Source organism: Helianthus annuus, chromosome 11, assembly GCF_002127325.2.
Source record: "Helianthus annuus cultivar XRQ/B chromosome 11, HanXRQr2.0-SUNRISE, whole genome shotgun sequence".
Taxonomy (NCBI): domain Eukaryota; kingdom Viridiplantae; phylum Streptophyta; class Magnoliopsida; order Asterales; family Asteraceae; genus Helianthus; species Helianthus annuus.
Window position 1 is genome coordinate 187,275,518 of NC_035443.2, and position 144,179 is coordinate 187,419,696.

General features: G+C 37.1%; 7 protein-coding genes across 59 annotated transcripts; 3 read left to right on the top strand and 4 right to left on the bottom strand.

Moving 5' to 3' along the window:
• Positions 1 to 12,542: 12,542 nt before the first annotated feature.
• Positions 12,543 to 18,182, bottom strand: LOC110924028. Its single transcript, XM_035980229.1, has 10 exons — positions 17,957 to 18,182; positions 17,651 to 17,848; positions 17,312 to 17,554; positions 16,762 to 17,200; positions 15,722 to 16,662; positions 14,430 to 15,650; positions 14,018 to 14,246; positions 13,495 to 13,973; positions 13,284 to 13,392; positions 12,543 to 13,238 (listed from the first exon to the last, which is right to left on the bottom strand). The coding sequence occupies exons 1-10, from the start codon at positions 18,180 to 18,182 to the stop codon at positions 12,587 to 12,589; spliced, it is 4,737 nt and encodes a 1,578-aa protein (XP_035836122.1). The 3' UTR covers positions 12,543 to 12,586.
• A 17,177-nt stretch (positions 18,183 to 35,359) lies between these two features.
• On the bottom strand, positions 35,360 to 36,556 carry LOC118484348. The gene is made up of 5 exons (XM_035980380.1): positions 36,472 to 36,556; positions 36,336 to 36,392; positions 36,087 to 36,221; positions 35,867 to 35,998; positions 35,360 to 35,766 (listed from the first exon to the last, which is right to left on the bottom strand). Exons 1-5 carry the CDS (start codon positions 36,538 to 36,540, stop codon positions 35,626 to 35,628), a joined length of 534 nt encoding a protein of 177 aa, XP_035836273.1. The 5' UTR covers positions 36,541 to 36,556; the 3' UTR covers positions 35,360 to 35,625.
• Positions 36,557 to 40,911: 4,355 nt separating this feature from the next.
• LOC110883700 lies at positions 40,912 to 45,318 on the top strand. Of its 49 annotated transcripts, none has more exons than XR_004873436.1 (12): positions 40,949 to 41,149; positions 41,258 to 41,323; positions 41,433 to 41,545; positions 41,697 to 41,918; positions 42,007 to 42,122; positions 42,236 to 42,327; positions 42,475 to 42,557; positions 42,651 to 42,747; positions 42,983 to 43,075; positions 44,108 to 44,221; positions 44,947 to 45,018; positions 45,101 to 45,318. XR_004873436.1 is itself a non-coding variant. In XM_035980383.1 (11 exons), the coding sequence occupies exons 3-9, from the start codon at positions 41,477 to 41,479 to the stop codon at positions 44,112 to 44,114; spliced, it is 378 nt and encodes a 125-aa protein (XP_035836276.1). In that variant the 5' UTR covers positions 40,912 to 41,149; positions 41,258 to 41,323; positions 41,433 to 41,476; the 3' UTR covers positions 44,115 to 44,221; positions 44,947 to 45,018; positions 45,101 to 45,318. The 49 variants fall into 49 exon arrangements, 3 of the variants coding, with proteins under 3 accessions (XP_035836276.1, XP_035836275.1, XP_035836274.1); XR_004873426.1 differs by adding an exon at positions 44,303 to 44,363 and having other exon boundaries at positions 41,433 to 41,533; positions 42,651 to 43,075; positions 44,092 to 44,221; XR_004873433.1 differs by having other exon boundaries at positions 40,953 to 41,149; positions 41,433 to 41,533.
• Positions 45,319 to 47,187: 1,869 nt separating this feature from the next.
• On the top strand, positions 47,188 to 48,363 carry LOC118484229. The gene is given in 2 exon segments (XM_035980230.1): positions 47,188 to 48,163; positions 48,166 to 48,363. Coding segments are annotated over 2 exon segments (1,113 nt in total). The 3' UTR covers positions 48,303 to 48,363.
• Positions 48,364 to 49,017: 654 nt separating this feature from the next.
• Positions 49,018 to 53,687, bottom strand: LOC118484349 (replication protein A 70 kDa DNA-binding subunit B-like). The gene is made up of 13 exons (XM_035980384.1): positions 53,608 to 53,687; positions 52,612 to 52,673; positions 51,651 to 51,804; positions 51,276 to 51,555; positions 51,080 to 51,182; positions 50,865 to 50,992; positions 50,680 to 50,764; positions 50,479 to 50,614; positions 50,192 to 50,400; positions 49,986 to 50,106; positions 49,692 to 49,871; positions 49,535 to 49,603; positions 49,018 to 49,444 (listed from the first exon to the last, which is right to left on the bottom strand). The coding sequence occupies exons 3-13, from the start codon at positions 51,801 to 51,803 to the stop codon at positions 49,187 to 49,189; spliced, it is 1,722 nt and encodes a 573-aa protein (XP_035836277.1). The 5' UTR covers position 51,804; positions 52,612 to 52,673; positions 53,608 to 53,687; the 3' UTR covers positions 49,018 to 49,186.
• LOC110878318 lies at positions 53,441 to 56,987 on the bottom strand. The gene is made up of 7 exons (XM_022126599.2): positions 56,023 to 56,987; positions 55,022 to 55,050; positions 54,869 to 54,923; positions 54,447 to 54,740; positions 54,072 to 54,347; positions 53,901 to 53,996; positions 53,441 to 53,805 (listed from the first exon to the last, which is right to left on the bottom strand). The coding sequence occupies exons 1-7, from the start codon at positions 56,191 to 56,193 to the stop codon at positions 53,518 to 53,520; spliced, it is 1,209 nt and encodes a 402-aa protein (XP_021982291.2). The 5' UTR covers positions 56,194 to 56,987; the 3' UTR covers positions 53,441 to 53,517.
• A 7,585-nt stretch (positions 56,988 to 64,572) lies between these two features.
• LOC118484350 lies at positions 64,573 to 119,977 on the top strand. Of its 5 annotated transcripts, XM_035980386.1 has the most exons (14): positions 64,573 to 64,949; positions 65,302 to 66,259; positions 71,292 to 72,299; positions 89,458 to 89,529; positions 108,095 to 109,078; positions 110,489 to 111,388; positions 111,938 to 112,870; positions 115,569 to 116,576; positions 116,890 to 117,079; positions 118,348 to 118,532; positions 118,612 to 118,687; positions 118,797 to 118,880; positions 118,973 to 119,207; positions 119,766 to 119,977. In XM_035980386.1, exons 2-10 carry the CDS (start codon positions 65,306 to 65,308, stop codon positions 118,350 to 118,352), a joined length of 6,054 nt encoding a protein of 2,017 aa, XP_035836279.1. In that variant the 5' UTR covers positions 64,573 to 64,949; positions 65,302 to 65,305; the 3' UTR covers positions 118,353 to 118,532; positions 118,612 to 118,687; positions 118,797 to 118,880; positions 118,973 to 119,207; positions 119,766 to 119,977. The 5 variants fall into 5 exon arrangements, with proteins under 5 accessions (XP_035836279.1, XP_035836278.1, XP_035836280.1 ...); XM_035980385.1 differs by having other exon boundaries at positions 118,612 to 118,880; XM_035980388.1 differs by lacking the exon at positions 110,489 to 111,388 and having other exon boundaries at positions 64,576 to 64,949; positions 118,612 to 118,880.
• The last annotated feature ends 24,202 nt before the right edge of the window (positions 119,978 to 144,179 follow it).

The window sequence follows — 144,179 nt, forward strand, 5'->3', positions numbered from 1 at the left end:
AAATCGATTTAGACTATCTATAGTCAAAGAAGTCAAAACAGGTTTGGTCAACGAGAGGCAGACTGCAATTAGCAATCTTTTCTCCCTTTGACTTCAATCTTGCCTTTGACTTTGACCATCGAAAATGCGAGGTGTTACATTAGTAAACCATCATAGCCATTTTGAACTCTCTTATTAGAATACTTACAAAAACCATTGATATGTTAACACCTTCATTGAAATTGAAAATACAACAAAGGGAAACAACAAATGAACAATTATTATTAACTAAAAACTAGGAAGAATAATTATTAAGGGAACTGACCTAATTTGCTTTTTGCCTTCTTCAACATTCTTAAACCCCTTACCTTTTCAAACTGCGCTGAAATACTTCTTTGAATTCCTGTGCTGTGATGGAGAGTGTGAAACCTGTGACTTAAAGTGTATTTTATTATGTGTTTTAATGTGTTTTAAGCGATTACGCATCTTGAATATGTTAACTACGTATGTTTGTGGTTCTACAGGTAAAATGCATAATTCGGTGAAGTTAAAGTGGTTAGAGATGATGTGGAACACCTGTGGATGATAAACATAACGAGAGGCGTTATTCGGAAGTTAATTCGGGTTAAAAAATGGCTTAGAGTCGAAAGAAACGAGAAGGAATGAAGTTCATGGGGCATTTGATAATTAAATGAAAGTTGCAAAGCATACAAATGACTTCTAGTGAAGTTCAAACGTAGCTTATGGAATCGACGTCGCAACCTACGGCTGGGAAAGTCACAAGAAACAGAAATTATGAACCGTAGCTTACGCTCCTCAAACGTAAGCTACGGTTAAAAATAATATTGGCCGCACAAGTGGGCTTTGATTGGTTGGCAGCCTCGAGGTTTGGAGGGGAATACACATGCACGTTTACATGAGGGTTTTATAGGCAAGCATTAATTACCATCAATGACTATTGGGCCATGACCGAGGGGCAGAATTTTTATGGAATAACTGGATACCGCTGAAGGTAAATTTTGTAACATGGAGATTGTCCCTAAATCGTTTGCCAACCCTGGTGGAATTATGTAACACCCGTTCATATAAACTAAGGTTTAACGTCTCATTTACGAAAAACAGTCATGTAATTAAGATTACATATGCATTGAAAATTCCGGGTTTATTAAAACTTTTTAAGATTTAAAAAGTCTATAACATATCATGTGTACATTCGTCGTTTAACATAATAACAATACATAGTGCGGAAGCTTAGTGCGTAATCGTGTTCGGTTCTTGCTCGACGCTTGATCTTCATCCGTGCACCCTTGACGTTCACCTATGATCAAAACCAACTTAAAAGTTAGTTTTGATAGTCAAATATTTAGTTCATACAAGTACAGGGGTTAAAAATGACAAAAAATTAAAAATTTTCGGAGTTAGGGGCGTCGCGTGACGCCTAGGGCCTAGGTGTCACGCGAGCCCCCCTTTTTCACAGCAGGTTTCTTCAGCTGTTGCTGTACATTTCCAGCTCAACTCGATTTCACGGAAACGGCCATAACTTCTTCGTTATTGATCCGTTTTACGCGATTCTTTTTCCTACGCGTCCGTAATTAAATCCTCCATCTTATGGAGTTAAAACCCAACATCCAACTTAATAAAATTTCAGACTTTTAATCCTCGGCTTATTACCCTTTATACCGACTTTTAACCCGTTTATGCATTTTATCAAACAAACCTATTTATTTGATTCCTATATCTCATATACTTCTTCTAATTAACGTTACCTACTATATTAGGTTCTATTCATAGGTTTATTAGACAATTTAAACCCGTTTTCGCTCGTATGCTTATTTTGACCCGTTAAGGATATTTAAGCACTTTAAAGCTTAAAATCACTTTCATTCATTTCTAGCATGTTATTCCTACATTTCTCAACAAGTAATCTCCCACTACAACTATATATGTTTTGAGTTTAATGTGGACTTCTATGTGTTCCGAGTTATTACCCCTCGGATTACCCTTTTTCGGCAAGGACTCGTATAAAGCCCTTCGACCAAAGAATTTATGTTTTTCACTATCTAACTTATCCTAAGCATTTATATAATCATAAAACTTATTTCCAAACCACCTTTAAGGGTCGTTCGTCTGAATTAGCTTACAAGGGCAATTTGGTCAATTTTCATCCTTCTTTAACTACAGGGTCCTTTAAATACTTGATTGACCCAAAATCCGACCCTTCTAACTATAATCTTATTTATAAACCCATGTGCTTCTAAAACACCATGAGCATAATTAAATTTATTCGGTTTACCTTAAAGATAACCGAATATCTACACTTTAACATTGTCTAACTCTTATAGAACTCCAAACTCTACATGATGAGTTGTGTTATTAAACATACCTGGCTCGGATCAATATATTGACCCGTTTCAATACCTTGACTTAGTAGCCGCTAAGCAATAGCGATGTGCGTATCCGTTTGATATTTATTCCTATAAACAAGTAACTCGACAAACCATTAGTCGATATTGTCAAAGGGTGATAATTTCACCTTTTGACCCGTTTATTTACCTAGTGATCTTCGTCACTTCCATTAAATGTCAATTTCATATATTATGCTAATTTGAAGCCTAATAACGAAAATACGAATTTAAGCATAATGTAACGGAACCGTAGTTACGTACCTTCAAAGCACACCTTTCAAGCGTGTATCACCTCCGGCTTGTCCGCTTGACGTTCCGGATTCTTCGCCTAAAGAGTTCAATTCACGACATGTTTAGAACTCTTTTTAAACCTTACATCGCATAATACACCGAAACATCATAATTATGCGTTTGATCTTCAAATTTCTATTTTAAGCCTTCTTTGAGGCATTTTCACAAACACCTTAAGGGCAGATTTTTCGCATGATTATATGACAAGTTTCTAGCTTATCATTTAGCCCTAAATTCACCTCAATCACATTTTACATGATTGTTAGCTACTAGATTTCTGAAATCACTTCCAAATCGTCAAATTACACAAGATTAACACCCAATATCCTAGTATTCATCAATTTACACATAACCCATTAATCACCTACAATGGTGTTCATGGATTCACCCAAAATTTCTTATAATTTCAACTTCTATTGATCTAGGGTTCGTCCTTAGACACTATAGTTGTTCCTTAATCATTATAACACATACATGCAAGCCAAATTTCAGATTTTTCCCAATTCATGAGAATTTCAAATTCAGAGTTTTCCTTAAATTTTACATACCTTGGAATCCTCTTGCGATGAGGATCAATATTCTATGCTCGGATTTTGATTTGGGACAGGATTTAACCTTCAATTTGAGAGTTCTAGTGATTTTTAGGTTTGTGAGAGTGGGGTGTCGCCCCTGCTCTTCTCCTGTACGACCAGACCCTTCAAAATGGGTGTTTGGTTTGATTTTTATTAAAAACAATATTATACTTTCATTTTTAACAACATTGGTCCCTCCTCTTTTGTTTAACATTTAGTTTAGGTTATTCTAACCTTATTTCAAGTTATATCTAGACTTGTAGTTAACTAGGTTATAATTCTCCTAGTTATTCATTTTGTTCAAAAACCCGCTTTGTTTTAAGTCCCGTTAAATCTCGGGCCTTTTATTATACTTCGCTTTCACAAAGTATTTCCCCCTCCTTTTAATAAATATAAGACTTATTTATTTAAATCCTAATATTCACCGGGTTAATTTTACCACTAATGGTATTTTACCCGTTTTTACTATTAACGAGGTTTAATTACCAAACCCATTTTCGGGATGTTACAAGTCTACCCCCCTTAAAGAGGTTTCGTCCTCGAAACCTTTTCTTTCGTAATTTATCGAGTTTAACTCCATGCATATGCTCTCGATAATCAATTGAGCATTGCTCATATTTTATTCGATTATTAATATTACCATAAAAATTATGGTAATACCTTTTTAGTTACAAAACATCTACGGGCCTCATTCGACATAAAGCAACTTGAAATAATGTAATTTCGTTATTTCTACTAGTTCAATTAACTTAGCGATATCCATATTACCGAACCCTTTGTGAATCCGTTACCTTGACCCGTTTAAAGATCTTTGGTGAAATCTTTCACTTTTAGCGACAAATCCTTTTATTTTCAAATTTAGTTATTTGGTTCATTTATACCGAATCCACTGCTTACAAGCAAACCAAATTTATTTAAATGACCTTAACCGGTGTCACCAACTAGACTTATTGGTCCAGTTACTTTCTACCCTTATTATTTGCTATGGTTTGCCTTATAAGGTAACCATTTAAATACTCGTTATCTTTTAGTTAAAAATTTTCATGTATACTGACGCGTATGTCATTCATGTGTAAGGCCTCGCGGGCCGTTACTTACTGCTTATAACTCTTAATCTTTATTGACTGAGTTGTAACTTGACCACTCAGTCTCGTTAGTCTTTTAACAGGTTTATCACGCGCTTGTCTTATATTAACAAGCGTTTTGCATTCGTCATGACATTTTTCTTGACTTTGAATAGTTTTGGCGGCTAGCCTAATTTGCCACCGTCACTTCATACCCCGTCACACGGGTATACTAATTTGCCATCTCCGGCCTTATGTGTGTCTAAGATTTTCTAAACCATCTCATACTACTTATTTTTGTTAAAACATTGCTTTTGGCTAAAAAACTAAATTTTTAGTTTACATTTTCTCCTTGTCTTATATCTTTTTCTCATGTCTAGGAATTTCCATTTCAAGTTTTATTCCTGGCAGTTATTATTTTACACGGAGAATTGTAACCAATTTCCCTTGCTTTACAATATTGACCCGTAGGTTTCTTCACTTAGCCTCATGGGCTATTTCTTTATATGTTTTACCATTTTAAGGTGAGACCCAACAGTTCGTCTCTTCCTATTTATGACCCAACGGTCTCCTTGGTCTCGTAGACCTTATCACTACATTTTACCCCGTAGGTTACGATGATCCCATAGATCGTCTTTTATTCACGTCTACATTCATATGTCTATTTATACATATATAACTTTAAAGCATCCTTTGTTATGTTTGGAATCATTCAATTTTGCTTTTGAACTTGGTTGACCTTGACCGTAGTCTAAGGTTCCATTTGTTTACTTTCGGGCTATCTTTCTGACTTTACGACTTCTAACGTCGTTTACACGTCGGTTTGTCTTACGCTTACCGTTACCCGGTTTATACTTATACTCCTTTACAACCCATCACCCGGGTTCTTTTATTTGAATGTTTTTAACATTTTTTTTTTGTTTCGCTAGTTTGCGTTTTTCCTATATATATTCCTTTATGAGTCATCACGTAGGTTCATTAATGTTTCGCGCTTCCATTATTCGGTTTGCGCTTACTTGCACTACCAAGTTTTTATACTTTATTTATCTCGTTTGACTTGTTCGTGTGAAATTTCATCACTTATGAACATCAAACTATGTTCTTTATTCGACCCGTTCAACTTAAAAATAGTTGAGCGTAGTTATTAACATTTCTGTTTGCAATTTCTCATTGTCTTTTAGTCATGACTCATATTCCGAGTCTTTTGACTTTCTATTTCGCGTTCCCGTCTCTTGGTTTACGCATTCTTTCCAAATCCTACCAATTCATCGGGTATCTTTACCGTAATCATTCTCAAGTAACCATCTCTATATGGTTTTAAACGTTATTTTAATTTATTTGGTCGTCTTAGCGAGATCCATCGCTTTTATTCGATCAAGTCTTTTATATTTTTTTTTTCTTTTTTTTTTTCAATTCGTTTGACTTGTCCATGTGAATTTCATCACTTGTGACAGTCAAACTTCTATCTTTATACGTTAGCATTCCTATTAGTCAGTCTGTATTTCCATTTACTTTAGTCTTTGTCCCTTCTCTCGGGCTCGTTATTCTAACGTAATACGCTCCCGTCATCCGACTTGCGTTTACGTTTACTATCAAACATCTTACTTGTTTGATCCATTTGGGTACCTTTTTAATTCGTCCCATTCACCCCGTCCCTACTACATCAAATGTAAGTATGTCTATCATAAAAAGTTCATGGCATCATGTGTTCACTACTTACTTGGCCAGAGTAAGCGATCAACACACGACACACATGACCTTTTCATGATTTCCGCACTACACCCCATGTAAGTGACGCCTCTAATCTTTCTATATCCTTGACTTTCATTGGCAACCGTTTATTTAGTTACCATTTAACAGTTATTTGATTTACATGTTTCATTCATGAACATATACAATGTTTTTCCTTTTTATCAAACTAATCTATAATCACATTTGTTAATGTGATTGCTACCTTTCTTAATAGCATTAAATTGAGAGTTTTCCACTTGGATAATTACCCTAATCCAAGTTTCCATATGAACCAATCTTGTTACTCATTTGTTATTCATCATCATGAATAACACATTTTCTATTAAATTTCTCTTGGAAATCAGGTTTTCTAAGTTCTATCATATGTGTATGCAACCGTCATTACTTACGTGTTTGTTGCATATTACTACTTGTGCAATTAAATTTAAAAGTGTGCACCTGGTAATGTTTTCCCCGACGGGCGTTTCTTGCCTTTACTTTGTTCGCGGTCGTTACGCGATTTAGTCCTTGGTGAGCATGCTCCTCTTGTCATACTTCGGATCGTTCTTCTATCATATCCGTAATTTGTTAAGCTCTCGCTATCCTCGTATGCGAGTGTCCTTCAACTAAAACATATACAAATGTTAATAATTTCAACATTAAAGGATGCCCGTATTTTAATACAAGGTTTTTCTACTATACACATCAACGCGTGTAATTTCATTGACTATATCTATTCTATATCGATTTTATTGGTGTAACGTGTATTACACGATAACCATATGTGTTGTTCTCAACACTTTAATCATATTGAACCATTGGTATACTTGTACTTACCGGATTTGCGATCAAGCCTCGAACCGAACACCAATCTTTATCAAGAGCGTAAGGTTTAAGTCCAAGCATAGCTTTCCCGCCATACTTGAATCTCTTAAACCAAGGCTCTGATACCAACATGTAACACCCGTTCATATAAACTAAGGTTTAACGTCTCATTTACGAAAAACAGTCATGTAATTAAGATTACATATGCATTGAAAATTCCGGGTTTATTAAAACTTTTTAAGATTTAAAAAGTCTATAACATATCATGTGTACATTCGTCGTTTAACATAATAACAATACATAGTGCGGAAGCTTAGTGCGTAATCGTGTTCGGTTCTTGCTCGACGCTTGATCTTCATCCGTGCACCCTTGACGTTCACCTATGATCAAAACCAACTTAAAAGTTAGTTTTGATAGTCAAATATTTAGTTCATACAAGTACAGGGGTTAAAAATGACAAAAAATTAAAAATTTTCGGAGTTAGGGGCGTCGCGTGACGCCTAGGGCCTAGGTGTCACGCGAGCCCCCCTTTTTCACAGCAGGTTTCTTCAGCTGTTGCTGTACATTTCCAGCTCAACTCGATTTCACGGAAACGGCCATAACTTCTTCGTTATTGATCCGTTTTACGCGATTCTTTTTCCTACGCGTCCGTAATTAAATCCTCCATCTTATGGAGTTAAAACCCAACATCCAACTTAATAAAATTTCAGACTTTTAATCCTCGGCTTATTACCCTTTATACCGACTTTTAACCCGTTTATGCATTTTATCAAACAAACCTATTTATTTGATTCCTATATCTCATATACTTCTTCTAATTAATGTTACCTACTATATTAGGTTCTATTCATAGGTTTATTAGACAATTTAAACCCGTTTTCGCTCGTATGCTTATTTTGACCCGTTAAGGATATTTAAGCACTTTAAAGCTTAAAATCACTTTCATTCATTTCTAGCATGTTATTCCTACATTTCTCAACAAGTAATCTCCCACTACAACTATATATGTTTTGAGTTTAATGTGGACTTCTATGTGTTCCGAGTTATTACCCCTCGGATTACCCTTTTTCGGCAAGGACTCGTATAAAGCCCTTCGACCAAAGAATTTATGTTTTTCACTATCTAACTTATCCTAAGCATTTATATAATCATAAAACTTATTTCCAAACCACCTTTAAGGGTCGTTCGTCTGAATTAGCTTACAAGGGCAATTTGGTCAATTTTCATCCTTCTTTAACTACAGGGTCCTTTAAATACTTGATTGACCCAAAATCCGACCCTTCTAACTATAATCTTATTTATAAACCCATGTGCTTCTAAAACACCATGAGCATAATTAAATTTATTCGGTTTACCTTAAAGATAACCGAATATCTACACTTTAACATTGTCTAACTCTTATAGAACTCCAAACTCTACATGATGAGTTGTGTTATTAAACATACCTGGCTCGGATCAATATATTGACCCGTTTCAATACCTTGACTTAGTAGCCGCTAAGCAATAGCGATGTGCGTATCCGTTTGATATTTATTCCTATAAACAAGTAACTCGACAAACCATTAGTCGATATTGTCAAAGGGTGATAATTTCACCTTTTGACCCGTTTATTTACCTAGTGATCTTCGTCACTTCCATTAAATGTCAATTTCATATATTATGCTAATTTGAAGCCTAATAACGAAAATACGAATTTAAGCATAATGTAACGGAACCGTAGTTACGTACCTTCAAAGCACACCTTTCAAGCGTGTATCACCTCCGGCTTGTCCGCTTGACGTTCCGGATTCTTCGCCTAAAGAGTTCAATTCACGACATGTTTAGAACTCTTTTTAAACCTTACATCGCATAATACACCGAAACATCATAATTATGCGTTTGATCTTCAAATTTCTATTTTAAGCCTTCTTTGAGGCATTTTCACAAACACCTTAAGGGCAGATTTTTCGCATGATTATATGACAAGTTTCTAGCTTATCATTTAGCCCTAAATTCACCTCAATCACATTTTACATGATTGTTAGCTACTAGATTTCTGAAATCACTTCCAAATCGTCAAATTACACAAGATTAACACCCAATATCCTAGTATTCATCAATTTACACATAACCCATTAATCACCTACAATGGTGTTCATGGATTCACCCAAAATTTCTTATAATTTCAACTTCTATTGATCTAGGGTTCGTCCTTAGACACTATAGTTGTTCCTTAATCATTATAACACATACATGCAAGCCAAATTTCAGATTTTTCCCAATTCATGAGAATTTCAAATTCAGAGTTTTCCTTAAATTTTACATACCTTGGAATCCTCTTGCGATGAGGATCAATATTCTATGCTCGGATTTTGATTTGGGACAGGATTTAACCTTCAATTTGAGAGTTCTAGTGATTTTTAGGTTTGTGAGAGTGGGGTGTCGCCCCTGCTCTTCTCCTGTACGACCAGACCCTTCAAAATGGGGGTTTGGTTTGATTTTTATTAAAAACAATATTATACTTTCATTTTTAACAACATTGGTCCCTCCTCTTTTGTTTAACATTTAGTTTAGGTTATTCTAACCTTATTTCAAGTTATATCTAGACTTGTAGTTAACTAGGTTATAATTCTCCTAGTTATTCATTTTGTTCAAAAACCCGCTTTGTTTTAAGTCCCGTTAAATCTCGGGCCTTTTATTATACTTCGCTTTCACAAAGTATTTCCCCCTCCTTTTAATAAATATAAGACTTATTTATTTAAATCCAAATATTCACCGGGTTAATTTTACCACTAATGGTATTTTACCCGTTTTTACTATTAACGAGGTTTAATTACCAAACCCATTTTCGGGATGTTACAAATTAGCAAAAAGAAATGTGCAAGTGGGTTCGTTGAGATGCAAATTTTGCGGAGTAGAAGATGAAACCGCAGACCATCTGTTTGCGGGCTGCAACACTGCTCAAGAAGTCTGGGATTTCATCTCGACCTGGTGCAGAATAAGTGCCTTGTTTGTGTTTTCAGCGAAGGATGTGGTGGATATTTGGAAGCATGTCCGAGGCAAACGGATGTGGAAGAAATTGGTAAACGCGGTTACTCAGATTGCAGTATGGTGTATTTGGAAGTTTCGGAATGATATTACGTTCAACCGCAAAGTGCGGCCTTTGGCGAGCATAAAAGAGGAGGTTAGACAGCTGGGTTTTCTCTGGATACGGAATCGCGCTAAAGGGCAGACAATCACATGGGATCAGTGGTGTAGATTTGAGGTGTCAAACATACTTATGTAATTGTTTGTTTTGTATCTGGTGAACTGATGTAATGAGGTGTTTGGACTAACGTCTTCTGTTGGTCCTATTAAATAATATATGTTTGTTGGCCTTTCAAAAAAAAATGACTATTGGGCCATACATCACGTGGCTTTGTTTTTGACGGCTAACATAGGAACAAGGGCATCACATCATCATCAAAGGAAAAAGAGAACAAAAGTCAACAACTATCATCCATACTCACGTGAATGATACAAGGGCTTGAGTGGAATTAATTATTGTGATTTTCAACATCACAATTATATATTTTTTGTGGGCTACGGTTGACGGTTGCTAGTTGGACTTCTTTGGGCACAGACTTTGATTGGGCCGCACATGATTGGGCTCCGGCTGACATAGAGAATTCACGCAAACAAGGGTCTGGGGGGAAAAAGAAACCGATAACATCATCATCTGGACGGCAGGAGGGAACACTCATACGCAGACATCCTCGCTCAAGCGTGCAAAGATCATTCAACTTAGATGAGCGGTTAGTCTTTTTAATGGTTTCCTCCGGATGGAGGGTTTTTGTAAGTTAGACAATTTTATTTGTTTGTGACAATCGTTTGTGATCTAAGCATTCGATGCTTTTCACCATTGATTTGATTATTTGATTGTAAACAGATACGTTTATTTAAACCTTAATTTCTAAGCATTCAGTTCCCGAGAGTTCTAGTAATTGGGATATATTTGACATGGGGTTAGGGTTTGTAAATTGTGATTGATAATCATTCGATAACCTCCCGTTATGTATTGACCGGAGTACTTAGTCGTTGGTTATCACAATTAGTTAATCAAAATAAACACCTATGTCTATATAGGTAACGATTAAACACATAATTAAATCTAGTTGCAAAACCTGAAATCTGGAGGAACCATTGTTCTCTCCCATTATTTACAACTTGTTTTTCATAATTTTTAGTTTAATCAATCAAACCATTAATTGAGTTTAACTTTTTAGTAATAGTCAATTAATACTTAGCATTGTGACACTTTCCACAATCCTCCTCTGGTTCGATATCCGACTTATCCTATCTACATAGTTTAGTTGGTTTTTGCATGTCCTTAACGACAGACATCAAAATGGCGTCGTTGCCGGGGAGGCGTGCGCAAAGTGTTTAGTGTTAAGTTTTTAGTAAAATAGATAAAAAAAAATCAAAAAAAATCCAAAAAAAAATAGTGTTTTATTCGTCACATATTCCACTGTTTGCTTTTACCTTGGGTATACTTGCTTTGTCTGTGCAGATTCATTGCGGATCTTATTATGGAAAGTGTTTACTGGTCATGCCGAGGTTGTGGTAGTCCATGTCACACTCGTGACGATTGTCCTGTGTTCCGGAAAATGTGTGAGGATGCACAGAGGGAGTTATATGAATTGGATGTTTATTACGATGATATTCAACCATATTACCCGTCCCTTTATTCACCTTCGCAGGATTCTCAGTATTATTATCAAGAAGATCTGGATTACTACAATGAGCAAACATGGTATGAGAGCTATGATCCAGGGATGGTACAAAGCATGAGTTACCAAGAGGAGTATGAACATTGTTATGATGAATACTCTCGACTTTCTTATGAAGACCATCTAGTACACTATCAGGACGCCTATCATACCCAGTATACAGTTGATCAGGGTGAGTCTGAATGTGCATCCCAGTCACATAGTTACTATCAATCACCCCAATTTAGAAGTCTTATTGAATATATGAGACAAAGAGAGCTGGGATACATTGAAAAGGAATTGGCGAAACATGTCCTATCAATAGAGGACCAGTTGGAGATGTGGATTACGAAGTATAACCTTTTGATGGCTGAAGTGAAGGATGATGGGCCAAGAATGACTCCAATTACACCAATCCAACCATAAGATATGGTTATTTCTAGATCTATGTCTATACCACAAATAATCCAACGCTTTAACATCGCTAAAAACCTTATCCACCTTGGGTAGGTTTTGATTTTTTTTTCTGGGTAGATTTTGATCATTATTGAAATCTATTAATCTGTGAAATATCTATAACTAGTTTAAGAACCCGCGAGGTTCGCGGGTGGACTAAAACACAAATGAATAACTTTAATTTATTGAAGTAATCGTTTGAATTAAATAACCGTTCAAGTAATAATAAATTAGTAAACTACAATGAGACAAATAATGTAATATATCCAGATGCATGATGATCCAAATTTGTGTAATATTGCGTATATGGAAGATAATGGATAGAGAATTGTAAGTGAACGTACTGTTTATTTATGCATACTTTTAGGTTAATATTTAAGTATGTGTATGAGTATACATGTTTTTTATTACATTAACAAAATTGATTAAAAAACAAAAAAAATTAAACATTAAATAACTTCAAAAACATGTTATTATGATTTTTATGGAACAGTTACATGGAATGAAAGATCGTTTGATGAATGAGTACATGGAGATCACAAGTCACGAAATACTTCTTTGTAAACTACATTTGTCGTTTTATTAGTAGGTTTGCCGTCATTGTCCAAAATCAGAAGTTTAACTCCTTGTCTGGTTTTAACTCTTGATAAAGCAACATACAGCTGACCATGGGTGAAAACTGGTTGCTTCAGATACAGACCAACTCTAGATAGTGATTGTCCCTGACTCTTGTTAATAGTCATTGCGAAACAAACAGCCAACGGAAATTGTCTCCTTTGAAACTCAAAAGGAATTTTTTTATCAGAAGGTATCAAACTAATCCTTGGTATATAAGTGTGAGTGCCTATGTTCCCTCCGGATATTATCTCGGCTTCTATTACACGGTTATACATTTTTTTGACTTGTAGTCGTGTACCATTGCAAAGACCATTTTGTTGGTCAATGTTACGTAATAGCATCACCGGCACGCCTACTTTTAGTGCTAGCATATGATTAGGTAAGCCGGATACTTTAAGACCGTTAAGCACATCAGGAGAGTATAGTTTTTGTTGTGTAGCGTTTGGATTTTCAGACTGACAAAGACTGTCTGAACTAAGATACTCTCGTTCTTCGCCTGGGAATAGTGACAACAACCGATCATTAATTTCATGCACAACCTCGTTCTTAGGTGCAAGTATAGCCCTCTCACTGAAATAATTCTAATTGTTGAAGTTTTCGAGAATTGAAGGATACACAAAATCAATTAAAGTTGAAATGGGATCCGATGTATCAGTGATTAGAAGGTCGCTTGGTATTTCAATTGACGCTTCTCCATCATTTGGACCACCAACATTTCCCTCACCTATATCCAAAAGCCATTTGGCAAATTGTTTTATTTCTTAAGCGTCCGATGCTGAACTTCCAACTGTTAACCTCATGTTTTTTGTTAGTCTCAGCAACTTACATGTATTCCACAGATAAGACGAACTTATTGAGGCATTGACAATCTCTTGTCTTCCACCATTTGGAACAACAGGAAGGATCTGTCTAAAATCGCCTCCTAAAACAATAACCTTTCCTCCAAAGCGGATGTTTGATCTGTTGGAAGTGTCGATATTGAAAATGTCGTTCATTGTTCTATCCAACGCTTCGAATGCATGCTTATGGACCATAGGCGCTTCATCCCATATAATCAAGTTTGTTTCGTGTAGTAGTCTAGCAACATCTCCATCAGGTTTTATATGACAAACTGAATCCTCTGTAAGATTCAATGGAATACGAAACCTGGAATGCGCGGTCCTGCCACCAGACAATAACAACGACGCGATGCCACTTGAAGCAACGTTTAATACAATTTGACCTTTTGATCTAATTGCCGCAGATAATGTCTTCCATAAGAAGGTCTTGCCGGTCCCACCATAGCCGTACACAAAAAAACCCCACCTTTGTTACCCTCAATTGCGTTGATTATTTGTTGGAAAACTGACCGTTGCTCCTCAGTTAGCAAATTAAGTTGATTATTAAATTCAACTTGAAGATTCGTTTGGTCGTAGATACGCTCCTCGTTAATCAAACGATTGTCTGAATCAGACATAGACGCATTATCTGGGTACGGCATTGTCTCAAATCTTTTGAGTGATGAGTTGTTTCTGGCTAAGAATTTTTCAACTTCACTCAAAACGTAGTTTTTAAGCTGGTGATCTGGAATTGATAAAGCTGTACAAAATGGAAAAAAAATATATTATCAAGTTATGAAATCAAAAAATATTTAATGAACCAAACCATATAGCATAAATGAAACACAAAACCATGTTTTCTTTAAACGAAAATTGTTTTTTTTTAACGCAACCAAAAACAAAAAAAAGGGGATAATAACAACATTTTGTGTAAAACAATTACCTGTAAGTCGATGATATTTTCTAAGTCTATAGATAAAGTCGTCTGTCATGTATCTCCATGTGCTTTCCCATACAACCTCAGGTCTGGACAACGTATTTGTTAATAGCAAAGTAACAAATAAATTACGAAGATACGAAGGGGATCCTGTTTCATTTGCTTCCTTGATTGCCTCAATGTATTCTGCGTCATCGTCCAAAAGACCGAGTGCATAACATGCATCTCTAAATGTATCATATACCTTACCATCAACTGTTTTAATATCATCAAAAGATTTTGGTCCTTTCACTTTGTTAAGAAGAATTCTTAAATAATATGCTTCCCCAAGAGACGGACTTACAGCGTGAATTCTCCCAATTGACTTATGTCTTTGTCTAGGTTCCCAACAACGTTTATCAAGCTTCCATACATACCAACTTGGAAACTGAACATATGTAAGTGTACGGGCCAATGTGTCATTCGGGTCTTTGTTACGTTCCATCCAGGAAAGAAACATTGAAGCTTTGACAGATGGTTTGTTAAGGACTTGATTAATATCCTCGTCGGGTCCAAAAACAACAGGTTGTTTTCCGGGAAGATGGAAAGGCAGCCTCATAACAGAAGGAGTCCTGTAATGCACATCATAGGCGAAGATCCTCCAAGATGCCTCACAAGCCGATAGATACCTATAATCATAATATTCTTTGACCTCGTCTTGTTCTAGTTGTTCATTGTTATTATCATGTTGGACAACAGCAATGGTTGCTCTATCAGGGCCTTTATTTATATATTTAAACAAATATTTAATTGATCCGGCTTGATTGCACCACTCAACATTTATATGTGCCTGGTAGCGTTTCAAAAGTTTTTTGTTGTATGGCACAACACTTCTGTTGTCTAAGTCGATTCCATTTTTTACTACATAAGCACCATTATCTCTTCTTTTGTATATTGGGAATCCATTTGAATCCAGTGTAGTATGATCTTGAAAATTCTTTGGAAAACCCTTCGAACACTTATTGTCAACCATACATGGACAACTTAAATTAGCGTTACCACATGGACCATGAATCATATAGTCTTTCACAAGCGCATATAATTCTGCATCTTCATCTTCATCAGGGATTTCTGCAGTTATAAATGGATCAACATGGTCTACCGTTGGAAGTTTGGATTCATTTTCTAAGAATAAGCATAGGTGGGCATGAGGCAATCCTCTCTTTTGAAACTCGATTGTGTAAACAACTGTACAAAAAGAAATCATTAGTAGATTTAAATAATCTAATATGTATATAAAAAGGAATTTGATAAAATACCTGCTGCAACTTTTCCAAATAAATGGCGTTCTTTAAAATCTTTGCAAATTGAATCCAACTTTATTTTAAACAATCTGCTCAGTATATCGGGCCTATCTTCAGGTTTAAGATTTGTGTCTCTAAGAAACCTTTTTACCTCAGGCCACTTTGGATTGCACGTGATGGTTATAAAAAAATCCGGATAACCAAACCACTTACAGATAGCCATGGCATCTAAATAATTTTGCATCATATATCTAGCGCCACCGGTAAACGAAGAGGGCAAAAAGATTCGTTTTCCAACCTTAGATATGTCTTGCTGGCCCTTATTTCTTAATTCACATAGACTTTCATAGCTATCTGACCTTAGATTCTTTTGTTGAAGTCGTATGTAGTTAAGCCTTTCGCTCTCAATCATAGTATACGCATCAACCAAGAATTGTTGAAAGAGTCTCCTTGAATTTAGAATCAATGAAAACTGATTAATTCTGTCTTGCACACGATATGCAAAAAACTCTCTCATTGTACAATTTGGACGTTTCTTATTGATTACGTCTACGACACCTCGATGAGGGATGTCAATTCTGTAACCATCATCTCCATAAGGGAATAAAATAGGATATTGAAGTGCAAGGTATGAAGGATGCAATTCACTAATTCTTTTCAAAGTACCTGTCTGCGTTTCAATAACTATATCTCTATTGTTGATTGTGTTTGCAATATCCCCCACAATTAGAGCAGCAACTTCACCACAAGTTGGTAAATTATACGTTCGTCCATCCTTTTCTCTAATACCAATTAGACGAAGCTTCAGATTAAGATCAGGGTTTTCATGAAAACAGTCTCTAACCATCCTATAAGCTTTTACCAACTGGTTTTCTGAATCTAAAACACATTTTATATGTTCAATCAGTTTACTATCAAGTTCAGCGACACTCGCGGAGGATGAATCCTTGGAACGACTGAATAAAAATAGCGGAGTGTCAACAAACATCAATATTAATAAAAAATATATTATAGAAAGATTTGATGGGAAAAAAATTATACTTTATTATATTTACCTAAAAACGGATTGTCTGTTGGAAAGTTCGTTTTCAGTATCGAAAATGTAGAGCTGGCAAAATTTAGGTTGATCTCCGTCTTCCGGAAGCAGGCTTCCAGTGCTGTGGTAGTTCTCTCCACTAATTCTGTAGCAGAATGGTCCGTTACCTCTGTTGACAGTGGGATCAACCTTACCACCCATTGACGTGAAAGCAAACATGGAGTTATACCGTCGAATATTATTCAAAAAATGTTTGCTTTCTTTATCCTTATACGTAAAAAGTTTCTTATAACTTGGAACAGCATCTTTATAATCTGGTAGCTCTACTTTGCCATAACCACAACATAAGAAATAGCATATTCTTCCTTTCTCTTTTCTTCCCCTTCCTTTTTCAGCATCCCATAATTTAGCATTGCATACTTCACAAGTAATACATTGGTCACCATGATCAAAATAATCTGTAATGTTAGTTGAACAAAAAAAGAATATTACTTTACGAAGTATATGTTTGTATAAAAATAATATATACTATTTACTTAATTAAATAAATAAAATAATTGATATTATACCTGTTGAAACTCCTTTGTAAATTGCATCATCTGTAGTTTCCTCTGTCGTCAAGTCAATCATTGGTATAGGAGTTGTAACTCGTGATTTACTTAATAACTTACGTTTTCCTGGCGACATCCTCTGTAAAGAAGAACTTTGTAGAATAGTAGGTGTGTTGCTAGAATTTGTGATGTTTGAAGATAGAGAAAAACGACGAATGTTTATTGGTGTAGTCATGTTGTTTGTAAGACAACTAACATTACCTAAATAACATAATATACTCCAACTTATTAACTTTTTTAAACATATATACTGTATTTGAAATTAAATTTGAATTATTTGGTAAATATAATTTTTACTTGTAGCTACAACCGACGTTGTAGGAGTAACATTGTGCGTGTTGGAAGATATCAATCTTAATTCAGAAGAAGATGATAAAGTATTGGAAGGGTGTAATTTTCGTCGTTGTAGACTTGTAGATCTTTTACTGTCTAAATATAACTTCCTTAACCTCCGTCTCTCTTTGCAGTGATTTTGAAGAAGTCTCGGGTCAAAAACTGTAGTATTATAATAAAAAAAAAGATAATTCACATATAAACATTATCCACTAAAGAAATAATTTTTTTTTAATAATATCCTACTTTAAACATTTATTAAAGTTTTACCTCCATATCCAATGGACGCCTCTGTTGTAACATTGACCATGTCATGCGGAATGGATGAAGAACCAGAGGTAGATGTTATAACATGTATAGATTGTGATGTACCTTTTTGCGTTCCATAACGTTTACCATCGATGTATAATTTTCTAAGTTTACGCCTCTCCTTACTCTCATCTTGAGTAAGTTTAGGGATGAAAACTTGCATACAATCATTAAATATAAAACACATTTAAGGTACATGAAATATAATGATACGGTTTAAAATGAAACTGTAAATATTGTGAAGATAAAAAGTTAAATAATACCGTTTGATATGTTGCCCAATGGTGTTCGATGCTGGACATCTGGGATAATAGGAAATACGTGAGTATATATACAATAGATGTTGTTAATTACAATTTGATGTATAATTACAAATAAAGTTTTCGAAAATAGTAAACTGTATTGTTTAATACAATGGCATGTTATTTGACAAAGGAGTAACAGAAAGGAAGTTGTATTGCAGTTTGGTAGCATATTACAATCTGCAGTATTTTGGACGACGACATAAAAATTGGAATGAGAATTGACCAAAAGTGATACGTTTTTTTTATTTCCGGCAGTGAAAATTATTTGTAAGTTCTCAACTAACATGTTTATTAGTAACATTTATAATGTATAGTGAATCACTATAGAACTTTAAATTCATTGTTTCCATTTTTTTAAAAATAATATGTTGTAATTATTATTTTTTTTAATAAATCAACAGGTTTTATATGTATAATTTAAGTACATTAAGTAAACAAATTCATTTTATAGTACATATATATAACTGAACCAAAATTAAGTAAAGGTAGGGATTACTTTTGTAATTCAAATAAAGTAACAATTAGGTTTCTTCATCTAATTCTTATATCAAATATCAGATATTTATACATACACAATCATTCTTATCTCTTTATCATTGACCCTTTATATAATAGCTTAGTTCATACGCATAGAAACTTGTTTGGTTATTCGGCATTCACATTATCACCAGAGATACAGAAATCAGCAAAAGGTACGATTCAAACTGATGTTCTCACATGACCTAGATCTTTAATTGCATCTGTGTAAGATATTTGCGATCTACATTTGGGGATTTTGGATAACTCGACATGTTCGGTGATAGACAACATGTAGTAATCAACGGCTTCCTGTTCGTAGTTTCTTCATATTGTACAGATTTGCGTTTTGTTTGAGTGAAATTACATGATTTCTGATCTTGATCTACCATTATTGTTCCAGTTATTTGTTTTTTATTGTTTGTTTTATCGGTTAGGTCATTTTAGGGTTTCTATTTGAATATGTTTATCACCTGGGAATTATTATTATTATTATTGATTGATTCCTTTTTGCACATCTATTGTTGTTTGTTTTATGTTTTTTGGTCAGGATAATCGTTAATATGTATATTCGTTTGACATAAGTGTTACACAAAAATGTTACTAAATTTGGGGATTTTTCCTAAATCGACATGTTTTGTGTTAATGAAGATTTATTAGTTAACCAAATAATTATATGTAGTCAATGGCGCGTTCTTCAAATGAGCGAAATAAACAAAAGAAAGATAAGGAAGTGATACTGATAACAGATTCGGAGTCAGACGGATCTTTCACTTCGGAAGAAATTGACTGGAACGCACCAGAACCAAATATCATTTTCATGCCCTCATCTTGTTCACGTTTTGTAAGTATTTAGTTCGATTATTTGTATAGTAAGTTAACTCTTGTTGTTTTATGGTTTCATTAGTCTCTTTATGATTAAAGTCTGAATACTTGTTTGCCGTTTTCTTAGCGGATACCGGTAAAGGTCGCAAAAGCCATGGGAATCGATCGCTGCGGAAAGGTGACCATTAAAAATAGGCGTGGTGTGGAAACCAATTTGAACGTCACGGCTGAACCAAAAAGAGCCAAAAAGAAAAATAGGTTTAGTGTATTGGGATGGCCAGCATGGGTTCGTGAAAACAACATCAAGAAGGGTTATCTTTGCGTTTTAGAGTGGTATCAGGACATGCCTACACTGTTTGATAGGGATGTAATCGAAGAATAATGGGGTTAGTATGTAACACCTCAAAAAATTTCGTCCAATAATGTCTTGACACGTGTCATAAGGTTCCGGTATGTGAAAATGAACTTTAGAGGGACTAAAAGTGACAAACGGTGAAAACTATGGAACGTAAGGGTCCAAAGTGTCAACAATGGATAAATAGACTCTATGATAACCCTACATAATGTTTATAACCTTAAACGGGTGGTTCATGGATCATACGACGCGGAAATTGCACAAAAGTGAAGTATTTCAAACTATAGGGGCCAAAAGTGTCAACATGTTTAATTTATACCTCTGAGTGAACTTTTGGCAGACCCGAAGATTTGAGAAGCTAAAATATACTCACTAGAATATGTGGTTAAAATTTCGTGAAGTTTCGTCAACGTATGAGAAAGTTATGGCCAAAACCGTACTTGAAGGACTAAAAGAGTCAACGTCGAATTTCATGGCTTTTCGGTTGAGCGCAAAATTTTCCAAGGACATTACCATGTAGGTAGATGTCCTAAGGTTCTTAGAAACCAAGTTTGGGGGTTTACGGGTCAAGATAAGTAGCCAAATCATCGCAACCAAAGTACAGGGACCAAACATGCAACAAATGGGCAAACTTTGGAACTGCTGACCCCAGGCGCCCGCCTGAGGTCCTACGCGGGCCGCGACCCAGCGCCCAGCTCCGGATTTCGCGAACAGCAGCGATTTGGGTCCGATTTTGTGTGCATTCCAGCTGTTTTCACCTCCCTTAAGCTCCAATAAACATCCATGCATGCCTATGACTACAGTAAGCTAACCACAACCTCTAAATTACTCCTTAAATCTGATCCAAAGCTCATTTTACTAAACACTTGTGTTGTGAACAAGAACTTCCAAATTTGCAAAAGCTCTCAAGGACTTCTGGAGCATTTCTGGACATCAAGGCCGATTTCTAGTGTTAGCTTAACATCAATAGGACCTTGGTAAGCTTCTAATTCAGTCCTTAATTCGTTCAAGCATCGATTATTAGTAAAAGTCAAACTGTTTGTTCATATACTTTGACTTTCTGATTAAACGAGTTTTATTCAGTCATTTCTCAAATTGAAACCAGATATATGTTGGTATTTATGTGGGAAACAAACCCTCTAAAGGGTATTATCTGAATCCCACTATATGCATGCTAATTGTCGAGTCAAACGTGTTTCTAAAAAGTCAACAGAAGTGATTTTTGAGAAAAATAGCTTAAACGGTAATATAAATGACATGCAATCTGTTTGATCATCATAGATAGCTTTATAATGAATATAAGAATGTGTTTTACCACGATCAACTCGACAATCCTTAGTAGAGATACGAATCGGAACCGAAAGTCCTATAAAACGACTATTTCGTAGACTATCGATTCGGATTCGTACATGCATGTTTGAGATCTGTATTCGGATTCGTACATGCATGTTTGAGATCTGTATTGGTCCAGATTTTGAGTTATGGCCATTAGCGTAAAACTATATTCTAAAGTTACATAAACGGCCCTTTTCGCGTATAACCTCTTTCTGGCCACGTTTTGATACAAAACTTTTTACCAACTGTTGATATATAATATTTTGGGATTTTTGATGATTTTTATTTAATTTTTGGCTGATCGGATCTTAGATCGCCTAGTTATTTCGGTTTATGTCGGTTTTGACCGTTTAAGCCATAAAATGAGTTTTACACATTCTTTTGACCCGAAACCTTTTCCTACTGATTTTATATGTTAAATAAATTATTTTGAGCCTTCTGGAAATATAAAAATCTCAGCTTTCATATATAAACCCGGAAACGGCTCTAAATCGCATTTTTAGCGTTTTAAACGCATAGTAAGCGTTATACCCGTTTTAAACATATAAGACACATACCTACTGATGTGTTTAGCATATTTTCATATAATAACAGTAAGTATAAGTATATGAACTCAGATTTCCAGTTTTGGCATTTTTAGCCCTTGTGAAATTACTAAAATACCCCTACGGTGCATAGTTTGGTTTTAAATGATAGATTTGATATATGGGTCATACCCTACCGTTATAACATGTTAAATTAAGTATATTTTCTGTATGAACCAGACCCGAACCTCAGATTTCTAATTTTACTCTTTTATGATCTTTTAAATGACCAAAATGTCCTTATAAGGCATAAATTGAGTTTAAAATCATTCCGGGCAATATAGAACATAACTTACTGATGTTATATCACATTTAAAGCATATTATCTCAGGAAACTTGCATTTGACTCTTTTGGCTACCCGTAACGCCCTTTTTGCGTTCGGTTCGGTTTACGTAACTAGTTTGCGTAAATTGACCGAAACGGGTCAAACGTTATCATTTTTATCTCAAAATCCAGAATGTATTTAGTATACCCATATTATACAAGTATTCAAACTTGTCGGGTCTAAATCACATTCTATCCGGTCTTTCGCTTAATCGTGCGTAAACCGTATCATTCTTAAAACTAACCGGTCAAAGCTTAGGCTTAAATAAAAGACCCGTTAGGAATCTAATAGGTTAATTATCAACCTTTGTTCCAGATTAGGAGGCCCAGTAAAAGCTACCACACTTACCGATTGTGTTACATACTTGCTCAGGTAAATACATTTTGACTTATTTTCCCTATACGGGCTTGGGGTACGGTATTTAAAATACCGCTTGATCGGGCGCACAAGTCCTGCGCCTTATGGGTGTACAGTCTTGAATAGCTTGTGCGACTCGTTTAAACAGTCTTGTCTTACTTTAGGCTTTGGGGGGTTATTGACCGTGTCCCGGATATCCTTGGCATTATCTTACGAGATGGCCACGACCAGAGCACGGGGTGTAGGCGTACACTCGGCGTGTATAACTCTTTAATGTGGTGTGTCATTTAATCTTTAGCCCGGACAGTAGATCCCGGGCCACCAAAGATACGAGTGCATGTAAATCGTTCACAAGTTTATATTGCATAATTATCACAAGTTAATAAAAATATTTATGCCTTGTGCATTCAAATCAATTTTCAATCATTTTTTCAAAATGAGTCAGTCGATTTGTATTTACCAGTGTAAACTGACGTATTTTTCCCAAAAGGTTAAGTGCAGGTACTATACGAAATAGGCTGGCTGTTTCCTAAGAGCGTCCACTATAGTCTCGCAAGCTCGGACGACAAAATACCTGTTGAACAATTTTTTTATCTTATTTTATTGATCCGCCTGTGGATCCGTTTCAACTACTGTGATATTATTATTGCACTTTATTTAAAAGTTGAAATGTATCTATTCTGCTTCCGCTGTGCATTATTATATTGTGTTGATTGTCTATGACGATGCCAACTACGTCACTGTACCCCACACCGGGCCCACCGGTGACACGTGGAATTCGGGGTGTGACAGGTTGGTATCAGAGCCAACGCTGAGTGAATTAAACACTATCCTAATGTGTTTAATCTCAGTTACACAATTGCACATTCCTCGATTTTCGAGTCTAGACAAAGAACTTAGGAAATGTTCAACATTTCGTTTATTTTATTTTATTTTTAATTATTATCTTTGTCTTATATATTCTGTTGTGCAACTTGTTTGAATTTTGACAGGATCAACATGCCGCCACGTATGCGAGGACGAGGAGGATTCGGACGAGGAGGATTTGCCACATCGCACGATCATGAGGCAGGACCCTCACACAGACGAGCTCCGTCAGCTACGCACCACACTGCAGCCAATGATCTTTGGGGATCATTCGCCGAGCCGGCTAGACACTCGGTGTCTATGAGCACTTCGCCATCACTACCCCAATCATTTGGGCCCCACTCGGAGAATGGGCCCCATGGTTCCCATGGATCTTACATACCGCTCCATCAGTCGCCTCACCAATACCCAGCACCAGTTTACCAGGGTCTGTATAACCCTGATACTTTTGTGGATGAGCCAGTGGGTCATAACCCACTAGGACCGGAGGACCACTTTCCTGGTGATCACGAGATGGAAGTTGATGAAGACACGGACCCTTCACTGCCACCGTCAGGTACGCCCAACCATCCCATCGAGATATCGGATGGGTCACCATTTAGGGGATCACCCTACAATGGTGTTGACAGCTTTCAGGAGAGGTTTCGGCAGCACGATTGGTATTACACCCCCAGCCGCCACAACTCTCCGATGCTCCAGTCTCGCCATGGTTCGCCGGTGCACTCGCAGCACCACTCTCAGCAGCAGCAGCTTCAGCAGCAGCCGCCTCTACAGCAGGACCTATCTGAGGCCCTCTGGCGCGACGTGATCACTCTGTCGCCACCGCCGCCACCAGTTCTACCTCCTCCGCCTCAGAGGCCAAGGAGGAATGCGCGTATGTCTACGCGCGGAGGGATTCGCATAGGCACCCCTCCACATGTTGGTAGCAGCCGCTACACGCCTCTTCACGAGGAGTCCGAGACGGGGGAGTCTCCGCATCCCGTATCGGAGGTCACTTCAGTACCGATCCCGCCTCTGCCGCCGCAGAACTATGGAGAGCCGATTCCGGCTTACGCTAGCGCAGCCCAGTTTAACCCGTTCGAGCAGGTTTTCCCTCAGGGTTACGATTACACAGGACACCCTTATTGGCAAGCTGTAAACTACAGCTCGCTCCCACCTAGTGGTCCATTTGGAGACACTTGGACTGCTGGGCAGTCTACATTTGGTTACCCTCTGGGTTACCAGCAGCCACAGCCACCGCAGCCGCAGTAGTACCAGCCACCGCCACCGGCGCCTATGATGTCGCCGCCGCAGGTTCAAGAAATCCTGCATGGGATTAACAGCATGCGACGTGAGTTGCAACACGAGATGCGAGCTGATCGCCGACGCAACAGTGGTATGTTCAAGAAGGTGTTTGACTTACTCAAGGGTAAGAGTAAGAAGGATCATTGAATCCTTTGATTGTTATCTCATTACTCATGTCCCTGCGTGGACATCTATTCCTGTATTCTACCCCTGCGTGGGTATGTTGTTCTGTTAACCCCTGCGTGGGTTTGTTTTATTTTATTTGTTGTTGTTGTTAGTTGTTTAGCCCCTGCGCGGGCATGTTATTCATGTTATTTGAATTAAAGTCCCGTTTAGGGCAAAGATGTACTAGTACTTGATTTAAAAATTTGAAATGGTTAATTTGAATTTCTCATTTTTATTTATATGCATGAATATAATATTAAAATAATGGAAATATCAATTTTTATTTGATTTGCCATTTATAAGAATCTTAGTAACGTATAACCTAGCTTGAATGCCTTATTAACAGGCCTGGCCATGATGGTAAAACCTGGTTGAAAGGATTCAACTCCCTGTTAACATCTGAAAACATGTTAACATTCCTGGCTAAGCGTGATCGGTAGAATCACACAAGCCACCCTTTTTAATAAATTATCTACAGATTATATCTGTATACAAGTCTATTAATGACTTGATACCTATGGGTTATGACTATGTCATATAGTGGCAGTTGTGGTTTATGACCCTCTGTCTAGTAAAGGATTATTTGTTTAATTATACAATTTATAATCCTATAAAAATCTAAATTTATAATTTAGTAATTGTCCATGTGACTAGGCCTATGGTGCCAATATATATATATTTTCATTCCTTGATTGCTATTAAGAGCCTGAATGAAATTTATTAAATTAACTGTTAAGGTTCTTGATACCATGGTTAATAAATCGTCTAGAACGATAATACTGTTAGGTTCTAAATTAGACCTTGTCCTTTATTATAGCTTAAAGCTACAATGGCCAAATCGGAGGAGACCAACAGTCATTCTGGGGAACACTCAGATAATGCAAAGATTCACGTCACCGGTGCAGAGTTGCAAGCACTGATAGATAACGCTGTTGCCAAAGCTATGGATAGGCAATTCAGGGAATCTAGTGGTACTCGGAGTAGGACCCGAACAGAAACGCACGCAAAGCCCAAGACTCATTCTGAGGCTCATAGTAAGCCACCTTCTAAAAAGAGTGAGCCGAAGAAAGCTGAGGATGATAATCACTCCTCCAACCACAGCAGCGTCCCAAAGCAAGAGATTAAGCTGAAGCATGATACGTACAGCAAGTCCTGTACGTACAAGTATTTCGTATCTTGCAAGCCCAGAGATTTCACTGGGGAAAAGGGAGCCGTCGATTGTATGACGTGGATTGATGAGATGGATACTGTGGTTGATATCAGCGGGTGTGCTGATAGGGATGTTGTGAAGTACGCATCCCAGTCGTTCAAGGGAGACGCGTTAGCATGGTGGAAGTCGCTTCTACAAGCTACTGGAAAGACCGCTCTGTATAGCATGACATGGGATCAGTTTGTAGCACTGATCAAGGAGAATTTCTGTCCGCAGCATGAGGTCGAAAGAATTGAATCGGATTTTGTGTCTCTAGTTATGAAGAATCTCGATTGTCAAGCGTATCTTACTACGTTCAACACCTTATCCCGGTTAGTGCCTTATCTGGTGACCCCGGAGCCGCGTAGGATCGCTCGATATATTGGGGGTCTGGCACCGGAGATAAAGGCAAGCGTCAAGGCTTCAAGGCCTACTACATTTAGATCAGTAGCTGATCTATCCCTCTCCCTCACTCAAGATGTTGTCAGATTGAGAGCTTTGAAGAGCTCGGAGGAAAACAAAAGGAAACGTGAGGATGACACCTCACGAAGATCTGAGAAACGACACAAGGGAAACAACGACCATAGGAAAGGGTCGGGGTTCAAGAAAGGAGATCAGTCGGGTGAAAAACCCAAATGCAAGGTTTGTAGGAGGCATCACTTTTGGGAGATGCAGGCAGGAGTCTAAGTCCCAGTCTTTCGAGAAACGTTGTGGGATCTGCAAGTCCACAGATCATAAAGCTGTGGATTGCAAGAAAATGAAGGATGCAACTTGTTTTGGTTGCAACGAGAAGGGGCACATTCGGCCAAACTGCCCAAAGAATGCGAAGAAAGCTGATGATGGTAAGAAGACTAATGTGAGAGTCTTCCGAATGGACGCCAAGGAGGCAGTTCTTGACGACAACGTCATTACAGGTACGTTTCTTGTAAATGATGTTTTTGCTAGAGTCTTGTTTGATTCAGGAGCCGATAAGTCGTTTGTAGATGGTAAGTTTTGTAAATTGTTGAACCTTCCTGTTAAAACCTTAAGCGTAAAATATGAGGTGGAGCTAGCCGATGGAACCATAGAAACCGCCTCGACTGTTCTAGATGGATGTGTTATATCCATTAGGAATCATTCCTTCCCGCTATCCTTGCTTCCCTTTAAGCTAGCTGGATTCGACATAGTGATAGGCATGGATTGGTTGTCGAGTAACCAAGCCCAGATTCTGTGCAATAGAAAGCAAGTAATAGTTAAGACTCCGTCCGGTGAGTCACTTACTATTCAAGGAGATACCCAGCATGGATTGCCTGAGCAAGTATCCATGCTCAAGGCATCCAGGTGCATGCGGAAGGGATGTGTCATTTACATGGCACAAGTTACCATTGATGAGCCGAAGCCGAAGGTTGAGGATATCCCTGTTATTTCGGAATATCCTGAAGTATTTCCTGAAGAGCTACCTGGTTTGCCACCAGATAGGCAAGTAGAATTTCGGATAGATATCATACCAGGCGCTGCACCTGTAGCAAGAGCACCATACAGATTGGCACCAACGGAGATGAAGGAGTTGAGGACGCAGTTGGATGAGTTGTTAGCTAAAGGTTTTTTTAGGCCTAGCTCATCTCCTTGGGGAGCGCCAATCTTGTTCGTTAAAAAGAAGGATGGGTCGATGCGTCTGTGCATCGATTACCGTGAGCTTAACAAGGTCACTATTAAGAATAGGTACCCGTTACCCAGGATCGACGATCTTTTCGATCAGTTGCAAGGAGCAAGCTATTTTTCCAAGATTGACCTGAGGTCAGGATATCATCAGTTGAAGGTCAAGGAGGAAGACGTACACAAGACAGCGTTTAGGACTCGTTATGGACATTACGAGTTCCTAGTGATGCCTTTCGGACTCACTAACGCACCAGCCGCATTCATGGATCTCATGAATCGCGTCTGCAAGCCTTATTTAGATAAGTTCGTCATCGTCTTTATCGACGACATCCTTATCTACTCGAAGAGCCAAGCTGACCATGAGAAACACCTTCGTTGTATCCTCAAACTTCTGCATCAAGAGAAGCTTTATGCCAAATTTTCGAAGTGTGAATTTTGGCTTCGAGAAGTCCAATTCCTTGGACATGTAGTAAGCGAGCGTGGTATCCAAGTAGATCCCGCTAAAGTAGAAGCAATCATGAACTGGCAGGAGCCGAAGACTCCTACCGAGATTCGCAGTTTCCTTGGCTTGGCAGGATACTATAGGCGATTTATCGAGAACTTTTCGAGGATTGCTGCGCCCCTAACTTCGTTGACTCGTAAGAAGGTTAAGTTCGATTGGGGCCCTAAGCAGCAGGAATCCTTCGATATTCTGAAGAAGAAGCTGAGCAATGCGCCAGTATTAACATTGCCTGATGGAATAGAGGAATTTGTGGTGTATTGTGACGCATCACATACTGGCATGGGTTGCGTACTCATGCAGAAAGGCAAAGTCATTGCCTACGCTTCTCGCCAGCTCAAGGTGTACGAGAAGAACTACACCACCCACGATTTGGAATTGGGTGCAGTTGTGTTTGCTTTGAAGCTATGGAGACATTACTTGTATGGAACCAAGTGTATTATTTATTCGGATCACAAGAGTCTTCAGCACTTGTTCAATCAGAAGGAATTGAACATGCGTCAAAGGCGATGGATGGAAACTTTAAATGACTATGACTGTGAGATAAGATACCATCCAGGCAAGGCAAATGTAGTTGCCGACGCCTTAAGCAGAAAGGAAAGGGTAAAACCAATCAGAATCAATGCCAAGCGCATTGAAATAAGAAATAATTTGAATGATAGGGTGTTAGCTGCACAGAAGGAAGCTGTGCTGGAAGCTAACTATCCTGCAGAAAAGTTAGGAGTAACTGAGGAGCAGTTATCCTACGACAAAGATGGAATGCTACGACTAAACGGACGAATATGGGTTCCAGTTTATGGAGGACTTCGGGATGTTATCCTCCAGGAAGCCCACAGCTCTAAATATTCCGTTCATCCTGGAGCTGATAAGATGTACCAGGACTTGAAAGCAAACTACTGGTGGATTGGTTTGAAAAAGTCAGTAGCTGAGCATGTAGCTAAATGTTTGACTTGTGCGCAAGTCAAGGCTGAGCATCAGAAGCCGTCAGGTTTGCTTCAACAACCTGAAATTCCCAAGTGGAAATGGGAAATGGTGACAATGGATTTCATCACCAACTTGCCGAAGACGAAAAAGGGAAATGATACCATATGGGTCATAGTAGATAGACTGACTAAGTCAGCCCATTTTCTACCCATCAAGGAGACGTATAGCTCAGATATGTTAGCCCAATTATACGTCGATAAGATTGTAGCGTTACATGATATACCTATATCTATTATCTCCGATAGAGATACTAGATATACGTCACATTTTTGGAAGAGTTTCCAACAATCGTTGGGCACTCGTTTGAATTTTAGTACGGCTTATCATCCTCAGACTGATGGTCAGAGTGAGCGTACTATTCAAACTTTGGAAGACATGCTTCGTGCATGTGCGATCGACTTGGGTGGTAGTTGGGATAAGAACCTACCACTAATTGAATTCTCCTACAACAATAGCTACCATTCCAGCATCAAGGCTGCGCCTTTTGAGGCCCTATACGGTAGAAAATGTAGATCGCCCATTTGTTGGGCCGAAGTTGGAGAAGTCCAACTGTCAGGACCAGATATCGTCTTTGAGACGACAGACAAGATCGTTCAGATTCGCGATCGTCTGAAAGCTGCCAGGGATAGGCAGAAAAGTTATGCGGATCCTAAGCGCAAAGATTTTCACTTTGATGTAGGTGAAAAAGTATTGCTTAAAGTATCGCCCTGGAAGGGTGTGATGCGGTTTGGAAAGAAAGGCAAGCTGAGCCCGAGATACATAGGACCTTTCGAGATTATCGAACGTGTCGGGTCAGTCGCTTATAAGTTAAACTTGCCTGAAGAGCTTAGTGCTATTCATAATGTGTTTCACATCTGTAATTTGAAGAAGTGTTTCGCTGACGAATCACTGGTTATACCGCATACAGATATACACATAGACGAAAGTTTGAAGTTCGTAGAAAAACCTTTGTCGATTGAGGATCGACAGGTAAAGAAGCTTCGAAGGAAGCACGTACATATTGTAAAGGTCAAATGGGGTGCCCGTAGAGGTCCCGAATACACGTGGGAAGTGGAATCCACGATGCAAGAGAAATATCCCCATTTGTTTCAGTAAATCTCGAGGTCGAGATTTCTTTTAAGGGGGTGAGGATGTAACACCTCAAAAAATTTCGTCCAATAATGTCTTGACACGTGTCATAAGGTTCCGGTATGTGAAAATGAACTTTAGAGGGACTAAAAGTGACAAACGGTGAAAACTATGGAACGTAAGGGTCCAAAGTGTCAACAATGGATAAATAGACTCTATGATAACCCTACATAATGTTTATAACCTTAAACGGGTGGTTCATGGATCATACGACGCGGAAATTGCACAAAAGTGAAGTATTTCAAACTATAGGGGCCAAAAGTGTCAACATGTTTAATTTATACCTTTGAGTGAACTTTTGGCAGACCCGAAGCTTTGAGAAGCTAAAATATACTCACTAGAATATGTGGTTAAAATTTCGTGAAGTTTCGTCAACGTATGAGAAAGTTATGGCCAAAACCGTACTTGAAGGACTAAAAGCGTCAACGTCGAATTTCATGGCTTTTCGGTTGAGCGCAAAATTTTCCAAGGACATTACCATGTAGGTAGATGTCCTAAGGTTCTTAGAAACCAAGTTTGGGGGTTTACGGGTCAAGATAAGTAGCCAAATCATCGCAACCAAAGTACAGGGACCAAACATGCAACAAATGGGCAAACTTTGGAACTGCTGACCCCAGGCGCCCGCCTGAGGTCCTACGCGGGCCGCGACCCAGCGCCCAGCTCTGGATTTCGCGAACAGCAGCGATTTGGGTCCGATTTTGTGTGCATTCCAGCTGTTTTCACCTCCCTTAAGCTCCAATAAACATCCATGCATGCCTATGACTACAGTAAGCTAACCACAACCTCTGAATTACTCCTTAAATCTGATCCAAAGCTCATTTTACTAAACACTTGTGTTGTGAACAAGAACTTCCAAATTTGCAAAAGCTCTCAAGGACTTCTGGAGCATTTCTGGACATCAAGGCCGATTTCTAGTGTTAGCTTAACATCAATAGGACCTTGGTAAGCTTCTAATTCAGTCCTTAATTCGTTCAAGCATCGATTATTAGTAAAAGTCAAACTGTTTGTTCATATACTTTGACTTTCTGATTAAACGAGTTTTATTCAGTCATTTCTCAAATTGAAACCAGATATATGTTGGTATTTATGTGGGAAACAAACCCTCTAAAGGGTATTATCTGAATCCCACTATATGCATGCTAATTGTCGAGTCAAACGTGTTTCTAAAAAGTCAACAGAAGTGATTTTTGAGAAAAATAGCTTAAACGGTAATATAAATGACATGCAATCTGTTTGATCATCATAGATAGCTTTATAATGAATATAAGAATGTGTTTTACCACGATCAACTCGACAATCCTTAGTAGAGATACGAATCGGAACCGAAAGTCCTATAAAACGACTATTTCGTAGACTATCGATTCGGATTCGTACATGCATGTTTGAGATCTGTATTGGAGAGTATTTTTGACCATTTTTATTTTGGTAAAACTTTCTGGAATTTTTGTTGATTGAATCTATACTTAGCCGATTAAATTACATGTTTCCGATTATGCTTAAAAGTTGACTATTTTGCCCTTTTTGGTATAAAACGTGATTTTTGGAAAAGTGAAAGGATAGAAATCTTTATTTCTAATATATGAACTTGCACCGAAAGTTTCGGATCAGTTGGTGGTCCAGATTTTGAGTTATGGCCATTAGCGTAAAACTATATTCTAAAGTTACATAAACGGCCCTTTTCGCGTATAACCTCTTTCTGGCCACGTTTTGATACAAAACTTTTTACCAACTGTTGATATATAATATTTTGGGATTTTTGATGATTTTTATTTAATTTTTGGCTGATCGGATCTTAGATCGCCTAGTTATTTCGGTTTATGTCGGTTTTGACCGTTTAAGCCATAAAATGAGTTTTACACATTCTTTTGACCCGAAACCTTTTCCTACTGATTTTATATGTTAAATAAATTATTTTGAGCCTTCTGGAAATATAAAAATCTCAGCTTTCATACATAAACCCGGAAACGGCTCTAAATCGCATTTTTAGCGTTTTAAACGCATAGTAAGCGTTATACCCGTTTTAAACATATAAGACACATACCTACTGATGTGTTTAGCATATTTTCATATAATAACAGTAAGTATAAGTATATGAACTCAGATTTCCAGTTTTGGCATTTTTAGCCCTTGTGAAATTACTAAAATACCCCTACGGTGCATAGTTTGGTTTTAAATGATAGATTTGATATATGGGTCATACCCTACCGTTATAACATGTTAAATTAAGTATATTTTCTGTATGAACCAGACCCGAACCTCAGATTTCTAATTTTACTCTTTTATGATCTTTTAAATGACCAAAATGCCCTTATAAGGCATAAATTGAGTTTAAAATCATTCCGGGCAATATAGAACATAACTTACTGATGTTATATCACATTTAAAGCATATTATCTCAGGAAACTTGCATTTGACTCTTTTGGCTACCCGTAACGCCCTTTTTGCGTTCGGTTCGGTTTACGTAACTAGTTTGCGTAAATTGACCGAAACGGGTCAAACGTTATCATTTTTATCTCAAAATCCAGAATGTATTTAGTATACCCATATTATACAAGTATTCAAACTTGTCGGGTCTAAATCACATTCTATCCGGTCTTTCGCTTAATCGTGCGTAAACCGTATCATTCTTAAAACTAACCGGTCAAAGCTTAGGCTTAAATAAAAGACCCGTTAGGAATCTAATAGGTTAATTATCAACCTTTGTTCCAGATTAGGAGGCCCAGTAAAAGCTACCACACTTACCGATTGTGTTACATACTTGCTCAGGTAAATACATTTTGACTTATTTTCCCTATACGGGCTTGGGGTACGGTATTTAAAATACCGCTTGATCGGGCACACAAGTCCTGCGCCTTATGGGTGTACAGTCTTGAATAGCTTGTGCGACTCGTTTAAACAGTCTTGTCTTACTTTAGGCTTTGGGAGGTTATTGACCGTGTCCCGGATATCCTTGGCATTATCTTACGAGATGGCCACGACCAGAGCACGGGGTGTAGGCGTACACTCGGCGTGTATAACTCTTTAATGTGGTGTGTCATTTAATCTTTAGCCCGGACAGTAGATCCCGGGCCACCAAAGATACGAGTGCATGTAAATCGTTCACAAGTTTATATTGCATAATTATCCCAAGTTAATAAAAATATTTATGCCTTGTGCATTCAAATCAATTTTCAATCATTTTTTCAAAATGAGTCAGTCGATTTGTATTTACCAGTGTAAACTGACGTATTTTTCCCAAAAGGTTAAGTGCAGGTACTATACGAAATAGGCTGGCTGTTTCCTAAGAGCGTCCACTATAGTCTCGCAAGCTCGGACGACAAAATACCTGTTGAACAATTTTTTTTATCTTATTTTATTGATCCGCCTGTGGATCCGTTTCAACTACTGTGATATTATTATTGCACTTTATTTAAAAGTTGAAATGTATCTATTCTGCTTCCGCTGTGCATTATTATATTGTGTTGATTGTCTATGACGATGCCAACTACGTCACTGTACCCCACACCGGGCCCACCGGTGACACGTGGAATTCGGGGTGTGACATAGTACCATAGATCTAAACCGTTCAACCATTTTGTATGGTAATTTTGGCTAACAAACGGTTTTAGCAATAAGTATATAGGTGTGTACCAATGGCTTTTTTGGAACCTGTTTATATCTTTTGGTTTATGTTAGATGTTGTAAAACTACTTGATAATATTTTGGCTTATGTTACATGTTTAAATATTTTGATATATTTATCCTGTTGGAATGCTAATTTAATTTTAATGGTCAACTACAAATTACAACATCAATATTCAATATACGATTATAAGTTGTTACGGACAAAAGTTTTAGATATTTACATGAAAGTACATTCCTGGTCACATTATCTTTATGAATTAATCTAACTTTAAAACTATTACATGAAAGTACATTCCTTTCATAGTTAGATTTAGTTTACAACTATTACCTGAAGATACATTCCTGAGAGCGTTAGAATGTCTACGTAGAGACTGATTTTTCCGAGAATCCAAATAGATTTTTCGTTGTCTTCGCCTCTCTTTCGCTTCCTTATTCGTATCAGGATTGCGAACTAAAAAAAAATTAAAATTACAATTTAGAAAGTATAAATAAAAAGCAAACTACTATAACAACATGTTAAAGGATTATGCATATATGTGTGGATTATATGTATACCATTAGTTATGTCTGAAAATGGAATCCTTGATATCACACCTGCAACATCAATAATAAAAGCATAAAAAAAGTAGTATATGTCAATGGTTTGAGCCATGTATCGACCTAATAATAATTAAACTGAAAGATAATCAAAATGTTACCACTTGAATTGTTTGTAGTGCAAGGTTGCTTGCCGAAAGACGAAGACTCAATCTTTGACCTTTTCGGCATGACTATAACTGTAAAACGGTAGATGAAAAATTAAGTAACCTGATCTGTAAATGTATACTTTATTATGATAAATCAATAAAAATGGCACTTACGGTTTGCAATGTTCTCATTCTGTACAACTTTTAATGAAGAAGAAAAATTTTCACTTTTCGATCTTTTTGACATTACCGGAAATGCGATTAAGGTTACTGCAATAAGAAGAAGAAGAAGAACACCAAATCGTTAAATGTATAACCGTTAAGTAAACGAACAAAGTGGAGGCTTACAAAGTAAAAGAAATAAGAGTCTTCGTTCAATATAAATAGTGGTTTACTTATTTTTGGAATCAATTTAATACCATATCAAGTTAAATTGCAAAAGATTTTATTGATTTATGGTTGATTAGTTATTCCAAAATTAAAATTACCTATAATTTCACGCTTTCCAAGTATAATTTTTGTATTTTCGGTATGTTATGATTTACAATAATCAAATGACGTATATTGATTCTATCATCAACATTAGACGGATAAGTATCAAACAAATGTCACTACAAAAATTGACAATATATAGTATATTCTGTAGTATAACATTCTGGAATTTAGATATACATTTTTAATTAGATAAACAACCATAAACTTAAACACTAAACATATACACAACAGTTCGGTAACATACAAAAGTCTAGTAAGAAATAATTCCAGATGGTTACATGTTCAAAGGATAGTTACCAAAAGAAAGTCCAAACAGTTGTTATAAAGACGGTTTATAAAAAGTTCGGTGCACTTTTGGTTAGACATGTCGGACGTTTTTTAAGATGACGGTCTTCTTTGAAGTCACATAAGTGAAATCAAGCATGTCGCCATCATTCAACTTATTTTCCGCCATAAATACAGGCCAGTCTATGACTGAATAGCGTTTCGCACTTCCGTTTTTTCCCGTTTGACTTCGTAAGTACTAACTTGCCCCTGCATGTTTTCAATCTTCAGTGTATGAAGCTTCTTTGTAAAACCAGCACGTTTTGATACCCCGACGGGAAGACGCTGCATGTAACAACGTTTATTAATCAGTTTACATGTTAAACATCCAATAATGACGAAAAATAATGAAAATTTAAAGATTTATTATATTCAAAAATAATACCAGCCTGTATTCCCCTTTACGTGTGAAGTTCAAAACTGCCGGATCTTCAGGAACAGTGTGTTGTCCGCAATTTTCTCCATGTAAACGCTTCTTAGACTTGGAACTACCAACCGACCTTATACTTTCTTTTACCTTTATGATTAAAAAAAATGTTATCTTCAAAACGATACCATATTATTGTTAACAAATTAATATTATTTGTATGAATCTCAAAACTTACATCTTTCGTGAGATATTGAGATCCTTCAGATATAAATCCCTTGGAAGTACATTCAACGTCATGTAGTTTACCCTTACTTGTATTTCCAACTCCCTCCTTCATGGTAATGGCATCTTCTTGCGGAATGCAAATATCCTGACAAAATGCAACATTATACATTAAGATAAATAATGTAAATGATTAACTGTTATGGTAAATATCACATGAATTTTTTTGTATAAATATACTTTTAAAAAAATATAAGATTACCTGGTGGTCATTTGGTTCTTCATGTGAAAAAAAGAAGCCATAATCTTGACGTAAGGCCTAAAATTGACAAAATGCAATATAATTACTGCCATATAACCATTAATCAAAAATGGGTCTATAGATATTAGTAGTTTACCTCGTCTACTTTCTGAACGAACTGATCACGAGATATTTCAAGAACCTCATCATCGGAATTGTCTCCCATTATGAACACAACCAGCAACTGAACTGAAAATAGAGTTAAATTATAGCGAGCATTAGAAATTTTATTATATATACATATAGATCCAACATAAATCAAAATTTTAACCAACAGAATAATTACATTCAAAGATGCAGTTTTTGAATACATATACTACAAAAATAAAGAAATTTTTTTTACTAAATATGTTTCAAACAATGAAACATCAATATCAAAAAGTAATACATCATTAATTCAGAAAAATAGTATAAAATGTAGTCAACGATCTATAGATAACATCTATAAGGACCGTAAAACAATAATATAAGACTCAACAAAAACAGAAAAGTATGAAAACATTCATTTAAGTATAAGATTTAAAATAAAAACAGTGCATACTACCTACATGATACTAATCATTACATAAAAAATCCAAGTTAAAGGTAAAAGATAGTTTCGACAAAAGGTATTCAACTTTAAACATGTAGTTTCTGCCATTTGTTAAAGGAGAAACTTATAAAAAGTTTACTTATAATTAAGAATCAAACCTTCAAATCTGCAAATGAAATACCAAATAACATCACAACTGTAAAAATAATAAAACAAAAAGATAGATTCACGAATAGTTTTTTTAGAATCTTAAAGATCAATATGAAGACATGCATACTATGAAAATAATATCTGTTATAAATATTAAAAAAAATAAAGAACACAAAACTCTCAAAAGCAGCAGATCCTTCAATAACATCCAAGACATAGAACAAACATTCATCAGCATTATAAACCACATTATACCTAAACATTCATCAGGTATATACATAAACATTCATCGACTTAATAACCTAACATAAAACATCATGGAAATAAATAAAACAAACACTGTATATAAGGCTTTGAGATTCCAGTACAATCAAAAGTAAAAGATCAAAACAACCAAATGATGTATAAAAAAAAGTTTCGTTCCATAACATATAAGATATAGAAACACCCAAAAGAGTCGAAATCAAAATTCTGAACAAAGTTATTGAAAAAACTAAAGCAAAAATAAAGTATGTATCAAACATTTATAAATTACCGATCAAAATTGTTGATGAAGATTGTATGAAGAAGATGAAGATCAAAAGGGTTTCTTGGTTATTGTGAAGGTTAAAGTAGAAGAAAGATACCTTGTGGAAAGTAAATCTTCTAATGATTAGTGAAAATAAAATGTAAAAGCCGGATATATGTAATTTTCGTATTCTAGAAGTTTGTTTAATTTAGAATTCGAAAAAAAGGCTATGGTGGCTGACCCAATTATCAAAGGAAAATTTGGGCCTGAAATTGTTTGGGCTTGGTCTCGGCCTGAACTTAATATGTAGGAATCAATTAGGTCTCGGCCCAAATTGTTAACTATTGAACTAACAATCTAATTTTTTATGATTACAAAAAACTGGAAAATTTTTAAAAGTTTTCATATTTAGATTAAATGCTAATGGTGGTGTTACAATCTATTATCTAGATTTCTATATTAATAAACATAAAAGATATTTTTTTTATTAAAGTAACGAAAGGATAAAATTTCAAATACTTGAGACAAATTAGATAGACCGATAAACTAAATATGAAATAGTATCAAATAAGTTCATAATTTCTAATCAGATGTAGATAACAAACATGTAAATCGTAACATCAAATAACATTGAATTTTAGCATTTCATTAAAAGAGTAAAAAACTATATATATAAATAAGTAAAAGAATGCCATGTAACATGATACAATAAACGGGTCATTTTACAATACAATCGCATGGAATAGATGATCGAATATTAAAACCAATAAGATGTGATTCTGGAATTTTAGGAGAAAAAACGATTTTAGTCAAATCCTTGATCTCAAAATGTTTCCTGCAAATTATATTATAGAGTTTTAAACAAATAATTGTGTAAAGTTAATTGTTAAGAAACAAAATAAATGAAACTAAAAAACTTACTGGTGTTGCAGTAAACCAACTTGACCCGAGCAACGTATATTATAGACTTTTTTTTCTATATTCATTCGAGTTGTAACATATCCCAATCCTCTCATGTCATACAATTCCATTTCAATAACATGTCCTCTGTTAGATTTTAATTTATTGTTAAATAGTAAGTTTTAGATAATGTGTAGTCACCAAAAGAGTTGACTTACGTGAAATCTTGTAGGAATAACCTAAACATATATTTCTTTTTGTCTCTTTCGCCACATATTATTCTTCCAACAACATCTACAAAAGGTACAACTATTAACATAAATTTTCAAATAAATGAAAAAAATATATTATAATAACTAATAGATAACTAATATAATTAAAGTTTAAACAATAACATGTTAGCGCCAAGGTTAAAAGAAATTTAACTTACCAACAATATACTTTTCACGTCTTCTGTCATGAGCTAATGTTTTAATGCATGGTGTCAATGGGTACAAAACAAAACCTTTAGGAGGATCAACTAAAAATGGTGTTAGTTTTGAGAATTCATTAAATACGATCTTTTTGTTTGTTGAGATAATGATGTAGCCTTCATATCTTGGATATTCATGATACATGAGATTTTCGGTTTTGAATTGGGACAGAGAATATAGACCACCAACCATCTTACTAAATGGGTATAAGTTATAACACTTTATAGGCACAATTGCTGCAATCTTCTGCCTCTAAACAATGTCATGTAAAAGGAATTTCAATAAATCTATTACTTATATTAAAACAAAACAATTTTGGCCACTTGGGATGTTTTTAAACCACTTATTGCCACCTGGCATCCAATCCTTTCTTCTTGAAACAATATGAGCGGCAAAACCACACAATGACTCCGTTCTTTTTCCTTCTCACATTCTAAACCCTAATAATCTTCACAGCCATTCTTCCTCTCCTCTTCACGCCGTTGCTGCTGCTTCTTTTTCTACATTCCTTTTTTCCCAGTTTCTTTCATCCGTCTCGCATCCAAAACCCTAAATCTCATCCAGGCCCATACTTGATCGTCGTTTCATCTTCTTAGGTTAGGGTTTCTCCTTCTTCTTGAATTATTGTTTCATCTCTTCAGCTTGAAACTTCACAATAGTTAGCTGCTGAATTCTAAAGGAAGACGAAGACGACTATAATAAATATAGGTTTAGATGTTTGCTCTGGTGGCTATCTAGGGTTTCAGTGTCGGCCGACGGCTGTGGTAAGATCCCGTTTTTTTCGCTATATAATACAATTAGTATTGGTGTAATTATACTGATGAATGTTATGATGGTCTGATCTTTTACAATTATCGCATTGTTGCAGCCATAATCTTATTTTCTGGTTTAAGATTTCAGCAGGTCAGGTTTGGAATCTTCCTCTCATATTTGCTCTTCCTTTCTCATGTTGTTTTTTACACAAAATTGAAGTTCTAGGGTTCGAATTTGCATACGACTTCACAATTTGCCATTTGCAGATCTACTCGCTGAATCTAAAATCACGGTAATTGTATGTGATGTGTTTCTCTATTTTTTTGTTTTGATCTTTTTCATCCTACTCATTCATGTTTATCCTCAATTAGGGTTTTGCTTCCCTCTTCTCACGGTTGCCGCAAAAATGTAATATAAGATCTTTTCAATGGCAGCCATATGTATTCCGTGTTGTTCTGGTGTTCTCCCTGAACTTCCTATTACGTAAGTGTATAACTTTGATTATTAATCATTTAATCAAGAAATGTTTTCTTATACATCATTTGATTATATATATTTCTACAACTGCTTCTCGAATAAAAATATATCTTTTGGAGAAGTTGATCTTGGTGCAAGATTTTGGAATCTCTCTTGGTGTGTATTGTTTCTTGGTTTAGTTATTTAATATGTTGTGTTTTGAATATATTATATGTTAACTAATTTTAAAAAAATATAATGTGCAGGAGTACCTGATCAACTCCCAACTTATATTTTATTTGAGAATGCAGAAGAGGTTTCTTGCTTTCTAGATATGCATTCAGCAACTACTATAAAACTTAAGTGTATTCTAGCTCACGCGGTCTTATCAGGCCAGCCAAAACTGTATTTTATCTGGGTTTTTTTAATAAATTAGTAATGTGTTAGTTTTTAATCTCCGCCCGTCTTCTACATGTAAGGATTTTTTTCTCTATCTTTAATGTTCATCTGAAATCTTAATTCATGTTTGATGTTTTTCTTTTATATTCATCTATTTAATGTTTAAAATCTCGAATGGTGTCTGAAATACAAGTACGATTATACAATTTGTTGCTGTGAAGGTGCAGAGGCACGGTATTGAAGAAGCAATTGGGTCAGACCCTCACCTTATGAGGTGCCTGGGTTTCCTTATCTATTATCTATATTAAAACAATACATTTTAGTGCCACTTGGCATAAATTTAATCCACTAATTGCCACATGGCAACTTAATACTCCTCACAATTGTGATTTGAGCGGCAATATACCTCATGTACGCTTCAATTATACTCTCTCTCTCTCATTAATCGTTCCTCATCTACACGAAAACCCTAATCTCTCTCTGTTGAATAAGAATCCTCTGCGTCTCTCTCTCAGTACCATCGGCGACAACATTCAATCGGATATTTCAATCCATCATTCTATCGAAATTGACGGATAATTCTTTGAGTTTAAGGGTGTTCAAGGTGATTTTTAGGGTTTCAATTAGTATCTTTGTATAATTTAGGGTTCGATTTCGTATGATTTCATATTTTACCATGTGTTTAGTGGAATACCTAATTTTGTTATGGCAGAGAAGAAAGATGAGAAGCATCTGGTGCCTGATCTAGGTTATTTAACCAGTATCTACTCTACGATAGGTTTGCTCTTAACTTGCATCCAAATTGTTGTTTTCTTGGTGTAATCGTGTTGTGTTATGGTGATGAATAATTCTTGGGTTTTGATAATAGATTATTGTGTTTCTTATAGGGATAGAGAAATGTTTTATTACTTGAAAGGGCGGTAGATTGATTATGGTGAAGAACACAAGGCTTGTGGGCATTCTCAGTTTGAAAGGATACATGAACAAGGTCAGCTAAAAAGTAATCTTTCACTTATTTTTTCTGAATAATTCAATAAACGATTGATACCCTTTGGTGAATTGAAAATCATTAGTTAAGCAATTTATAAGATTAAAAGCACCCAAAAAATAAACTCTCACTAGACAATTTATTTCTTTCATGGTGTGATTAGTTGGTGGAGATTGCTCCGATACTGCGTGTGGCTAATGAAATTGAGCCTAGCAACCCTAGGGTTGCTTATCCCTGTAAGTTTTTTTTTAGGCGTAATTGTGTTAAATGAGTGTTGTTTCCATGTAGATAGTTATTGTAGGTTTCTGCCAAAGTGCCAATCCATTCGACATGCATTATTTATCTCTGGTTGAAAGGAAAGTTGCTGATTATTTTGCAAAATCATGTAATTGAGGTTTATGTTTTTGTATGGTTATTGATTTTTTTTCACAAACTTGCTGATTATTTTGCAACAATGTGATTTCTTTATTTAGTGCGGTGGATCTAAATGGAGGTTTGAGTGTATGAAATTGATTGACCGGAAACGCATATTGAAGCCTTATGAAAGGGTGTTTTGGAGATCACGTTTTTTTCAGGTTCTTTTTGAAAAGTAAGAATGTAGTGGAAAGATCTATAAAATGTTTCTCATGGTTGTAAAATGTTTGATTTTCAACCTTAATTGTTCTTATCTTACCGGTTTTGTTTTGTAATGTGAATTGTAAGATGGAAAGGTGTTAGATGCACTGCAACTGTTTGATGAAAAGTCTGAGAGAAATTTCAATTTTTTGGGACAACTGTTAATTCTTCATTGTCTGGTAATTTTTTCAGATGAATGTGTTTAATTTGAGACAAGAATTTTTCTGCTCATCGGTATTTTCGTTGTTCGGCATATCGGTAATTGGCTCCAGATCTGATTATTATTACTATTGTTATAACTGAGACAAGAATTTTTCCATCACCAGTGCTGTTTGGTTGTAAAACCCTAATGGATCCTTCTCTGCTGCTTGAATCATCTAGGAACCACACCATCCAATCCAAACTGAAGGTATTCAATCTTCTATCAGTATTTCTTAATCGAGATTTGTTATTTTATTATCTTTGGTTTTTACCCAATTATATTATCCTTTTTCACTCTCAGAACCCTAAATCTCAATGGCAGCAACTAACCAACAAGTATGTTTCTTCTCAAATTTTGTTGTTGTAACCCGATAATCGTTGGATTATTCCGCTTGAATGTATGTCTAATCTCTGCATCGATTCTATCGCCAGATTATTCAATTTCTTTGTTGTATCAGTAATGTAAGATGTATTTCATTACTTACTTTTACTTTCGCACAACATTATTTTGTTTTATTTCGATTTTATCTGGTTAAGGTTTCAAATTCCTTTTAATTGATGTGTAAGCCCTTTGAAGTGCTTTAATTCCTTTGAAATCATTAATGAATTTACTAACAAATCTTCATTGTGAAGGGCGTTAGTGAGATGTACAATTTATCTGCAGCTGAAAAAGAATACCCAAATTGTAAAATTGTCCCTTGTGAGCAGTTTGAAATTGCATTTCAAGTGAGACCCATTTTTTATTCACTATCACTGATCATTCTGACATTCAATCACTTATATTTGTGAACATTGGTATCATTTTTTTTATTAAATCGTAGGTTCCCATCAAAAATATTTTTATTATTATTGCAAATTAATATTGATTCATGTGGGTATTATATGCATATGTTTATCTGATGGTTCGGGTTACGGGTGTAGTATTAATTCATGCTATTGTTTGTATGATGACTTTGATTAGTTGCTCTGATGATTATCTTGCTTGCGTATGATGAAAATAGCCCTTACATGATATGAAACGATGTAGACACCGCTAGACATTGGATCTTTAAGTCACGTGCACGTTAAGGGCCTTAAAAGAATCGAAATTAAAGTAAGACTTAGAAAAGAAAATAAAGAATTAAAGAAAATAGAACGAACATGATTGAGAGGTTATCTGCATGTTTGTTTAGCTCATTTAACATTTTGTTTTAATAATCTTACCATAGTGTGTGCTGAGTTAGTTCGTGGGGACTGGGGACAAAGAAAAGAAATTGAGAGTCAATCGACCAGTTAGAATACCAACTTAAGTTCTTAATCGTGATTTTAATAATAACATAATTCATATTTTCTACATTAATTCATCTAAATTTTGATGATGTCAAATAATGCACGTGATGTAGCTATATAGAGTAATGTTTTCAAGATGTCTGTCATCACATTAGAATTAAATTGTAGATTTATAACATTAACATGTATTTTTGAGATGATGGATGACTTCTCTAAAATTCGTTTCAATAAAGTATATCCTAAATATCTTTTCGCATTGTTTTTTTAATATTACAACCAGTGTTTTAAAAACTGGACCTGGATAACTTAATTAACAAGAAACATATCTATCTATCACAGGAGTTAACATACTTAAAAGAGCTTAATAGTTGTTTGGTGTTGCTACTTTTGAAAACATTTTGTAATTTCCTTCGAATTTAGTATGCTTAGATACTGTTTAATATATTCGCTAAACTTGTAACCTTTGTATTTAGTCATTTTATGTTTTAGGGAATAGCATTGAGAGGGCTTTGTATAACTGACAAAGAAGACGCTATTCAACACTACACAATTGACAGTCATGTAATTGGAAGAAGTGAAGATGAAGGAATGAGAACACTTCAGGTATAGAATTATCACTTTACCCCTTCATCTATAGGTGTCAATTTGGACCCGCTTGCTTAAAAACATGTTCATTTGGGTTAGGTCTTCTATCCGAGAAGCTGCTGGATAAAGCTTTACTTAGACTTGATTAAAAATGAAACAGGTCAAACATGACTGGAAGAGTTTTTCAACTCCTCACTATTATCAATTTATCCATTATTATTTACCCATTTGAATCTCTGTATTATCAGTTTCATTTGACAAAAATAGCAAAAAAAAAAAAAAAAAAAAATTGGGATATTGACATATTGTAAATGAATCTATGTACTTATCAGCTTCAGTAAATGATAGGTAAATACATAAATTATTTTCTTCCTACTTACTTTTCTGGCCACCCAATATGTATGCAGACGCAGAATGATGAGAATGTCCTTACATTTTACGAGAAAGCAACAATCTTAACCTTTAACATGTTCACCTCATGAAAGGTTTATTTGCATTTTTGTAATGTTTAAGAGCATTTTTGTTGTTCAAATTGTTTTTAGTAAGATTTTGTATAACTTGAAACTAGATACAAACTTGAGTGACCTATTCAAGTAGTTACGATATATGGGTAGCCTAAATGAAAAAAAAAAAAACTGAATACTTGGGTGGTCTAAATGAAAAAAAGTTGAATATTTGTGTGGCCTCTACATACATTATCCGCATAGTTAATTCTAAGCAATATGTGCATGTCTTTTTTGCAGAGCCTACACGATACAGTTTCTTAGTTCACAAGTATGGATTATGTTTCAAAGCAACTTTCACGTACTAAAGATGTTAGTCAAATTTTTAAGGTAACTGTGGAGGTCCTTTTTGTCAATTTCGGTTTCTAACACTTTTATTATTATTTTTTTATAGGCAATTGGTTTGTTAATTGGAATGGAAGATCTGCCACTAGAAAAGCAATCCGAGTATTTGTCATCTGTATTGACTCCTCTTTGTCAACGGGTTAAAGTTTTACTTTTTCTTATGATATATAAAAAATTTATATTATGCAATAATGATGTATAAGTGGATTTTCATTTGAACTATATAATCATAATGCAAGTGTGGTGTAATGAGTTAAGTTGAGATAATGATTGCGAGCTACAATTCAAAACTCAGAAGATTCACTATCAAAAAATTCCAATATTCAACAAATTTTTATGGCCATTAATGCACATGAGACATGTGTAATCTTCCTATTTTAATTATATTAAGAAGAATATATTACTATTATTATAATAACAAAACACTATTTATTACGTTTTGTTTATAATATATGTATAATATAATTTTAATACCGGTTGATACCAAGCTTATCCCAACCTATAATAAAAAAAATAATTAAAGTTATGAAAAATATATTACTATTGTTATAATAATAAAACACTATTCATTACGTTTTGTTTTTAATACATGTATAATTATGTTGCTCTCAAAGTTTAGATTATGTGTAGGCTAGGCTTAAACCTGGTGGATTTTTGGTTTTGAAAGACAACCTTGCAAGATCTGGTATTGGGACAGGTGTAATCTTTCTATTTTAATTATATTATTTTTTGTGTTAGATTATACAATAAAGTTCAATGTTTTTGTGTTATACCTTAGTGTTACATTGTGATACTTATACCTATTGTTTCTAAATAGTGCACATGAGACTGTTTTGTTAGATTGCAGTAGTTCTGACATATGCATTTATGTGCATGCTAGGCTTGGATTTTTCGTTTTGAAATAAAACCTTGCAAGATCTGGTACTGGGACATGTGTTGCTTTGCCTCTTTCTAATTCTCTCACCATCACGGTTCTACCATTCTGTTTCTCATTGCGTCGCACTTTCAGATTAGATTCCACATGGCGATTCAATTCCGACAATTCTGAAGAAGAAGAAGAAGAATAAGAAGAAAGTTTGATTATTGCAAAAGGGTGCTTCAAAGGGTTTGTTTGTGAAGACCACAAAAAGAACGAGCAACCAAGATTCATGTAAGGACTTAATGATTCTGCATTCTACAATTGTATAGTTTGTTTGTAATTTTAAAACGATTGGAAATCAAGATTTTTCAAATACTGTCTCACCGAAGCGACTATGGAGATGGCACATCCGTGATGGTCGATAGAGTTTCAAGCCCCTACCACTTCTGCTTTAATACCTCCATGTTAGAAACAACAACTCTCCATTCATTTGGTATGTATTAATTATAAATACACTCTTTTGGTAAGCGAAGTTTGAACGAGAGAGAATATACTCTTTTGGATAGATAATTGTTTAGATGGAAGAGCAACTTTATAACTCTAATTATAGCCAACACATTAATCTGTCATACATTTTGTATCATTTTAAGTATGTATTAATCATAAATAATAAGTATATTAATAACTTTCTCCAGCCCGGGAAGCAATCCCAGGTGTTGGCGGCGCTATGCCCTATTGTGGGAAAGGAACGGAACAAATAAAAACTATGTTTTGAGTGAAGTTGAAAAATTCTTAGCTAGAAACAACTCATCACTCAAAAGATTTGAGACAATGCCGTACCCAGATAATGCGTCTATGTCTGATTCAGACAATCGTTTGATTAACGAGGAGCGTATCTACGACAAAACCAATCTTGAAATTGAATTTAATAATCAACTTAATTTGCTAACTGATGAGCAACGATCAGTTTTCCAACAAATAATCAACACAATTGAGGGTAACAAAGGTGGGGGGTTTTTTGTGTACGGCTATGGTGGGACCGGGAAGACCTTCTTATGGAAGACATTATCTGCGGCAATCAGATCAAAAGGTCAAATTGTATTAAACGTTGCTTCCAGTGGGATCGCGTCGTTGTTATTGTCTGTGGCAGGACCGCGCATTCCAGGTTTCGTATTCCATTGAATCTTATAGAGGATTCAGTTTGTAATATAAAACCTGATGGAGATGTAGCTAGACTACTACACGAAACAAACTTGATTATATGGGATGAAGCGCCTATGGTCCATAAGCATGCATTCGAAGCGTTGGATAGAACAATGAACGACATTTTCAATATCGACACTTCCAACAGATCAAATATCCGCTTTGGAGGAAAGGTTATTGTTTTTGGAGGCGATTTTAGACAGATCCTTCCTGTTGTTCCAAATGGTGGAAGACAAGAGATTGTCAATGCCTCATTAAGTTCGTCTTATCTGTGGGATACATGTAAGTTGCTGAGACTAACAAAAAACATGAGGTTAACAGTTGGAAGTTCAGCATCGGACGCTGAAGAAATAAAACAATTTGCAAAATGGCTTTTGGATATAGGTGAGGGAAATGTTGGTGGTCCAAATGATGGAGAAGCATCAATTGAAATACCAAGCGATCTTCTGATCACTGATACATCGGACCCCATTTCAACTTTAATTGATTTTGTGTATCCTTCAATTCTTGAAAACTTCAACAATCAAAATTATTTCAGTGAGAGGGCTATACTTGCACCTAAGAACGAGGTTGTGCATGAAATTAATGATCGGTTGTTGTCACTATTCCCAGGCGAAGAACGAGAATATCTTAGTTCAGACAGTCTTTGTCAGTCTGAAAATCCAAACGCTACACAACAAAAACTATACTCTCCTGATGTGCTTAACGGTCTTAAAGTATCCGGCTTACCTAATCATAGGCTAGCACTAAAAGTAGGCGTGCCGGTGATGCTCTTACGTAACATTGACCAACAAAATGGTCTTTGCAATGGTACACGAATACAGGCCAAAAAAATGTATAACCGTGTAATAGAAGCCGAGATAATATCCGGAGGGAACATAGGCACTCGCACTTATATACCAAGGATTAGTTTGATACCTTCTGATAAAAAAATTCCTTTTGAGTTTCAAAGGAGACAATTTCCGTTGGCTGTTTGTTTCGCAATGACTATTAACAAGAGTCAGGGACAATCACTGTCTAGAGTTGGTCTGTATTTGAAATAGCCAGTTTTCACCATGGTCAGCTGTATGTTGCTTTATCGAGAGTTAAAACCAGAAAAGGAGTTAAACTTCTGATTTTGGACAATGACGGCAAACCTACTAATAAAACGACAAATGTAGTTTACAAAGAAGTATTTCGTGACTTGTGATCTCCATGTACTCATTCATCGTTCGATCATTCATTCCATGTAACTGTTCTCTAAAATGATCCATAACATTTTTTAAGTCATTTAATGTTTATTTTTTGTTGTTTTTTAATCAATTTTGTTAACGTAATACAAAACATGTATACTCATACACACACTTAAATATTAACCTAAAATTCTACATAAATAAACAGTACGTTCACTTATAATTCGCTATCCATTATCTTCCATAAACACAATATTACACAAATTTGCAGCATCATGTATCTCGAGATATTACAGTATTTGTCTCATTGTAGTTTACTAATTTATTATTACTTCAACGGTTATTTAATTCAAACGATTACTTCAATAAATTAAACTTATTCATTTGTGTTTTAGTCCACCCGCGAACCTCGCGGGTTCTTAAACTAGTTATACTTAAAAGTAAGTTATAAGTCGAAACTTTGGTAAACATGTTATGAAGTTACCTGTTGGTCGAGAAGCACAACAATCAAGCTGTCTAAGTCTTTGTCATGCCATACAAATTCAAAGCTAACAAAGATAATAGAATACCAAACACCATCTTCTTTCAAGTCAGAAAACAAATCAACGGATTCCACTTCTGCCGTTTCCTTCATTTAGAAAAGACATGCTTTAAAAAAGGTATACCATAGCATAACAAAGCATTAATTCTTGGAAAATGTTATAAAAACAACCAATGACATACATACGAAAATGCAAAAGGAACATCTCTTATTAATATAATTGCAACCAGACCAAAGGATAAAAAACACAAAAGTTGTAACACGGGAACAAATTAATAGGTTTTACAAAAAAAACCGACAAACACTCCACGAAAAAATAAAAACCAATGAGATGTTCAAAACATTCTTAGTTTCCACAAACTACTTCTCAACCTTGGGAATCAGTAATCCCACTGTGACACCATCATCATCGACAACCTCCTTGCCAGCTTTACGTGGTTTTGTAGACGACTGAGAAGACATCACATCATCATCATAGATGCTGTCCAAATTCCGCTTCAGCTCGTTTTCCAGGACACGAATTGAGGTACCGCTGACATCTTCATCGGGTGTTTTAAACATGTCTTTAGTAAAATTCGAAACAGGTGTCTCATCGGCTTTGCTACGGGAGACAGAATCCTTAAAATAGGGAAAACAAATAACGATTCAAAGACAAAAAAAAAAAAATTCAAAGGAATTTTAATGAACAACCAGATAGAAATTACACACATTAACGGGGACCTCATCTGCTGCTTTGATGTCAGAGCTAACAACATTCACACGCTCCTCGTCAACAGGCTGAAAATATGTAATATAATAAAAGTTATATAATTGGTTAGAGTTACATAAAATATAACAATACAGCAGTGCATAGGTTTTCAAGTACCTGAATGACATCAAAAATTTTATCTAGTTCGCCAATAACAGTTCGATTGTCTGTTAATTTTGAAACAGAGTAACCATCCGATTTGTTTTTTATGTTAAATGAACCGATGGATATCTTGAATGCAAACTTCCTGTTGAGTAGAGCATTGAGTTCTTGCGGAAAATTCCCTTCGTTAGCTAACTGGCGAGTGATATACAAAAAAAAAATTAGAAAAATTTTGATAAAAAGCGATGAAATGAAAAGTTACTAATATTAATCGACAGATTTAAAACAGAACAACAAAATATAACGTACATCAAGGTTCTTATCCAACAGCTGAGTCGCGTTAACCTTCAACAGCCTAAGCACCTCACGCTCAAATAGGGTGAGCGTCACAATCCCTGTACAATCCTGAACCCGTATCGGAACCCTGATCCTGAAACACGTTAATTATATGTTACACAACATTCAGGGAACTCGTAAACATGTAAAATATCAATTGATATGTAAAGTAATATTACCTCGGAACGGAGTAAACAGTCTTACTGTTACAGCCATCGTCCTTACACTCCAGAACCACAATATCTTCAAAACCATCGGAACCATCTTGCTTTTCTTTTGAAATTGTTTTTGTGGTGACCGCTCGATTACAATTTCTGCAAGCATTGTAAAACCAAGAATCCTCGGAAGCAAAACTCTTTATAGTTCCGACAATAATTACAAACTTTTTCTGTACAAAAGATATTACAAATTACGTCTTAATGATATGTCAAATAAATAAACATGGTAAAAGTTAGATTTCTTCTACCTCCGAGATTTGATTTAAAGATCCAATAGTACTGAACTCAAAATCTGAAAGATACTCTTCAGTAGGATCCTTTATTCTGGATGCACTCAACCCAGAAAAGGTGGAAGACGTTTCAGGGGTAATGTTTGAAAGGAACCTAGAAAAACAATAAATTCAACGTTATTTGTGAAGCCAGTCTAAAAGTCGGGATATGGTGCATACCTCTTCTTAAAAGTTAAAATGTCATCAATTTCAGCGTTGATCAACACGCGAGTGACAGTGTAGAGATTTGAAACATAAAGAAACCCTATTAGTGTACACAAAATTCTAAAATTAATTTAGATGGACATTTGTTAACAAAAGATTGTGTAAGTTAATAAATATTTTATGAAAAATTAGGAGATTACCTCCCCAGAACCTGTATTTTCCGAATTGAACAATTACAACAACATTTTTTTCATCTTGGTTGGCCCTTTCAAAATCCAAAATCTGTTCAGCATAAGCATCCCAAAGAGTAACATATATTTGCTTCCCTCTATGAAAAAAAATAACATAAGTTAAAAATTAGAATATGAGTGATTGAGTTATATATAGTTAGTAGACAAAAAAAGGATTAACAAACTCTAAATCCTGAAGCATGAATGTTAGCTTCTTTTCTTGTTTCCCGTCTTTGGTATCCTCTTTTAGATCATAAGGAAAACTCTTAACGACAAAACCAATTACGTCTACAAATAAAACAATATTAACATAAAATTATTTGTAACATCATATAAATAACATATCGGTATTATATATTTAAGTCAAAAAAGTAAGAATACCAATTGGACTTTTAAAGGACTTATTGTCGTCAGTCGGGTCTTCAACAACAGAACTAAAAGGAGAGAAGTCGAATCCCCACTCAGTACCAACAGGTTCATCACAAACCGAAACTATTGCGTTGCTGTTTAGATTAATTTTCGTCGAAATATGGACATACTTCACTTTCTGTCGATTCTCGCCTAATGAAGGATTACGGATGAACAAACATTGCTTCTCCTTCAACAAATGTTCATACTCTCTGGCAGTCTTGGCTAAGACAAAGGCTTGAATTTTCGTCCCCTAATATATATAATAAGTACAGCAAATTAATCCAAAAAACAATGAAAAAAATATGTATATGAACTATCATTATAAACAACTTTATGTACACTTACCTCTTCGTCCATTAAAATCATATCATAGCAATAAACCTTTCGAGGATCATTGAAGGCTGCTCGACTCCATAGTCTGACAATGCGAACTTTGATGGTATAGTCATCCTGGTTGAGATTCAAATTTTTCAGCAACGTGATGGCTGGTTGTTCCATTCTACATAGCATGCAAAAAATGAAAGAATTGAATGGACATATATACTAATAAGATAAAAAAAAATTACATACATTTAAAATACTACATAGAAACCAATATGAAAAACGTATTGAATGTCAAAGAAAAGCCATACATTTTGGACGATTGAATGATGATGTTTCTTAGACTGAAGAAAGGAATTTGTGAATGAAAATGTATTTCGAAGTTGGTATTTATGCTAATATATTATTTTTGGTAAATATTTTTCCCTTAAATATATAAACCAATCACAAATTTGTACAATCATTAAGTTAGTTGAATTGCAATGTATATTATTCAATCAATCTATTATTTTAAATAAAATTACAATCATTACCATATTTCAATTTTCATTTTAAATTTCGAAAAAAATTTAAAAAAATCTTGAATCAGAACGGAAATTGACATTTAAGTTAAAATAAATTCACAATCATTACCATATATATAACATTATCATATTTCATTTTCAAGTTTCATATACGCAAATTTGAAAAAAAAATAAAATTAATGATTATGAGTATGTATACTAATATATAAATAAATCATTGGCATAATCAAAGTTACCAGAATAAAATTACTAAATATATAATTGACTCCATTTTAGTATATATACATTGTGAAAACCGACAACATTCAATGTTGTACAACATCATAAACAGTTGATGGTTTACATTGAGATGGATTACATTGGATGTTGTACAACATAATAAGCAGTGGATATGTTTAAAGTACAATGTAGTCTACTATGTAAACATGATATTAATCTGAAAAAAATGTGATTACACTTACCTGCTCGAGCAATCCAATATAGGTTCTAAACTCCCACTTCAGTAACTTTAATTGAAATGTAACTATTAAAAATAGAAAACAAAAAAAAAATAAATCAGTTCAAGTGCTAATTACCAACTCGCCAACACATAAAACAATAAAAATCAGTGCAAACATTAAATATCAGTTCAAAGACTAAACATATATTTGTTTCTGCCTCGTGCGCAACATTAATAATCAACGTCCTATATAACATAAAATCAATAGAATATATCTTTTAATATACCCATTTTAAGCTTTTTTAGTCAAGTCTACCAATGACCTGAGACTCAATACTTAAAGTCTCTAATTATAAATATGGAGATTTCGACCCGTTTACAGGTGTTTTATATTGAAATGGCAGTTTAAGGCAAGCAGTTATATAGCAGTTGTAAATGTGCTGTTAATGGTTGCTTTCTAAAGCGGATTGTAATGAAAGAATAAAATTGTTGTAGTAATATTCTAGGTTTTTATACTTTTACCAAACTAATACTAATTATGTTACTCGGGTGGATGCTGGATGTACGTTCAAAATCCGTGGGGAATAAGGGCTTTTTGTTAAAAAATAATCAGCAATCTTCGTCTTAGTGTTAATCTTAATCTTAATATGTTAATCTTAATATTGTTAATTGTTAATTGTTAATATTAGAATATATCTATTTAATTGTATCCTTAATAGTAGTTTCTAGCTCAAATTTGATCCATCATACATGTAGTGGGAATAAAAACTACAAAAAACATAGAGTAAAGTTTAAACACATGTCATATAGTTGTTAAAATAACAGTTGAGATATTAAAGTAATATAAAAACTTGAAATTCAAAATCAACACCAATGTTAAAACGAAAAACAATTCAAAGGCAAAAAACATGCCGTATTTGTCTTATAACTAATTGGTACGCCTAACGTAAGGTACAACCCTCTCAACAGTCAAAACCTGATCATTTTCATTAAAGGAAAAGTGAACCTGGTCACGGACCTTAATCCTAGCGGCTTTCATGAACTTCTTCCAAGAGGTCAAAGCATATCGAAAACCAGTCTTGCCTTTTCTTTCACGTCTTTCACGTCTGGTACCGTTGGTAATCTGCAATGGCGGATCCAGATGCGAAAATCTAACGGTCAAATCTTTTAAACCTTCATGAAGTCTAGCCATGCGTGAAACAGGATCAGGAATCCTCTGTATTGTTGTAAAAACAAAAGAATAATGGTTATTAAGTAAAAAATGTATAACATTTGATTTTTAGCAGTATGTAAAATTAATTTAAAACTTACAAAATGATCTTCACCAGCCATACGAACAAACTTTTTTACACCGCCATTTATTTCTTCATCATTTTCATTTTCAACATCAAGAGGTGCAACCTCAGCCTGAAAATTAAATGCATAACAAAAATTAAATTAACTTGTAAAAAGTGTATAATTATGTACAAATATGACACTTACCTCATCGACCTCTACGTCTGAATATTTCATTTCAACCCCGTTTTTCCCAAAAACTTTTAAATGGAAAAAATTACCAAAAGATTTTGTAAAAAACATAAAACAACCATCATTCAACTGTAATTGACTAACAATTACGTCAATACCAACGGAAAAACCTACTTTTCCGTCAAATGTTTTAATGAGAACGTTAAACGTGTTGTTGTCTGTAATAACAGTAGATATTACATCATTTGACGAATAATCATAGTGTTTTGGCAGGATACATTCTGGAATAACCTGTGGGGATGATAAAACCAAATCAGCAAACAGTAAATTTAATATAATTAAATTACTACATCAATACAATTGTAAAAATATAGCTATAAGTTATCTTACATAAAATTGAGATGATGGAGGGAGCAGATACGTCCAAAAAGTGGTATGACTAACCCCATCAAGGAAAGAAGTTAACTTAAACGTAGCATAATCTATAGGATTAAATAGAACCAAACACCCAATGGTTAGTCGTAAATGGTCTACAACTTTAGACCAACCATGAAAAAAGAATATCTTTCCTTTAGAGGCGCTTAATCCAACATTAAATTGTCGGCCATCTTCTGTGATTATATCAACATTCGTAGGACATTTATATACACCCCATAGTGTGCACGCAGCGTCATCTGGAATACACTGATACAAAAAAACAAAATGATTTATACTTATACTGAAAAAATCTTAACAATAAAATATTAACAAACTGTACTTAATATATACAGATAAAGAAAAAAAATAAAGTTATGTAATAATTTGTCATTTACCATAATAAATTCGTCTGCTTTATTCATGTGCCTACAAAAACTGGGTAGTCTGAAACTGATTTATAGATTACGATGTTAATCAAGTGTAACATGTAAAGGTTAGCATGAGAAATAAAAAATGCAACCAAAAGAGAGATTATACAAATGAAATACCTTGATGAACTTTCAGCCATACGAAATACCTACAATAAGAGGTTACATAAACAAAGCACGTCAGATGATTTTTATTTGAAAAATTAAACATTTATGATACATCATAATAAAAAACATGGTTACATTTATAAATGTGTAAGTGCATATATACAATATACAAAACAGTAATAAAGAACAAATATATACTTCTACATGATGTAATCAGTATGAACCATGTTCCGTTACAGTTCCAATCATTCATAAGGCAATATAAATTATTTGTAGAACTAATGTTTCTATATAAATGTGTTAGTTTCTAACCACAAATTATTGATAAATAACATAGTGTAACATCTTTGTATTAGACCCTAATTTTTTAATGAATAATAAGTATACAGGCCTACATGATTCAATAAATATGTTCATCGTTGGCATACAGTTTCAATCAATCATTAGGCAATATGAGCAATGTTTAGAAGTAAGGTTTTTGTATAAATGTATTAGTTTCTACTCTACAAATATGTTCATCGTTGGCATCGTTGTAATATAACTCAATCAATATATAGGTCGACGATTAAAAAAGATTCAGTTAAACTACTCTACAAAAAAAAGAAAAATCCCTAACAATTTAGACTCAATAATCTGCAGATCTTAATTCAACATTAAGTAAACCTAAAAATTAAGAGCAGAGGAATAACATATTAACAAATAAGTCCTAAGAATTTATACAACATCATAATTTCATAATTCTCATAAGCGACACAAAAATCTGTGATATTCAGATCAGTATAAGCCAATAAAAATGTAATAATCTGCAGATCTGAATTCAACATAAAGAAAACCTAAAATCGAATATTGAGAGCAAATCAATCCATAATCAATAACATATGCTTACTTATGATATTCAGAGCAGATCAACACGAAATCGAATATTGAATCAAAAAACCTATTAAAAAAACCCTAAAATTTGCTGCAGATGAAGTACCATATAAAATAAGCATACCAGTGATAAATAATCGTACCTTCAATAAGTGTTGACAGATCGTTTGAATGCCAAATCCTTGTGAACAAACAGATATGATTGACAAATCGTTTGCCCTAAGAATCGATGAGAAGACACACCAGAAGTCATCTGGTTTTATAGATTTACGGCTTCTGCGATCAAAGATAATTAAACATGGGAATTCAAACATATTTTGGAAGATGATTCGAACAAAAATATGGAAAGTTGAATTCTCTTTCTAAGCGTTACAATCAATTGGAAAGGCGGTACAATCATAGAGAAAATTGGGAAGTGAATCGATGGATTGCCGCCCAAAGAAGAATTGTGTGTAATATTTAGTTGACAGGTGGCAAAAAGAGGTTTAAGCAAATGCCAAGTGGCCAAAATTGTTTTGTTTTAATATAAGTAATAGATATGGTAGGTGAACATTAAAATTCTATAGGTAAAAAATAACTATAAATCAGCTAATATTATTTTCATTTATTGTAACTGATCCAATCTTTTTTCTACGTGACCAACTTGGCAACTTGCGTCTTGCTATATGTATTTCCCATTTTACGAAAATTCTGTTTTTAATCGATCAAACGTCAACATGATCAATACCTATATTCAAAGAGGAAGTAGGGTAGGGCTGTTCATGAGCCGAGCCGAACTGATCCGACCTTTGCTCGTGCTTGATTCGTTTATAAACTGAACCAAGCGTTTTTCAATCGAGCCAAAGTCGAGCGAGCGTCTTTCAATTCGAGCATTTTTCGAACCAACATGGAGCGAGTATCGAGCGTCGTAGAACAAAAAAGGAAAGTGACGACGGGGGTGCTAATTATCAAAATAAAGTGCAGTTTCCATCCCTGTGGTTTTGTCCAACTCACACAAGTAAAAATTTAACAAATAACAAAGAATACAAAAACACTCAATTAGTTCTATCGAGATTAACCGAGCGGGAAGATAGATCGTCGACTGATTGAAACATACCCTTATTCTATCAGAAATTTGAAATTGAATGAACAGATTGAGCAAAACTACAGCTAGTTGGCGTCTTGAAAATAGAAAAATCGAATAATAATGGCCAATGAGGGGCCTGGTGGGAGCCTGGGTAGGTTTTGATCATTATTGAAATCTATTAAATATCTATAATAAAGTAGGTGAACATTAAAATTATACAGGTAAAAAAAAATAAACCAGCTAAATATTATTTTCACTAGTATTAAGCTTGTGTTAAGTAATAGCAATACTATACCATTGTCAACGATCACCAACACCGGAAAAGCTCGTAAAAACAAAATAAATAAAAACGGGAAAAAAATAACGTCGAACGAAAAACAGACGTAAAATCTTTGAATCACGCACGCTAGTTGCTGAGAAATTAAACCGAAACATAAAACACATAAAAAATAACTAAGTCTATCCAGAACCCGCGTGTTGGACGAACTTGTCAAACGCATAAAAATAGATGTGACGGGACGGGCCAGTCAAACGGGAAAAATATACGAAAAAATGTTGAACCCCACACGCACGTTGCGGTGCGTTAACTCACAAAATTTAGAACGAAACGAAAAACTTGGGAAAGATGAAAAGTATGGTGGACCAAAATTGAAAATAAAAAAGAGTTTGGATTAAATTGCAAAAGTGCCAAAAGATGAAAAACTTTAGATTAAAAGTAAAAAAACAAAGGGTCTAATTGCAAAATTGAAGCTATTTAATAATTTTAGATAAAGATACGGATAAAAATAAGTGATATTTATATATTGGTTATTAATTAATATTAATATTAAAAAAATTATTAAACAAATATAAATAAAATTTATAAGGTTGAAGGAGAGAATGTCTTTTGGCATTATTTGAAGTCTTTTATTATTTCACCTTTATAATCAAATTTAAATAAGCTTAAAAAATGAAAAAAAAAATGAATGTGTCGGTTATTAGGATGTTAAACAACCGCTATATTGAAGAAAAGAAGGTGTTGGTGCTAAAAAATGTCAATATAGTTGTGAAGTTACAACCAAATATAAATACCAATTATATATTCAAGATAAATAAGATTAGCAATAAAGTCATCTAAGGAAGGAGGAGGTATTGTCGTGTAAAATTGTTTAAAACAGTTTTGTTAGAAATAGGATACGATATTATAATTTGATGTTACTTAATATACGCTTATGTTTAATTTTATTTTTAATGGATGTAAATATGTAATTAGTTGATAATATAAGGGTATATGTAATACGATTACAAAGTTATTTCTTTTTATTAATAATACTTGACTTGATATTTGATAATTCCTATATGATTAGATTATGAAAAAAAGTTAATATTGCGTTTAAATCGGTAATATTAAATGGTATTACGTGTTAAAAATATATTGTATGGTTTAAAGCTTATCCATTATATTTATAAACATTTATTTTGAATATATAAAAAATTTAAATAAAAAGTATAAGATTGAAGAGGAGAATGTCATGTGACATTATTTGGAGTCTTTTATTATAAGTTTGATTTATTATATACTGGTCCAATCTTATTTTTACGTGACCAACTTGGCAACTTGCTATATGTATTTTCCAATTTACCATCAATCGTTGGCTACGAAGATTCTGTTTTTAATCCATTGAACGTCAACATGTTCAATACCGATATTCAAAGAGGAAGTTTTTTTTTTTTTTTTTTGAACGGCAATATTCAAAGAGGAAGTAGGGGCACTGAGACAGTGGATGAATGAGAATTTAATGTCTACACTTGCAAGTTGCGAGTCACCTGCTCAAATTAATGATGTTGAAAAATGGATTGTTCATCGACTATTGTTGAATATCTCGAACTTATATTTCAACCAAAATTTCGATCAATGTGATTTGAGAATTTGATTGCTTCATTTTACTAGGTAATGAAGCAATAAGAAATGCAAAGAAAAATTGGTACATAATTAAATGATTATCTATTTACTATTGTTAAAACTAGTACGTCCTTCTTTCTTTTTGTTCAACACAATCACACAAAAAGGAAAACTGGTACATCCTTCTTCGTTTTTGTTTTAGTTGGTTCTTCTACAATTTTCCGTTATGGTTAGAGATAGGTCATTCTATAATTTCTCAATCTCGCAAAAATTTAAAATTGTTACAGAAAAGAAATAAAGTTTTGAACAATGGAAATAATTGTTTAGTATTATTACAAATTACTAATTAATCCTATCACATCTTATCGAATTGAATTGTTGAAAAATAAGGAAATCAATATACCAAACCAACAATCAACGATCATGCCTAGTAAATGCCATGAATAGCAAAAACGGTAGTTGTAGGGTATAGGGAGGGTGAAATGTAGGCAAACATTATCTTTATCCTTAGGGATAGAGAGGCTGCTTCTAGAGATACAAATCGGCTCCAAATCAAACAACATACCAACACAACGAATATAAAACTTCATATAGGCATAAATACAAGAAGTCAATCACATGTATTGTCCCTTAGAGAATAAAAAAAAACTACGCCCATAAAACACACCTAAGGCCCTATTGCACCATCCCCTATTCTTAGCCCTAATCATGCGCTTCCAAGAAGACCTACCTTGGACCATCCTCAGAAGAGTGCAACTCTAGAGTTATTAAATAACAAAAAAAAAAAAACCTTGTTAAAGCCATTTTATACAATGATACTATATATAAAAACTAGCAAAATTCCCCCAAGCTACGCAGTGGGTTTTAGATCTGTATTGAATCGTTTCGTTTAATGACGGAAACAATATGATTATGATGTTCCATATAGCAACCAAAAAAGAACCAAAAAAATAAGGTTACGTGGTGACTAAACCAATATGCACACAAAACACACATTACGTCTACTAAGATTCAACCTACATTAGACCATAGAAAGAATCTATGTTAAAAAAATGTTATAATTCTTTTAAAATAGATTTGGTTATTAAAAGCAAATTAGGAAGAAGAGAAAACCACATTAAAGTTAAAAAAAAAAAAAAAACGCAAGGACCAAAAATAACACAATTTACTCTATTTCTTTAATGTAAATGAAACAAAATTTTCTGTGCTAGGATTAGAAACTTTATTTCTTTATCAGGTCAAAAAAAATAAAACATTTTTTTAGACCACCCGTAGTCGAGTTTTTTAGTGTTTTTTCTCCAAAAAAAAACACCTAATCACGTCCTTACATCGCCCCCAGGGGCGTTTTTGTTGTGAAATTGGGTTGGGGCGTTCCAAATTAAACGCCGGGTGAAGAAATCTTGGGCCAATCAGACCCTTCCAATGTCAAATATCATTAGTTATAATTGAAAAAACAAAAAGTAAATAATTGGGTAATCATTGGATGGGGCATTATTGGACATTATACCACTACACACATTTTAGAAAAACACCACAGAATACTTCATTGCTGACTGGATCGCCATATAATGGATAATGCAAAAGGGTCTTCCTTCACCACTACACATGCTCTTACTAATAATCGAAGAAGAGAAGTCTAAAACATAGATAGGGGAGTAGAACCAACTAGGCTGTGTAAATTCTTTAAATTATTTTGCACAAAAATATTTATAACCTCTAAAGTAATTGGGAAAAAAAGTCAAAAAATTAGCAGTCAAGAGCCACCTGACTCTCACCTTTAACGAAACTTGATAATTATAAGATATATAATTGTCAAACAAAATTTAACTGATAATTCATTTGATGTAACTACACAAACAAAATGTACGTCCCTTTTATCATGTGCGACATGCTTTTGATTCTTTGAAAGGTAGTCTAGTGGTCCACCAATGCTTTTAAAGCTTTATTAACGCGTAAAGACCATTGACCAAAAAATTATGTACCGTGAAGAGTGGTCTAGGAAATACACACTTGTAAAAAAATCTTCTACAATTAAGTAAAACATCAATAAAAACTATAAAAATGAATATCTTATTTTGTTGGAATTAACGTGATACCGATATTATTGCGATAGTATCTATTCGGTTTGTAATTGTACATGTGGTATATGTAGTCATTTATTTATCATATATTTCTAGCAATTGATCTTAAAAGAAAAAGAATATTATCTTTATTGACATTTTTTTTAACAATGCGATATCCACAAAGAGGGTGCGTGGTTAGTCTATAACATTTTTATTGCAAAGTGTCAAAAGTCTGTGTAGTCATTGTTTTTAAAATATTAGGCATGATATTTTAGATTCTATTGGTATAATATTATATAGAAAAACATAAAACATAATAATTTAAAACACAATCAAAAGTAATCTAGGCATTATATATAAAATACACTAATTAACATTCTTTGTATGATATTTTAGATTTCATATTTAAAATACATTTTATTGTGTTATAAATTGTTACATTTTGTGTTTTTCTATGGAATATCATATCAAAAGAATCTAAGGTGCTGTTTGTTTTTTCTGTGGGAAAAGGTCTGCAGTCTGCGGACCACATCTGCAGGAGAAGAGGTGGACCAAATGTCTGCAGCTGCAAGGAAAATAGGGTTTGTTTTTTTTTATTTTATAAAACATCTTCTCAGACACACACTACACACTTTCACACACAAACCTCGATCTCTCTCCTCTCCGCCTTCATCACCACCACCAAGCACCACCGTCACCACAAACCTCCCCCGTCGCAACCACCCACCCCCGTCAAACTCTCCTCCCTCGATCTCTCTCTCTCTCTGCCTTCATCACCACCGTCACCACCGATCTCCGATGATGATGATGATGATGATGGTATCCTGCTGTTCAAGCACCACCACCGATCTCCTCCACCGATGATGATGATGGTCTCCTCCCTCGATCTCTCTCTCTCATCGATTTGGGGTTTGTTCGATTTAGGGTTTCGGTTCAAGCACCACCACCGATCTCCGATCTGGTAACACCACCACCACCGATCTCTCTCTCTCTCTACGGTATGTCGGTATCTCTCTTACTCTCTCGATTTGGGGGTTTGTTCGATTTAGGGTTTTGGTTCGATTTGGGGTTTTTGGGCAGGGATGTGGTGGTGGAGGTTTGGGCAGGGATGTGGTGGCGGAGGTGGTGGTGGAGGTGGTGGCAGGGATGTGGTGGTGGAGGTGGTGGCAGGGATGTGGTGGTCGATGATGATGATGATGATGATTATAACAGATGATGACGATGATGGTGTCGGAGCAGAGGTGTCGGAGGTGGAGGTGGTGGCGGAGCAGGGGTGTCGGAGGTGGAGGTGGTGGCGGAGTGGAGGTGGTGGCAGAGCAATGGTGTCGGAGGTGGAGGTGGTGCCAAGAAGAGATCTCGCAGACCTTTTTTAATGAAAGGTCTGCGAGAAAACAAACAAGCTGCAGACATCAAACGTCTGCGCGCGTCTGCATTGCGCAGACATAAGTGGCCAGAAGTACTTCTGGCCAAAAAACAAACAGCACCTAAAACATCATGCTTAAAATATAAAACACCATGCCTTCATAGACTTCTCACATTTTGTAGGTAAAATGCCATCTGTAGATGAGCCCTTACTCTGGCCATTGATGTGTCATTAATTGTACATATTTTTAATATATAATTACCACCTAATTCTACATACTTTTATGAATTTTTAGTTGCACATACTACCTAAATTGTTCCTATTTGACAAATGTCGTTTTCTAAGGTCACTGGATGAAAGAAGTAAAAAACGAGCATAAACGAAATAAAAATCCAAGATTCCAAGGAAATCAACAATTTGCCAGATAGGCATGGCCGTGCATAACACCAGGAGCACAAAGTCAACAAGCCAACCCAAGAATGGTCAACAAAAGTCCACGATATGCGGAGGCATGGCCGTGCACACCCAGGCACGCATGTGCTTAGCTAAAGCCAAATTGTAGAAGCTTTAAGAACCGACAAGAATTCCATGAAATATTATACCATGAAATGTGTTTGTTTTTAAAGAGATAAAAACTTGAGACATAAAATGTGTTTGTTTTTAATGAGATAAAAACTTGAGACCCAACATTGCCACTATCTCTCTCCGCAATTGGGCTACACAGTTGTCAAAATCGCTCAAAGTTCGCTCAACACTCGCTTGGAATATTTATTGCTTGGAAAATGATAATTCGATTTGAGGCACGGTTTTAAATGAGCCCCTTTGCTCGATTCGATTTGTAAACGAGTCAAGCATGAGTAAAGGTCTGCTCGGCTCGTGCACAACCCTAACCCTTACCTCCAAAAAGATATATTTTAGTATTTAATATTAAATTCTTTTTATTTCAAAGGCATTACTTTATGCTAAGAAATATCTCTTGAGTCAATAATTGTACAGTAAGATATTATATTATGTTTGAATAGATAGAACCCCACCTATCATGGTTCGCCAACTTTTATTACTGGAAACTTATCAAAATAGTCATGTTAGATGTTGGTTTTTCAGGGTGAAGGGGCACCCCCTAATTAGGTGAGTGAAATTTTTTTTAACCCAATCATACGTTGCCATGTCATTTCCCCTCTATAACTCCCCTCTTGTCCAAAAACGTACGGGGTGCACCCCTCTTACGGGAGTTGTTTTTTTATTCAAAAAAAAAAAAAAACAAAAAAACAAAAAATTGATTGGTTGTTACAAGCCATGGGGCCCACCATCAATTATCTTCTTGTTCGGTGACTAATCCCCCCAACCACCTCACTGATTTGCTGTCCCGCATGAATGGCGGTGCCTTACCTCTCGGCAAATGGTGTCACCGAAGGGGTCCCCGAAGGGTGCCCCGATCACCCTCAATAATAGACATGGGTTTCTAGCCTTTCCAATTTGTAAGAATCAATAGGACGGAGACAAGCAACACAAACAAGCTTAAATGGCTAAGGGATGCTGAATATCAAGGAATCAGAGTGGGACCACATGAGTTGTCACGCTACTGGCTGCTTGTCCACGTCTTCGGCCTTTCAAGGACACGTTTGATAACAATTCTGTTTAGGTTGGACGGTGTGGGGAACGTCCAGCCCCGTTAGAATCGACTGCATGTCGACGTTGGAGACGGGCATAAAGGAGAAAAGTTGGTACATTCCCTCATGGCCGGCCCTGGGGTGGGCGGGGAGGACCACCGGCTAGTGCCCGATATTTTGAGGGACACGTTTTTTATGAAAAAATCTCGATATGTATATGTAAAATAATTTTTTAATAGGGTATATCCATACAAACACCAATATAGACCCCCTTACAAAACTATTTTTATGGTTTAGATTAGTTATTAATCCGTTTGGCATTAGGTTTACACCTTTAGTGAGCCAGATACCCAATTTCGTTAAGGCCTAAGGGCACATTTTTTCGAGTTCGAACATGGTACACGAATTCTCAGGGCCGGCCCTGCATTCCCTACTCACACAAACATATACATACAACATATACATATATATTTTAGACTCATCCCCTATTTCCTTACCTTCATGCTCTTTGCCATATCCTCACACCGGATCTATGTAACGCCTATGTGGAGGGTCATCCTCCAAGGATGAGCCTCTCCCATACCGCATAGCCTTACAGCCAACTTTTCTTTTATTTTTTATTTTCAATCAGCCTCTTACCCACTGCCATATAAGCACCTCCCATCCGCCACCACTCGCTGCTACTGTCCAGATCTCATCTTCTACGTTAATTATAAATCATTAAAAATAAATCGAAATTATAAGAAAACAGAGAACATAAAATTTAAAATCATATTAAAATTAAAATCAGAAAATTGCAGGAAGGTACACTACCCTTTCCCTGCAATACTCCAACAAGTGTACGTTTGTATTGTCCAATTTACCATCATTTCCACTGCTTTTTCATAGACCAACTTTTCCTTTTCCCATCATCCATCCCTTCCCCTCCAATTTCCTCTCACATCCGGCTGCCATTCGATCATTTGCTTGCCACTGCACTTTATACATCCAGCTGCTGCTACTATTATCTACATCTCTTTCACCACCGCTCGCTACCGCTGTCTTCGCTGCTGCTCCTTTTCATATCCCGTTTCTACCCATCACCAGGTTTGATTGTTCAACCCATTTAAAAAAATGTTTTTTTTTTGGTAAAGGGTTACCCTAAGTGAAATTAAAAAAAAAAAAATGTTGATGAGGTGGTTTTGGTAAATCAACGAGACCAGAACACAGGATTACTACTAACCCGGTTTCAATACTTTCGAAATCTACAAGAAAATGACATCATTTTTAACAGACTTTTTTTACATCATTTTTAACAGAGGTTTTTTTCTTTTTTTTTTCTTCTAAAACAAATTGCTTCAAAAATTTTCATATATAGTGTGGTTGCTTATATGTATTAGTTAGAATCTCATCCATTTGTAACCCACTAATTTCCACTCTTTTTTTACTTTACAAAAAGAAACATGACAACAACAATCCCCAAGTTTGCTCACTTACAAATTCCACTTGAAGACGTACTAAACGCCACCAATAACTTTCATGATGATAACATCATTGGTCGTGGTGGATTTGGACCAGCATACAAAGGACAACTCCAGCGGTCCGGGAAATTAATCAAGATTGCTGCAAGGAGGTTAGATCGTACGCATGGTGAAGGACACGTTGAGTTCTGGACGGAAATTTCAGCGCTTTCAGATCTCAAGCATACAAATCTAGTCTCGATTGTCGGATTTTGCAATGAGAAAGATGAGAAGATAATCATAACCACGTATGCGGCCAACGGAAGTCTCCGGGAGCATCTAAACAATCCCAACCTCACATGGACGCAAAGATTGAGGATAAGTGTTGGTGTGGCTCGTGCGTTGAGCTACCTCCATTATGATGAGGGACGTGGTTATGGTTTTATACACCGTAACGTTAACAGCTCCACAATTTTATTAGACGAGAAATGGGAAGCTAAGTTATCCGGTTTTGAAATATCCATCAAACAAGCAGTTAACCGAATGGACCAGATCACCCTTTCTGAACCTATTGGCACAATAGGCTACGTGGACCCAGAAATTGAAAAGTCCAAAGGGGTGACCTGCAAGTCGGATATCTACGCATTCGGTGTTGTTTTGTTCGAAATATTGTGTGGGAGGAGAGCATATATCAAGAACGATGCTAATAGGTTACTAGCTACATTGGTCATGCATCATTATGAAAAGGAAACATTGCCCGATATAATCCATCCTGATCTAAAGAATCAAATGTCCAGACACCAAATATCCATAAGATCACTCAGAATATACTCAGAAACCGCATTTTCTTGCTTAAAGGAAGAGCGATCACATCGCCCACATATATTCAATATTGTTAACGAACTTGAGAAAGCATTGGAGAAAGCATTGAAGTTTCAACCACGACCTGAAAATTTTGTAAGACCTTTTTTGGCCTTTTTTTGTTTTTCTTTACGCCTTTAAGTTCATCTTCCTTTGTTCTTAGTTTGTTTACTTCAAATATTTTCACTCTAAGACCATGTGTAGTGGTTAAACACTATAATGCCCCCACCATGGGGCGTTTTGCGCCATGTGGCGTCCTAGTCAGCAAGGGGGCATTATAGCAAAAGTGGTGTAGTGGTGAAGAATTATAATGCCCATATTACTTTTAATGAAAAAAAAAAGAGTGAAAAGCATGTCAGACAAAAGCTCCAAAAGTGATTGGAGGAACCAAGGTGAAAAGTGAGGGTGGGCCACAAAAGTCAAATGCATGTCAGAAATTTGGGCGTTTAAATAAAAACGCCAACATTCAAAATTGTGAATTATAACGCCCAAAAACGCCCGCTGTAGTGGGGGGGACGGCGTTTTGGGGCGTTTTTTTTGAATTTTTTTTAAAAAACACGCCCCACTACGGGTGGTCTAAGAGGAAAAAAAACCAATATTGTCATATAATATTTGTTATTGTTAATTTTAACAATGTAATATTGTTAATTATACTTTAAAATTCATTGTTAGTTACAACTAAAATAAATTAATTAAAAGAATTGCTATATAACAGTTGTTTATTAAATAAAAGTTGTTTTTATATTGTATTTATAAAATTACCTGCGATCATATGGCCTTTACTCTATAGGTGCACTAGTTATGAGTGGTCAGTGGTGGTCTGGCTATGTTGGATGTTCAAAATAATATTTTTTTTGGTTTTTTACATATTTCCCCCTTCTAAGCTGACTTATTACCTATTTCCAAAAAAAAAAAAAAAAACAATTACATATTTCCCTTTCCTAACCCATATATATATATTACATATTTCCCCTTTTCATTAAAATTACTTTAAAAATGACTATTTTACCCTTAATGAACTATTAAATGAATATTGACATATTTCCCCTATCTAAGATCATCAATCAATTACATATTTCTCCAATTCATGTAGTATTTCTCCAATTCATATATATATTCATGCTTTTGTAATAGAATTGGTTCAGATTAGGGACGTACCCAAGTGGAGGCTTGGGTGGTGGGCGTCCCCTTTATTATTTTTTTTTTGGTACTTTATAGGCAAAAATCCCTATCGTACCCATTAAAAGTTTGGTTGAAACTTTTGTTCGCACCCCTAAAAAATTATTCGTGGGTCCGCCACTGTAACTTCAGTTGTGTCAGAGTCAGGTAGTATGATGAATTACATCTGGATCAGCATTGGTCATTGTGAAGAGCTCAGAAGGCAAATAACAATTCCCATTTAAAGTATCTGAACCATACTGAAATATAGTTGCTTAAGCAACTGTTGACACATGCTTGTTTGCAAGTCTCAATATCCACCTTCTCCATGTCTGCAATAATGTTGAAGTACGTAACGTTCTTAAATGGAAACAAAGTTGATGACACTGTTGATTACGTGTGAGCAGAGGACATTTCTTCCACAAGGCAAAGGATAATTACACTCTCCAAGATTAGTGTCAAGTAAATCAGCCACCATTTACATTCAATGATATTCATAAAAATATAGATATATACTATTCATTTAGCAAGTAGAAGAATTGGGGAAATACTACATGAATACATGAATGGGGAAATATGAAATTAATTGATGATATTAGATAGGGGAAATGTAAATATTCATTCAATACTTCATTAAGGGTAAACTAGTCATTTTAAGAGTAACTTTATTGAAAAGGGGGAATATGTAATTTAGACTGCGGGGTATGGTGGGGCTTGGGTTGGGCGTGGGTTGGGGCGGGTGCTGACACGTGGAATGGGAGCCCCCCCCCCCCCCCACTGCCTGGTACGTGTCCGCGGGGTATGTTGGGGCGTGGGTTGGGCTTGGGTTGGGTGCACCGCGTGGCAGGGTAGTTTAAAAAAAATATACAAAATTTAAAAAAATTACACAAACATTTATAAAAAAAACATACAACTTCATTAATATTTATAAAATTACATAAACCTAAAAATTACAAAATAAGAAACCTAAAGCGTTAAATAAATTTCAAAAAGGTCGATCTTGTCGAACGCCTTTTTTTCCTTGCCGCGAAACTCTATGTTCGCCACCGCCACCCGGTCCTCGTGGCTTAACTCGCCCCCGGGGGGAACGACTTCGTAGTAAGCCTTGAAACGCTCGAGCTTGGGACGTAGCTCGTGCCATTTATGTTGGCACGCGTTCATGTTGTGGTGGTCGTTACCGACGTTTAGTCGGTAGGCCGCGAAAGCTTCCGTCCAATATTTGGTTTGGCCCGGTGGCCGCCCCTTCATAGCGTCAACGACGCTTGTGACTAGGGCAAGTTCTTCGTTGTGGGTCCAGGATGCCATAGCGGGTTTGTGGGATGTTGGGTTTGTGGTGACCGACTGGGACAGCGGGTGGGGATATCGAATGTTTGGGACCACGATGGGGGTTGGGATGGACCACCCGGTTGGGGTTTGGGGGTATTTATAGGGGATGTTGGGGTTTGGGTGACCGGTTGGGGTGACCGCTTGGCCAAGCCAACGGTTTGAATTAAAAATTCAAAACTTTTGGGATGGCCCGCTATGACGTGGTGGGTGAGCCAATGATATTCCGCCAACTAAGATGGCCAAACCGCCCCACGCCTGGCTTGAAACCCATGCCCCAAGGGCCACGCCGAAACCCATGCCCACCCGGGGTGGTGGCTTGGGCGTTTTCCCCTACCCACGCCCAAACTCCTGCCCCATACCCCGCAGTCTTATATGGGTTAGGAAGGGGAAATATGTAATTGTTTTTTTTTGGGGAAATACGTAATAAGCCAGCTTAGGAGGGGGAAATATGTAAAAAACCCAATTAAAATTATTTCAAAATCACCATATATCAGTTGTTTATTAAACGTTGAGTTAATTGCCCGGATGGTCCTCGTGGTTTACCATTTTTTCACCTTTAGTCCCCACCATTTTAAAATAGCATGTTTGGTCACTATGATTCGCTTGGTTGTTACTCGGATAGTCCCAGAGTAGATGTTTGTTAATTTGCTCAATTAAGTTTGTATGAAATTATTGAATTACCCTTGCAATTAATAAACAATAATAAAAAAGATATAAAGATGGGCGCCCCCTCTTCTTCTTCCTCTCTCCCGCTCTCTCTCACCACCTGCACCTTAAACCCCCCACCATCTCCACCTCGAGTTCCACCGTCACCTTCAGCCTACCACCACATCCTGCACCGCCAACATCGCAAATAATTGGTTCGAATTAAACCAGATTGACCAAATCCTTCAAGACCAATTCCTCCTTCAAGATCAATTCCTCCTTGAAGATCAATTCCATCAATAAATTGGGAAGCCATTCATCTCGCAAAACCATCCAATTCTTCCTTTCTGTTTCATCCCCGATGAGAGGAGCATGGAACCAATTACCGAAGATATCACAACCACCCACCTATAGCCACCACCACTGTACACTGCTAACACCAAACCGTCACCTTGTCAAAACGTCATTTTTAACGAACCGAACAAAACTCATCGCACCAACTTAGCTTTGTCCGACCCTTTAGGCCCTTAGAAACTCGTCACCTTTACCATCCAGTTGACCTGCAACTGTCTCCGACTAAATGACACTCTAAATCGCCTCCTCTGCTCTTGTTACTCTCCCCGACCGTTGAAACCAACTGTCACCATCACCCACATTTCTCCGGTGACCACAACGTACGACCGGCAACCATCTTTTGGTCCCCGTTTAGACCACCTGTGACCACAATCGGTAGTCTCCAACTTTCTGCAACATCTGCCGCCCCTCCAATTATCTAAAACATGAACTAGTGTGGGTACTATTTAAATATTAAACCTTCAAATCCTTAAAAGAAATTTCCAGCAGGCTAGCTGTTTTCATGTTAACAAGCAGGTCATAGAAACAGAATTGATCTTGAAGGAGGAATTGGTCTTGAAGGATTTGCTCAACTTGGTTTAATTCGAACCAATTATTTGCGATGTTGACGGTGGAGGTTGGGGTGGTGGGCTGAAGGTGACGGTGGAGGTGGTGATTGTGAGTTGACGGTGGAAGTGGAGGTGTCGGTGGGTTTAAGGTGTAGGTGGTGAGAGAGAGGGAGAGAGGAAGAAGAAGAGAGGGCCACTCATCTTTATATCTTTTTGATTATTGTTTATTAATTGTAAGAGTAATTTAGTAATTTCATACAAACTTAACTGACAGACAGACATCTATTCTGGTGACTATCCGAGTAATAACCAATAACCGAGCAAATCATAGGGACCAAACATGCTATTTTAAAAAGATGAAGACTAAAGGTGAAAAATGGTAAACCACAAGGACTATCAAGGCAATTAACTCTTAAATGTTTTAATATTGTAATTTTTTTATTTCTATTATTAAATCTTTATTAAATCTTTTTATTGCTTCATTGTGATAATTATCACACCCATCTTACCACCACCACTACCCACTAAATTATTTTTAACGAAAATAATAAGAAAATTGCACTTTTGTTCTATTCACTTTGACAATTACCCTTATTCTCCTTTTCGTTTAGCATTTCTTACGTATCCATCCTTTCATTAGATGGACTTTATAAGGGGATGTTAAATGTACGCTGAAAAATCCTGTAAGTTGCACCCATTCATAAAATTAAAAAATAAAAACTGTTAAATAATTAGAGAAAAACTAAAAAGGAAATTCAACAACACTACTTTCTCTAATTACACCATTCCCCCTTAAGGCTTTCTCTAATTACACCATCCTCCTTAAGAATTTTATACTCAAATCAAAAAACCTCTCAACTGAATCCCAAATACTAAACTAACGAAACACCACCCATGGAATCACTCAATTCATGACCCCACATTTCTTGTGTTCATAGAGCCTTTAAGATCCAAACTGGGGTTCTCTCATTACGCTTCTGATTTACATAGAGCCTTCAAGATCAATTTTATTATCCACAATTCGTTCTCATGTATATAATAGGTATATGTAATTCCATAATTTGTAATTCTCTTTTCCCTTTGTCACATGTTTGCAGGGAAATAACTTGGAACACTTGAAGATTGAGCTTCATGATATAAAGTTAGCCACCCATAATTTTTCAGATACAAATAAAACTAACTCTAGCAAATGCTATACTTGGTACACAGTAGAACTCCGCCATTTTGCTAAAGAAAACCCTTCCTTCATAGAAGGGATAAGTAAAAGTAAACTATTTAAGAGACATGACACATTTGTTATAAAGCGCTTCCTTCCTGAAGATGACGAGTTCGAAGAAGAATTATTTTTCACAGAACTTGAAGTGCTTGCTAATGTTAAGCATCACAACATAGTCTCTCTAATAGGATTTTGTGTTGAAGGTTTTGAGAGGATACTTGTCACTGAGAAATTATCTATTGGATTCCTTGGTAATTGTTTGGGTGACGTAAGAGAAATGCGTAATTTGACTTGGGAAAAACGTTTGAAAATCTGCATTGACGGTGCGCACGCACTGAATTACCTTCATTATGAGATGGATGATAAGAAAGTGATGATACACAGTCATATAGATTCTTTTAAATTTGGGTTGGATGAGAATGGGAGGGCGAAGATCGAAGACTTTGAGTTTGCGGTATTCCTGCCTCCAAATCAAGAAGACGAAACTCTGTGTAAAAGAACATATTTTAGGTCCAAGTATCATGTGGATCCAGAATATGCGAAGATTGGTAAGCTAAAAAGAGAGTCGGATGTGTATAGCTTTGGAGTTGTTTTGTTTGAAATTCTATGCGGAAGAGAAGCTGGTGACCAAATTTACCTTAAGGAGAGTGAGAAAGGGCTCGTTCATGTTGCAAGACGAAACTTCTACAATGGAACAATAGAGGACGTGATTGATCCTACACTAAAGGAAGAAACCGGTAAAAAGATTTGTAATCCAATTAACAAGGATTCTTTGTACACATTTTTAAAAGTCGCAGACCAGTGTGTGGCGGAGACTCAAGACCAACGCCCAACAATGAAAGTTGTTCTCAAGGAACTTCAGAAAGCATTGGTCTTTCAAGTTATTCAGGTATGTTTGTGTGTGTGTATATAATCATGGGTGCAGGGGCGGACTTACAATGTTACTAAGGGTAGCACGGGCTACCCCTCAACCCCATCTCTGTAGTGTAAAAATACCCCTTAACTATGTTTCCGTAGTATAAAAATACTCTGCAACTTCGTCTCCATTATACAAAGGATACTCCTGGTCTAAAAAATAAAAAATTGGGATACCCCTAAATTTTTGGGCTAATTCCGCCGCTGCATGGGTGCATATTATCTTAATGCATAAGAAATAAGTATTATGCATATTCAATGATACAATTTCTTTTGGCTAAATTATTACATAGAAAAGGTCCTAAAAATATCCAAATAAGACACAATTGAAGAGAAGAACCATGTCATTTAAACACAAAACCTTTCAAAGATTAAAGACAACCTATTCTAATGCTATTGAAACTTAAGCTGTTCTTACAAAGACATCAATGTTGATCCACAACTGAAACTGTATGTCCATACTTTTTGTCTAATAAAGTAAATTTCTACTTTATAAGAACCCAATCTCTAGTGCTTCCATTTAAATAATTGGTTAGGGAGGCTGCCTCTTGGTTGAGGCTTATGGCCTCCTTTGATGAAGGTCATGCCCTTGCTGATTGGAAGCCCTTTGGGGTAAATAATAATGTGTTTTTGTCACTTTCTCACCTTTTTATTTGGATTTGAAATATTGCATGTTCCATAACATTATATTTATATGCGTTGTTCAACGCAAAAACTAATCTTCAGTTCACATCCATATCCTGGATGAATTCTCGCTACCAATCGTTTTCGTGTATAGAAGTTACAATGGAACACCCACTTTCTTTGACATTCATTATTTTGTTACCAAATTTGACTTGTTCATGGTATTAATTCTACATGATGTTAATTGAGTTTCCGAAAAGGGTGTTGATGAAAAAGTTATTTACCAAAATGGGTGATTTGAAAAATAATTACCAAAATGGAGTTTTTTTCTATATTTCTTTATTTTTTAACGGAAATTGGCTGATCGGAGTGTCGCGCTCCGGTCAAAGATAATATTTATAACCCTAATTACCCTTAACAAATAGCTAGTGGTAGCAAGGGGTCGAACCACGAAGAGTATGTGGTTTGCGAATGGACTTGATTGATTTAACGGTTTGTCACTATTATGAAGCTTACTAGATTATTTTTTTATGGTTTTTGTTTGTTTTGAAAAGATGTTGGAATGAACCTACAAGTTTAATTTTTAATTGTGACTAACAAGAACTTAAACAATTGCACGAGATTATAATTGATGATGTAACAAGATAAATAAACAAGGTTCACACCCGGTTCGGTAATTACAATCCTAGGATTTCTACACGTTTTAGATTTGATTCAATTGCAAAAGTGACTAACGAATTTAGTGTTACACGGTTTAGGTGCCAAGAGCTATCAACGTTATAAAGAACGGACCACAATGCACTTCGTTACCAAGAACATGTAAACTCTAACCTAGACAAGGCATAATTGCACATAAACATTTCATAAAGTCAAATTTAATCTTCACTCGACGATTTATGAATTCAATACAAATGCAAGACAATTGTCATAAGCTTCAAATCAAATCGCAATTTGTCACAAAATCAAACCAAGAACAATGTTAGAAACCCTAGACTTACAAAAACCTACACCGGGGTGAAACCTCCAAGAATTTAGCCGCTCATGGATGGACGAACGCTATCACCGAAAGAAGGAAACTTGATTAGGATCATCTTGAAGCTTGAGGAATGGTGAATGATGATGAATGGGGGTTTGGTTCGAATGATGGTGATGGAAGGATTGATGAATTAATGAAGCTAGGGTTTGGGATGGTGATGAAAGTGAATTGGATGGTGATTCGGGTTGATTCGGATGAAGGTTGGTGATAGAGATGGATTGAGAGTAGAAGGATGATAGGTTATGGCTCCAAGTTGTATTTTCAAACTCCAAAAAGAAGTGTAACTCCCGTATTGAATGAGCTTGGACCAATAGGAATCGAACTAAACCCCCAAATGATCAAAATTCCCGTTTCTGGTTTTGGCAGGCCGTCGCCGACGGCCCTCAACCCGTCGGCGACGGGTCTTGGATTTTCAACATTTACCCGACGGCTAAAACACCTGGATACGGGCATTTCTAGCCTACGGGCATTTTAAGGGGGCGTCGCCGACGGCTTGGTACCCGTCGGCGACGGGTTCTCAAAACTTGATTTTCAGCTTTCGCTTGTTTCGCTCCCGTTTGATCCGTAATGCGTTCCGATGTTCCGGTTTTCAATCCGATGACCCGTAAAGCTCCCGAAAAGCTCCTTAAACTTCATCAAACCTGCAAAAAACATTCTTGATTAAAAGTAGGCTATTCGAAACTAAAACTCACGTAAAAACGTTAAGTTAAACAATTACAAGCACCGGTTTTCAACCACGTATCACATCCCCACACTTGTCTTTTGCTTGCCCTCAAGCAAATCTGTTTTTCACTTTCACGTGGGTCGAACAACGAACATACATCCCATTCCCGAGACAAGGTTAAGGTCTAATGTCATACAAAAGTTCAAACTCTTTATAATATTCAATGTATTTAGCGGTGACGTGCTTTAGATACACAAATGGTTACCCAAGATTAACCCGCCCGTAAAACTAACAAATCATGCATATCCCTCACAATGTGCTCTCCACTCGGCTTAAAGTTTGCTAATCATGTGTAATGTATTAGCTTTTCAACAATTAATCGCTCAAACCAAATAGAACACGTACCCGCATAGGCTTGCAACTCAATCATTCTCCACTATCGAACACAAATACTAAGCACAAGTCAAAAGGTCTTTGAAGGGTTGTAACGGGGCTAGGCGAAGGGTAAGGAGTAGGATATTTTTAAAGTGACTATGGTGATGAAGAATTCGAATTTTATTACAACAGACTATACTAAACAAACGCAAACTATAAACATCCACAATGGGTAAAAACTTTCGCCTTTTATTCAACAAACTAATAGCACATCTTTTTGTGTTTTTCTCACTGCTTTTTCATTCTTTTTTCGCAATATTTTCTGATTTTTTTTTTTAACATATAAACCACAACTATACAAACAAATAATCCTAAAATCGAATTTCCATCACACGGTTTTAAAAGAAAAAGGTTTACGGTTATGGGCTACAGGGTGGTCAAATGAAAGGTTTAGGCTCAAAGTGGGCGACTAGGGGATTTATTTGGGTAAAGGTAAGCAAATGGTGTAAAAGAAAAAGGTTTACCTAATGCCTTAATCATTCTCGTGCTTGTATTCGGTCTATAGTCTCGAATGTATCAAAAGTTGCAAGTTCTACAATACGCGACTAATGGCCCACTCAACAAAGAAACATGTAAATGTGAATCTATGATGTAGAAAGGCTCAAACCTCACGTATAAGGGTATGATATGTGATATGCATACATTGCTAGCTCCTTAGGCGAATTATTCTCAAATAACCACCCACTAAATACCCGATATGCTTATTAATTTGAACTTGATCATGACAAAAGACCAAATGGTTTGTGACATCCCTCGTTGACTTGGTTACTTGTGCTTTTGAGATTGCTTTGAAAACAAGACATTTTTGAAAAAATTTTGAAATTTTCCCCCATCCCCACACTTGAGGTAAACATTGTCCTCAATGTGTAGTATTTAAATGAACGGGTCAAAATCGAAAATTTTTACTACTCCCCCATCCCCACACTTGAGGTACATATTGTCCTCAATATGTAAGAACTAGAGTTTGTAAAGCACAAGGGATGTGACACGGCTAACCTCCCCAAAATTACACCCCGGAAAATAAAATACAAAATACACTCCACTTATTTGCTAACTACAAATCAAAAGTAAAAAGAAACGTATGCACCTGGTTTTTCGCTAGTTCCTTGTGTGCTCTTCATCTTTTCAACTAAGCGGTCGTCTCACGAACATAGTGTACCTACAAATCTTAACCCTTGTGTAGAAGCATGCTTCTCACAACCATCAAAATTTGTTAATTACCTAGTTCTACCACTTTTATGAAATTATTACCAAGCCATACATTATTTTATTTTTGATTTTACGTGGAAAAATAATTTACAACAATAACAAGCCTAACTCACTTTCGTAGGAATCACGGTTTCATTTAGCGTATGCAACAAGCCCTTTAAACCTCCCGATAGCTCGGGAGGACGAGTCGGTCTCGTGAGGGTTATATAGGGAACACACCCACAAAGTTCATTTAACTAGGCAAAAATTAAATAGAAACGAAAAGCAATATACAACAACAACAACAACATGAAACATACCATACCTCTACCGCTGATATCGCTCATTTGGATCCGTTGGCGGGTTGGGTTGGTACGGATAACCAGTGAGGGCCTCGAACATCTCCCTATAGTTATCTAAGGGGCTTTGCTCCCCTTGAGGCGGTGGTTGGTACGGGATGGGGATGAAGCTGGACCCTACCGCTTCGGGCCAATGCGGCGTCGGGTCGGATGGGCCTTGAGGATAGGGAAGATCGGGGTAATTCGTCCACCCCGAGTGTTCGGTGTAGGGGAGGCCGGCTAGGTAGTCTCGATGGTGTCGCTCCTGATCATGCAACACCTTGGCGTTATTAATCGCCATCTGTTGTGAGACGTACATAGCACTCCACCGGCGGCGGTTTGCTTCTGCTTCTTGTTGTCGATGCGCCGCCTCTTCTTCTTCCCACGCCCGTCTTCGGGCCGCTTCGTCCTCCTGCATCTTTGCTAAATGTTCCATTTGTGACCTTTGCATGGCCTGGAACATCTCCTGCTCTTCCATGAATTTATTCATCCTTTCACGTTGGGCTCCTTGAGCCTCCCAATATTCGAGCATTGAAGATCCATGAGACCCTTCCCAAGCTTCTCTCCGTTGATTGTATTCCCGACCTTCGCCAATACACGCGGAGACATTATCAAATATCTCCTGTTGCCCCCTGTCAAAGTTTTTGTAAGAGGGTACCCGTCGTCGGGTCACAAAACCTGCCACCTCAGCGTTTATCTCCCTATGTGGCCGCATATAACGTTGCCTCGGCCTTCGTGCCTCGGAGGGTTCAGCTTCCTCCTCTTCTTCTTCCTCTTCCTCCATCTCCACATCTTCTTCCTGCACGGGTGGTGCCCCGGAAGTACGAACCTCAAACTTGTCCCCCAATTCATCGGTCACCACATACCTATTTCCCGAGAACTTGACCTCGACCTTCCAATTTTTCTTCATGTAACCCCAAGTAAATTCTTCCACTGGTTTAGAGACCCATAGTGCTTCCGAGGGCAAGCAATTCTGCTGCACGAGCATGGCACTAATGAGGCGTGCATACGGAATGAACCGCCTCTGAGACGACTCCCTGGTAGCCCACGTGTTCATCATGACTATGTGCCTCCACGACAGTGTCGGGGTTCCATACAATAAGGCATGCACCACCCTGCAATCACTGACTCTCACACCCCCACGATCACCAAATCTTACCAAAATGTTTTCAACCGAGATCCCTTGAAGGATCTTTCCTTCGAGCGACATATGCTTCTTTTTCATGTCACCCCCTGGGTGGGTTGGCAAAACAACATCTATCAACTGCTCCATATCGTTGATGTTCAAATGATTATCAAAGAAGTTCTCAATGGATGGGTAGTCATAGGCTTGTACCCCCAAAGAGTCAAACCTAGCAATCCGATTCATAGTTTCAAAAGACATCGTCATGTTTCCTCGAGATGTCTTCCCCACTAACTTCCATTGCGAAGGGGATTCATTCTTGTTTACAAACTTCAACGTGGACAACCACTCACACACTTCCGACAAGTAAATCCGGTGAGTATTGTCTTCGCACCAATCCAACACACTCTCCCATCCCAACCTCTCAAACATTTGCACAATCCCGATTTTCCGGAATTCTTCCACATTCACGGATCGTTCACACACCACTCTTGTCGGAATCGACGTGTTCACCCCATTTGTCATCTTCCATTTCCACAACTTAGCTTCCAACTTTCTATCTTGGTAGCTCGACAACTGTCTGTTCTTCTCGTCATCCCAAATTCGGGCATTTTGACTATCCCTGAACTTTGCCCATTCCCAATCTTGTCGGTATAATCTTGCATCATTTTCTGCAACAGTGCTCGGTTGCTCCCACTTCTTCGGTATTAAACCGGAAGAAGACCCAATCCCAGATGATGAAGCTTGACCCGTAGTCTTTTGTCTCTTGCTTCCTGCCATGACTACAATCAAAAACAAGCAAAACATCAATATAGATTCAACCTTCATTAACTCCCAAACTTTGAACATGATGTATGATGTTGACAATTTAATTAACAAGTATACGCAAAGTCGCCTCTTTAAACTTCTAAAGTCGCTTACTTTATCATAACTTATTAATCTTTTGTCAATCTTACAATGTCTTATAATTTCAACAAGAGTCAACATCATATTCATGTTCAATCATGTTCATAACAGTGTAATCACTTCACTATGGTTATGACATGCTCAAATTCCATTCAAAACTACTAATCTTGCCCAAAATCATGCTATCATAACATACATTGTCTAAACAACCTACTCTTAAACCAAAAAAAGTTTAAAATTTCGGAAGACAAACACTAATATATAATAATCAAGCATAAATTTAAGAGGAATCCATACCTTTGATGTTGTTAGACAAGAAAAACTAAGAAAAGATGACAATCAAGCACTTTGATGAACACCCTTTCAAAAACCCTCAAGAACACGCCCAGAAATCTTGCACAATAGCAAGAATTGATGAAAACCGTGTTAGGGGTTTTGTTTGTCTTAAAAAATCACTCAAGATGGACCCAAGAATTAGTGGATTTGGTGGAGAATTGAGGAAGTTATGAGAGCTTGAAGGTTTCTAGGGTTTGGGGAATAAGATGGAGAAGATGAAAGAGTTGGGTGAATTTGGAGAGAAAGAAAGCAGGGAATTTGTGGTGAAAAAGTGAGGTAAGATGATTGGGGTTCGAGTTTGTGGTTCAAAGTAGGTTTGGAAGAGGTTTGGTGAGGTGAAAATGGGTTTTAAATCGTTTTTTACGACCTTGGAACGAATCAGCGTCGGAACGAAATTGGGAACCCGTCGTCGCCGACGGGTAGTGGAAAAGTGATGTGGTGCCGACGGCTAAAACTGTGTCTACGGGTATTTAGGAACCTCGTCGCCGACGGCCATCACCCCGTCGCCGACGAGTAGTGGTTTTTTTTTTTTTTTTTTTTTTTTTTTTTTTAAAACAATAACCGTTAACAGCCCTACCACCCCCCAAAAATTCGTGTATTGTCCTCAATGCACCAAATCAAGTCTAACACATACCTTGTATCTTCACGACCCGTTTGGAATGCCCGAACTTCACACAATCAAGAAAGGTTAGTATGAACCGGAAACGATTCACATTCAATTACGAAAACAATTAAATAAGTGTACATAACTTTACAAAACCTGTTACCGGACCTTTTAATTTACCTCATATGTTGGTACACTTCCCAAGAAACATACCAACTCCACATTTGCATCCTTTTTCTCTTCATTACCATCAAGGAACGGTTTAAGGCGGTGACCGTTAACCGTTTGCTTCGACCCGTCCTTCGGGTCCTTGATTGTAACATCTCCAAGTTTTCCGACCCGTGTAATCACATATGGGCCCATCCACTTGCTCTTGAGCTTTCCGGGGAAGTATTTAAGCCTCGAATTGTAGAGCCAAACCTTTTGACCCACTTCGAACTCCTTTGGCTTCAACTTCGCATCATGTGCCCGCTTCATGTCATCCTTGTACTTTGAGGCACACTCATACGCTTCTTCCCTAAGCTCCTCCAACTCACAAAGCTTCAACTTTCGCTCCTTTCCTGCATCGTCATATTTCATGTTAACCTCTTTTATAGCCCACCAAGCATGATGCACAAGCTCAACTGGTAAATGGTAATTTCGCCCATAAACTAAGCGATAAGGAGTAGTTCCAATAGGTGTTTTATGAGCCGTTCTATAGGCCCATAAAGCATCATTCAACTTTGTTGACCAATCCTTTCGGTCGGGTCGAACAGTCTTTTGCAAAATTTCTTTTATTTGCCTATTGGAAACCTCAACTTGACCGCTTGTTTGTGGGTGGTAGGGAGTAGCAATTCGATGGTCAACACCATACCGTTTCAAGAGTTTGCCAAAATTAAAGTTCTTGAAATGAGATCCCCCATCACTAATGATTACTCGGGGAACCCCAAATCGAGAAATTATATTCGTTTGAACAAAATTGCAAACAACGGTATGGTCATTCGTTTTGGTGGCAATCGCTTCGACCCATTTGGATACATAATCGACCGCCACCAAAATGTATAAATTGCCATGCGAATTAGGGAATGGGCCCATGAAATCGATCCCCCATACATCAAAAATATCTACAATAAGGATCGGTTGCATGGGCATTTCATCCCTTTTTTATATACTCCCCAACTTTTGACACTCAACACAGTTTTTAGCGAAATGAAAAGCATCCTTAAAAATAGTCGGCCAATAAAGACCGCTATTTAGCACTTTGTGCCCTGTTTTGTGACCACTAAAATGGCCCCCACAAGCAAATGAATGCAAGTGCATCAAGACGCTAGGAATCTCCTCGTCGGGTATGCATCTTCGAACGACTTGATCCGGACAAATCTTGAATAAGTCCGGTTCTTCCAACGTGTAATATTTGATTTGAGACAGGAAATGCAACCTCTTCCTTCTATCCCAATGAGCCGGCAAGTCACCTGTAACCAAATAGTTAACAATATTAGCATACCATGGTAATATTCCAACTTTTAAGATGTGCTCATCTGGAAAAGTCTCATTAATTTCTTCACGGGAAGAATCCTCTACACTCAATCGAGACAAATGGTCCGCGACCACATTCTCACTCCCTTTCTTATCTCGAATCTCCAAATCAAACTCTTGTAATAGGAGTACCCATCGGATCAAACGCGGCTTAGCATCCTTTTTCTCCATGAGGTACCTGACAGCACTGTGGTCAGAATAGATAATAACTTTGCTACCCCATATGTAAGCCCGGAATTTATCTAATGCATAAACCACCGCAAGTAGCTCTTTCTCAGTTGTTGTATAGTTAAGTTGTGCATCCGAGAGAGTCTTACTTGCGTAGTAAATGGCAACCGGCTTTTTGTCTACCCGTTGACCCAACACGGCCCCAACCGCATAGTCGCTTGCATCACACATAATTTCAAATGGTAATGACCAATTTGGTGATTGCAAGATTGGGGCCTCAACCAATTTCTGTTTCAACACATTAAAGGCATTTTCACACTGTTTGTCAAAATTAAAGTCTCGGTCTTTTAACAAAAGATTACATAGGGGTTTTGTAATATCACTAAACCCTTTTATAAACCTCCTATAAAACCCCGCATGACCTAAAAATGACCTAATACCTTTAACGGTCGTGGGATAAGGTAAAGTAGATATGACTTGTACCTTAGCACGATCAACCTCTATCCCACGACTTGACACCACGTGCCCCAACACAATTCCCTCTTGAACCATAAAATGGCTCTTTTCCCAACTTAGGACCAAACTAGTTTCAACACATCTTTTTAACACTTTGTCTAGTTGGTCCAAACAAGTCTCAAATGATGATCCAAAAATTGAGAAATCATCTATGAAGATTTCTAAAGACTCTCCCACCATATCGGAGAAGATACTCATCATGCACCTCTGAAAGGTGGCGGGAGCATTACATAACCCAAACGGCATCCGCCTAAATGCGAAGGTACCGTAAGGACATGTAAAGGTAGTCTTTGCTTGATCTTCCGGATGGATGGCAATTTGGTTATAACCGGAATAACCATCTAGGAAGCAATAAAATTTTTGCCCCGATAATTTCTCAACAATTTGATCAATAAACGGTAAAGGAAAATGATCTTTGGAAGTTGCGGTATTCAACTTCCTATAATCAATACAAATTCGCCACCCGGTTACCGGCCGGGTAGCTACCTCTTCACCTGCGTCATTTTTGACGACTTGTATGCCGGCTTTCTTGGGAACCGTTTGTGTCGGGCTCACCCATTGGCTATCCGAGATCGGGTAAATGATACCCGCGTCAAGCCACTTCAACACCTCTTTCTTTACGACCTCCCGCATGTTCGGATTTAACCGCCTTTGCGCATCTCTAACGGGAGTCACATTCTCTTCCGTGATGATTTTGTGCATCACCACCGAGGGACTAATACCCTTCAAATCCGCAATGGTCCATCCAATCGCCGCCCGATTGGTGACCAATACCTCCATCAACTTTTTCTCTTGCTCTCCGGTTAAATTTGATGCAATGATAACCGGGAGAGTATTGCCCTCTCCAACATAAGCATACTTGAGATGCTTTGGCAATGCTTTCAATTCGACTTCCGGAGGCTCCACTAAAGACGGCTTCAATTTAGTATCAATGCTCTCCGGTAAGCTCTCAACTTGGTGCGTCCATGTCGGTTTTCCTTCTCTAACCGCAAGCACCTCTAGACTCCTCACTTCCTCGTCCATGCTTCGTTCCACCTCCACCTATGACCTGTTAAACACATAGCAATCCTCCATTGTGTTTTCCCCATAAACGATTGTGTCGCAAAGAGGTATACACGTGTCAACAATGTCTGCCATAAAGCATTCATCATCAACTGGAGGGTTCATAAGTCCGGAAAAAACATGCAACCTCAACCTCCGGTTTCCAAATGTCATGTCAACCGTCCCCGTTCTGCAATCGATTTGAGCATTTGCAGTTGCTAAGAACGGTCGACCCAAAATCACCGTAGGTTGTTTGGTTGGGTCCTTGGCCACATAATCAAGTACAAGAAAGTCCACCGGATAGTAAAAATCCTCGATTTTCACTATCACATCCGAAACAATCCCACGGGGTAGTTTAGGTGTCAAATCGGCTAACACCACGGTGGTGTTTGCCGATTGAAGTGGACCAAACTCATATTGGTCATACAAACTACCCGGTAGAATGCTTACACTAGCACCAAGATCTAGAAGCGCCCGATTGATTTTAAAATCGCCCACTTGAATTGAAATGATAGGCGCACCCGGATCTTGGAGCTTAGGTGGAAGTGCACCCGAAAGAATCGAACTCACGTTTTCGGTTAAATCTAATTTCTTTGGAAATTTGTGAGTGCGTTTTTGGGTACACAAATCTTTCAAGTACTTAGCATAAGACGGTACTTGTTTAATTGCATCCAAAAGAGGTAAATTTATTTTTACTTGTTTGAAAATTTCCAACAACTCTTCTTGTTGTGGACCTCTTTTGTTTGCAACCTTTTTCGTCGGTCCCTTCAATGCTTCGGGATAAGGGGCGGTATTAACCTCCACACCCTTTTCCTTAGCCTTGGGGACGGGGATGGCCACAACGGGAGTAACATTATTCTTTTTCAAATCATTTTTATTTTGACCCGTTTGGCCATCCTCAAGCTCATCATCACTAGCATCTTCCACCACCCCTTCAACAAATTGGGATGGTGGTGTTTTGACACCATTATCAACAACTCTACCACTACGTAAAGTAACTTTATTAATTGGTACCTCACGTGTGTTTCTCGAGCTCGACCCCTGATGCTTAGGGTTTATGGTGGTGTCACTTGGAAGCTTCCCCGTGCCTCCCTTGATTTGGGCCACTTCTTCCGCTAGTTGGCCTACTTGTTTTGCCAATGCCTCATGTGCTTTGTCTCGAATCTCATTCTCCTTCTTGGATTCTTGCATCATTGAAAGCATCACATCCATCTTTGTATTCAAGTCATTGCCACCGGTTTGGTTGTTTGACCCACTTCCGTTACCGCCTTGGTTGTTATAATTCTTTTGGTACCCACCTTGGTACCCTTGGTTGTAATTTCATTGGTAGCCTCCTTGGTTACCACCTTGGCGGTTTTGGTATGATGACCCGCTTCCCCCTTGATTACCCGGTTGGAAATTCGGGTTCATTTGATTTGAAGCATTACCATACCGAAAGTTGGGGTGATTTCTCAAACCCGGATGGTAAGTGTTGGAGTTCATGTCATATTGCTTCCTATCTCCATACACTTGATTGACTTCTTCGGTGTAACCACTCGAACCCATTGAACATTGCTCGGTGCTATGTCCAATATCACCACAATCTTCACACACCTCGAATTGAACCGCGTTCACCTCTTTCTTCTTTTTCAATTGGGCTATCTCCCGCTCTAAGGAGGAAATCCGATCCTTAGAATCGAGATCGGGAAGTGACCGGGAAACTGGATGCCTTTTTGCTCTATCGGCCGATTCTTTTTGTTTGGACCGTTTGCTCATTCTCTCCAAAAATTCCCAATCGTCATCCTCATGGTTGCTCAAAAGTGTACCATTGCTTGTCGTTTCAAGCCGATTCCAAGTCGCATCATCTAAGCCCCGTACGAAACATTTCACCAATTCCCATTTTTCTATTTGGTGATGTGGGCATCTCCTCATTAGCTCTTTGAATCGGGTGAATGCTTCATGTAACGGCTCACTTGAAAGTTGACGAAATGACCGAATTTCATCCCTAGCATCATCGGTCTTGGCCATGGAATAGTATTCATCCAAAAATGCTTGTTGCATTTGTTCCCAAGTTCGAATACTATTGGGCGGAAGTGTAAAGAACCACTGCTTTGCTTTATCCTTCAATGAGAATTGAAATAGGCGAAGTTTCACTTCCTCCAATGCGAAATTGTGTCCTCCAATAGTATCACAAATAGATGAGAACTCCGTTAAATGGTTGTACGGCTCATCGTTAGACCTTCCGTTGAAATGAGGAAGGATGTTGATGTAATGCGGTTTACAATCAAACATCCTCCTTTCACATACTATTGGAGAATTGTTTTCGGTCACTATTGGTCGGAAACGGTCATTGACTCCCCGTGGAGGTTGTTGACGACGTTGTGGCCCATTAACTTCTTGATCGCCCGGTCTTCGATTATCCCGTCGTTCATCCCTTCTATCCTCTCTTCGGTTATCCCTCGGGTTACCACCGCCCACAAAACGAGGAATCCGGTTAGGGTTTACATTGTTGTTGTTATTGTTGTTGTTGTAAAACCCTTCATTCCGGTTTCGTCGGTTGTTGTTTTGTGGTTGACGGTTGTTCCCATAACCATCATTTCTTCCACCCCCATAGCCATATTCTTCTTCCCCAACGTAGTTGGCGTTTTGATAACCAATTTCCTCATCATCATATCCCCTAGCATTGTAAACATTCCCCCTATTCAAATAACCCCAATCTTCGTCCTCGTTGGCTCGATCATCATAATAACCCCCATCGTCCGAATTTTCCGTATGAATGCTCACATGTTCCGGCGATTGATAACCGGGAACACTATACGGTTCATCATCGGGGATTGCATTCCTTAAATCGTCGAGGTTGAGAAACGGGTCTTCATTCGCGGGATTGCCGCGATCACGGTTACCTCTACGATCGGAGTTAACATTCCGATCATCAAGGTTGATAGGTAGCGATGCTTGTCGGTGAAGAGGTTGTTGTTGAGGTGTTCGTTGGGCATTGTTGGTATTTTGGTTTCGGAAAGGTGGAGTGGGTGGTCTTGCGTTGGTGTTACCACCCGGTTGCTCTTGAGTGGGATAAAAGGTTCCTCGGGATTGGAATTGGTTTGGGTGGAGGTTCTGGTTTGGGTTAAAGTCTTGGTTGGAATTATGGTTTGCCATTGAATCGGTTTCAATGGTCGGCGTGAGTGGTGGTGTTTGGTTGGTTTGATTAGAAGCAAGAGTTGCTTCTAACCGGCTTGCTAGGTTTCTTCTTGCAAGTCTTTCAATTTCCGGTTCGTAGACTAGCGGTGAAGTCCTACCAGAATTTCGTGTACGCATGCACTACCTGTAACCTGCACAAATAACACACCTCGCGTAACAAGGAAAGAGACAGTACAAAAAGAAAGCAAAACAATTTAAACAGTTAATCACACAAATTCAAACAATATCCAAACACAAAGCGCACGCACTCCCCGGCAACGGCGCCAAAATTTGATCGATATCAGCGGTAGAGGTATGGTATGTTTCATGTTGTTGTTGTTGATCGGAGTGTCGCGCTCCGGTCAAAGATAATATTTATAACCCTAACTACCCTTAACAAATAGCTAGTGGTAGCAAGGGGTCGAACCACGAAGAGTATGTGGTTTGCGAATGGACTTGATTGATTTAACGGTTTGTCACTATTATGAAGCTTACTAGATTATTTTTTTATGGTTTTTGTTTGTTTTGAAAAGATGTTGGAATGAACCTACAAGTTTAATTTTTAATTGTGACTAACAAGAACTTAAACAATTGCACGAGATTATAATTGATGATGTAACAAGATAAATAAACAAGGTTCACACCCGGTTCGGTAATTACAATCCTAGGATTTCTACACGTTTTAGATTTGATTCAATTGCAAAAGTGACTAACGAATTTAGTGTTACACGGTTTAGGTGCCAAGAGCTATCAACGTTATAAAGAACGGACCACAATGCACTTCGTTACCAAGAATATGTAAACTCTAACCTAGACAAGGCATAATTGCACATAAACATTTCATAAAGTCAAATTTAATCTTCACTCGACGATTTATGAATTCAATACAAATGCAAGACAATTGTCATAAGCTTCAAATCAAATCGCAATTTGTCACAAAATCAAACCAAGAACAATGTTAGAAACCCTAGACTTACAAAAACCTACACCGGGGTGAAACCTCCAAGAATTTAGCCGCTCATGGATGGACGAACGCTATCACCGAAAGAAGGAAACTTGATTAGGATCATCTTGAAGCTTGAGGAATGGTGAATGATGATGAATGGGGGTTTGGTTCGAATGATGGTGATGGAAGGATTGATGAATTAATGAAGCTAGGGTTTGGGATGGTGATGAAAGTGAATTGGATGGTGATTCGGGTTGATTCGGATGAAGGTTGGTGATAGAGATGGATTGAGAGTAGAAGGATGATAGGTTATGGCTCCAAGTTGTATTTTCAAACTCCAAAAAGAAGTGTAACTCCCGTATTGAATGAGCTTGGACCAATAGGAATCGAACTAAACCCCCAAATGATCAAAATTCCCGTTTCTGGTTTTGGCAGGCCGTCGTCGACGGCCCTCAACCCGTCGGCGACGGGTCTTGGATTTTCAACATTTACCCGACGGCTAAAACACCTGGATACGGGCATTTCTAGCCTACGGGCATTTTAAGGGGGCGTCGCCGACGGCTTGGTACCCGTCGGCGACGGGTTCTCAAAACTTGATTTTCAGCTTTCGCTTGTTTCGCTCCCGTTTGATCCGTAATGCGTTCCGATGTTCCGGTTTTCAATCCGATGACCCGTAAAGCTCCCGAAAAGCTCCTTAAACTTCATCAAACCTGCAAAACACATTCTTGATTAAAAGTAGGCTATTCGAAACTAAAACTCACGTAAAAACGTTAAGTTAAACAATTACAAGCACCGGTTTTCAACCACGTATCATTGGCCTGTAATAATCTCACCTAGACCTTATTGGCTATTAATAATCTCACCTCAGAAGATTCCCCCCACCAGTCCCACCTTTCACTTATTTTTCCTACAATGGTCCCCGGTTAAAAAAACTTAACGGAGTTAAGTTTTTATCCAAACTACAAACAAATTTTTTAGGGCTTTTGATTAGAACGACGATACGAGTCCGTTGATGTAAAACTTGCCTCGAAACGGTGCTCCAAACGATGAATACAACGCTTCAATTCAGGTGTTTAAATTTCCAATTAACCAAAATCAAGTTACTTGGAGCACCATTTCGAAGTAAGTTTTACATCAATGGACTCGTATCATCGTTCTGATCAAAAGCCCTAAAAAATATGTTTGTAATTTGGAAAAAAGCTTAACTCCGTTAAGTTTTTTTAACGGGGGACCATTGTAGGAAAAATAGGTGAAAGGTGAGACTGGTGGGGGAAATATTCTGAGGTGGGATTATTAATGGCCAATAAGGTCTAGGTGGGATTATTATAAGCCAATTCCCCATTTTTTAACTAGTCTGTTATAATCCTTCTATTTTTATTTAATCAAGCTATCACATTTATATTCTTTTCTTCAATCTAACTAATTATATAGATTTTTTAACTAACTTATTAATTATTATATATATTTTTTTCTTTTTTATAAGGAAACCCATGTTAAAACAAACTGAGTGCTAATACCTCTCATCTACTGTTTTAATTTTTTTTTTGAGATTAATTTTTCATTTATTATTGTTCGTGTAGTTAATTACCAATTCAAATGAAAACCTATAATATAGTATTCCCTAAAGTTACATAAATTTATTAACAATCAGTGGGCAAAATATTTACGTAGATTGATTGGTTCATAATTTTATTGGCCAACTCAATACTTATTATTATTTTTTATTATCAACTTATTTTTTAATAGTCACGAACAACATTTATTTCATTCAATTAATGTAAATATGGACACATGTCTCGTTTACAAAAAAAGAAAACCATGTCTGTGTTTGATTGTTTGTTCGATTTAAGTTAAATAAATGAATATGAACGTGCTACTTTAGTGATCGCTTACATCTCTAAAATTAGAATAATTTAGCTTACTTAAATGTAAAAGGAAATAAAAGAAAAACTATTATGAAAAAAGAATTATATTTTGTCGGTTAAAAAGTAAATACAATATAAAGAGTAATTGTTTGGAGAAAATAAATTAAAAACATATTAGGGTTAATTGAAAAAAAGAAAAAAAATATAATAGATTAGTTAATAATAAAGAAATAAGAAATAACACTCATTTTAATAATTTTTTTTTAAAATCACCCACTTTGGTAAATATTTTTTCCACCCTCACCAATTTGGGAAAAAAGTCATTACAAAACATCTATTTTGGTAATTATTTTTCAAAACACCCATTTTGGTAAATAATTTTTCCACATACACTCTTTTGGAAAAAAACTCGATGTTAATTTCCTGTTCATATTCATTATTTTGTTACCAAATTTAACTGGTAATTTATTGTTAAATTTATTTGATGGTTTTTTTAAGGTATCATCTTTAGACACCAATTTCGTTGACATCTTATAATCTATTATATTATCAATTATTTCATTGTTTTATAGTTTTCCTTAACAAATAGCTTTCACAGCCAATGTGTAGTTTTATCACAAATTTATAGTTTTGAGCACTAATTTTATTTTCTCAAATACTATTTCTTAAAGGAGGAGCAAGTACATGAGCCAAATATGGACCAAGTTGTCGACGAACTTCAGATAACAACTTTTCAAACTCCTGTAAGACCTTCCTTTTTTTTACTTCATCTTTTTGGTTAGTAATTTTTTTATGAATGAAACTAAATTATAATTTGATAGAGGTAATGCGTAAACTACTAAGGTGCAACCCGCCTTGTACCACGGGGAAAACAGGAAAAAGGATTTAAAGTATATAGTATATTCGGCACATTTTTGCCATCCCTATGACGCTTAACCCTAAAAATTAACCGGGTTTGTAATAAAGGACCTAACCTGAAACAAAAAGCACATGTATGTAAAGGTCAGCGGGTGAAATCTTAAACGTTAAAAATACAAGGTTTGAACAAAACCTATATCATACACAAAATGTCTTTATGAATTGTATACAATCACCAAATGATGGATCAAGTTTAACTAACTTAGACATAATTTATAATTTTAGCTGACTTAAAAAAAAACAAGGTTTCAATATGTTTAGATAATAGGTTTATTATCTATTATTTTTTAATATAATCAAATGAACACGAATGAATGTAAACGAAAGAACATGAACGAACGTAACCGAACATATTACCGAACGTTCACGAACGCAGTCGAACGAACGGGACATTTGTCCGTTTTCGGTCGCTAAGCTAATCGAACGAAACTTTTTGTTCGTGTTCGTTTGCTAAGCTAATCGAACGAACATAAACGAACTTTCTGCCGAACGATTCACGAACAGTTCGCTGAACCAGTGGCGGATCTAGAAAACACTCATAGGGGTAACGTTTTCAAAGAAAGGGGTAACGAAATCGAAAAAACGTCAATTTTTTTCCAAAATTTACACTACTGCCGGAGCGCCAAGGGGTAGCGAAGACTACCCCTTATCATAAGGTACATTGTAGGTCCCTCTCGAAGGATGAGGTCAAACCTTAACCTTGTTATGTTAACACACTAGCAAGTGCGGAATCCAAGCTAGAGTGCAACCGAGTTGAAACAAGCACAAACACAAGACACACAAAGTTCACCGATTAACACCACTTGTATTAATACGAATGAAAGGTTCCGGTTACAAGCTCAATGTTTACAAATCAGTTTTGCAAACTCTCTAATGTGTGTGTTCTTGACAGAAAGCTCTCACTTGTCTATCTCTCGAGTATATGTCTATCTGTCTGTGAGTGCCTGTCTTTCTGTCTCTAAAATGAAATGAACACACTGCATGGGTATTTATACCCAGCACAGAAAGTCTGGTCGAAGGATCAGGATTACTGATCGAAAGATCATCTTTCGATCAGACTGCTATCGAAGGATTCACAGGGACCTCGAAGGATGATCTATCGAGGTCTATCAATCATCCATCGAAGGTTCATCTTTCGAGTTCATCGAAGGATCTTACTATCCTTCGATGAGTCATCCTTCGACACAGACATGTTAACCATTTTCTAACTGATTGGCCAAGTCAAACCAGGAGGATGGTTGACTTGGTCAACTTACAGGACTAACAAGGACACCGTTTTACATCATGACCGAATACAGACAAAGTACAGACACAAGTGCACCAACAAACTCCCCCTTTGCTGTAGCTTTGTCTCGATCTTGATCATATTTGATCTTCGTGTCTTCAAGACTCTGATGTCCTTTCAAGTCTTCAATGTCGGAGGATCTTCAAAGTCTTCACGTCTTGAAAGCAGAGAGTGTATCAACAAACTACCCGTATCATGTAGGAAGTGTGTTGACAAACTCCCCCTTAACATAAGCTCCCCCTTGAGTTATGCTCGTGAAAAACTTTGATCTTTATGAATTGAGATCCTTGTGGTGTTAATGATGGTCAGCGGCAAATCGATCATTTTCATCACTTGAGCGCCTTCACGTCGTGTCTTCATTCCGAAGCTTTGTCATCGACCATGTGCTCCTTGCCTTCAGAATCTGCACATGCAAGAAATCTAAACGCGTAATGAGAACAACTGCTTGGAATATAGTTAGCATAAACAAATGACACACGTATGACCATGTTTCAATCTAACACCGTCCGACAGTTTGAAAGTTTAACAAATTTATCAATTTTAGTTTCTAACTTTCAAAACTTGCAAATTTCGACCGTTTATGAAGATTTAGTCAATTCGGTTTTCGTTCAGGTTTCAGGTAACGAAGACTCGAGTTCCAGCATCGTACGATCGAAAATAAATTAGAAATAAAATCTTTTTGGCTTTTATAAAGTTTATATTAAAACACACCTAAAATCTTTTTGGTATTTTTTGAATTTTTCAAATGTAAAAACTGAAAGCAGGAAATAAATATATGCAGACATTCTTTTTGCGAGTTTCGAGGGTAAGAGAATCATATCAGTGTACGGTCATGCCAAAACGCTCTTGTTGTTCAATTAGTTAACATTAAGATAAGCATCCTATAACAATTATCGGTATTGTTGTCCACTTAAGCTCAACTTATCAGATGTAATCATGGCGAGGGGATACGTTAAAGGTATGATTTATACTTACCGACCGGTGTTCATCCACATCACGACACATTCCCGTATCAAGGTATGCACGAGAGTTCATCTTACCTGTGAGTATACCGATTATCATCTGTTTGACCGTATATGATGTGAGATTCTCACTTATTTTGATTTGAAAACAAGCCCTATGTGATATAATCACTTATTGATGAGGAACTTGATTTTCATATGCATGAGGGCACAGGAGCAAGTCCGTGAACAGGTCAGTACTTTCGTACAGCAGAGTGACGAACTTGACTCCCGGATAAATGTGATATTTTATCACTTATTTGTTTGGACATGTGATTGTTTATCACTTATTGAGGTCGTATGCAATATGTACACGTATGTATAGTATCATGGAAGATCTAGACTTGCGTCCCAGTTATTTTTCGGTAAAAGATACAACCATGATACCCAGATGATAAGCAGCATAAAGACCGAATATCTCAGAAACTCGGCAATCTCTCAAACGAAATTTCGGTACTAAGACCATATGCCAATGAATGGTTCCCACCTGGTCTTCAGTCGGTTTAAGATTTATATCACCCTGCACACTTTAAAATGATTGTGAGCCTACCGATACATCTTATATAGAGCTGCTTATCGTTTTTCATTTAAGGTTTAAAGAGGCTTGGATAGACCACTGATGTACTATCATTTTCTCTTTTTCTCGCCAGGAAACTCATTTTTGTTTTTCTATTGTTTTTGTGTTTTTGGAATTTTTCGATGTTTTTGGATTTTCAGATTTTGGATTTACTCCCCCTAAAATCAACAAACTAAGACAAATTTAAAACACAAAGGTATTTACAAAAATGATTTTCCGATGTTGGTTTTACTCTGGCTTGACCTTAATGCCGTTTACCAATAATAAAAAGTCAAATCTTGATTTGTAAAATGCTTTGGTAAAAAGGTCGGCACGTTGGTCATCGGTGTGGACCTTAACAACATCGATTAGCCTTTTCTCAAAGCAATCACGTATGAAGTGATATTTGATTTCGATGTGTTTGGTCTTTGAATGCTGCACAGGATTTCTAGTGATCTGTAATGCAGCAGAATTATCAACGTAAATAGGAGTAGTTAGGAATTCAAAACCGTAGTCCCGCAATTGTTGTTGAATCCAAAGGACTTGGGAGCAACAACTTGAGGCAGCAATGTATTCAGCTTCGCATGTTGATGTAGCGACGCACGTCTGCTTCTTGCACTGCCATGTGACTAGGCGATTTCCTAAAAACTGACATCCAGCCGTTGTGGATTTACCGTCGATTTGCATCCGCCAAAATCAGAATCACTGAAAGCGACCAATTCAAAGTTATTATCCCTAGGGTACCATAGACCGGTGTCATGGTAACCCTTCAAATGACGAAAAATCCTTTTGACAGCTGCAAGATGTGAGGATTTCGGATTGACTTGATATCTGGCAAGCAGGCACGTTGGGTACATTATATCTGGCCTTGATGCTGTGAGGTACATAAGAGATCCGATCATTGCGCGGTAGTATGAAGGACTAACAGCTTCACCCTTCAAGTCTGGAGTAATTCCGTGATTTATCGGCAATGGGGTACCAATGGGCGTTGCATCAGACATCTGGAACCGGCTCAAGATGTTACCAACATATTTAGTCTGATGAATGAATATCCCAGACTCCGTTTGTTGCAATTGTAGGCCCAAAAAGAAGTTCATTTCCCCCATAGCACTCATCTCGAACTTATCCTGCATAATGCGCTCGAAATTCCTACACAAGACATCATTAGTAGAACCAAAAATAATATCATCAACATATACCTGTACCAGAAGAAGATCTCCATCTTGTTCTTTGATGAAGAGAGTACAGTCGATAAGGCCTCTTCGAAAACCGTTCTCCAGCAGATAATTAGATAAGGTTGCATACCAAGCTCGCGGTGCTTGATGAAGACCATAGAGAGCTTTGTTGAGCAACCAAACCCGATCAGGATGGATAGGATCTTCAAAACCTGGAGGCTGTTCGACATACACCTCTTCTTCAACCACACCATGTAAGAATGCACATTTCACGTCCATCTGATAAACCTTGAATCCTTTGAAAGATGCATAGGCTAGAAAGATTCGAATTGCTTCGAGACGTGCCACTGGTGCATATACTTCGTTGTAGTCGATCCCTTCAATCTGACGAAAACCTTGAACGACTAAACGTGCTTTGTTCTGGATAACAACTCCGCGGTCATCCTTTTTGCATTTGAACACCCAACGGGTACCAATCTTCTTGTATCCAGCAGGTTTCTCTACAAGTTTCCAGACACCCAGCTTCTGGAATTGCTGCAATTCTTCCTGCATTGCCTCCACCCAAGAGTTATCTTTCATGACTTCTTTCCAAGTTCTTGGCTCTTCCTGTGAAACATAACACGCGAAAGACCAATCATTTTGTTGCCCGGATCCTCTAATAGCCGCATACAAAGGCTTCTAATTATAAGAAGGGTACAAAGGCTCTTAAAAAAACCTACTACAAAAAAAAAAACCTTAAACATCCACCACCACCCAAAAACCTAAACCTCCACTCCCTCCCACATCACCCACCCAATTTTTTTTTTTTTTTTTTTTTTTGCCGAGGGAGTGGGGGTTTAGGTTTTTGGGTGGTGGTGGGTGTTTAGTCTTTTTTTAGGTTTTTTTTTTAGTTTGGGGGGGGGGGGGTGGGGGGTAAGGTTTTTTTGGTGAGGTATAGTTTTTTTTTTTTTTTTTTTTTTTGGGGGGGGGGGTTCTAGATTTTTGGGTGGTGGTGGGGTGGGTGTTTAGGTTTTGGGTGGTGATGTAATGAGTTTACTTTTAGGTTATTGGACACTTATCACTCTATAAATCCTTCTTACACTTTTTACAATTAGGGTCCTTTGTAGAATAACTTGACCCATGAGTTTGTTTATGATGAATTGGTAAAAATAAATTATCACACCCTAGCGTAATGAAAAGAAATTATATATGTTGTGATTCCTTGATTAGAAAAGTCTGGTTTCGTCATTTTACTAAAAGAAAAAGATATAATTTCTTCTTTTTCAGCATGAAACTCTACATCTGATATCAACAGGAAAAAAAAAAGATGAAGTAGCTATAACACAGATATATATAGGGCTGTAAATAAACCGAACGTTCAGCGAACAGTTCGTAAACCGTTCGGCGGGAAGTTCGTTTATGTTTGTTCATTTAATAAATGAACGGACATGAACAAGAAATTCCGTTCGATTAATTAAATGAACGAACATGAACAAAGGTCTCGTTCGTTCAGTTGTGTTCGTGAACGTTCGGTAAGGTGTTCGTGAACATTCGTTCATTTGCGTTCGTTTATGTTCGTATGTTCGTGTTTTAATTAAAGATTTTTATACTTTCATATATTTTATCTATACTTTTTATATTATTATACTTTTATTTATATCATTACCCTAACAATTAAACTAGGAAACTCTCTTTCACCTTGTTTATACACCATTTCTCTTTCTTTTCTCATTAATTACATCGACGAATATGATCTACCTCCGTTCTACAATAAGGGATTCAAGTTCTAGTGCTACTCTCTGGGCAATCCACCTTTATACTTCATCGCGTTCGCCAAATTTATTTGTGTTCGCTTGTGTTCGTGAACCGTTCGTGAATATGCTCATTTCCTTAATGAACGAACACGAACATAGAATCTCGTTCGTAAGTGTTCATGAACCGTTCGTGAACACATTTATTTTCTTAACGAACGAACACAAACAAGGCCTCGTCCGTGTTCGTTCGGTTCGTTTACAGCCCTAGATATATATATCAACTAGGGTACACTATAAAAAGCTAAAGCCTAATTCAAATATCCGCTACTGTTAGCAAAGCATTTTCTTACATGTATTACTAGTGAAGTCATATATAATGCTTTAATAATCTAGATAAATAATATATAAGCTTTAGTTAAAACAAGAAAAATATAAGGTCATAAATAATATTACTAATAATGGTGACGGGGATTGATCAAGATATCACTCATAAACTTTGTTTACAAATGTTATTTTTTTATTTATAAGCACTTCTCTACTATATATACAAATCTTAAACAGAGACCCTAAGTATTTGATGGCCCTATGCGAGGGCCTAGGTTTGTATGTTACTTAGGCCTGCCCTGACGCCAAGTTACAAAACCCTCGTAAAAATCCATAAAAAGGCCACAAGGTTTTGTCATCCAGCTCAGCTCCTGCTAGATGCTTACTTTCTTAAAGGCCACGAGGCTGTAGAGATCCATATCTCGTTAGATGCTTATTGTTTAAAAAGGAATATTTCACATAATGGTAACATGGATTCCAAGTTATCAAAGCTGGGCATCGATTTAACCCAGTGTTTGACGCAGAATAACGGCTCGTGGTCCTGGAGAAACGATGAAGAACAACTGTTCTCGGTAAAACAAGTCCGAAAGGACTTAGAAATTGCGAGGTTGGCTGGGATTCCGGATGATCCATGTTTCAGCTGGAACACTTGGGCGACCCCGAAAGCAAATTTCCTGCTATGGAGAGTGTTAATAGACCGGATAGCTTCGAGAGAAAACCTGATAAAAAGAGGCGTTCAGCTGGATGATGAGTTTTGCCCTCGTTGTGGTCTGTCGTTGGAGAGTAGGGATCATATCTTTCTGAGTTGTATTTGGGCCAGATGCATATGGTGGAATGTTCTTGCTTGGGTTCGCATTAAGTATCCGGTTGAAGTGTATTCGTTTAGGGAGTTTTTAGACTATGTTAATCAGTGCCCGGGCAGTAAGGTTTGGAAACACATTATCCAGCTGATTATTCTCGCCACTGTTTAAGTTTAAGTTTTATGAGTGTTTTAATCAAGTTATTCATAGATTTTTTTTTTCTGATTAACTCACTAAAGTTTATTTTATATCTTAGAGTTAATTATATAGTTAGTCCCTATGGTTTGCACAAAGTAATATACTTAGGTACTAATAGTTTAAATCACATTCTAGGGTATTAACTTTTCATTTTCTAACATTTGAAGGTATTAACGTCATTTGTAGGTTTAAAATCACATTCTATTAGTACCTAAATATGTTATTTTGTGCAAACCACAGGGACTAACTATGTTAATACCCTAGAAGTTAATACCTCCAAATGTTACAAAATGAAAAGTTAATACCCTAGAAAGTGATTTTAAACTATTAGTAACTAAGTATGTTATTTTGTGCAAACCACAGTGACTAACTATGTAATTAACTCTATATTCTATTCTTATATAATTTACCTGAATAGCAGGTAACCTATCCTATGTGGCAATTTTTTAAAACATGTTGACATAATCATGAAATAAAATAAATCAAATTAATTAATAAAAAAACAAATCAAACATTCTAATAACCAGTACACCTATTCATGTTTTGTAAAACGCTACCATCTCCTACCTCTATCTTTCTTTGTACCACACAACCTCAACATATAGATATGTTTCTTATATAATATATTATTTTAACAGCCACTAAATAACATATAGCCATGGATGCCTTATAGAGTGATGAACAACATTTGTTCCATAGGAATGCCTTCACTGCAAAAAGATGTGATTTAACATCACATGAGAAATGTGCGCTTATATGATCCATTCCAAAGATACCATGAGAAATAATAATTTGTTGGAGGCATTCAACTGTTGTTGTTGTTAGGAATATTGGATTCTAATAATCACAATCATTCGTCGTTGGCCGCCAACAGTCCCAACTTAAAAAATAACTACTAGCAGTCCTAACTATTGACATATTGACTACCAATGGACCCTGACTAACAGAACCCTAACTCTGTTTGGCTAGAAAAAAGTTTCTAAAGGTCTGATCTATAAGTTTACAAATAGGTTTGAGACGAAAATGTTGAGTTTTCCGGTCAAAGAGTTGAGTTTTCCGGCCAAAAAGAAGGTTTCCGGCGAAAAATGAGTTTTCCGACGACTTCAATAATTGGGGATTTTACTAGAAAAAGGTTCCTAAAGATCCGTAATAAGGTTACAAAGAGGTTTGGGATGAAAATGTTGAGTTTTCTGGCCAAAAAAACAGTTTTCCGGCCAAAAACGTTTTTCGATGACCGGAGACTAACGGCATTAGGATTCTGTTAGTCAGGGTCCATTTGAGGCCAATATGTTAATAGTCGGGACTGCCATTAGTTATTTTTGAAGTTTTAATTGTTGGTGGCCAACCTCAAATAGTTGAGATTATTAAATCTAATATTCTTTACTGTTATGCACTTAAGAAGTCAACATTGTTCTTGAATTCTTTTATAGGTTTCTTAGCTAGCTGATCTTTATTTAAAATGAGTAAGTTGACGATAGCACTATTTAACAAATCATAGATAATTTTTTAAAATTTTTGCACAAGGTTTTGATAACTTTTTTATTTATTTTTTTGCAAAAAGCTTAAAGTTTTTTGTCATTTTTTAATTATGTTTGTACTTTTTAAATTTTTAAAAAATATTTTGCAATTTTAAAAAATTATATGTTGACATTTTTAATCCATGTCAATATATTTATAAAAGGAAAAATAAAAATAAATGGCATATAGGATGGATGACTTTCTATTTAGGTCAAATAGCTATGTAAGATGGATAACCTTCTATTTAATTCAAATATCTAGGATAATTACCCTTAATAAAAAACATACAAGGATTTGACATCTAGTTTTGGCTAGATGCCCATCTTAAAAGTCACAGGTTCGTGGATGAAGTTTCCCGTTGCTATTTTTACTTGAACTAAGGTTAAGATACGCCTGCGTTACGGCGCGAATACATCGTAAACATTAAATGGATTAGTCCAAACGTTATATAATGCATTAACCATATGAAAACATACATTTCGACATATCTAGTTGAACTCAGTGTGACCTGTATAAGCATTGTGATTGGATCAAACGTAAAGTAAATGGAATTCATATCGAACAATCATAACGTATTATATGTGATCCAACTCATACATAGAAAACGTAACGGGTATGAAGGAAAATATGCACATGTAATCAAAAGGGATTAATTAGAGTTTTCGGAAAAAAAAGGGAGAAAAAGAAACCATAATTTGACTCCACTCGGTTCGAAAAAAACTTTACGAAACATACATAAAATAAACACGAAAACATATTATATTTGACCTGAATCATTTCCCAAAAAACTTTACGTCGAAACGTAGAACTTGAATTTATACCAAAACGTACATAAAAATATGCATATAAAAATGGTTTCTTTAAACGAAAACGTATTATATTTGACCTGACTCGTCTATAAAAAAAATTACGTGGGAATTTAGAACAAATCATATTTATACATACCCGTACATAAAATACGCAAGTAAAAAATAGTTTTTAAGTAAAGGAAGTATAGAGGTAAACCGAAACAAAATATTAGTAAAAAATTTAATAGGTTAAAAACGTTCGTAAAACCGTGCCAAGTAGCATCAATGCCACAACGACATCGACTCTCAACATAGTAAAATAAAATAGATAAAATGGTAAAAATTACACTGAACGAAAAGGAGACTAAAATCGTTGAATCACGCACACCCGTTACAGTGTCTTAATGCAAAGAAATTAACCAGAAACGTAAAACGTACAAAATAATAACTTCGTCGATCTAGGACCCACCCGTTGCGGGGAAGTTTTAAAAGGGAAAAAATAGACGCGTTGCGACGCGTCTGTCAAATATAAAAAATAGAGCAAAAACGTTGAACCTCACATGCACGCTACGACATGTTAACTCGCAAAACTTAGAACGAAATGTGAAACGGAAAACTTGCGAAAGATAAAAAGTATGGAGGGGCCAAAATTTTAAATAATAAAGTGTTGTGTTAAATTACAAATTTTAAATGGGTTAAAATATAAAAGAAAAAATCTTTAAGGTTGAAAGTGAAAAATCAATTTTTTTTTAAAAAAAGCCCCCAGACATGGGGTACAAGTGATGATGCAAAAGAAAATTGGTAAATTTATATATGGAATAATAGTTGAAGTTTACTCACCATATTCTTTGAAATTTCTCAATAATAAAATACAAAAGATATATAAAGAGGATCTTGGAAATTTCACCTATAAGTAAAATATAGTTTTATCATTAATTCATACTTTTTAGCACTAATGTTTTTCTTCATATCATTGCTTAAAGGAGGAGGGATTACAGCCCCTAAATACGAAGAGAACAGTGGAACTTCAGTTGACACATGAAATTATTATAAGACACTCCTCTTTTTTTCCTTTCAACATTCTATCATATTAATATTACTCTTGGTTTTAAACATAGAAAAAAGAAAGAAAGAAAGAAAGAAATTGCATATTAAACCATCATAAAAGTTTTCTTATTCGTATTAACTTATTCTCTTAGAATAATGCTTGTTTCTATTCGTTATCATTTATAGGAAAATTGGTTTTTAATAAACCAACATTTGTCCCGCGGGTAAATAGTAATCTTACCTACGTAATTGGTATACAATAATCTTACCTATCAACATGTTGGTTCTTAATGAACTTCCATTAATTATTTTCAACTGAAGTTAGTTTTTAAGTTTTATTTATTACACAAAACCGAGTAGTTTGGTACCGGAAATTCCAATTTTGGTGGTCGTTTACTTGATCCGTCGGAGAACTCCCATGGCGGTGGCGGTCGCGGTGGCGATGGTAGTTGTTTACATCGGAAGTCAAAATCGAGAAAAAGGAGGATTTTCAAGTGGTGTTTGTGATAAATGTGGAACTAGTACACATATGTATATATAAAATTTAATTACATGGCCCTTGACTTTTTTTGTTTTACAAAATAGTTAAAATCTAGTAAATTACAAGTACAAGGACTGTTTGTGTAATAAATAAAACTTAAAAACTAACTTCAGTTAAAAATAATTAACGGAGGTTCATTAAGAACCAACATGTTGATAGGTAGGATTATTGTATACCAATTACATAGGTAAGATTATTATTTACCAACGGGACAAAGGTTGGTTTATTAAAAACCAATTTTCCTCATTTATATCATGTAAATTTTCACTTGATTTATAAATCATGAAATCATCTAATTATTTAATATTTAAATTCATATAAATTACATAAAGATTAACATATATAATCCTCCTTTCTTACCTACAATTAACTCAATTAATTGGTCTAGCAACTTATTTTACTTCACTAACACTAACAGTAACGCAATACATATTATTATTAACAACAATTTATAACTTTAGCAAATTTATTGTTAGTCCTATTATAAGCAATGAACAATAAATTTGATTAAGCTAACACATAGGATTTAGATTCATTTCTTATCAGCCAATCCATCAAACTATCCTTAATTTATTTTGGTTAACTAATTATAACTTTTTTGTATTTGGGCCTTTTTCATTTCTTGCTAACCATAACTAGCTCCTGGGATTAGGAAATACATTGGGCTGGCCCTTAGTAAGCCCAACCTTGATGCCAGAAAGGAAAATAAGGCCACACGTAAGGGCACACGAAGGGGGTGTATGGAATTTGCTTATTTTACCTCCGTATAACTTTTCCCAAAAGTTAAGTCACAACATGAACTAAACGTTTAGCTAACAGTACGTGAACCATTCAACAAGAAGTTAGTTTATGTTTATTCGATTAGCTTAACGAACGAACACGAACACGTTTGGTTAGCTTAGCGAACGAACACAAACAAAGGTCTCGTTCGAATGAATGGCGTTCGTGAACGTTCGGTTACATTAGTTCATGTTCGTGCGTGTACGTTCATTCGTCTGTTCGTTTGATAATAATAATAATAAAAATAATAATAATAATAATAATAATAATAATAATAATAATAATAATAATAATAATAATAATAATAATAATAATAATAATAATAATAATAATAATAATAAACCTTTTATTTAAACATATGGAAAACTTGAAACCCTGTTTTTTTTAAGTTAGCTAAAATTTGGACATTCAAGACATTCAAGACATTAAGACAGTTTTTGAGATAAATGTGTCTAAGTAAGTAGGACTTTGAATATTTATGTCTAAGTTAGTTAAATTTGTTTAATGTTTTCGTCTATGTAGTAGACTTCTTGTGTTTTGATTTATCATTTGATGGGCATTTAACTACTTATGTCCAATGTTTAAGGTTAACAATGTTTTTATCTTTTATTTTTTAGTTAAATGTTCATTTACATTCGTTTTTATTCGTCTGCATTCGTTTGAGTTTAAGACCGGTGTTCGCAAACAACCGAATTTCCTTAATGAACGAACACGAACATATACGTATATTCTAATATGCGTTCGTGAACAGTTCGCGAACATGTTAATTTTCTTTAACAAATGAACACGAACATGGCCTTGTTGATGTTCGTTCGGTTCGATTACAACCCTATGTAGATGCGTATTTCATTTTAATCGGCCAAGGCATATGATATTGTTTCTATCATTTGTCAGTTTCCTTGTTCGTACTCATTAGTGTTGTACCAAATTTGACGTGTAGTTTATTATTAAATGGGGAACTGACCTGCAATAATCTTAACTAGACGTCATTGGCCATTACTAGTCCCACCTTTGAATATTCCACATGCTAGTCCCACATTTCACCTATTTTTCCTCTACCGGTCCTTAGTTAAAAAAACTTAATGGAGTTTAAACACCTAAATTGAAGCAGTGTGTATAACGTAGCTTAGTTCACTTTGTTAACAAACTACATAGACATAGTTGGTTCAATGTTGAGATCAACGGGCAATTTTAAGACTAAGGAACCCGGCTGAGTGACTTAATGATCCGAAACAAAATAAGGACGTGTGTTAGGATGTTAATTATCAAAACAATTACCAACATAACCCCCTAGCTTAGCAAAGTATTATTCCTATTAATGATTATGAAAACCAATTGATAGACCATGCTTGCAAAGTGATAGAAGAAAAGTCATTTTTAAACCCTAATAATCATATATGTATTTGTATTATTTTTGGAAACGATTTATATTCCTTTGTATTAAGGGAATTGGTTGTAAAATCTCCCACAAGAAATAGGAGATTGACATATTATTTATATTGGAATGAGAATGGCGGAGTATCAAGGATCCTGTTTACTTAACATGTGCACACCACCGTCAAACATGGTATCAAGAGTCCAGTAAACCCTTCGTCCTCAATCACCTTCTGCCTACCCTTGGATCCCCATCTTCTCCTCCCTATTAATACTTGTTCTTCCTCCCCGCTTATCTTTCTCCCATGGATGCTAAGATTCACCCAGTCATAACCATTAACAACATAAAAAGTCTCATCCCTAGGGGGCGAAGGTTAATTGGTGCCCGGGGGTGCACCCGCCCACCCCAATGTTTCGGTTAGAAGTGTGTAGGTTTCGATTTTTCGTCCGGATATTTTAAAAATTATATAGGATCGTCTCCCCAAATTATTTTTCCTAAATATTTATACAACATATAAATTAAAGTAAAGTTTGTTACCACTTTGTATATCCTATATATTTATACAATATATAAATTAAAGTAAAGTTTGTTACCACTTTGTATATAAGTGATGAGTTTTGTAAATATATTTTAACTCTTATTTGTTTAACCCTAGATTTCCCACCACACAATAAACTTAATCGCAAGCTTTTATGTGTAAGAACGGGTCCTTTGAATGAATGATTTTTTTAGTTTTATATGGAACTACTATTATTTGACCTGGCACGAATCAATAGCCGACCCGACCCGAAACATAACGATAGGAAAAAAAATTGGATCCTATCACTTTACGCCCACTCGAAACTTTTGGTCAAGCTCCGCCACTGCTCATCCCTGTCATGTTGGAGATGGAATATGGCAAGTACACATCATGGAGCGAACTATTCAAGATCCTTTGTCGGGCCTATCTTGTGATAGACCATCTCACTCCTAAACCCGTCGCCACATCCGAATCCTCTAAAGACGCCGATAAAGACAAACAACCGAAACAAAATGATTCTTGGGATCGGTTGGACGCTACTGTGCTTCCGTGGATCTATGGCACAATCTTCAACGATCTTCTTCATACCATTCTCAAACGGAACACAACGGCTCATGAAGCTTGGACGACACTCAAACACCTTCTTATGAACATCTTCGAGTTTTCGTGTGTTTATGCTACCCTTTCATCCCCTCCACCACTATTCATAAATTTGATCACCACTCTTTGCCATGCGTCTTCCTCGGGTATCCTAATACTCATCGAGGGTATAAATGCTTCTAGTTAAAAACATGACAAATAATTATATCCTGACACATCGCCTTTGACGAAACAACGTTTCCCTTTGCAAACACCATTCAACCCCCACCCAACTATGATTTTCTAACTGATTCTTTCCCTACACAACTTTGGTCGCTGGTACAGTCCCATAATCCAGCCCAAAACCCTTAGCCCACTATGCCTCCCACCACACCCGCCTCAGCCCAATCCTTGCCAATCTAGCCCAATGTTTCCCCAACCCAACCTCAGGCCCATCCCTCCTCTCCACCTCACAATATCAGCCCTATAATTGATCCACCCATCTCGCCTAACACTCATCACCCCTTCCACACCTCAAGTCGCTCGCACAATGCGAACCCGTGCTATGGACGATATAGTAAAACCCACACATAAGCTCAACCTACATGCCTCCACTATTGTCCATTTACCAAAATGACCACACCCGAATGGTATGATGCCATGAAAAATGAATTTCAAGCTCTTATTAAAAACGAGACATGGGAATTAGTACCTCGTACACAAGACGTGAACATCATTCGTAGCATGTGGCTCTTTCAACATAAGTTTAAATTAGATGGTACTTTGGAATGATACAAGGCTCGTTTAGTATGCAATGGTCGTCCTCAGCAAGTATATTGATTGTGGGGACACATTCAGCCCGGTTGTTAAACTGGCTACTATCTGCACGGTGGTATCCACCGTACTGTCAAAGTCATGGTCGATGCACCAATTGGATGTCACTAATGTCTTTTTTACATGGCACACTTACCAACCTATGGGGTTTCGTCATCGGGATTTCCCAGATCATGTGTGTCGTCTCAAAAAATCTCTATACGGGTTAAAGCAAGCCCCTAGAGCTTGGTATCAACGTTCCATGGACTTTGTTCTCACCTTAGGCTTTAAGCAAAGTCGATGCGACACGTCTTTGTTCGTTCTCCATCATGGCATGTATGTTGCAATTTTGCTTTTATATGTTGATGATATTCTACTTGTCACCTCATCCTGATCATCTAAGACATCAACTCATGGCTCACCTTGCTAGTGAGTTTGCCATGAAGGATCTAGGACCACTCAGTTTTTTCCTTGACATTTCAGTCTCTCGCCGACAAGGTTCAATGTTCTTATCTCAACATACATATGCTCTTGACATTATTGAATGGGCTAGTGTGACTATGTGTAATCCCATTTCAACGTCGGTCGACACAAATGCCAAACTAAGTGCTTTTGGTAACGACTTTCATGATCCAACACGTGTCGTTCGATGAGTGGTTATTGTGTTTACAAGGGGTAAAATCTCATTTCGTGGTCGTCTAAGTGGCAACCCACCATTTCACGCTCTAGCGCCGAGGACGAATACCGGGATGTGGCGAATGTTGTTGCTGAGATATGTTGATTGCGAAATTTACTTTTAGAACTTTATCAACCGTTGACTCAAGCTACACTCGTTTAACGTCAGCGCAATCTACTTATCGGGCCACCCGTCAAACACCAACAGAACAAACACATTGAGCTAGACATCCACTTTGTTTGTGAACAGGTTCAACAGGGTCAGGTTCGCATTTTGCATGTTCCCTCAGGATATGATCAGATTGCTGACATATTTACAAAAGGCTTACCGTGTGTTTTATTTGAAGACTTCAGTTCCAGTCTCAAGCCTTCGGTCCCCTCCCGCTTCGATTGCGTGGGTGTAATAATATATGTATTTGTATTATTTATAGAAACAATTTATATTATTAAAGGAACTGGTTGTAAAATCTCTCACAAAAATAGGAGATTGACATATTATTTATAATGGAATGAGAATGGTGGAGGATCAAGAATCCTATTTATGTAACATGTGCACACCACCGTCAAACACCTAACTCCACAGAAATATACTCAAATCATTCATTAGTAAAAATAATAAGAACATGGTAATGTCTAGCAAATTTAATAAATCAAATTGAATACATTTGCATAACCAAATCCTACACGTAATTGTCATTACAAGAAAATTAGCCTATCATAATAATAAAGAAGAATTCGCATGGTATCACTACCTGATTGTGATCACCACCCCAATCAGCTAAGAGACTACCGTCGACCTCCAAAATTGCCAACCCTTGTGTGCCATTCATTATTCTTCTTTTAGTTCCCACATGTTGTGAGCAGCCCAATTAAATAAATCCCAATACATTTTTATTTTCTCTTGATCTTGATGTTGCCTTAACGAAACAAAAACCCAGTAAGTTCTTTTCTTTTTTCTTTTAATATCAATTACTTTATATATAAAATGGCCGAGTTACATCAATATCGCAGGTAAGCGAGCAACAAGCTGCGCCGCTACCCCTTTCTGAATATCAAACCTTAGCCTATTAAAGACAAACCCCTGTCCCCCTGTTGATGAGCAACTGATGTGGACAACCTTTTGGACCTTAGTCAACAAACGGATAGCTTCCGGAGCTAGGGAGCCAAAGGTGTCGAAGGCGAAGGGGACAAATGCATGTTGGTTATCAGCACATGCTTTAGCGTGTTTATCTACCTTTTTAGATTCCGCTTTCCTTATAGCATGTCCTGCTACAAACCCGCTTTCCCTTAAACCAGTGAGATCCACACAAATATGTTTCCCTCTTGCCCAGCCAAAGACCAGCAGATCCGCTGTTCTCAAGTTCTTTTATTCGAAACAATCATTTTGAGGTTCATCCATGTAAATGCATCCTCATGAAACAAAGTATCAATTAAACAATATATGCTTGGAGAAAGTAAATATAATGGTCATGATATTATTGTATCTAACCTTAATTCTAAGTATATTAATCTTTAAATTTTTTATCTACAATATAATTTTCTTCAATCTTCGTAGCATAATCTTTTTGAAGATGCAATTGTATCATTTTAACTCAAATTTTCAACAACCAACAAAATATAAAACCGATTAAAACAATACAATTTTTACAAATATTATTTATATAATAACTAATATAAAATAATGTGTATCTAAAATGCACCAATGGCATATATAATCAGGGGCGGACCTAAAGAAGGTCCAGGCGTAGCACGGGCTACGGCTCAACTTTTTTCCGGTAGTGTAAATTTTTTTTATTTTCTTCGATTTTTATACTAAGGACAACTCTAAACAACTACGAGAACACCCTTAAAAAAATTTACAAACCAATAATAAGACCAGTTGGTGATGATGATACATACCCAAATAATAAGCCCAAATAACTAAATAATAGCACATTAGATTAGCCCAAATAACCAAATAATAGCCCAAATAACTAAAAATTTTTCCGAATTTGAAGCTTGTCAAGACGGATTTACGCAATCGAATAGGCCCGAAATTTTTGAACAATGCTACGGTTTGTGTTGTTGAAAAGAAATTTTTACTGTATTTATTTATTGTTGTATTTTTTAAATTGTATGATTGCACGATAAAAAAAAATTGGGATACCCTTGAGTTAATATTCTAGTTCTGCCACTTTATATAATCCTCCTTTCTTACTAACAATTAACTTAATTAGTTACTCCAACAACTTATTTCACTTTAATAACACTAACAAAATATATATTATTAACAACAATTTATAATTTTTGCAAACTATAATCAGGCCTATTATAAGCAATGAAAAATTAATTTGATTAAGCTAACACATAGGATTTAGTTTTGTTTCTTATTATCTTGTAATATCCAGCAAACTATCCTTAAATTAATTTGGTTTAACTAATTATAACTTTATGTATTTGGGCCTTATTGACATCCTGTCTAAGTACCAACCTCAAATGGCTTGTGGGCTTGGGAAATACATTGGGCTGACCCTTAGTAAGCCCAACCTTGATGTCATAAAGAATAATTAGGGCACATGAAAAATAAAAGGGAAGAAGAAGCAGGGGGGTCGGGCAAATTTTATTTTCAGTTGTTTGCAACTTTCACACAATTCCCTTTCACACTTTCAGCTGTTTGTAACTCTCTTTTCAAACTTGAATCAGGTAAATAACTTGGAACACTTGAAGATTCCTCTCACTCATATTCTATCAGCTACCAGTGATTTTTCATATACATACAGAATTGCAATTCTTGATGACGTTCAGTTCTATCGAGCAGAATTGGAGCATTATGATAAAGAAAATCATTCATCAAAGAGACAAAACACTGTAATTATAAAACGCTATCCTTCTGATAGACGTCACCAGTTTTCTGGAGAAAAACAGTTTCTTACAGAAATTGAAATTCTTTCCGGTGGAGTTAAGCATCCCAACATAGTCACTATGCTTGGATTTTGTGTTGAAGCTTCTGAGATGATCCTTGTCATTGACAATTTTTCTAATGGATTCCTTGATGATTATTTGGAAAACCTCAAAGAAAAACGTGTTTTGACTTGGGAAAAACGTTTGAAAATTTGCATTGATGTTGCACACGGGTTACATTATATTCACTCTCAGATGGAAGACCAAAAGATGATAATAAATCGTGATATATGTAGCTACAAAATTGGATTGGATGAGAACCAGGGGGCAAAAATTGTTGAATTTGGCGAATCCATAGTCTTGCCTCTAGATCAAAAAGATGAAGCCCTTTATCTCCAATGCATTGGCGCAGAACACTACATAGATCCAGAATACAAAAAGACTAATAAGGTGAAAAGAGAATCAGATGTTTATGGTTTTGGAGTAATCTTGTTTGAAATTCTATGTGGGAGATTAGCCAATGACCCAATATACCTTAAGGAGAGTGACATAGGGTTGGCCCATGTAGCAAGACGAAGCTTCAGCACAGGATCGCTAGAAGAGTTGATAGATCCTATAATAAAGGAAGAAGTTGGTGAAAACAATTTTGTTCTAAACAGAGGACCCAACAAGGATTCTTTGCACAGGTTTATTACAATTGCACACCAATGTGTGGCAGAAACTCAAGACCAACGCCCAAAAATGGAAGTCGTAGTCAACGAACTTGAGAAAGCATTATTCTTTCAAGTAAGTCATTGTTCTAACTTCATATTATGGTTTCCTGAAAGTAAAATAGTTTGATGATTCACTATAATATCAAAAACAAATGTAGATTGTTTGATCACGTTAGATTCGGGTTATTAAAGCACCTAGCGTTCAACCTTATAGACAGTGTAGGAATTCCTCAATCCTCCGTTTTAGACTATCGATTTAGGACTTCACTAAATTTCTTATATGGAATTACCAAAATAAGGGAAAACATAGTAGTAGAGAAGGAGTTGGCCAAATTTGGTATTATTATCAACCAAATTTGGGATTGGGGCTCGAAGAAACAAATAAGGGGAAAGGAGAAAAAGGTTAAGGTATGGATTGATGGATGGTTACCGAGGGGCCTTTATGTGACCGTTTCCGTAGCGTCTTCCGATTGGCCAATCGAAAGATAAAAAGGCACTGATTAAAGATTGCTATAAATATGTTGACTCAAATGTTATTTGGGATTGGGGCTGGAAGAAACATATTATATATATATATATATATTGTTTTATTATTAACATGTTGGAGGTTGTGGATTAATTGGAATGATTTCTGTTGCAAAATGGTGAATGACATTAAGGAAAACTCCTTTTGGTGGATGCAGAATAGAGTGAAAAGGCGGAATTGGCTTGGGGAACTTTAGAATATTTTATGGTGTTGATTTGTAATTTCATGTTCTGTTCTTGTTTTCTTTTTGCTGTGTTTCTTTCTATATTTTCCAGTGCTGTATCGAGCCTCCTTAGGTTTGTCCTTTGTTTCGTTTTTAATGGAATCCCTTTTAGTTGTTCAAAAATAAAAGAAATCATAAAGGACATTTATCATCTTATTAGACCACCCGTAGTGGGGCTTGGTTTTTAAAAAAAATTGAAAAAAAACGCCCCAAAACGCCCCTCCCCCCACTACACCCCGGCGTTAGCCGGCGTTATTTTCAAATAAATAAAATGGAGGTTGGCGTTTTAATTAAAACGTTGAACATGCACATGCCCAATGTTGACTAGCCAATGGGAGGGATACAAATAGTTTCCTTTTTTTTAAACATGCACAGGGACCGAAATATGCTCACATGCACATGACCATTTTGTTTTTGTTTTTTTTTTCTAATTGGAAGGGGCGTTATTGGAATAATGCCCCACTACGCCACTTTTGGAATAATGCCCCATGCCGACTGAGATAACACGTGTCGGATAATAGCCCATGGTGGGGCATTATTTTTCTAAACCACTACGGGTGGTCTTAAAGTCATATTGTTCAGTGTTTTAGGTCTAATATCACCAAATTATCATTGTCTCATCATTATATACTTTTCTATAATATTTAAAAACAATCTTACGAATTTAGTATTTTTTATCAATAATTTCTTGTTATCAATATGTGTATTTTTATTTGGTGTGTCATGATTGACAGAAAAACAACAATGACATCCCAAGAATGTCACTTGAAGACATAAAACAGGCCACACAAAACTTTCATAATGACAATTGCATCGGGAGAGGAGGATTTGGGAAAGTCCATAAAGGAAACTTTCAAGATGGTGATGGATTTAAAACCATTGTTGCAAAGCGATTGGATTCAAGGTTTGGTCAAGGGGAACAACAATTCTTAAGTGAGCTCCAAATTCTTTTAGATTTTAAGCATGAGAGTGTCATTGGTCTTGTGGGCTTCTGTGATGAAAATGATGAAAAAATTATTATCTATGAGTATGCGTCCAAAGGAAGTCTTGATAGATATTTAAATGATGTTTCTCTTACATGGGAGAAACGACTTGATATATGCATTGATGTTGCAAGAGCGTTGGATTTCCTACATGGAGGAGTTGGAAAACAAGCGAAGGTGATACATAGGGACATCAAAACTGCTAACATTCTACTAAAGGATGAGTGGAAAGCAAAACTTGCTGATTTTGGGCTTTCCTTAGTAAGTCCATTAGTTAAAGAGACGGACTATGTTATTGATCATGTGTGTGGAACAACTGGATACCTGGACCCACTTTATAGAAAATTGGGGTTCCTAACCATAGAGTCCGATATTTATTCATTTGGTGTTGTTTTATTTGAGATTTTGTGTGGGAGATCGACATTTGAAATCAAAAAACATGAGGGCCACTATCTACCAGATTTCATTGAAAAAAGTTTTAAAGAAGGAAAGCATGGTGAGGTGGTGTTCAAACAAATAAGGGAACAGATCGTGCCGAAATCATTAATTACATTTCAAGAGATTGCCTACCAATGCCTACATCTTGATAGAGAAAAACGACCAACAACAAAAAAAGTTTTAATGCAACTCAAGAAAGCATTGGTATTTCAAGTAAGTTATCACAATTTTATGAAAGCAGGGTTCCTTTAAGTGCATTAATATAAATTATGACTTTAACTTGTGTTCATCAAAAGGTTATTGATAGTATTTTTTATAGATTAATCTTTGAACGACAAGAACAAACACACACACATGTGTGTGTATATTAGAAACTGTATTCATTCTAGATGTTTTAGTGTATTGTTTTACGTTTTAATTATTTATATCTTTGTTGTAAAATACTTGAATTTTATCATTTTTTGTTATATTTGAATATTTATAAAATAATTGATAACCGAATAGAAAGAGTATGTAAATCCTTATGTACGTGTAAACTTAAAAGTTTATTATATTATGTTTACCTTTAAAGTCGGGACTACCTATAAATCATTATATTAATTCAATTTTTAAGCTTATTTAATTAATGGAATAGAAAGTCAGGGATTCAGGTTGCTAGATCTGATATATTTATGTATGTGTGGTTGCTCATATATCTTATTAGATCTTACCTTCTCTTCCATTTGTAACTCGTTTTAATACTCCCTTCTGCTTGATAAACAGAACATGTCATCAACAATGAACCAGTTTGCTCACTTACAAATCCCACTTGAAGATGTGGCGAAGGCCACCAACAACTTTCATCATGATAACATCATCGAACATGATGGAGTTGGTATCGCATATAAAGGACGACTCTTGTGGTCTGGGAGGTTGATGGAGATCGCTGCTCGGAGGTTTGATTGTAAGCGTGGGGAAGGAGACCTCAAGATCTTGACAGAAATTTCAGTGCTTTCTGATCTCAAGCATAAAAATCTAGTCTCTGTTATTGGGTTTTGTGATGAGATAGATGAAAAGATCATTGTAACCACGTATGATGCCAATGGAAGTCTAGGGCAGTATTTAAACAGCCTGAACCTCACATGGAAGCAAAGATTGAGGATATGTCTAGGTGTGGCTCGTGCGTTGAGTTACCTACATTATGGCAAGGGACGTGATTATGCTATTCTACATTGTAACATCAATAGCAAAACTATTTTATTGGACGATAATTGGGAAACCAAGTTATCCGGTTTTGAATTTTCCATCAAACAATCAGTAAATGATAAGGATCAGGTGTGTCCTTGTGAACACACCGGCACATTGGGGTGTGAGGACCCAGCGATTGAAAAGACGGGAGGTGTGACCCACAAGTCGGACATTTACTCATTCGGTGTTGTTTTATTCGAAACATTGTGCATGAGGAAAGCATTAATTCAGAACGAGGCTGATTGGTCTCTAGCTCAGTTGGCCAAGTATCATCATGAAAAGGGAACTTTGCATGATATAATCCATCCTCATCTATTAAATCAAATATTGTCTCCGCAAGCACTCCTCATATACTCAAAGGTAGCATATTCTTGCTTAAATGATGATCGAGCACACCGCCCAGATACGCACTATATTGTGGCTATACTTGAGAAAGCATTGGAACTTCAGTTGCGTCATGAAAATATTGTAAGACCCTTTTTCTATTTTATTATCTATTTTTTGGTATTCATTATTCTTGGATGGTAATTGTTCTTTTGTTTCAGTATCTTTATTTTCTATTCTACTTGAAAGTAAGTCAAAATAGGATGGTAAAAGAATCCAAATTGAACGAAAAAACCGAAACATCAAGGATGGGTAGCATAGTTTTATTTTTGATGGGTTTGGACATGTGTGGTATTAGGTGATACCGTCCAATTAACCGCATAGAATGTGATATATGAATTTAAGGAACATAGTAAATAATATCATTAAGTTGTTACAAACTTAAAATTACTAAAGAAATATATTTTTTGTTAGAAGTTTGTTTGAGTACACAATACTTTAATTCTCTTTTTGGTGAGTTTATGATTGGTTTATGGGTAATGGGTGTCCCAACGGGTAATTTTTACCACATGATCATACGACGTATACTCAATATGTGCAGGTACACCCTGTAGCCCACAGATAATGTATACATGTCTAATACCAAATATTAGACACAATTTATAATCGGGTATGATTGAGATTACCAAAACCGACCCTTTACCATTCATAGTGAATCAGATGGAGTGGTTGGGTTGAGGCGTTGGTTATAAACTTTTTATGTACTTATCACTATGGCAATAATAATTTATACTTTAAAATTAACTTTTTTCCGTTCAACTTTTTTGACTTGCAATCTATTTAAACATGTTATTTTTAATTACTTAATTTATTAACAGTTTACTTAGGTAATCATTAATCTTTTATTATTATAGTACTTCTATTATTACTAGTCACTACCAGGTGTGGTTAAATTTTAATTTTGGTCTTTTATCTATACTCGGCTGTAACCCATAGAATGTTTGTTTCTTGTATAATTTTTATTTTGGTTATCATTTCCCTTTGTTTGAAATAGAAAAACAAAAAAAAAAATTATTCAAGGCTTTGGTGTTCTTAAAAAACCCATGTTACATATAGAAGCCTAAGGCTTTGGTGTTCTTAAAAAACCCATGTTACATATAGAAGCCTATTGTTGGAGAAAACCTCAATCATTGGTTTTTAAAAAAACGCCAAGATTCTTAAATATCTAAGCAAATCACGGTTGGGTTTATGACGAACACCATTTTTTATTATTATTTGAGAGGTGGCAAAAACATCCAGGCTAGATGTTTTAGACTGTGGGGTGTGAAGCGACTTGGGTTGTGGCATTGCTCGACACGTGGCAAATGTGGGCTCCACCAATCCACACCCAAAAAAGTGGGGTGTGGGAGTGGCGTGGCCAGGCCGGCGTGTGGTGGCATGTGGGTTTTTTTTTAACATTGACAATTATATAAAAAACACAACTTATATTAATTAAAAAAAGTTACATAAAAGACAATCCTAAAATATAAAAAAAAAACTATTTAGCAAATCCTAAAAAATAAAAAAAAACCCTACTTATTAAATCCTAAAAAAAAAAAAAAATCAACTTATTAAATCCTAAAAAAATAAAAAAAATTACAAAGCACGGTAAATATTAATTAGGTGGGGAACCCACTTAAACTCCGTATTCTTGTCGTGCCTATACTCGATCTTCGCGATCTCCACTCAATAGTCGTAGGTCAAGTCGCCCGCATGGACACGGTCGAAACAAACTTTAAACCGATCCAATCTCGGTTTGAGCTCACGCCATTTGTGTTGACATGCGCTTAAGTTGTGACGCGTGTTCCCGACGTGTTGTTGGTATTGTTGGAACGCTAGGCCCCAATGCGCGGTTTGACCGCGTTGTAGAGTACGTTGTGCGTCCACAATCGATGTCACTAGTGTTATTTCCTTCTCTTTGGTCCAATGCACCATTTTCGACTTTTTGGTTTGGGTTTGGTGGAAGAAGAATGGGAAAAAATGTAATTTTTGGTTTGGGTTTGGGTGAGTATTTATAGTAAAAAATGTAATTTTTTTTTTAAATTTGAGTTAACATATCTAACCGTCACCCTCAACGGCTATCCCCAAAAGGCTACATTGAACCAGGCAATCAAAGCCAAACCATGTCACACTCCCCCCCGCCCCACGCCAGGCTTAATCCTCACACCAACGGGGCAACGCCATGACCAACGCTAGCTCGGTGTGGTATAGCCAACGTTTTTAGTATTCTGCCGCCCCAACCCACGCCCCACACCCCGCAGTCTAAGGGTGAGGCGGACCAGGGGATACTATGATGCCTTGCAAATTTATTATCATGCTTATTATATGCGATGGAAATTTTAATTTAATTAAACTTTACTAAAACACATGATTGATTTGGATTCCTTTCAGACTATCATTTAATATACATAATTTAATAGTATTTAAGTATTTAACTAATTCAAAATATGTGTTTCGGTGTTATTTACAAACTCAGTAACTATAAAAAGTTTACGGGCTTGGTAAAACGAGTTGGACCATCTTCCAAGGCTCAGTTATGATGTCTTGATGGAAAACTAGGGCACCCGAAACACAGGGAAAAGGGGATCAGGGGTCGGCGCCGGACTCACTTCAGTTGAGGTTCTGGTCTGCAACAATTGAATCAGATAGCAACATTGGTTTGCTATACTTTGTATAATTGTAGTAGTGGCTAACTGTCAATAGATTCGAATGTCCTCTTTAGTATTTCTAAAAGGAACATAATTTCTTCTCAATTCATATTCAGTTTTGTAACTCTCTTTTTCCCTTTGTCACATATTTGCAGGAAAACAAGTTCGGACACTTGAAGATTCATCTCAATGATATTAAATTAGCAACAAATAATTTCTCAGAGACATACACAATTGCATCTGTGGATGGCGAATGTACTTTGTACAGAGCAGAACTCCACTGTTTTGATAAAGAAAATCCTTCATCTGAAAAGGGGAAGAATAAAGGAGATCATCCCAAGGGACACAACATTGTGGTTATAAAACGGTACCCCTCTGGAAGTCAGTGTTTTGGAGAAGAAGAGTTTTTTACAGAAATTGAGATGCTTTCGAGTGTTGAGCATCCGAACATAGTCACTTTAATTGGATTCTGTATTGAAGATTCTGAGATGATCCTTGTCATTGAGAATGTGTCTAATGGATATCTTTGGAATTATTTGGGAAATGACAATGATATGCGTATTTTGACATGGGAGAAGCGTTTGAAAATCTGCATTGATGTTGCGAACGCATTGGAGCACCTTCACTCTGAGATGGAAGACCAAAAGATGATAATACACCGTGATATATGTCGCTACAACATTGGGTTGGACGAGAACTGGAGGGCAAAGATTGATGGGTTTGTAGCATGTGTATTCTTGCCTCCAAATCAAGAAGACGAAGCTGTCTATATCAAGTGGCGTGGCAGAACGGACTACATAGATCCAGAGTATGAGAAGACTGATAAGTTAAAAAGAGAATCAGACGTTTACAGTTTTGGAGTTGTATTGTTTGAAATTCTATGTGGGAGGAGAGCCTATGACCCAATTTACACGAAGGAGAATGGGAGAGGGTTGGGCCCTGTGGCAAAACAAAGCTTCTGCATGGGAACACTAGAGAGCATGATAGATCCTATATTAAAAGAAGAAACTGGTGAAAACAATTTTGTTCTAAATAAAGGACCCAACAAGGATTCTTTGCACACATTTATGAAAATTGCATACCAGTGTGTGGCAGAAACTCAAGACCAACGTCCAACAATGAAAGTCGTTGTCAAGGAACTTGAGAAAGCATTATCATTTCAAGTAAGTCAACGTTCCAAAACATTAATCTTTTTATACACATGCAAAATGCTTGTTAATAGTATTCATATGTACCATAGTATTTGTACTCAAATCATTACATTTATATTGAAAAAACACCCTTCAATTTTTAACTTCTAGTGTTCTTGTCCTAAGCCCGTTCTTAACTATTGATGAAGTTATCAAAGCTTCTCTTTAAACTTACTCTTTTCCCTTAACTATTGATGAAGTTATTAAACCCTGATGTAGCATCCCCCGGGGGCTGCTATTCTATAATCACGATTTTAATATTCATTTGGCTTTCTCATTGTCCCAGTTGAATTCAGAGGTTAAATCTGATTATGTGGAGGAGAAGAGTCATGCTTCCATAATTGAGACACAAGTAGTTGAGCTTTCCAATGAACTGAACAGTATGAACATGACCGGCAAATCTGAAAATTTTGAAATTCATAACAAGGAAAATATGTTACATGACCAAACCGATGACTCAGCTGAACCTGACTGTTGTAAGTTTGCTATCTTTTAAATTTTTAAAATGATTTATTAAAGTGGAGTCTTAAGCTGGTTATATGTGGGTTCAGGAAAGTTAGACTCTTAGGAAGGCTGCTACACCTTCTTGGCCAAATATGCCAGAAGAAATGCACAAATATGAAAAGGAGGCTAAGTTGCAGGTGCTTTTGGTTGGTGTATTTGGTGGGGTCGGCTGGATAGGGGTTTGCGTTCAAACAAGTCATGTTTCATATAGTTTTAAACAGGCTGGGTGGATTGAGTTGGACTTTTTTCATATATCTTAATTTGTTTGTATAAGTGAATGTCATGTTGATGCTTCTCTAGTTCTTTCTTTACTTGTTTATGTTGGTGATTTTAGTGTTATCGACATAATTTTAGTGTTATTGGATTAACTTGTCGACTAAGTCGGTGTTGGTAAAATTAAACGAGTTAGGAGATACGGGAGTGCAAGCTCGATTTAGTTTACAAGATCGGGTATCTGTCTGTTTCGGGCCTTGCTGAATCAATAAAACTAATTTGCGATTGGGCCTAAGTTGGTTATTTCATTTGGGCCTGTAAGTTTTAATCAGATCCCTTGTATTTGGGCTTTGGGACTTAGTGGGTTATTTGTCCTATTAATAATCACTTGTTTGTGGGCTTAGATTAGTTGTTCTAATGGGCCTATCATATTGGATGTGGGATTCTACGCATCTGTGTAAGTTTTGTGATAAGAAACAAACCGTTCCAGCTCAGGATGATGTATGTAATGATACCAGAGACTTTGGTGCTGTTGAGTTCAGCAAAGTTTCTGACTGTACTTCTCATTGGCCGCCCCAATGTTGGCAAATCCGCATTGTTTAATCGTTTAGCTATTCTAATTTATGTCTTTTACTGTTATATTATAGCTGAATTAGCTGGTCAGCCAGACATGTTGGGTAACTTGCCAAAACAAATTTGGGTAAAACGATAATTTGTTTGGTACAGGTCAAAAAGGTTAGGTTGACCTGAACGTTTTTTTTGCCAAGAAGGTTACTATGTCAAGAATAATATACTTATCCAATAAAATGATTTAGGAGCCTTTCAACCTGTTTGGCCCGTTTTATTTTAAGCTACTCGTTTTTACCCATTTGACCTGTTTAATCGTCACCCAAATTAAATCATTTGTAAGTCAGTGGATATGGTATTTAGTTTTATTTATGCACAATGTGTGTTTGTACCTACTAATTTCTTTTTATTGTATCTAATATCATTCGTTATATATGGTGGGTGTGGATATGGTATTTAGTTTGATCATATGACTAGAGACATATGAGAAGGGATTGCCAAATTGGGTGATTTGCGATTTAAGGTGTTGGATTCAGCCGGGTTAGAGGCCGAGGCTTCGTCTGGTTCCGTTCTTGGTCGGAGTGCAGAAATTACCGCAAATGTGTTGAGAAAGTGTAAATTCGCACTATTTCTTATTGATGCAAGGTTAGTTTTATCTTCATCACTTGTTCATGCTCATTTTTATGTGCACTGACATAGAAACAAAATAAATATCTTTATTTAGAGACGGCTTGCAGCCCATGGATTTGGATGTTGGAAAGTGGCTAAGAAAGCATGCTCCTGAAATCAAAATTATTACGGTAATGAACAAAGCTGAATCACTTGATGATGGTTTTGGGTCTGTTGTTTCTGCTGCTAATGAAGCCGCGCGTACATTGAGATTTGGAGATCCTGTTGCTTTCTCTGCAGAAACTAGTTTAGGGATGAATGATTTATATGAAGTTTTCAGGCCATTGCTTGAACAACAACAAATGCTTCTTCAAACTGTACAAGGTAAGAGTAGTTTATCAACCCTTAACTTCAGAAAATACCATACATGTCTCTTCACTTTGGCTTAGTTTACTTCAATATTTGTTTGTTGCTAGTTTGCAACTCAGATGAAACTAATGAAGAGGAGTCAAAGCTACCCTGCAGTTAGCATTTGTGGGCCGGCCTAACGTTGTTTTGGAGTGCTTTCCTGCATTGACTTTTTATGCTTCAAGTATTGTTGACTTTTGACTGCATTGACTTCTAGTTGACTGAGGCCCACCTTTTAGAAGCTTTGACCAAATCCAGACCATCAAAATTCCAGATATGTTCTACATTAACAGCCATGATCAGGTCCTTCATCCCTTGTCCATATTTTACTTTCAGATAACTAATTAACATAATCCTCCCTTTACCATATTCATGGCAAACTTTGACCCAATAACTCCCATAAACTTGACCACTGACCACAAGCATTTGACTTCTGATTTTTTTTACCGTTAACTTCAGTTGACCTGCTAGGTTATTATTGTAATGGACCAGGACATTTAGTTGGTAAAATGTAAAGATTGGGGAAGTAAAATCACCATATCAGATTATAAAAATATGTAAAATCTTGAAATACGTATAGATTTGAATAGTAGTACAGATACTATTAATAAACTAACACTTTAAATAACAAAAGACCATGCAACGTGAGTAAAGAATATCAAGTCAAAGTAACTCCCACAAAATAGGAATATGACCCACGATACGTTCCTAATAACAATTCAATTAAACTTCAAGTCTTCCACAATAAACTGCCAATTTGACTTGTACCCGTTGACCCGTCATTCGTAACTCAAAGTACAAATCAACAATTCTCTATGCAAATACAGAACTAGTAACAATTTGATTGCTCTTGTGATGTAGGCTAGAAAATGTCAGATGTTGCTGCATTTGACTTCCCAGAGTTGACTTTTGACTATTCAGCCATTGTGAAGTTTCGGCATCAGTTGAAGCTTTAGAGAGCACTGAAACAAAGATATAGATAGAAACAAACTATTTTGAAAATGGGTTTTCATGTTATGTTTTATCTTTAACTGTTTTAAGTGCTAATATCATCAACAAGATTATGACCATTATTGACTTTTTGTTGTATAAGTTGATGTTTTGAGCATATTTTCCAACTTGTATGCACCAAGATCCTCCTTTTCAATCAAAACTGAATCAGTTTCTTCAACAATGCATTCGGATGCTCCAAGATCCACATTTTCATTTAGAACTCATGAATACCCAACAAGTCCTCTGCACTCTTTAGTTTTATCTAATTAATCTTTTAGCCATAGATTGATTAACTAGTAATTTATAGGAACATATGGATAGTAAGAGTGGTCATGTCATAATCTATCCAATTGACTTAATATCCATTCGGTTCAATACGTTTTTCATGGGAACCTGCATCAAAATTAACTGCAACAGAATTGACCTAAGGTTGCTTCAAAAATAAATTTTAATATACAAGCAAACAGATTTACTGTTTTATTATCCTTAATTTCTACAAGACAAGCCTATGTATCAACAAAACCTGCAAATAGCCTTTAAATCACTAATGAGGAACAAAAACATCGCTTGTGGTAACAATATTAATTCGTAAGAACACACATTCTTCAACATGTTGTTAATGCACAAAATCAAACAAACTAAACTCACAAAGTAATCAATTCACAAGAAAACAAATCTTTTCAACATTCCATATCAAATAGGGTTCTAATCGATCACCAAGCCGCTTTTGTTTCGATCAATACACATACACATACACGGTGTTTAATCCCTTTGCTTCACCAGACATTTATTAAATCTGTGTCATGAAAGCAGTATTGAAGTTCATGTCAAATAGTCAAAGGCAAGTCTCATACATGTATTTCATCAAGCAATTGGTGTGCATTTATTAACAACATTGTATACATGTCAAATCTGATTCAACTGAGCCCCAAAATCATAAAAATAAACACACAGCTATTTCCGCAATTTCACTCACACGTCCTGTTCTCTCATGGACGGGATCACCTTTCCCCCTTTCGAATATATCATTCCACATGAAAAAGGGCAATTACAAAGCAATGGCAGGTAGTCGGGCAACAAGTTGCGCCGCCACCCCCTTTTGAATAGAAAAACCAATTCTACTAAATACAAAGTTTGAAACCTTTAGCGACGAAGAATTACTATTAACGACTTTTTGAACCCGATTCAAGAGTCGTACAGCGTCAGGAGCGAGACCACCAAAGGTATCAAACGCAAACGGGACAAACACATGTTGATTCTCCCGGCAAGCTTTGTCATGTTTTGCGACTTGATTTTGATTTTTCTTTTTTTACTTATATTAATTTTTATATTCTTCCGGTGGTAAATGCTATAAGCGTGTGGTAAGTGTTTGTATTTTATTTAACTGATTTGGTTAAGCTTGTGGCGATTAGACATGATGGTGGTGATGCAACTTATAAGTGATCTGAATGAAATAGTTGTCAGTGTCAGTTTATAGGCTAAAACTTTCATTAAACCTTAGTCGGTTGTATAATCCTGCACATGATCATCTACTTAATTTGAAACAGAAGAGAGGTGTATCTGTATCTTATCATGACTATCAGTTTGAATCTGTTTATTAGTCACTAATTCTTGACTTTGATAATAATATTACTCGCTCTCACTTACCAATTATAGCCTTCACTTTGCTATTTCATTATATGGTTGTATAATAATAATAATCCGGTAGATTATTTACTTTGGAGAAAACATAAAGGTATATTTGCATCTTATGTGAATCCGTTTGAATATATTGATTAGTCATCATTTCTAGATTTTGATTATTTACCTGGTATGCTAATTGTTTACGATGCCGAAATTTAGTTGAATGTTGATTAAACTACCATTTTCGTTGGCGTTTCTTCGGTTTATACTTGCAATTGCGTAGCGTCTGCTGTTGATTTTGAAATCCAAAATAAGGGTTGTTGTGTCGATACATTATCAAGCATTGTTTTATATGGTTTCCCTTTTAGTTTACTCTGTAATGCTGAAGATTTGATTTGTTATTCCTTTTGTTGTCGAATTTCTTAGACCTGTTCACACGAGTATCTTGCGTCATTGTTCTTATTACAGTCTTACACTGTGACTTGCGGTACTAAGATTGAGCTGAGTGGATTAATGGTGAATTCAAAAACACTCATATTCAAATTGTAGGAGATTTGGGTGTTTTCTCAACTTTAAGAAGCAATATGATCCCATACGCTCTGTTTCTGAAGCATAAAATCGGTATTTTCGGAGGTAAAGTTCTCTATAACAGTCTGCTAATTACCATCACATGACCTTGCTATTTTCTTCTGCAGGATTGATTCGTATAAGAGTTCTCTGTAACCGTTACATATTGTTCTATAATAATATGATATGTTCGTGACTTTTGTAAATATCTTTTGGGAGTCAGAGGATGCTTTCTCGTCATCATAGATGTTAGACAAGTTGGTAATGTTGAAAATGGGAATAGATGTTAGACAAGTTGGACGGGAGGGCGATTGACATTTGGAGTTTATACTTTATACCTTATCTTATAAAACGTTGTTATCCCTTAACACTATCATATATCAAACTAGTAGGCCAATTGCCAGTTAGTTCATGGCGCAAGTTTTTATTATATATCTTGATCAAAAAAAAAAAAAGTTCTATCATGTGGAAGGACAGGGAACGGCAGAATTTGTTGAAGGGGACTAATATTCAATTTTTAGTGACTTTTAGTTGTGTCAGAGTAAAAATAAAAAGTGTTGTTATATTTGGCTCCTGGATATGGGAAGAGGTTATAAAATGGTGCTAGGTTTGATGTTTAAAGGTAACATAGTACTCATGTAACTGGTTCTGTTCTCCGACATCAAAATAGTACTATTATCACCAATGATAATAACAGAGAGATTTTGGGTCATGTTATTCTTCTTGACTTACAAAAGTCGAGTTTGACCACAAGGTGTTTGATGAAATGCCTGAACGATGTTAGAAGTGAAATAAGTGCTAGTATGGGTGATGATGATTCAACGAACGAGGAAAAAGTAGTTGTTGATGGATATAACTTCAATAGCATAATTATAATCGCATCTTAAACTGTTGTTGACTGTAAGTCCAGTGAATCACACAATCAGGTGATTGAGGTGGATGTTATGGTCGAAGAGAAACTGATAAAATCTGAACTTTAAGCTATGCGTGATTGTAATACTTCATCTGCGGACATTGGATTCTGACTTCTGTTTTTATTTTACTCCAACTGCAATGAATTGAACAATTGGTGGATCCTCGATCCTCTTTTCTTAGCCCAAACATTAGTAACGGTTGCCAACATAACGGGGTAGTCCCTCCATAGATGCTTTCTGGCTTTCATTGCTGATACGATGCTAACCTTCACACAACGTATAACTACGCGATATCTAGATAACCAATCCATACTAACCACTGCATCGAACTATCGAGGATGGCAGCAAGAAGGCCGACGTCGAACACTTGTCCCACAAGGTCGAGTTTACATTCCGACGGATATATAAGGTTTCATTTGACTTGCCCTTAGTTGATTCCACAACAGGTTCTGTTTCATGTAGCATCAGGGTTAAGCAGAACAGTGACGATGTGATTAGTTACAAGAACATGTAGGCCACCATGTTGTTATAATCCTGGCGTCGCCCACGCCGATCCTAAATGTCCCTCCATGAGCATCATTTCCCGTGTTGTTGTACTCGTTACGAGGATTTTCAGTACGGCCGTCGTTCCCTTGGTTGTTGTCGTTTGATTTAACAACGGCCACTCCATGTCGTAGGCACCTTCGTTTTCCATACTGTTGGTTACCATTACAAATACCTTGATGTTGCCGTGACTGTTGCCTCTAATGTTGTTGTTTGAAATGGAGCTCTACGATCTTTCACCGACATGGTCCACCTCTTCACATTCCATGATACGTGCTAAGGCACTATTCACTGTGCTGGGAGTTTCACATTCCATTCTACAGTCAGTTGTTATTGCTTATGTCCTAATTGGTTCGTAAAGGTTGACTCCCATCGGTCGCTGACTAGGGTTGGAGATTCTATTGCAGTCACTTTGCTGGTGTTCGTTGCCGGTAATCAGGGTTGTCCAATTACTGAGGCCGGTAAAATACTACGCTCACCCTTTTGTCCATCGATCTAGCAAGCCGATTGAGTAATGCGCGGTATGCTGCGAGAGTGTTGCAGAAGTGATCACACTTCGGAGTCTAAGACGTCAATACATAGAGTTCCATCAAACGAAGAGAAGCGAGAAAGGTATAAACCAACTCAAGGACGTTCGTGCGAGCACCTAACATTCTACACGTTTCGCTAGGGGTTCAGATGTGTGTTCAAGTAATACTCGATAGCATCGAGATTCGTAAGGGTTCAAAAAGGAGTGAAAAGATCATGTTCGAGTAAGAGACAATCACTGCTATGACTCTTATAGACTGTTATGCTTCACATCGATCAAATAACGGAACGGAACCCCTTTTTCACTTGTTAAGCCTCACTGGGACTCGCATGCACCCCACATTATTATTATGTGTGCACCCACAATAATATTGTGATTTGCATGCTCATCTCAGTTTCCCCCTAACTCATGTCAAATGGTTCCTCAAGCACAATAAACGGAGGTTATCTAAACGATAAAGTCACAAGAATCTATGGACTACGACACACCAACTATGTATCATAAAGTAAACAAGCAACTCATGGAATTATGTTATAGTGACGAGTGTGTGTCCGTATGCTACATCATAAACAAATGTGTACTAGTCATGTAACGTATACAACAGATGAGAAAGACGAACCTTGCAATCTGGAGCTGAGTGTCATGGTCGTATTCATGTATTCAGAACTGTTCGGTTATAGTCTGGTTTTATAAAAACGTTTTAAAACCAAGTTCACTATAACCAGTGGCTCTGATACCAAACTGTCACACCCCCGAAATACCACCTAAAATCATCATTGATTAAATAAAAGTTTCCAAATAAAATCATCATTGATTAAATAAAAGTTTCAACAATAAGTTTAAATAAAACCCAACATGTTCAGCGGAAGCAATTAGTAACCCCAAAGTTAAACCATTTCAAACCAAAGTATAATGCTCATAATTCAATCAGATGAATCCATCCAGTACGACCCATGACCACTCCAGCTACTCCAGACAGCAAGTCCAAACCCAAGACATCTAACGACCTGCGAGCATGCAACAAGTGTATCAGAAAACGCTGGTGAGTTCATAGTTTTAAGAAAACGTTGGTTACCAAGTGTTTAGTTAATCCATTGTATTTAATTCCAAAAGTAATGTTGATAATACCCCGAATACAAGACGGCTTCTGATTATTTTGCCCTTTCTCCAATGCTCCTATCAAAGCATTGGTCATGACTAGGTCATTAGTTCAACACCCGTCCTCCCAGGTACGGGGTGAGGTTGCCAAACCTAAGTAGCGCTACTAACTAATACCATGTTACCTCCTCGGTAAGCAAACAACACGGAGGGACTTTAAAGGTGATAGGATGAGTATATTATCCAACATTCCCGTTTTTACCCAAAAGACTTATCCCTCCTCGGGATTCCCACTGACTTTCCCAACCACCGGGACGCATGCTCAAGAGAGATGAACTCACCTTTGGTTTGCTCGGTAAGACTAACTACTTGTTTATCGGTTGGTCAAACACGTCCTAAAAGGGTTATCGGTAACAATCAGTTTCTACATCTTTTAACGCAAAATACATCACATTCTCATACAACTAAAACAGTTGATCATGTCATGAAATCAGTACATAAATGATGATATCACATAGTCACATAATAACATTTGAGTCACACACTTCACATAATCCAGTCGCGTCCCACGTTAACACTTTACGACTTAATACATTAACCCAATAAATTGTGCGGCCCACTAAAATACTAATCCAATTAATTCGTCTACTGTGTGAAACGGCCCATTACTCCCTGACCCAATCTGTTAAGTGATTACCCCCTAATCCCGAGCCCATGCAACCCCGGATTATATGCGGCCCATTCTGAAAGTGCATCCATTTAAACTGCTATGCAGCCCAACCTATCTTTATATAATACCCGATTTGCTCATTAGTCCAAAATAGTTTACATGATATTACTTCCTTACTCATTACAAATCTAATATCATAACAACTATCCACATAATTATGTCTTTTTAATTAGCCATCATATGCCACTTACGTTAATACCATGTTGGGCTCCACTAATTAATAGCTCATTCCTTTTCAAAGTAATTTCGGCCCATATAATTACCCAAAACCATAATATCCCATAACATCCATCACTGACACTATCATTATGATGTCCACCCTATTTGATTTGACCAAGACTCCACTTCAATGCAAACTAGACAACCCACAAGGCAATGCATACGTGTGTGGACTTTGAAACAACCAAACAACCCTCGTGACACGTGCACTACAAGACACACATTGACCTTTAATCCAACATAATAATCCCAGACAATAATTCGAACATTACTGCGACATATAATCCTGCTTACACCAATTTATAATCCAACATATACAATCATTAACAACATCAGTAACCCATTCGATCAAAACCAATTATTACACCATATGCCATTCTTTTTATTGTTATCATACATGCTATCCATACCTATGATCAATCCACAAGAAATCAATACTATCTAAACATTTACGGACACACATGACAATATCACACCATAAGAAAATCAACAATTAAAAATTGCTAACCAGAACTTGATTGATCAACATGCTATTTCGAACAGGGGGGGTGGGGTTTCTCCTGTTGCCATACGCACGAAGAATATGGAAGCAGTAGGTTTTTGTTAGGGCTGGATTTTTATTATAGGTGATCCTTACACGTGATCCTAACCAGTGATCCTTGTTTCTTTGGCAGACAGTGATCCTCAGCAGGACTTCAGGATCAGGATCATGGGACATTATAGGATCCTCATACTAACGATCATCTTCGCTTAATGCAATGTTATTTTTGCAGGAATATCTAGCAGGATACGCTCTAAGCATCATGATCAAGGGACGCGTCTTCACAATTATGGCAGGAGCATAATCAGAGATAGACGTTGCACAGGATATGGAAACATGGCTTGATTTATGGGCGGCACTTTAGGCTAGATTGTCTTTTATTTCTAAAGGGGTAATGAGCTGATAATTAGTCCTTTTACCTAAAATAGGTCACCTACACTTGTATAAATACCACTCTCCATCATTTGGAAGAAGACACACGACATACAACGCAACTCTCACACACTTAGACACTCGAAACAATAGTGATCCTTGTACTCAGCTCATTATCATCCAAAGTTGTAACTATATTTTTCTTATATTGAAGTTGGTGATCGGTAGTTGCCATCACCCGAGGTTTTTTATGCCGGAGATCATACATTGATCAAGGGCTTTTTCCTCGTATAAATCATTGTGTCTTTGCATCTTTATCACAGAAGTGATCCTTTACTTTCATAATTAACCAAGCATCATACCCCGTTTACATAAAGTTTGGTTACATTATCCTTGTATGATTTTTGACCAAAACAGTTTGGCGCCCACCGTGGGGCAATTGGTGCTTCATTCATAAGAAAACCTCTTTGTTCGAAATCATTTCAAAGAATTACATGGCTTCATCATTGAAAAACATGTCCACGACAATGTCTGCAGTCACCTCGTCCCAGAACATTCTGCCTCCACCACCGGCAGGATCCCAGAAGAATGCTGAGAAGAGACAAACTCCTACCACTTCTAAAACTCCATCTCCTTCTGCTATGAATTCTTATATTCCCAGTACTAGTGATGTATTTACTTTGATTTTGCAGATGAAGGATCGTATGCAGCGGCAGGATGAAACTAATGAAAGGATCCTCAGGGAAATTGGAGATCTCAAAAGACAGAAGAAAACGGCAGAGGATCATTCTCCATTAATGCCCAAATCCTTGAGCTTTGATACTCCAATGATTGCTTCTCAGCCATCAGGAATTCCAGACGTGCAAATCATGGGAGAATCAAGAGGATTGCACCACGGATCGACAGCAATGACTCAGGCATTAGGCTCACACTTCCAGCCGGCAGGATCCTACCCCCAGCATTTAGGATCCTTCATGAATCCGGGAGCCTATCCGGGGGCACAGCAGTTTCAAGGATCCTACTTTGTTCCAGGATCATTCCAGGGCCAAGGATCCTCCTTTGTTCCAGGATCATCCCAGGTTCAAGGATCCTCCTTCGTTCCAGGATCATCCCAGACACCAGGATCCTTCCAGATACCAGGATCCCTAAAAAGTTTGCAAACAGGAAGTCTAGATGTCCATCAAGGGGACTTCATTCCAATGCAGACCATTGCTTCCACTGGTCCCTCCGTTGTTCCAGAATCCCAGCAATATGGGTTCCCTAACTTGAACCCAATGGGAGGTAACACTTTAAATAATTATCCTACCACTAACCATGGATTCATGCAGGATACAGGTACCAATCATGCTATGGCCAGGGAGTTGCAGAAGCTAAAAGATATGATCTCAAGTGTTCCAGGGGTAGTCAAGCCTATCCCAGAGATTGCAGATGGAAGCCACAAGGTATCTCGCTTTGCACCACCAATTTGTGATGCAGAGGTACCCAAAAGGTTCCATATCCCTACCATGAAGCTGTATGATGGCACAACGGATCCAGAGGAGCATATAGCACAATACAGGGAGAGGATGGAGATCAATCCTATCCCAGAAAAGTTGAAGGAAGCATGCCTATGTAAAGGATTTGGATCCACTCTTACTGGATCAGCTCTTAAGTGGCTGCTAAGTCTTCCCCCTACTCTATTACTTCATTTGCTAATTTAGTTAATTTATTCAATAACCAATTCTCTTGTAGCAGAAAATTTGAAAAATTAACTAGTGATTTGTACAGGATAACTCAAAATCATAATGAATCATTAAGGGATTATATAACTAAATTTAGTAAAGAATCCTTGGACATTCCCAACTTGGATATGGCTACGGCTGTTGAAGCCTTCAAAATGGGACTGCTTAAGGATTCATTATTCTATGATGATCTTGTTATGACACCATGCAGGAATCTAGATGAAGTAAGAACTCGAGCACTCAGGTTCATCCGGCTAGAGGATGACAAGAGGATCCAGGAGAGACAAGTAGGATCCTCAAAACAGGAGAAGCAAGGATCCTCCTTCAAGAACAACAAATTCAAATCCTACCATAGAAATGAGAACAAGAATGTGCATGCTATTGACCAAGAAGAGGATGATGAAGATTATCCTCCAATCTCAGAATATTGTTTTTCCGTTGATAATCATGAACTGATCCTTGCAATGCAGAATCTAGGTGAAAAAGCTAGGTGGCCCAGGAAGAATGACAAACCATCCGGGACTAAAGACAAGTCAAAATGGTGTGCATACCACGAGGATTTCGGGCATCTAACTGAAGATTGCATAGCCTTAAGAAAAGAAATTGGATACCTGCTAAGCAAGGGGCATCTAAAAGAATTGCTGGGGAGAAAAAAGCAAAGGACCCAGGATCCTGAAAGGATCCCCGAAAAAGCTCCAGCACCTCCGGCAAATGCACAAGTGATCAACTTTATATCCGGAGGATCAGACATCTGTGGTACATCCTTCTCGGCGGCCAAAAGACATGCAAAAGAATCAAAAATGGATAATGGTGAAAGGCCTATTAGAACATCAAGTGTCTCAGAAGGGAAGATGATAACATTTGATGAGGATGATCGCATTAACATTCAGGATCCTCACCATGATAGTTTAGTTATCACTCTCTTTATCTCTAAACATTTTGTCCGCAGGATCCTTATTGATGGAGGGAGCTCAGTGAACATTATCCAGCTTGATGTCCTGAAGAAGATGGGAATCCCAGAATCAGACATCACACCGAGATCCTCCGTGCTTGTAGGATTCAGTGGGGAAACGAAGAAAACTCTGGGGGACATCAAACTCCCAATCTACGTGGAAGGATTACATAATTACCAAAAATTTTGTGTTATTGACTGTTTATCTTGTTGCAACGTTATCCTTGGCAGGCCTTGGATACATGATATGAAAGCAGTCCCATCTACCTACCATCAATGTGTGAAGCTCCCTAGCCCATGGGGAATAATCAAGATCGACAGTGATCAGCAGGAGGCTAAGGATTGTTATACCTCATCCATGAAGCCAACCTCGAAGCCAAGGGAGCAATAGCAATTACAGTATCCTCCGAGGAATGTCTTGGAGGCAAAGGAACAAGATGTGGACGAAATCCTCTTGGATCCTAGTGATCCTGAATTAAAAATCTATATCGGATCAGGGATCCTTGGCAAGATGAAAGAAGACTTAATATCCTTCCTCAAAAGAAGAAAATCTACCTTTGCTTGGAAACATGAAGATATGACAGGTATATCTAAGGATATTATTACTCACAAACTTGGCATTGACAGGTCTATCAAACCAATCCATCAAAAAAGGAGGAAATTTGCACCAGAAAGGAATGCCATTATCCAGGAAGAAGTAGAGAGACTACTTCGAGCAGGTATGATCAGAGAGGTAAAGTATCCAAAATGGTTAGCCAATGTGGTTGTTGTACAAAAGAAAAACGGAAAGTGGAGGGTATGTGTCGATTTCACTGATTTAAATAAGGCATGTCCCAAGGATCCTTTCCCATTACCCCACATTGACTCCATGGTGGATGCAACAGCGGGGCATGAACTGTTAACCTTCATGGATGCATCATCTGGATTCCAACAAATTCAGATGGAACCATCTGACCAAGAGGATACAGCCTTCATGACCCCAACAGGTTTGTATTGTTATATTGCCATGCCTTTTGGATTAAGAAATGCAGGTGCAACATACCAAAGGCTGGTGAATATGATGTTCAAAGATCAAATTGGACAAACTATGGAAGTATACATAGATGATATGGTAGTCAAATCGAAGAAAGCTGAGGATCACCTAAGGGATTTGGAGGAAGCATTTGATATCCTTGATAATTATAACATGAAGCTCAATCCTTCAAAGTGCCACTTTGGTGTTAAGGCAGGAAAATTCCTAGGATATATGGTAACTCAGAGGGGCATTGAGGCAAGTCCGGAGCAAATCAAAGCATTAGTAAACATCAAGTCCCCTGCCAATGCTAAGGATGTGCAAAGGCTAACAGGCAGGATAGCAGCTCTGAACAGGTTCATATCAAAATCCTCAGAAAAATGCAAAGAATTTTACGATATCCTAAGGAAGAACAAGAAATTTGAATGGACTAAGAAACATGAGAATGCTTTACAAGCCCTTAAAGAATATATGTCCTCAGCACCAGCATTATCAAAGCCCGAAAAAGGAGATGTGTTATCCTTATACCTGGCGGTATCCTCAACCGCTGTAAGTGCTGTCCTTGTCAAGGATCACGAAGGTACACAATATCCTGTCTACTATGTAAGTAAAAGTCTACTTGATGCCGAATCCAGGTACTCACACCTCGAAAAACTTATTCTTGCATTAATCATGGCATCCACTAAGTTAAGGCATTATTTTGAAACCCATACTATTGTTGTTAAAACTAATTTTCCAATTAAGAATGTCCTCAGGAAACCGGAGATGTCAGGGAGAATGGCTAAGTGGGCAGTGAAGCTTAGTGCCCATGATATAAGATATGAACCAAGAACAGCCATTAAATCACAAGCCTTAGCCGACTTTGTGGCTGATTTCAGTAGTGATCTACAAAAAGAAGCAGAATTGGAGGTCCAGCAGCTGGATGAAACCAAGGATCCTTGGATATTACACACTGACGGATCCTCAAATGTCAAGGGCACAGGGCTCGGGATCCTACTAAAATTGCCACAGGGGGACATAATACCCCACTCCATAGCCTGTGAGTTCCAAGCAACTAACAATGAGGCTGAGTATGAAGCCTTGATTGCTGGCTTGCAAATTGCTAAGGATATGGGGGTAAAATATCTTAAAGTATATGTAGACTCATTATTAATCACAAATCACTTTAATGGATCCTATGCTGTTAAAGGTGAAAAACTAACCAAATATTTAGAGATAGTCAAAGAATTGGCACTCTCTTTTGTTTCTTTCAGCTTAACACAGGTACCAAGGGAGGATAACACGGAAGCTGATGCATTGGCCAACTTAGGATCATCCTTAAAAATTCCAGGAGACATAAGTATCCCTATCACCCATATCCTGGCTCCTGCTATTGAAAATCAAGTGGCCATGGAAATAGAAGAGGATACTGCAATAATCCCTAGTGAAGAAGCTCAATCTTATTCAGGATCATGGGTCTCACCAATCATGAAATACTTGCAAAACGGAGAGATTCCAATGGGAGAAAATCCTAGAGCTTTCCGGATCAAGGTATCTCAATTTACAATCTTAAATAATGTGCTATATAAACGATCCCTTGCAGGACCATACTTAAGATGTATTGAGGATCCTGAAATTGAAGAAGTGTTGAGAGACTTCCATGAAGGAGATTGTGGAAACCACACTGGGGGCAGGGCATTATTCTCAAGGATCCTTAGAACAGGATACTACTGGCCAACCATGAAAAGGGATGCTGTAGAATATGCTAGGAAATGTGATCCTTGTCAAAGACACAGCAATATCCTTCATCAACCAGCTGAACTGCTACACCCTATACCATCCTCTTGGCCATTCATGAGATGGGGAATGGATATAGTGGGCAAGCTTCCTAAAGCACCTGGTGGAAAAGTATTTATGCTTGCCATGACTGACTATTTTACTAAGTGGATAGAAGCTGAAGCCTTCGCCCAAGTCAGAGAAAAGGAAGTCATATCCTTCATCAAAAGAAATATTATAACTAGATTTGGCATTCCCTCTGAAATTGTATGTGATAATGGCTCCCAATTCATTGGAAGCAGAACCACTAACTTTTGTGACAGTTGGGGAATCAAGATGATAACATCAACACCAGTTCATCCACAAGCCAATGGTCAAGCAGAATCATCCAACAAGATCATCATCAACAATCTGAAAAAGAAGCTAGGATCCAAGAAGGGGAAATGGGCAGAGGAGTTACCTTATGTGCTATGGGCTGATAGAACAACTCCCAAGAATGCCACTGGTCAAACACCTTTCTCTTTAGTATTTGGGGCAGAGGCAGTGATCCCAACAGAAATGGTGATCCCAACTGCTAGAACAAGTGCTCGTGATCCTGAAGAAAATGCTACAATTCTAGCTCAGGATTTGGATACTATTGAAGAAATCAGGGATCTAGCTAGGATAAGGATGGCAAGCTACCAACAAAGAATGGCTGGTGCCTACAACAAAAATGTCAGATTAAGGAAATTTCAAGTCGGAGATATGGTGTTGAGAAAAGCATTTCAAAATACTATAAATCCTGCTGACGGGAAGTTAGCACCAAAATGGGAAGGTCCCTACTTGATTGAAGCTGAAGCAGGAAAGGGGGCATACAGGTTGCTAACCATGGAAGGAAACTTGTTGCCAAGAGCCTGGAATGCTATTCACTTAAAGAAATATTTCATGTGAACATGATCCTCCATGCACGTGATCCTTACATTGAAGTATCCTTAAAGGATCCCGGTGATATCAGTGATCCTTACTCTGGTAATATGCTTATCCTAGAAACTATTGTATTTTCTTACTTTTTACCTAAGGACAAGGATCATGTATCCTTCATCCTCTACTCACGAAACATTTGAGTTATGATAGTTCAGATATCTTCAGCATGTCGTCAAAGATCTTCAAAAGCACCGCAGATCCTTGGGTCCAACCCCAGTTATCCTTGGGATTATCCCCAGTTTCCGCCAGCAGCGCACGATGATCCTGATATAGTTCACGTCTTTGGGACCAGTACCCACTTCCGGGGCTGACAACCTCATCGTACTGGCTATATTTAGGATCCTACGTATAATGGTAGACGTACCATACATCCGTTCCTAAGGTTTCTAACGTTTTCACGTTAGCTAAGGTTTTGACATTTTCATGTCACTAAGTTTGGATAGTCGCCAGAAAGGGCCATACTCCAGTTTACATACGATCCTTTGGGCTTGTCCCCAGTTATCCTTTGGGCTTGTCCCCAGTTATCCTATGGGCTTGTCCCCAGTGATCCTCCAGGATCATTCTCAGTTATCCTTTGGGCATGTCCCCAGCTACTAATTTATCTCTTACATTGGCTTAGTCCCAAGATATGTTCCATCTTTCAGGTTCTCGAAGTTAAACAAATAAGGATCCTTAATCCTTATCATCCATTAAAGTTTTACTTGTGGTTATCCCGATTAAAGGTTAGGATCCTAACTTGGATCCTCAGGTATGATCTTTAACTATTTTTAATTTCATTATTCATTTGAAAAACCTTTAGACCTTGACAACTGAACCTATGATCCTTAAAATAAACTTCCTTGAAAATTTTCGATTATAGGATATTTGATCCAGGATCATATCCTATATCTCTTGAACATGGTTTGCTTAATTATTGTTACAAATATATTTCTAAAACAATTGGAAACCAAAAAGATAAACAAAGGATAACAACACAGGATAAGCCAGAAAGATTAAGGTTATATTATTAGCAAAAGGATCTTTAACCCTTGCAAAAAGTTGTCAAAATTGCCAACCCACGTTTCTACCAGCAAAACGTGGCCCGTCCACATGGGTTGGCAACGGGTGTCCATTGTCTATGCGGTCTTAGCATTGTGCAGGAAATTAAAAGCGGCAGGATCACAAAGGCTTCATCCCCCAAACAGAGGATCCCTCCACCTTTTGCAATCCTACCTACTGTTCAAAGGATCCAGGATCCTTAACCCTAAAAACTATTGTTCGAAGATTACAGACCATAATTGTTCACAAACCATCAACAACCACAAAAAACCATTACTAAACCTAAAAAAATTGGGCTCCGGCCTAGTCAACAATATCCATCATCGCCCAATCATGCAGCCTACTCCTTCGCTGCTCCATCACCACCAGCCTCTCCACCCTGATCCTTTTCAGCATCACCGCCTTCCAGCATGGGAATATCCTCAGCCTCATCCTCGTCCTCCAGGTCCGCCAGCCTTGCCTTCCAACCTTCAACGTCCCACGAGCTTTTGTCAAAGGTAGGATCCTGAGCCTCCTCAGCCATCTGAAGTTGTATCTTGTACATAGCAATTGCCGCGGAGACCTTGGCATCTTGGGTGATCTCCTGCTTCTCGTTATCCATATCGATCAACCTCTGAGCAGCCTCATCCTTCGTGGCCCGGAGTTCCTTCTCAAGATCTGCTATCTTGAGATCCTTAAGCACGCCCATTTGCTGAAGGTCGGCAATCTGGCTCTCTTGATCCTCAACATGGCCAAGATAGGTCTCGATCTCGGCAAGTTTCTGCAAAGAGGGAAATAAGGAAAGTTCAGAACCGGATGATCCTCAAAGAAACAGGATACACAAACAGGATATTCGAAACGGATAACCAACAGGGGCAGTGATCCTTACTTCATTCACGTAGTCAAGGAATTGCTGACGGAGGAGGGGAAATCCTTGGAGATCTTCAGAGGTTTTCCTCTTTTTTCCCTTGCCCCGGATAGGTGCCTTGGGGGCTGAAACTGAAGGACTGGCAGCAGGAGCCTTCTTCCTCGAAGACTTGACGTTGGTGAGATCATCTATCCCAAATTTAGAAGCAGATTTGACAGACCTGGCAGACTTTCCAGCACCTACACAATCAAAAAACAAGATAAGTTGCTTTATTAATCAAACAATCCTACATATAATTTATTTTCTATAAGGATACTTACTTGACATAGTGGCAGATGCAGAGGATACTTCTTGAGAATCTTGGACGGTGACTTGGAAACTTCTGACTTCAGGATTAAGCTTTTTAAAAGCTAGGACTCTCTCTTTTGCAGCAGGGCTTAATTTCAGATGAGCAATGGATATAGCTGCACAAGAGATAAAAAGAGATATTAGTGATCCTCATAATATGAGACAGGGCTGATAGTGATCCTTCGAGGATCCTCTATCCTACCATGAGTGGCCCATTCCTTGGGCAGATCCTTCCCATCCGGGATGGAATCCCTCCTAACAAAGAAAAAGCGACGCTTCCAGTTTGTATCGTTCTTAGTGACCTTGAAGACAGGATGATCCTCCCCGGCTTTCCGTTTCAACAAATACCGGTGAGAACCAAATGTGGTGAGATCATAAAGATTAGCCAACTCCGCCATCCCCAGATCAATCCCTTCCTGCTCGATGATCCTCTCGAAGGTATACAGAACCCTCCAGATCATCGGCATAGCTTGGATGTAAGAAATGCCGGTTAAGGAAAAGAAAGACTGGGTAAAGTCTGGAAAAGGATATGAAAACCCTATGGTGAACGGGGTAGCAGGAAAAGCCACCCAAACATCTGAAACAAAGTCGCTTAAAGCTGTAGGAACGAAGGATTTGAAAACAGTATTCGCCGGAAAGCAATGACGAATTCTGTCTACGTGAACGTCAGTAAAGCAACATCGCTCCGTAGGGGAATCCTTAATAATCCCCTGGCCTTTTAGGGGACTATCCTTCTTGGAATCCTTGTGTAGAGAATTCCGGAGCAACATGTTTGTGACGGAACAGAAACAGAGACGGAGCAAAAAACAGAGCAAAGAGAATATAGAAAGGAAAGAGAGAAGAGGAGAATACCTGATCAATCTTCGGTGGAGAATATAAAGGGAGTATATCCTGAATTTAAATACAAACTGATCCTCACCCTATCTCCTATTTATAATCATGATCTGCAGGGATTGTCACATCTATGACGTAATGATCGCAACGGCTAGTTCGATATTAACGGCTAGTTATTCGGAGTTGCCCGTTGGAGATAAGATCAAAACAAAATACAACTCGTTAATTTACAATCAACTCCTTATATTTTGGGGGCAATTGTTAGGGCTGGATTTTTATTATAGGTGATCCTTACACGTGATCCTAACCAGTGATCCTTGTTTCTTTGGCAGATAGTGATCCTCAGCAGGACTTCAGGATCAGGATCATGGGACATTATAGGATCCTCATACTAACGATCATCTTCGCTTAATGCAATGTTATTTTTGCAGGAATATCTAGCAGGATACGCTCTAAGCATCATGATCAAGGGACGCGTCTTCACAATTATGGCAGGAGCATAATCAGAGATAGACGTTGCACAGGATATGGAAACATGGCTTGATTTATGGGCGGCAATTTAGGCTAGATTGTCTTTTATTTCTAAAGGGGTAATGAGCTGATAATTAGTCCTTTTACCTAAAATAGGTCACCTACACTTGTATAAATACCACTCTCCATCATTTGGAAGAAGACACACGACATACAACGCAACTCTCACACACTTAGACACTCGAAACAATAGTGATCCTTGTACTCAGCTCATTATCATCCAAAGTTGTAACTATATTTTTCTTATATTGAAGTTGGTGATCGGTAGTTGCCATCACCCGAGGTTTTTTATGCCGGAGATCATACATTGATCAAGGGCTTTTTCCTCGTATAAATCATTGTGTCTTTGCATCTTTATCACAGAAGTGATCCTTTACTTTCATAATTAACCAAGCATCATACCCCGTTTACATAAAGTTTGGTTACATTATCCTTGTGTGATTTTTGACCAAAACAGTTTTGGTTTGTTATAACTTATCTTGTTACGTACACCCATTATCACAATTTGGGGCGGTTCACCTTTGGCTGAGATAGTGGGCTTAAGCCCAAGTAAATGGGCTACCTAAACTAATTTACAAAGCAGCCAATTCTAATGATAAGTTAGGTTAGCACGTTGGTAGATGGAACCTTCAAGAATTGTTTTCATTTAGTAGGTCACGGTTTATCAAATTATTGAAAATAAAGATGGACAACCTTCGGGCTTCAATAGTTTGAGCTGACCCAATACATAAAGTCTAACACATACGTGGCACAAATATAAAACATTTAGCACAACGGGGTTGTAATGCGTGTTTGGTTTAACATGATTATAATAGCAACATAACAATGGTTGACACGGTCACCCTAATGAACGAAGAATAATGAGGGTCGGAATTACGAGACTAACCTTGGAAGTTCAGGTTGTCACAGAAATCCTGTGAGTTTTTTACTCCTTAAATTAGCATAGTTGGGTTAGAGAAAACGATTATGGTTTCTGATGGAAAGAATGATTGGATTTAAGTTGTCGGTGGAAATGAATACACGACATGTGTGTAAGAGGAACTTTGATTAAGTTAGCTTTAAGGTGTTGTAAGGAAGATAAGGTTGCAGGACCAACCATGAGCCATATGCTGCTACATCTACAAGAAGATGATTAATAACATAATTTTTTAAGTTATGATTTTATTAGCCAGACTTAGCGATAAAAACTAAGGACTAATATTAGCGATCTACTTAATATCTGCTACAGCAGCATCCCTTTGTCAACTTCATCACTGTCCAACTTTATGATTTTGCTGCAATGCAAGAAATATTCACTGTTGCTTGTGATACTGTTAAATTGCAAACATTATTTGTTAATGCATTGCAATCATTAGGTCGGACAGAAACTGCAGTTAGGCTACTAGGGTGAGAGGGGTGGGTGCGGGTAATGATGCGGTAAAATAGTTTACCTCGCGGGAACACCTGCGCCATCAACCAAGTCACCGCGCGGTGACTGTGAATTCGGTGATTGTTCACCACACAAGGTTTTGCTTAATATATGCTTTGGTTATGGATGCATTGGCAAAGCTTTGAAGGGGCCGGGAGCATGCAACAAGTGTATCAGACAACGCGAGCATGCAACAAGTGTATCAGACACACATGTGTGGACTTTGAAACAACCAAACAACCCTCGTGACATGTGCACTACAAGACACACATTGACCTTTAATCCAACATAATAATCCCAGACAATAATGCGAACATTACTGCGACATATAATCCTGCTTACACCAATTTATAATCCAACATATACAATCATTAACAACATCAGTAACCCATTCGATCAAAACCAATTATTACACCATATGCCATTCTTTTTATTGTTATCATACATGCTATCCATACCTATGATCAATCCACAAGAAATCAATACTATCTAAACATTTACGGACACACATGATAATATCACACCATAAGAAAATCAACAATTAAAAATTGCTAACCAGAACTTGATTGATCAACGTGCTATTTCGAACAGGGGGGTGGGGTTTCTCCTGTTGCCATACGCACGAAGAATATGGAAGCAGTAGGTTTTGGTTTGTTATAACTTATCTTGTTACGTACACCTATTATCACAATTTGGGGCGGTTCACCTTTGGCTGAGATAGTGGGCTTAAGCCCAAGTAAATGGGCTACCTAAACTAATTTACAAAGCAGCCAATTCTAATGATAAGTTAGGTTAGCACGTTGGTAGATGGAACCTTCAAGAATTGTTTTCATTTAGTAGGTCACGGTTTATCAAATTATTGAAAATAAAGATGGACAACCTTTGAATTCAACACAATTTCTATAATGGCATGAAAATCATGTTGACCAACAAGGGAAGATGATACAAATATTTTCTTCGGGCTTCAATAGTTTGAGCTGACCCAATACATAAAGTCTAACACATACGTGGCACAAATATAAAACATTTAGCACAACGAGGTTGTAACGCGTGTTTGGTTTAACATGATTATAATAGCAACATAACAATGGTTGACACGGTCACCCTAATGAACGAAGAATAATGAGGGTCGGAATTACGAGACTAACCTTGGAAGTTCAGGTTGTCACATCATCCCCAACTTGAGTGAAATTTCGTCCCGAAATTTGAAAAGTAAGCACAAAGGAGTGAGGTGAGAAATCAAGTTTGCTGCGGATTTTGCTCAGGTACCACATCATCCCCAACTTAAAGCGGAATTTCGTCCCGAAATTCACATTAGACTTGTCAATAGGAAAAAGTTGAGGATACTTGAGCTTCATTTGATCCTCACGCTCCCACGTGAACTCCGGTCCACGTCATGAGTTCAAACGAACTCTCACAATCGGGATACGACTATGTTTACGCACCTTGACCTCCTAATCCATGTGTTCGATAAATTTCTCCAGTAAAGGTATCGCACGTGTGTCATCAGACGTCAGTTAAGCTCGCCATGCTTCCCAAGCATCCCACACCTCCCAGGGTGAGACTTTCAACAAGATACATTCGCCTACATCGATCTTCCAGCGTTTCCCAAGTTTATCAGCTTTCCTGACGGTCACGCATTGCAGCCAATCGACTCCCGATCCAAACAACCTTCCCAAGGGTTTCGAGTACCAGTCCTGGACCAGTAATTAAGTTGTCAACCATCTCAGTCTAACAAGAAGGTTGGCATTATTGTCTATATAATGCCTTAACAGAGCTGTCTTGTTACCAAAATGATAACTGCCGCAGTAGTACTCAACCATAGGTAAGAATCCTTCAAATATGCACCAAAGCCAGTCATATACATGCTCACAGCATGTCTTTGAGTGCTAGGAGAGTTCGTTTTCTCTGATCGTTTGTCCAACGACGATAAGCAATGCTCTGGTCCTGGCATGAGCCAAGGGTGTTGTGTATTGCCTGACATAAATCATGCATAGATCAAATTCAGAGGTAACAGGAGTTGGCACCTCGTGCCTGAAAGCCGCCTCTCTCAGAGGGATATTCACAAGCTGTGAAGACTCGTCAGTTTCCTTGATTGTAAGAAAGTGTGCTGGTTACGTGAGACAATCGACGATCACCCAAGTGATAACGATAATGTTTCCGTTTCGGGTTTTAGGTAGACTAGCGACAAAATCCATGGCAGTCTGTTTTCATTTTCCATATAAATGTTGCCGGTTGCTGATACTCCACCTTGACTTTCCCACAAGTCAAACGTCATACACACACATTGCTAGGTGGGTCTTCATGCCCGATCATCAGCACAAGATCCATAGATCCTAATATCTCTCATCAAAATCCAGACGACTAGGATATCGAAGTCGGTATGCTTTGCTCAACACGAGTTTCCTAAAGTTGTCGTATAACGCGATCCACATTCATTCTGGGGGGGGGGGGTAGCGAATATCGTCCAACCTGCCAAAGGTTGCTTCTCCATGCCCCGCATGGGTTTAACTTGCATTTTTTTTTCTTCCTTCAGTTCTCCAGTTTGAACAGAGCGAGTCTGATCAGGTAAGTTAGAGTCGATAGTGAACCGCAAGCTCATACACGCTTAGGGTCCGTAGTCGCAGTCATTCAAAGGTTCCATCCAGCGATGCCATCATTTGTTTAACTCTTTCAAAACCAGGGTACACGGGAGGCTCTTGTGGTCGATCTAAGTAGTGCATTTGGTATCGCCCAAGAAATGCCTCCAATTTGATCCCAAAGACTATGGCTTCCACCGCCAGTAGTGACTCGTTCCATTCTTCTTGTAAGTCCGCTACGTAAGCTATCACCTTCTCGTGTTGCATCATCGTATAACTGGGACTCTGATTCGAACCATTAAGATATACCACTAAATCACCCGCACCCTCGGGTAAGGATGAGGTTTAGTGTGTTGTAGAGTTTGGATTCGGAAGCTGAAAAGACGTTCCCCCGTTTTGTCTCCCACAAATGCACAGCACCCTGCTATACCAAGGAGGTCAAAGCTGCATTATCTTCGAAAATCCCCGATGAATCTGCGATAGTATCAAGCGAAACCAAGAAATTGCTGTATCCCCGAAGGAATCTTTGGCGTCGATCAGTTTCTAACCAAAATGGGTCTTAGCGAGATCCACGTGTATTCCCACTTCGTTGATTATATGACCAAAAGGTACCTCTCGAATCCAGAAATTACATTTAACCAAGACTTCGCGCGAAGTGGCTCCTCTCTCAGGAGCTTTAGAATAAGGTATGAATGCCGCCCATGATGTTCCTTCCTCCTGGAAATGATCCAAAACGTCATCAGTAAACACGATCAATTCATGTGGTCCATAGAGCTGCTGGTGTGTTGATTAACTCAATGATCATGGTGTACAAAGTCGCAATGGCCGTACTGCGTTTGATATGTCGTTTTAGGAATATTCTCCCCTTGGACTTCCATCTGATGATAGCTCGTTCCTTAGTCAACCCTCGAATAGAAGCTTGTCCCTCGCACTAGTCAACAGGTTGTCAATACATGCTCGAGGCAAACGGTTCTCGGCCGTCGCCTTGATGAGTTCTCGATAATCAGTACACACACAAAAGGGCTTATCTTCACGGATATATCTGGGGCTTCCCAAAGCAAAAACTAGGTCCGACAAGGCTTCTGTCCAACAATCCATGTTGTTGATTCGATAACTCTCGCAACCCTCCTGGTGCAAGACGGTAAGAAATACGAAGAATCAGGGCTGCCTCTGGCGTGAGATCAAACCGAGAGTCTGTCTAATAATTGTGGAAGTAAACCTGATAGTTTCCCCCATAGCATGATGAGTGGAATCACGAACAATTGGTGGATCCTCGATCCTCTTTTCTTAGCCCAAACATTAGTAACGGTTGCCAACATAGCGGGGTAGTCCCTCCATAGATGCTTTCTGGCTTTCATTGCTGATACGATGCTAACCTTCACACAACGTATAACTACGCGATATCTAGATAACCAATCCATACTAACCACTGCATCGAACTATCGAGGATGGCAGCAAGAAGGCCGACGTCGAACACTTGTCCCACAAGGTCGAGTTTACATTCCGACGGATATATAAGGTTTCATTTGACTTGCCCTTAGTTGATTCCACAACAGGTTCTGTTTCATGTAGCATCAGGGTTAAGCAGAACAGTGACGATGTGATTAGTTACAAGAACATGTAGGCCACCATGTTGTTATAATCCTGGCGTCGCCCACGCCGATCCTAAATGTCCCTCCATGAGCATCATTTCCCGTGTTGTTGTACTCGTTACGAGGATTTTCAGTACGGCCGTCGTTCCCTTGGTTGTTGTCGTTTGATTTAACAACGGCCACTCCATGTCGTAGGCACCTTCGTTTTCCATACTGTTGGTTACCATTACAAATACCTTGATGTTGCCGTGACTGTTGCCTCTAATGTTGTTGTTTGAAATGGAGCTCTACGATCTTTCACCGACATGGTCCACCTCTTCACATTCCATGATACGTGCTAAGGCACTATTCACTGTGCTGGGAGTTTCACATTCCATTCTACAGTCAGTTGTTATTGCTTATGTCCTAATTGGTTCGTAAAGGTTGACTCCCATCGGTCGCTGACTAGGGTTGGAGATTCTATTGTAGTCACTTTGCTGGTGTTCGTTGCCGGTAATCAGGGTTGTCCAATTACTGAGGTCGGTAAAATACTACGCTCACCCTTTTGTCCATCGATCTAGCAAGCCGATTGAGTAATGCGCGGTATGCTGCGAGAGTGTTGCAGAAGTGATCACACTTCGGAGTCTAAGACGTCAATACATAGAGTTCCATCAAACGAAGAGAAGCGAGAAAGGTATAAACCAACTCAAGGACGTTCGTGCGAGCACCTAACATTCTACACGTTTCGCTAGGGGTTCAGATGTGTGTTCAAGTAATACTCGATAGCATCGAGATTCGTAAGGGTTCAAAAAGGAGTGAAAAGATCATGTTCGAGTAAGAGACAATCACTGCTATGACTCTTATAGACTGTTATGCTTCACATCGATCAAATAACGGAACGAAACCCCTTTTTCACTTGTTAAGCCTCACTGGGACTCGCATGCAGCCCACATTATTATTATGTGTGCACCCACAATAATATTGTGATTTGCATGCTCATCTCAGTTTCCCCATAACTCATGTCAAATGGTTCCTCAAGCACAATACCAAACGGAGGTTATCTAAACGATAAAGTCACAAGAATCTATGGACTACGACACACCAACTATGCATCATAAAGTAAACAAGCAACTCATGGAATTATGTTATAGTGACGAGTGTGTGTCCGTATGCTACATCATAAACAAATGTGTACTAGTCATGTGACGTATACAACAGATGAGAAAGACGAACCTTGCAATCTGGAGCTGAGTGTCATGGTCGTATTCATGTATTCAGAACTGTTCGGTTATAGTCTGGTTTTATAAAAACGTTTTAAAACCAAGTTCACTATAACCAGTGGCTCTGATACCAAACTGTCACACCCCCGAAATACCACCTAGGGAATGTGCCTGCTAGGCGTGTGACGTACCAATAACGAGCCGCTAATTACATTGAACCCATACAAGTTTCCAAATAAAATCATCATTGATTAAATAAAAGTTTCAACAATAAGTTTAAATAAAACCCAACATGTTCAGCGGAAGCAATTAGTAACCCCAAAGTTAAACCATTTCAAACCAAAGTATAATGCTCATAATTCAATCA

Bases quoted from the DNA above. Each gene is read 5' to 3' on its own strand.
- LOC110924028 (XM_035980229.1), bottom strand. From the start codon at position 18,182: ATGTGTTTTATATTTAATGATTGTATGCAAGTTTTCATCCCTAAACTT. The intron at 13,974-14,017 runs GTCAGTTTTCCA...AGGGTAACAAAG, and splicing joins TTGCTAACTGAGGAGCAACG to GTGGGGTTTTTTTGTGTACG. The intron at 13,239-13,283 runs GTATCCTTCAAT...GAATTATTTCAG, and splicing joins TCAACTTTAATTGATTTTGT to TGAGAGGGCTATACTTGCAC.
- LOC118484348 (XM_035980380.1), bottom strand. From the start codon at position 36,540: ATGGGAGACAATTCCGATGATGAGGTTCTTGAAATATCTCGTGATCAG. The intron at 36,393-36,471 runs GTAAACTACTAA...TGTCAATTTTAG, and splicing joins TCGTTCAGAAAGTAGACGAG to GCCTTACGTCAAGATTATGG. The intron at 36,222-36,335 runs GTAATCTTATAT...GCATTTTGTCAG, and splicing joins AAGAACCAAATGACCACCAG to GATATTTGCATTCCGCAAGA.
- LOC110878318 (XM_022126599.2), bottom strand. From the start codon at position 56,193: ATGTTTGAATTCCCATGTTTAATTATCTTTGATCGCAGAAGCCGTAAA. The intron at 54,924-55,021 runs GTATTTCATTTG...TCTATAAATCAG, and splicing joins ATGGCTGAAAGTTCATCAAG to TTTCAGACTACCCAGTTTTT. The intron at 53,806-53,900 runs GTAAGTTTTAAA...ACAACAATACAG, and splicing joins TGGCTGGTGAAGATCATTTT to AGGATTCCTGATCCTGTTTC.
- LOC118484350 (XM_035980385.1), top strand. From the start codon at position 65,306: ATGACAACAACAATCCCCAAGTTTGCTCACTTACAAATTCCACTTGAA. The intron at 109,079-110,488 runs GTAAGTCATTGT...CATGATTGACAG, and splicing joins AGAAAGCATTATTCTTTCAA to AAAAACAACAATGACATCCC. The intron at 116,577-116,889 runs GTAAGTCAACGT...TCATTGTCCCAG, and splicing joins AGAAAGCATTATCATTTCAA to TTGAATTCAGAGGTTAAATC.
- LOC118484349 (XM_035980384.1), bottom strand. From the start codon at position 51,803: ATGGAACAACCAGCCATCACGTTGCTGAAAAATTTGAATCTCAACCAG. The intron at 50,765-50,864 runs GTAATCTCCTAA...GTACACTAATAG, and splicing joins AAAATACAGGTTCTGGGGAG to GGTTTCTTTATGTTTCAAAT. The intron at 50,107-50,191 runs GTAATATTACTT...AACGTGTTTCAG, and splicing joins ACTGTTTACTCCGTTCCGAG to GATCAGGGTTCCGATACGGG.
- LOC110883700 (XM_035980382.1), top strand. From the start codon at position 41,477: ATGGTGAAGAACACAAGGCTTGTGGGCATTCTCAGTTTGAAAGGATAC. The intron at 42,686-42,781 runs GTATGTTTCTTC...TTCTATCGCCAG, and splicing joins TGGCAGCAACTAACCAACAA to ATTATTCAATTTCTTTGTTG. The intron at 42,812-42,982 runs GTAAGATGTATT...TTCATTGTGAAG, and splicing joins TTCTTTGTTGTATCAGTAAT to GGCGTTAGTGAGATGTACAA.